The 121,896-nt window shown below is 42.7% G+C and overlaps 2 protein-coding genes across 8 annotated transcripts; one reads left to right on the top strand and one right to left on the bottom strand.

Annotated features, from left to right (window-relative positions):
- The first annotated feature begins 39,292 nt into the window (after positions 1 to 39,292).
- LOC121434723 (transmembrane protein 243) lies at positions 39,293 to 56,785 on the top strand. Of its 2 annotated transcripts, XM_041633642.1 has the most exons (5): positions 39,293 to 39,430; positions 39,664 to 39,949; positions 53,966 to 54,016; positions 54,962 to 55,066; positions 56,235 to 56,785. In XM_041633642.1, the coding sequence occupies exons 2-5, from the start codon at positions 39,872 to 39,874 to the stop codon at positions 56,355 to 56,357; spliced, it is 357 nt and encodes a 118-aa protein (XP_041489576.1). In that variant the 5' UTR covers positions 39,293 to 39,430; positions 39,664 to 39,871; the 3' UTR covers positions 56,358 to 56,785. The 2 variants fall into 2 exon arrangements, with proteins under 2 accessions (XP_041489576.1, XP_041489577.1); XM_041633643.1 differs by lacking the exon at positions 39,293 to 39,430 and having other exon boundaries at positions 39,549 to 39,949.
- Positions 56,626 to 102,660, bottom strand: LOC121434722 (cyclin-D-binding Myb-like transcription factor 1). Of its 6 annotated transcripts, XM_041633637.1 has the most exons (19): positions 102,520 to 102,660; positions 93,071 to 93,193; positions 91,760 to 92,076; positions 91,406 to 91,522; positions 89,689 to 89,811; positions 83,349 to 83,443; positions 77,071 to 77,185; positions 76,146 to 76,222; positions 71,788 to 71,945; positions 70,551 to 70,583; positions 69,630 to 69,739; positions 67,545 to 67,773; positions 66,124 to 66,275; positions 64,633 to 64,842; positions 62,562 to 62,647; positions 59,761 to 59,916; positions 59,075 to 59,449; positions 58,262 to 58,406; positions 56,626 to 57,878 (listed from the first exon to the last, which is right to left on the bottom strand). In XM_041633637.1, exons 4-19 carry the CDS (start codon positions 91,512 to 91,514, stop codon positions 57,769 to 57,771), a joined length of 2,283 nt encoding a protein of 760 aa, XP_041489571.1. In that variant the 5' UTR covers positions 91,515 to 91,522; positions 91,760 to 92,076; positions 93,071 to 93,193; positions 102,520 to 102,660; the 3' UTR covers positions 56,626 to 57,768. The 6 variants fall into 6 exon arrangements, with proteins under 6 accessions (XP_041489571.1, XP_041489570.1, XP_041489572.1 ...); XM_041633636.1 differs by lacking the exon at positions 91,760 to 92,076; XM_041633638.1 differs by lacking the exons at positions 91,760 to 92,076; positions 102,520 to 102,660 and adding an exon at positions 102,139 to 102,481.
- Between the last annotated feature and the right edge of the window lie 19,236 nt (positions 102,661 to 121,896).

Consider the following 121,896-nt stretch of genomic DNA (forward strand, 5'->3'; position numbering starts at 1 on the left):
AAATACACTAATGCCATTCTAACTTTACAGGAGAAAAATACACATATAAAAAGAGTATCAGTGGCTAGGGCTGTCATTACAGAGTTCCACAAACAGGTAGCTTGAACAAGGGAAATGTAGCACATCGAATCCTGGAGGCTTGAGGTCCTAGATCATGGCGTCACGGGGTAGCTTCCTTCAGATGACTACACAGGGGTCCCTTGCTGTCTGCTAACTTCCCAGGGTTTGCTGAAAATCTTCAGTGTTCCTTGGTCTTTATTAATATCATCCAGAACCCCACCTTCTGGTTCAGAGTTTTAGATCGCTTGCTCCCTGTGTGTGTGTCTTTTCACAGACCATTCTTTAATAAGGATGCTGATCAGTGGATTAAATGCCTACCTGTAGCACGAATTCTAATTGATCTTAATAATAAAGATCCATATTAGGGGGTGGAAGCTGAAAGCTCAGAAAAGTAGAGCAGCCAGTCTCTAGGTCTTACTACTACAAAGTTCTCAGACTGAATGAGTTATCCTGCCATTAGGATGAATGCGGTGAACTCCTGTCTCCTCCCGTCTTATATTCCACTCTCCACCCAGCCATACCCTTCCTGTCCCCATCTCCCTAGAACCAGGATTAAAAGTGTGTGACTCCCAAGTACTGAGATTAAAGGTGTGAACAGCCACCACCTGGCTTGGGTTCTCCCTGAGACTGGAGCAATCTAGTGTAGCTCAGGGTGGCCTTGAACTCACAGAGAATCAACTGCCTTTGCCTCCCCAAAGCTGGTACTAAAGGCGTGTGCCACCACTGTCTATCCTCTATGGCTAACTAGTAGCTAGCTCCACACTCTGAGAATCCGGCAAGCTTTATTTGTTAAAGCATAAACAAAACATCACCGTGCCTTCCCTATTCCCTTATGTCTACATTTTATTGAATTGCGTCTGCAATTGACATAGAGGCTGACCAAAGCAGGAAGGGTTCAAAGAGAAAAACTTAAGTTAACAGTAAGAAAATATATAAACATCAGGAATTTATAGAAAGTACATATGCCTAGAAATGGGATCAGTAATCATCCGACTGGGATTTGTGTTTCAAGAAAAATAATTTATAAACTGCAACTGTTACATCTAACCTTTTCACCTGTAACCTGAAGTGGCAAAGAAGAAGGAGGAGGAGGAGGAGGAGGAGGAGGAGGAGGAGGAGGAGGAGGAGGAGGAAGGAAAGAAGGAAGGAAGGAAGGAGGAGGAGATGAGGAGGAGGAGGAGAAGAAGAAGAAGAAGAAGAAGAGGAGGAGGAGGAGGAGGAGGAGGAGGAGGAAGAAGAATTCTATGCTTGTGGTTAATTATTGTTAAATTGACATGAACTACAGAATCATCTGTGAAAAGAGAACCAAGTTGAGGAATTGTGTCCTTCACATTGGCCTGTGGGCATGAGAGGTTCTCTTGATTGGGAGGGCAGAGCCGTTGTGGACAGATAGTCGCAGTTGTATAAGAAAGCAGGCCATGAGAAGCAGCTAGGAAGCATCATCCCTCCGCACTTTCTGCTGTAGCTTCCACCGCCAGGACCTGCTTTGAGCTCCTGCCCCGGCTTCCCTTGATAATGGACTCTCACCTGTAAGCCAAATAAACCCTTCCCTCCCACAAGTTGCTTTTGGTCTTGGTGTTTATCACAGTACAAAGTTCAAACTAGAACAATTCCTTATCAAACAACTGTGGTCATGAGTGAGCTATGCAAGCTTACATCACACGCCCCAGACTTAAAGCAGAGTCCGCAAATGAAAGCTTTCAAAGTGACTCTTTGTAGTGTAGTGCACCTGCTTGATTATTGCTCTGCCATACAAGCTTGCTTAGTCTTGTCTCTGGATGCTTTCTTTCTTTCTTTTCCATCGCACTATGTATTAGACGTGTAGTGACCTCCTTGCCTGTGTCTCCTAGGTGTAATTTACAGAAGTGTGCCACCATATGGCTTTTTCTATGATGACGGAACCTAGAGGCACTGGGAGAAAGGTCTCCATAGAGTCTTTCTATCTCTCCTTCAAACCCTTCCAACCTTCTCTGCCAGCATCACAATGGCTCCATTTCCGGACACACTCAAGCCTTTTGTTACTGTGTTGTTCTTTTCCGTTGACACATAGTAACTGCATGTGGTATGTGTGACATTTAAGTGCATGCATGCACTGTGTGATGATCAGATCAGGGTAAGTGTTCTATAGTCATATATGGCCAAATAAGCTGATGGCATTGGAACGGGTCGGGGTGGACAGAACATCATCTCACTCAGGATTCAGCTGTGCCCTGCCGAGTTGAAGATATCACATGTCACCTAGGCATCCTCCAGTCCCAGCCACAGCAAGGTTCTATCCTACTCTTGATCATTTATTTCCTAATTTTATTCGATAGATTCTCTAACTCCTTCCCTTTCAGATAGGTGCTATCTTCCTTCACTCATGATTCAACCGATCCGAATATTTTTTTGTATTATATATTATAAACTATATATTTAAAATCTGAGCCATGCCATATATTTATCAGCCTTTACTGTGTATAATCAATAGACGCCCGGAACTTTACCCGGTAAGCCACAGCCACGTGGTGATACAGAGATTAATAGAAACAGGTTAAATTAATATGTAAGAGTTAACCAATAAGAAGCTAGAGCTAATGAGCCCAGCAGTAATTTAAATAATATAGTTTTTGTGTGATTATTTTAGGTTTAAATTAGCAGGGCGGCCTGGAAGAACAAGCGGCCTCCTCCAACACAGATCGGTAAGGAAAAGGATGACAAGATGAAGAACAAAACGAGCAAAGGGTTTGCACAAGCAAGCCCCATGGCTACCACACAGTTGAATAAAGATGGTTTCAAGTCTGCGATTTTGACAAAGAAGGGGGATGTCTAAAGAGTGGCAGAAATGTGCACAAGCATTCTTTGTGACAAGCCTGAACACTGGGCTTACCTGCCTAGACCAAAAAAGAAAAAGAGCACTAGGCATTGTTGGCACTGGCCAATGGCTGCTTTAGAATGCCCTTCGAACACATCCATGAGGTGTAAGAGGCTCACTCCCTCCTGTCACTGGTATAGAGCAAAGAAGCCCTGACATGTGCTCAACACTTAAGACAACTTAAATTTCCGTGAGCCGAAAAGCAAGTAAGGGGATTATAGAATCATTTCCAAACAACAGAGTGCTCTATACTAGTTAAAATAAGGAAGATAGACGTATTCCATGAATACATAAAGAGAAATCTTACAGCCATGATATTAAGGGGGGAAGTAAATGGCAGAAGAATTGTAAGACATGCCTGGGGCATCGCACGCCTCTGAGGTTTGGTGGGATGGGAAAGAGACAGGAGAAAAATGTGAATGATGCTTCAATGTTATCACGTTTATTTTATAACCTTATAAAACATGAGACAAAGATAATAAGCATTGGCAAAGATGAGGAATACACATACATAATGTATTATTTTATAAAAAATAGAACAAACTATCCTTTTTCATTTTACAGACCAATTCCAGTTCCCACTTCCTCCCCTCCTCCCATTTCCTCCACCTTCCCCTCCATCCTATCCCCCATCCACTCTCTAGAGAGGATAAGGCACATTGCTCCAAGGAAGGATCAAGGCCCACCCCATCATATCCAGGCTGAGCAAGGTATCCATCCAAAGAGAATGGATTCTAAAAAGCCAGTACCAGCAGCAGGGATAAATCCTGGTGCCACTGCCAGTGGCCCTGCAGTCTGAAAACCATTCTGAATGAGGTAATCCAGACCAAGAAAGATGAGCATGGTATGTGCCCACTCATAAGTGGATACTAACTGTAAAGCAAAGGATAATGAGCCTACAGTCCATGACCTTAGAGAAGCTAAGTAACAAGGTGAACCCTAAGATAAACATATATAGATCCCCCTGGGAAGGGGAAATAGACAAGATCGCCTGACAAAATTGGGAGCAGGGGGTAGGAAAGAGAAGGAAGGGTGGAAGGGAAGGAGGAGGGGGAGGATAACTTGCAGAAATGAGATAGTTGAGATAGAGGAAGGACAGAGATGAGAGCAAGGAAAGAGATATCTTGACTGAGGGAACCATTATGGGGCTAACAAGAAATCTGGCACTTAGAGAATTCCCAGGAATCCACAAGGATGACCCCAGCTAAGACCCTAAGCAATAGTGGTGAGGGTGCCCAAACTGGTCTTGCCCTGTAGTCAGATTGATGACTATCTATAAATGTCACCATAGAACTTTCATCCAGCACCTGATGGAGACACGTTGGTAGAGACCAACAGCAGAGGACTGGACTGAGCTCCCAAAGTCCAGTTGAAGAGTGGGAAGACTGAGAATATGAGCAAAGAGGTCAAGACCATGATAGGGACACCCACTAAAACAGCCTACTTGAGCTAACAGGTGATGGAGGAAGGTCATTGGCTAATAAAGGCACTGCCCTGGCCCATTTTATTGGTTAGAGGATAGGTGGGAGGAGTAAACAGAACAGGACACTGGGAGGAAGAGGAAGTGAGCTCAGTCTCGACAGCTCTCCTCTCTGGAGCAGACGCCTGGGAGAGACGCCATGCCCCGCTCACGGCATGAAGCTCCAACCCAGGATGGACTAGGCTAGAATCTTCCCGGTAAGACCGGTTCTCACAGATTATTAGAGATGGGTTGATCGGGATATCAGAATTAGCCAGTAAGGGCTAGGGCAGAAGGGCCAAGCAGTGATTAAATGAATACAGTGTCCGTGTAATTATTTTGGGGCATAAGCTAGCCGAGCAGGCGGCCAGGGTGCTGGGGACACAGCCCCGCCGCCCTTATTACTACAAACAGGAGCTCACCTGGCCAGACAGGGAAGGAACCAGCATAGAACCAAGCCCCTCTGAATGTGGGTAACAGTTGTATGACTGGGGCAGACTAGATAATATATTAAGAATGACATTTAAGGGGCTGGAGAGATGGCTCAATGGTTAAGAGCACTGACTGCCTTTCCAGAGGACCCGGGTTCAAACACCCCCAGCACTCACATGGCAGCTCACAACTGTCTGTAACTCAGTTTGGAATCTAACACTGTCACACCAATGTGCTTAAAATTAAATAAATTATTAAAAAAAGAATGACATTTAAGGCTGGGATGGTAGCAGTGTATGCCTTTAATTCTAGCACTCAGAAGGCAAAGGCAGGCAGATCTCTATGACTTCAAGGCCAGCCTGATCTACAAATGGAGGGAAACAGGCTTCAAAGCTACACAGAGAAACCCTGTCTCAAAAAGCAACCAAACCAAACCAACCAACCAACCACCCAACCACCCAACCAAACAAAATGGCATTTAAAAGAAAGTAAAAGTCGTTAGAATCTTACAGCCCTGACTTGACAATATGGCTGATTCTGACATGTATTGCGTTTTCACATTAGGCAAACTTCTTTCAGCCTTATGAGTTTCTTTGATATTTGTCTGAGAGTGTTTCTAAATTAATTTTATTCCTAACTAAGCACAGAATATAAAAGTTGTATTTACAGGATGTTTTTGTAGATGTATTCACGAACTAATATTTACATCAGGCTAGATATACCTACGTCCTTAAATACTTACACTTTATTCACGGTGAGAACTTTCATCATGAATATGTATTGTGTTGTATGCTATCATTATCTATAACTATCTTACGATGCAGTGGGACACCAGAATGTCTGGCTCCTGTCTAACTGTGACTCAGGCCCCAGTGATCTCCCTTCCTACCAATTCTTCCTGTGTATTCTCCTGCAATGTTAGTCTTCACTGCCACACTGACTGAATTTAGAATACGCTAAAAGACAGACCCCTGTGCACATCTGTAGGAGTGTTCCCAGGGATATGAACTCGGGAGGATGACTCATCCCACATGCGAGTGGCTCCAGCACAGAGTCTGGGACTCAGACTGGAAAGAGGGAGATGGCAGAGGAGTGTGCCACCTTCGCTGGTCTCTGCTTCCTGACTGGGGAGAATGGAACGAGCTGTCTTATGCCCCTGTTGCCATGACTTCCCCAAACTATGAGTCACATGAAACAAATCAACCCTTTTTCCTTCTTAAGATGCAGGTGATCATACTTTTGGTCGCAGTAATAATGGAATCGTACGTCATCAAGGGCTCTGGTCACCGCTATGATATTCCCTGCTTCTCCAGCACCGACATTTTATATTATTCTTGAGTGTAGCATTTATCTTTTTCTGCCTGGCTTACCTCGCTTCATAGAATGTCTTTGTTTATATCCATGTCTTAAGTGGCAGAATTTCGTTTCTCTGGCTCAACAGTATTTTGCATATAGATGGACCATTTTCTTTATCTTTCCATCACTTGGAGGCTCCTTGTGTCTCTTCACCCAGTTTCCTGAATAGTCCTGCCAACGCAAAAGTGCAGATGTCTCTTCAACACATTGATTTGTTTCCTTTAGCTATAGTAGTGATTGCTGGATCCTACGGTAGTTCTATTTTCCCCTTTAAAATTATTTTTATATGTATGGTTAGTGTGTGTGTGTGTGTGTGTGTGCCTATGTGCTACTTGCATGCATGCTTGGTGCCCTTAGAGGCCAGCAGAAAACATTGGATTATCTGGAACTACAGTTACAGATGGGTGTTGACCATCATGTGGGTTCTGGGAAATAAACCCAGGTCCTTTGGAAGATCATCCAGTGCTCTTACCTGTTGATTCATCTTTCTAGCCCCGTTTTTCTCTTTTTTGGAGCATCTTCCATTTTCTATAATATGTATTTGAGTTGACATTAACACAAACAACATGGTTTGCACTTCATGGTTCTTAAGTGTCTGTGCTATGATCCACATGTCTTTCACTATCTCACCTGTAGGTGTTACCCTAAATCCTGCTCCAAAGGGACTTAGCCCTTTCCTATCAGGGAGCACCGTGTGAGGTCTGACACTGTTAGCACTAGAGGGTGTTCAAAGCTCAGATGTGTCACAAATAATCAATGAGTGTATTACTTATCATGAGCTGGAAGAGCACCTAAAAAAGTAGCCCAGCCCTGCAGGCAGGTACTAGAAGGTTCTTCCTTGGGCTAGGTAAGCCCAGATGCCACACTCTTAGTCACCGGCCTGTTATAAGCCCTGTTGGGGAATGCCTAGCTCTTGGCAGTATCATAATGGAGGGAGTAGCCCAGGCCTCTGTGCCACAAGGGCGGCTCTCCGTGTTGTGTTGTCCTCTGATATTATAGCCTACCAGTTCAGCCTGCTCTTCCTACCGGGGAGATGGGTTTGTGCCCTATGCAGCTGTAAGTGGCCGCAGGTGACGCTATCTCAAATAGAAAAGGATCACACTGAAACCTCGCCTCTTCTTTTCGTCACGACGGCTCTTCTGGAGACTCCATCGACAGGTAGGCCCAGTGGTGGGGGCTGCCCCGTGTTAGGTTCCAGCAGTCTGGAAATAAACTCCAAGGTAAAGTCTTGTGTGTACTGCCCTTTCCTATCCGCAGAAGGTACCTGTCTTCACACTGTGCTGCCTGAGGTTAGGGTAGTTTTGGCGAAAGCAGTCCCCTGCTACTAGTTGATGCTCAGCTGAGTTACACACGGACATCCACAAGGACCTCACAGTCTCGGGTGATATTTTACTCACACCATTGTTGGCTTGTGATACAATCCACAATTTCAGTCTGTCTCACTAGGGTGCAGGTTTCCGTCCAGTGCCAGAGTAGCTAGGGTCTCTGTCTGCAGGCACTGGCTCGTGGTTATCCCTGGTCAGGAAGATGCTGTCTGTCTTCTCCTGTTAATTCTTATTCATGGCTAGATATTAAGTGTTTGGGTCTTTGACAGGGACTTTAAATATAAAGTTTCTTAGAACTTTCTATTTGGAGCTTCATGTAGGCCTGAATATAAGAAGTATTCCCTCCGGAAGAATGTATGTCTGCCTGTCCGCGAGAGGCCCGAGGGCACTTTGAATTCTGGGTCTGAGAGCTTTGCTGTGTCTCAGACCACCTTTGTGGCAGGAAAGTGGGGCACGGGAAAAGAAACATCCACATTTACAAAACATTTTCAGGCCCTCCTGGCAGAAATACTGGTGACCTCTGCCCTCCAGGGCTACGTGTCAGGAGCAGAGCATGCACAAGGACAGTGTGACGCCCAAGTGTGGGAGGAGTCAAGGGCTCCATCAATGCGCCACGAAGGGTGGGGAGGCTGGGAGTCCGTGGATTCGGAGTCTTGGACCTGTCCTAACCCTCTAATCCATTCCTAGTTTTGAGGATGCCATTTTTTTTTATTGAGAAAAGGAGAAAAAAAAAAAAACAAGTTTCCACCTCCTCCCAGCCTCCCATTTCCCTCCCCTTCCTCCCACCCTTCTCCCCCTCCTCCCACCCTTCTCCCCCTCCCCCCACTCCTCTCCCCCTCCCTCTCCAGTCCAAAGAGCAGTCAGGGTTCCCTGCCCTGTGGTAAGTCCTAGGTCCTCCCCCCTCCGTCCATATCTAGGAAGGTGAACATCCAAACTGGCTAGGCTCCCACAAAGCCAGCACATTAAGTAGGATCAAAACTCCGTGCCATTGTCCTTGGCATCTCATCAGCCCTCATTAAACTGCCTCTATTTCTATATTATGCATGTGTTCCTTTGTTCTGGAGACGCAAGAACCAGGGGATATCAGAGGGTGTACCCCTGGAACCAGACTCATGTCTAACAAACCCCACCAATATCATTTTGAGGCTAAAGTCCTACTGTGAAGGTGTTTTAAGACTTAAATAACATACATAGATCTAATCTACACGGGAAGTAGAAAAAGACAAGATCTCCTGAGTAAATTGGGCGAGGGTTGAAGGGGAGGCGACAGGCAGGGAGGGGAGCAGAGAAAAATGCAGAGCTCAATAAAAATAAAAAAAAAATAAAATGTTTAAGTAAAAACATAAAAAAGGCTTATCACTAGTATTGGTTTTTTAAAAAAAGACTTAAATGGTTAAACATTCATTTATCAAACAATAAATGCTTGTTGTTTTTGCTTTTCCTTTTCTTCAGTCAACATCAAGGTTTAGAATAATCAATTTTCATTGTCTTTGGAGAAGTTGGCTCTTTCTAGTTTACATTTACAGTGGGAGTTGTAGCCCTGCAGGGTACCAACTAAAACATAGACGATGAGAATCTCATTATAATCCTTTCTACTGGATTCTGGGATTCAGGTCCTGCTCTGAAGCATTGTTCTTCACAATGTCCTCTTATCTGACTGTTAACCCCATGGCATCAAGAGAAGATGTTTTTATTCTTCGTATATATGAATCTCCCCTCCCCTCACACACCTTCTCGCTGCCAGGCACACAGTTACTACCTTATGGATAATACTCCCTGAATATGAAAAGGCAAGTCCCTTTGGAATTTTAGATTTATGGGGCCTCAAATATGAAAGTGTTCTTTTTTCTTTGAGAAGAGGAACATTTTAGAAGCACCAGCGAGAAACAACAAAGAGAGAGAGAAATGCCCTTAAATGTTCTTGTGCAATTATTGAATTCTTGGAAGCGCAAAGGAAGGATGCTGCAAGGCCATTTCGAAGCAGAGGAAGTAGATCATTCCTGATGCGTTCTCTCTTGTGACTGCCAGATAATTTTGCTACAGAAGCCATTGCGGAGCTTAGATGTAATGATTCTGAATCTTATTCAACTGTGCATTGGCACTCACTACATAGGGCTTATGTTTGACAGAGTAGGAGATTAAAGACCCACAAAGGCAAAGTGGGAAATAGTCACGTATGAAAGTAATTTTACTTCTCAAGGTGATCTACAGGGGGGTGGAATACAAGAGGCCAATAGGACCTTGAAAACCTATTCTACTTTGTAGCGAGCTGCGTGGTGTCACACCTGATGGAGATGTATAATCAACTCCTGAGATGGCTAAGGCCTGACCTATGCTATGATCACGCAATGATTATCAGCTGCCTGCATATGCGTGACCCTATGGGCAGTGCCCACCTGGCAGTTCGGGGTTGGCAGCTCATGCCTACTTAAGGGCTGGGAGAGGTTTGCCCAGAGAGAGAGAGAGAGAAAGAGAAGGAGAAGGAGATAGATCGCTGTGAATAAAGTCCTGAAAACTGCTGCAAGAAGAGCTCCAGGTGTTGCGTTTTCCTTGCTGGTCGAGGGTGGACACGACACCACTTCACTAATAATCAAAGCAAAACGAATCATCATGCCTAGACTGAATAGGCAGCCTGGTAGTCAGTGTTCTGTTGCTATAGAGAGACACCATGACCACGGCACATCTTAAAAAGGGAAGTATTTCAGTCACAGTCCAGCTGGCCTTGGTGAGCTCCCAGTAGATCAGCTCCACTGTCTCAATGGGTGGGTGCACCCCTTGTGGTCCCGACTTCCTTGCTCATGTTCTCCCTCCTTCTGCTCCTCATTGGGACCTTGGGAGCTCAGTCCAGTGCTCCAGTGTGGGTCTCTGTCTCTATCTCCATCCATCACCAGATGAAGGTTCTATGGTGATATGCAAGTTATTCGTCAGTATTGCTATAGGATAGGATCATTTCCGGTTCCCTATCCTCATCTGCCCAAGGAACTAACTGGGGACCTCGGCTTGGGCTCCTGGGAGCCACTCTAGGTTCAAGTCTCTTGCCAACCCTAAGGTGGCTCCCTTAACTAAGAATTGTGCTTCCGTGCTCCCCTATTGAGACTGAAAAAGCATGGGTTAAAACTGGACTCTCTGAACATGGTGAACAATGAGGGCTGATGAGAAGCCAAGGACAATGGCACGGGGTTTTGATCCTACTTAATGTGCTGGCTTTGTGGGAGCCTAGCCAGTTTGGATGTTCACCTTCCTAGATATGGACAGAGGGGGGAGGACCTAGGACTTACCACAGGGCAGGGAACCCTGACTGCTCTTTGGACTGGAGAGGGAGGGGGAGAGGAGTGGGAGGAGGGGGAGAAGGATGGGAGGAGGGGGAGAAGGGTGGGAGGAGGGGGAGGGAAATGGGAGGCTGGGAGGAGGTGGAAACTTGTTTTTTTTTTTCTTCCTTTTCTCAATAAAAAAAAATGAAAAAAAAAAGGGAAGTATTTAATTGGGGCTGGCTTACAGGATCAGCTTAGTCCATGATCCTTATGTTGGGAGTATTATGGTGCTCAGGCAAACATGGTGCTGGAGAAGGGACCAAGAGTTCTACATTAGGGTCCACAGACAGCAGGAAGAGAAGTCACTGGGCCAGAGCATTTGAAACCCCAAAGCCCACTCTCAATGACACACTTCCTCCAGCAAGGCCGCACGTCCTAATCCCTGCCAAATATGCGGAGTCCATTCTGTTCAACCCACCACGGTCACTTTTTGTTTTATACCATGGCAATCCATGTTAACTGAAGTTTGAAGTATTGGTCACTCAAACACAAATGGTAGAAGATTCTGCCAAGAAGATAATTGAACAAAGTCTTTTTTAAAATCAGAAAGAGGAGCATTATTAACCTATTCTGATGGTCAGTAATGATTGTCAGCTTGACAGGCTCGAGGCTCTGTGAGCAGGTCTGGGAACTAGGTTAGGTTAACCGAGAGTGATTTGGGGAGGCACTGTAGATGAGGGTGGCATCTTTTGTGAGCTGGAGTTATAGACTGAACACAGCGGAGAGCAAGCTCAGAAAGAGCAGGCATTGTGCTTGCTCCCTCAGTGTGGTTGAAATGTGACCTGAAACGCCTATCACCTGCTTCCCCTACCATGAGGGACTTGCCTCTGAACTATGCATCAGAATAAACCATTCCCTAAGTTGCTTTGGTCGGGTATTTTTATCATAGCTGTAAGGAGGGTGAAAAGTGGTTCAGTTCCTACAAGTGGATTTGATAATGTCGGTTCCCCAAAGAGTTTGCCCCAGAGGTGTTCCTTTCAACACAACTGGACGCAACCCAAATAATAATAGCTTACATTTCTTTGAGCATTTACCACATGCCAAGCAGTTGTCTAATACTGTCTATAAATTAATTCATTCAAATGTCCCAAACAATCCTACGAAAGAGGCACCATTCTTACTGCGACATTACAGACGAGATACTGAAGTGCAGAACTACTAGTCACACACCCAGAGTGTGGGGCAGTGAGCCTTTGACCCAGCTCTCTAGCTCAGCATGTGTCCCCAGCCCTTCACTCTCCTCCGTCTCTAACCCTCTGATCTAGGCAGCCAATGATGGAAAGTGTGTGGGTGTGAATGTGAGCGTCAGAGGGGAGGGATATGTCACAGTGGACAGAAATGATAGCGTGCACAGGCGTGGATTGTATCGCCGAGGAGCGGTGGAGCAGATACAAGCAAGAGAACCACTGGGTTGTACGAACCTTAGCAGATTTACTCCCATACGTATACAAAGGCATGCATTAAAAACTGTAATGGTGAACAGACAGGTCTCAAAAGAAGAAACACAATAGTTAATTAAGTACCTTAAAGGTGTTCAACACCCTTAGCCACCAGAAAAAAAGAAAACTAAAACTACATTGAGACTTTCTCACTCTGGAAAAAAAAAATGGTATCGTTGAGAAAAAGACAACAAATTCTGGTGAGGATGTGGCTAACAGGAGTGTGACCTAGAACATCCATGAAAATCAGTATACAGCGTTTAAAATCATCCATGAAAATCAGTATACAGCGTTTAAAATCAGGATTACCACATGACCCAGATAGACCCCTTGGACATGTGCTCCAAAGACTTGTATTCATGATTGTTGCATTATAGCAAGAAAACGGAACCAGATCAGGTGTCTACGGCAGATGAAAATGTGCCGCACATACACAACTGAATATGTTTCAGCTGTAAAGAAAACTAAAATCATAAAAATTGTAGGAAGATGGACAGATCTGTAAAATATAGTAAGCAGGGTAACAGACTAACCCACCCACACGCTCTCTCCCATACACTGATCAGTGCTTATGGTGCTTCTATGTCTGTAAACAGGGCTGAGTGTGGCCAAAGGCCATGCAGCTAGAAAGGAGACCATGGTGCGGGGAATGAAAGGTGGGGTAGGCAGCAGGACACAACCAAAGGGAAGAGGAAGGGCTGTGGTGGGTGGCAGGCATAAGGGCATTCAGGAAAATGGGAAGAAATGGGAGGAAGGAGAAGCAACAAAACCAAATTTTGTTAGAAAATGTCGTAACGCGGGCCAATAAGATGGCTCAGCTGGTAAAGTTATCTTACGAGCTCCATGCATGTGCACACACCACTCGTACACACGCTTCAGAGAAAACGCCACAATAAAACTCAGTGCTACGTATGCTAATTTAAAATGCTTTAAACGACAAACTATGACGAATAACCATGCTGAGGTATAGTAACAATATCTTTGAGATTCCTGCGTTTGTATTATTATTGTGTGTTTGTGTATAAATATGAATGTGGACACACATGTGCCACAATTTCTAGAAGTCAGAGAATGAGTTCTCTCCTTCCACCAGCCAGGTCCCAGGGACTGAACTCAGTCACCAGGCCTGGAAGCAGGCACCGTTACCCACTGAGTTCATCTCACTGGCCCTCAGTCTTAGAAACTTTTGACATGACTATAGTTAAAAGCTAAACACGTTACATTACAACATTTGCTATTGCCATGAAGAGGTCAAAGGTCACCTGGCTCTCACCAGTACAGGTAGTTGTGAACCATCTGGTATGGGTGCTGAGAGCTAAACCCTGGACCTCTGCAAGAGTAGTACATGATCGTAACCCGTGGGGTCTCCACAAACACCAGGGCCAGCAGATGTCGGTCCTCTGACGGCAAGAAGGAAGTCGGACTCCGCACACTTGAGTTGCTGTTGTTGGTTCAGTCTGCAAGAGTGTGACCCTGGGTACTTTATTTTAGACGTTTTAAAGTACAACACAATTTGTAAAATAGTTTCCTGGTGATAATGAACTCAATCCTGTGTGTGCAATAGAGTTTAAGATATGACTATATTAAAACTCTTGTAAAGTACAAGGAACATCTTCCATAAAGATAGGTTCTACACATTAACCGAAAGCAGGCTCAAGGTAAACAAGGCTTATGCTAGAGTCTCGGGGAGGGTAGCACTGTAGACCGGCTGAGATCAACAAACAAAAGTCATTAGTGAAGATGGCTAGATATTGACCCTGGGTGTCTTTGTTCCTTTGTTTTATTTTTCTGTATTAATATGTATGTGTGAGTGGGGGATGCGTCTGTATGTACAGGCATGGAGGCTAGAGGTTGATGGCAGGTGCCTTCCTTTATTGCTTTCCACCTCAAGTTTCAGAACAGGAACCCGGAGTTCCCTCATTAGCTAGGCTAGATGGTTTGGTCAACGAGCCTGAGAAAATGCCTGTCCCTGCCTCCTGTATGAGATTATAATATGTATCTCCAACCTGTTTTTTATGTAGTTGCTAAGGGTCAGAATTCAGGTCCTCATGTTTGAGTAGTGATCGCTTTACCAACAGAGCCAACTTCCCAGATGTTACTTTTCTTTTTTACTTACAAAGGCAATGCAGCATTGCCTCTTAGCTCATCTGCCGGCACCCACAGATGGTCTGAGTTCATGGGCGCCCATGCAGCCTGCCCTGCATAGAAGTCTGTTTTTGTGGCAATCCTTAGTCTTCCATCGCTTTCCTGAGCCTTGATGTGGGATGTGATGTGGATGCCCCGCTTACAGCTGGGCACTGCATAGGTATTTATTCTCGGCCCTGGGACCCAGCTGGACATACAATGGGGTAAGCGGTGCCATTTACTTCTTTATATTCATTTATATTTTGCTATGAACATTGGTTTTCAAGCAAGAAGTTTGTACGCTGTGTCATCTTCAAAATAAACAGGTGGCATTATTCTAGGCAAAGAATGAGATTGCTCCATTGTTGTGTCTATTTCGAGAACAGCTATGTGGGTTGGGAAGGTAACTGCCGCAAGTCTGTCGGGTTTGGGCTTCACTGGGCTGTGTTCAGCTTTGCTTCTGTATAAAAGCATTCGGTTATCATGGAGAGACTGCTTCTGAGAGAGATTTTAAATGCCCCTCAACACACACACACACACACACACACACACACACACACGTGCACAGTGGGGGGAGAAGAGAAAGAGAAGGAGGGAGGAATAGAAGGGGGAAGGGAGATGAGATGGGACTTCTCTAAATGGTTTGCTCACGAGTCTGTTTGGCCATATGTGAAAGTAAGGCGGAATAAAAAGAGGAGACTAAGGGGACCTAGGCAGGGAGAGAGGTCTCTCGGCCTGAGATACAGTTCGCTCTTCCTACTTGCTTCAAGTCAAAGAACTTGAAGACAACTGATAGAGCCAAGATAGTCTACAGAGATAATGCCTTCTTTCCCAAAGACATTTCAAACAACAAATAAACTTACTTACTTACTTACTCTTGACAGAGATTCCTGTCCTGCCCAGTCCCACGGTTGTTCAGTCCCAAAGAAATACAGAGAGCTCTACATTAATTATAAACTGATTAGCCTAGTAGCTCAGGCTTCTTATTAACTCGCTCTTACATCTTATATTTGCCCATTATTCTTGTCTGTGTTAGCCACGCAGGTTGGTACCTTTTTTGGCAAGGCAGTCACATCTTGTTTGCTCTGTGTCTGGCTTCCTCTATGTCTAGGTGACGACTGCAGACTGAAACTTTCTTCTTCCCAGAATTCTCCTGTTCTCTCCCCGCCTATACTTCCTGCCTGGTTGCCCCACCTATACTTCCTGCCTGGCTACTGGCCAATCAGCGTTTTATTAAATATAATTGACAGGGTACAGACCATTGTCCCACAGCACTTAGATGCAGATTATTCATGGCCTTGAGTTTAATGTATAAACGTTCTTCTTTCATCCCCCAGTCTGAACAACATGCCTCACAAAACCACCTTACAATTGCGTTTACAAAACTCACAGTTTTAGCTTGCTTAGTTTTCAACCTTTTGAAAGTTCCACTCTCTAAGCAAGGAGTCTTCGCCCATGTCTTGGAGGTAGAATGTCTTTCGCATGTCTCTCTCTCAATGCCCACGCTTAAGCTAAAGTCTGTGCGATCACTTTACTTAATAAACGTAATGACTTTGCTTTACTCTGACTAAGCCTAAAATTTTTTTCGGTATCATACTCCAGGACCTAGCTTACCCCAAGTGGCGTCTCTTGGGGGTGACACACTGCTGGCATGGTCCAGGGTTGCATCTTCCCAAAAAGGCTGACAAGAGGACTGTCTTAAATGCACACATTTTAGGAATCTAATATTGCTGTGCAAACCTCAGTATTCTGACACTGTAATTGGTGAGGGATTATGGTTGTAGTGTGCAGTGTCAGACAGAGTAAGGCTGCCAAACACAGTCATTCTAAACAGCTAAAAATCACCTTTTACCCACTACGGCTGTTCTAGTGAGTAGCAATTCAGAGTATAAAACTACAGTTCACCTACTGCATCTTGTTTAACTCGCACGGCAGCCCTGAGAGAGAAGGGACTTTCCTTACTCTCAGTGGTTGTTAAGAGAATTGCCCTGAAGTGTTTAAGATTGCTCACTATTTGTCTGCTTCAGAGAGAAACAGGAGCTGCTGTCGAGCCTGCAGTATAGACATCAGGTTAGCATTGAGCCTTATCTTTGTCAAATGTCCTTCTGTTTTCTAAAATACCCATGTTTGGAGATGCTGGAGAAAGGGTTTGCCATACTGCAAATCTGCACTGGTATAAAAGGTAGGCCTTCTATTCTCATAACATGGCAGCACTTTGGATCTGGCCAGATTGTCTGTAACCTTTCTTCTTAGAGATAAGGAAGCTGCCACCCAGGCAGCCCCTCCCAGGTTAAACCAGACTGGAATCTCCTGGTTGTTGAGCTGCTGGTGGTTGAGCACTTGCCTAGCCCGGCTTGACTACCAGCATGGCAAACAAATACAAATGACCCAGCTGCCTTTCCCAAAGCCTTCCTTACAAGGCAGTGCAGGAGCTCACGGGCCCTGCCTGCCCTTTGGGTGGAGAGTGATATGTACAGGTTGTTGCAATGCCTGTATTTACTGTATTTGTTCTCCCAGACTGCATCCTGTGCACTGGCTTCTAGCTGCTGTTTTTCTCTTTAACCTCTATTTCCTGGAGTCCACGGAGGGAGGCTGTGTAGGTCCCAGTCAGGGCGGAAGTGCTTTGAGACCAGGCTCTTTTGTTGGGAGACACGCAAGTCAGCAAACCTCGGACATTCTTCCAGGTGCACACACCTTGCATCCCTGAACACAAGAGGCGGAGCAGGGGAGAGCCATCACTTCTGTACCGCTGCCCTGAGTGTGATCCTGGCAATACCCTTGACACAGTTCTGCCACCAGCCAAGATGGCGTGGGCTCAGCTAGAGTGGTAGCTCAGCTATCCAGCACGCATGGAGTCCTAGGCTTGATCCCCAGCCTCGCCACGAAAACACCGGGAATGGAAGGGCATGCCTGTATTTCTAGCACTAGGGAGGTCGAGGCAGGAGGATCAGGAACTGAAGTTTATCTTCAGTTACCTAGTGAGTTGAAAAGCCAGCCTGGGCTATATGAGAACCTGTCAAAAACAAAACAAAACAAAACAAAAACAAAAACAAAAAACAAAACAAAAAACATCAAGAGACAAAAATCAAAACGCAAAACACATGCCACCACCACAACCAAAACACAATAATAAAGCAAAAGCAAAGGCAACCAAAAGGGACGGATCTTATGTGGTCAGTTGTTCCTCCCCAAACCCACTGACAGGCCTTGTGTTCTGATTTCTCCCTTTCTCTCTGTTCCCCTTCTTGGACTGAATTTAGAACAGACTCCTCCCTCCCCTGTCTTCACTCCAGTTTCCGTCTCTAAACGCCGTTGCCCTTGACTGTGGGCAGGCCATATGCTGTTAGCGCAACCACTGAGCACACGTGAAGGGCAAGACAGAAAGGATGAAGCGGTGCAATTGTATCACGGCCAAACTTTCATACCAAACAGGTGTGAAACCTCGGACCACCCAGGAATTAAGATAGAGACTGAGCACATAAAAATGTAACTTTTTCATCTTTCCCTGTTTGGGTTCATATATGAAGAACAAGCTTTCCTCAAATCTACTCTCAGTATCTGGTACTAAAAAGAAAAACAAATGATATGTCTTTAGGCAGCGCTTCATCGCTAACCCTGTCTGAAGCGCTCGGTCTCACACACTCGCTCTGGCTTCAGACGCTGGCAGAGAGGCATGGACACTCATGGTGCTGTCCAACTTGACGACCTGTCATGGTCACTACCGTCCCTTCCTCTGACCTGAGGATTTACTGTGCTGGCACACAGAATTCAGGAACAGAAGGAACCACCTACTGGCTCACTGAAGGACGATACCTACAGATGAACGGCTTTCTGAACAAGAGGTATTTAGTGTGAGGCTAGGAAGGGTCGAACACAGACGCTTCTGTCCTGTGCAGCTGGGCAAGCATCTGTGATGGGTACATGATGGGTTTGATGCAGAACTTCTCTTAGGATTTTTATGGAGGCTTCATCATGCAAGCGCGGTCATGTATTAATTCATCCCGGAGGCTGCATACTTTAACCATGACTTGGTCTTGGGGTGACCAGCACCCATCCTGCCGCTACCGCTGTCTATGTGCCCACCAAGAGACAACTGCTTAGAACCAAAGATGCTATCTGGCCCTGGAAACTCAGAAGCATTTAGAATCTAATGGGAGAGACTCAACATGTTTTTGTTATGTCAGAATATGCACACATAACATGCATGTGAGGGGGTAAAGTAAAGGAACAGCCGACGTGACCACTCCATTTTTTTAGGGGGAGGCTTTTCACGTAAACAAAGGAGAGAAAATATCCAGAGGTGTCTGGAAGAATCTAGAACAGAGAGGAAAGACAGGAGAGCGGACATGACCAGAGCTAGGGAATCGGGAGAGTGGGAGAGAGTACTGGAGATAGCAAGACGGCAGGAGACAGAGATTGGAGCACACCGAGAGAGCAAAGCAGATAGCAAGAGATGGATATGGACGATAGCGGGAGTGGGAACAGCAGGAGAGGTAGCATGGACAGAACTAAAAGGAGGCGGAGTAGCTGGGGGAGTAAAGGACCAGGATGTTAGTGTAGACTTTGAAATGTTTAACAGGCACTTGTGTGAGGCTGAGGGAGGTTGGAGACCAGCAGACTTAGCTATGCCGAGAGGCACCACACGTTGTCATCTGTCCTTTCTGCCAGAGGTAAGGGAAATGACGCCACTGGGCAGATGGGGACTGATTTCACAGATTCCTGAGGCCTGCTGACTTTTGCCTGAGACCTAACAACTTTCTCAATAAATGTTACACTGTGTTTACTTCCCCCCTATAACAGTCAATGAGATTTTTGTCACAACGGTTAATAGGTTCATTTTGCATACATAGTTTGCATAATTTATAGTGTTAACTATACAAAGGTAATTTATCTTTTTGATTTTCACAAAATTCTACAGGGTAATTATGATTTGATTGCTTCACAAAAGTAAACATTGGATTCTCAGAGCTATGGAAAAGGAGTAGAAAACTTACCGAACGTCAGACCTGCCCAAAGACTCCTGTCAGTGACATAACAAGCATGCAGTGTCCTAGGATTTCCGTTGCTGTGGTAAAAAAACCATGACTAAAAGCAACTTGGTGTGGAAAGAGTCTGCTAACCTACAGGGCCCATCACAATTCATCAACAACAGAAGTCAGGGCAGAAAACCAAGCAGGGCAGGAACCTGAGAGGCAGGAGCTGATACACAGGCCACGGAAGAGTGCTGCTTCCTGGCTTGCTCGGCCGGATTTCTTATAGAGCCAAGGACTACCAGTCCAGAGATGGCCATACCCATAGTGCACTGGGCTCTCTCCCATCAATCACTAATTTAAAAAAATGTCCCACAGGCTTGCTTACAGCCAGAGCTTATGGAGACATGCATTTCTGCTGAGGCTCCCTCCTCTCAGAAGACTCCAGCATGTGTCAAGTAGACATGAAAATGACCTAGGACCAGGAGGGTTCACCATGATCTGGTATATTAAAGGGTCTAGTACCTTGCTAGAATAGGAACTGGGACACACAGTAGAAGTCCAGCCTTAACCACTGCCTCTCTATTTTGGCCACAAATAAGAAGTGTTTAGGGAACTTCTAAAAGGGTCAGTGGTTGAGTGTTATTTCTAGCAATTCTGGATTCATAGCTCTGACGTGCAGCCTTGGGCTATTAAATAGTTTACCACATATTTCAACGCTCAAAATCAAGAGTCTACCAAGATAGTTCTACTTTACAATGGAAACAGTCTCACCTGAAATGAGTAGTGATTGCTATTAATTTATAAAATGTGTTTTACAAGCAAGCTGCTTGGGTCTGGTCATGTACGTGTGGAGTCTGTTTGATAACCTTGCGAAGTGTGTAGTGAAAGAGGAAAAAGGTGCAGACTGGAGCCCCGAGCGATGGCGTGAGAGGGATGTACAGAGAAAAGTATGTGATCTACAGTAAAGGTTAATGCAGAGTGCCGCCGAGAGTTTGCACATGAGATGGCCTTAAAGACGCTCCCAGAAAGCTGAGTGGTGGTGGCGCACACCACAGAGGAGGGTGGATCTCCGTGAGTTCGAGGCCAGCCTGGTCTCCAAGAGCTGGTTTTCAGGACAGGCTCCAAAGCTACACAGAAACCCTGTCTTGAAAAAAAAAACAAACAAACAAAAAACAAAAAACAAAAAAAACATGCTCCTAGGGTTGACACTTTGACTGCAATCCTCATGGGAGAATACTTGTGGGACCATGTACTATTCACCTGATTCTTGTGACCTGAAGCAAGCACGGAAGACGAGGAAGTAGCTCTAGTCTGTATTACTGTACAGATTTTTAAAACAGAAAATTTGACTTTAAACATACTATCAATGTTTGTAACTGTGTTCATAGGAATACTGAAATAAAGTGAAGGGCTCAGAGGAAGTCTGAAAATTAGTCCCCCTACCCAGCTTCTTCTACGGCTTGATCCTTGCCCTATATTCTCAGTCACAGGGAGAACAGCTGATTGAAAGTTAAGACGCAACTGCGTCCAGAGCTGTTACCATAACCACAGACTTGTGTAAACAAACCTTCTGTTAAGCTTATACAAACATCTTGTTATCACAAATTGCACTACTAATTGCAAAATATTTTCACAAGTTTTAAATTCCCAGAATGTACGTTACCCAGGACTTAACCTCAAATTGTAAAAATTCTTTTTCTTTTATTATCTCTGACCCTCCCTCTCCCTTGCTCAGCCATTGCTTTTTTTTTTTTTTAAAGGACCTACTTCCTCTGCTCTGGGTCCCAGAGTCATATCCTGAGCTACCTGTGACTCTAACTAGTCAGAAGTTCTGGTATTCCATGGTGATGGGATAAAGTTGCTTCTGCTTATTTAACTTCAGTGGCCTCGACTTCAGTATCTGTGTGATTCTCCGACCCAACAGAAGATGGCTTACCTAATAGGCCCTTCTACATAACACTTGCCCCCATACACACATAGATACACATAAGCACACACACATGCACACACACACACATCACAAAATTAAAAGCTAGAGGAAGGCAGGTCACAGTTTTAGTCTGACTGACTTCTCTGGGATACTCTTGGGAGTCCCTCATTGCTTTAAGATTCAGAAAATTGGGAAGCAATCTACCTCAAGACCCAGAAATACCACTCTTGGGCATATACCCAAAGGATTCACACTCATACCACAAGGACATTTGCTCAGTTCTGTTCATAGCAGCATTATTCATAAAATAGCCAGAATCTGGAAACAACCTAGATGTCCCTCAACTGAAGAATGGATAAAGAAAATGTGTCCATTTACACAATGGAGTACTACTCAGCAGTAAAAAACAATGATATATTGACATTCATATGCAAATAAATGGAACTAGAAAAATTCATCCCGAGTGAAGTAACTCAGACCCAGATAGACAAACATTGTATGTACTCACTCATAAGTAGATATTAGATATAAAACAAAAGATAACCAGTCCATGATCCCAGAAAAATTAGGTGACAAGGAGAACCCTAAGAGAGATGTACGACTTAGATCCCCCTGGAAGGGGAAATAGACAATACCTCCTGAGAAAATTAGGAGGGGGTAGAAGGGATGGTGGAAGAGGAGGGGGAGAGGAGAAGGGGATGGAGGAGGAGAACATTAGGGAATGGGATGCTCAGGAAGGGGGTGGAAGGAACAGTGAGGGAGAGAAAGGAAAGACCTTGATTGAGGGAGCCATTAAAATGCTATGGAGAAACACAGCACTAGGGAAATTCCCAGGAGTCCTCAAGGATGACTCCAGCTAAGACTCTAAGCAACAGTGGAGAGCATTCCTCAATTGGCCCTCCCCTGTACTGAGACTGATTACTACCTAAATTGTCATCATAGAACTGTTGAAGTACGGAGCGGTGGGCTGTGTCCCGCCACCCGGCTAGCTTTACCCAAAATAATTACACGGAAACTGTATTCTTTTAAACACTGCCTGACCCATTAGTTTCAGTTTCTTATTGGCTAGCTTTTACATATTGATCCAACCCATTTCTATTAATCTGTGTAGCCCACGAGCTGGCTTACCAGGAATGATCTTAACCTGCGTCTGTCTGGAGTGGGAGAATCATGGCGACTCCCTGACTCAGCTTCTTTCTCCCAGCATTCCGTTCTGTTTACTCCGCCTACCTAAGGGTTGGCCTATCAAATGGGCCTAGGCAGTTTCTTTATTAATAAGAAATCACTCCCACATCATTTCCCCTTTTTCTGTTTAAACAAAAAAGAAAGGCTTTAACTTTAACATAGTAAAATTACATATAGCACAACAGTTATCAAGCAAGAATTACAGTTACAATATTTATATCTATTTTATCTTTTATCATAACTAAGGAAAACTATAACTATCTATTCATTCTTCAACTCCATCAAAGACTCCAGAAGGATATAATACTACCTAAGTAAACAAGAAATAAGAAAACTCTAGAAATGACAGAGACATCTTGCTGCCTGGACAGTCACCCAAAGTTCTTTTGTACCTTTGGGGCATCCATCTTCAGCCTTCAGGCCCAAAGTATCCAGCAGATATTTCCATGAAGCAGGAAATTCCAAAGACAGTTCAGTCACTATCTGCTGTGTCCTGCAGAATGTCTCGCAGACTCTTTCATGAGTCATGAACCCCGAAAGACCATCTCACCTTTAGGCAAGTTTAGCAGTCCTCTCTCTGCGGGTTCTCTGTGTCCATTTTATGCAACAGTCCAGGCAAGAGCAGTTTCTTGCCCAAATGGCTATCAAACTCCATAAGGATCCTCTTCGATGCCCATCTTCCTCTCGAAGTAGATTGGTGCTGCCAGGAGCAGACGTGTCTCATTGTCATGAAAAGTCCTAAGTTATTAAAATATTTTAAATGCCATATTCTGTAGCCTTTGAGAGATATGAAGAATGCCTATCTGAAATATATCTCTATATATCTAGAAAATCTAAGTAACATGACTACAAACTTGACTATTATGATTATCCATCAACAACCTATATTTCCTAATTATACATTACATTTTAAAAATGAACTACACAATCACACCTTATTCAAGATCAAAAATACATATACATATAACAAAATTGACCTTAAAATCCATACCAATGCAAATTATTCATACCTATATCATATCCCCCTTTAAATGTAAAAGAACATTTATAAACAATATTTTGGGAACATGGGCGTAGTTTTTTCTCTCCAAACTGCTTCCTGCTGAATGGGGCGTCGTTAATTAGGTCTTTTATGGTATAACCTGTGTGCTAGTTTCATCTCAGTTGGCAGTTGAGCGAAGCAATTTTCTGAAGATGTTCACAACAACCTTTCAGGAGGGCGTGGTCTATCATACCAAATTGTAATAGAAGAAATCCACAGGGTCTGGTCCTCTGTGAAAACAAAAGAAGACCCTTTCCAAAGCATCATATTCTTAAACCCAAATTTTGAAATCGTCATACCCTTATATCCATTCTGGTTTAGCTTAGCAGCCCATGTAATGAAATGTCTCTCTGTACTTAGCTCCTTTATAGTCAAAAATTTTAAAGAAAGCACAATGTACATAATCCAGACTCTCTGTGAATTTTCCATTTTTACATGGCTTATTTTTCTTTATTTCTTTTAATCTCTTAACTATCTGTACTCTGTCTCTTTAAAGACTTTACCTTTTTTTTTAAACCATTAACTTTATTCTCTATATTCTTTTTCTTCTCTCTCTCAAGCCTACGTACATTCATCCAACAGTGTGGTCTTTTATGTCTGAATCTGTTTTATTGTGAATCTGTAACATTTTTTTACTATCCAGGAGCATTTATTAAAATGTTAAGCAGTTTTTAAAAACTTAAGTTGCACCATGTACAGGTAATATGGTACCGCCTGTGTCCTGCCCAGTTGAAACCTTAAATGCGCTGTTTTTATGGTAATTATGGTAGTTTTTGCCTGAGACCAGCACAGTTCAGCATGGCAGAGCTGAGCCAAGCCGCTCCTGCCTCAGAGCCATTTGGTGCCTCTGAGCCACACACAGTTTCAGGCACACAGCAGTCCACATTGCCATCAAGCAAGCCGTAGAGCTTTACTCCAAATGTTCCATTTAAAAGCTCTGTCTCCCACAGGAGCCAGACAGAGATCGCAATGGCGGCATAGCCCAGAAAGCCGGCATTTTAAAACAGCCAGTTTTTTTTCCTGCTGGTGAGTCAGGACAATTTCTTTGCGGCACGCAACCCAGAAACAGCAAAAAGCTGTCTTAAATTCTCTTTCTCTCCTTTTTAAGCCCTCTCAGGTTTTACGTGGAGTTCATTAGCACGTTGGGTGCCACTCTGTTGAAATACGGAGCGGTGGGCTGTGTCCCGCCACCCGGCTAGCTTTACCCGAAATAATTACATGGAAACTGTATTCTTTTAAACACTGCCTGACCCATTAGTTTCAGTTTCTTATTGGCTAGCTTTTACATATTGATCCAACCCATTTCTATTAATCTGTGTAGCCCACGAGCTGGCTTACCAGGAATGATCTTAACCTGCGTCTGTCTGGAGTGGGAGAATCATGGCGACTCCCTGACTCAGCTTCTTTCTCCCAGCATTCCATTCTGTTTACTCCGCCTACCTAAGGGTTGGCCTATCAAATGGGTCTAGGCAGTTTCTTTATTAATAAGAAATCACTCCCACATCATAGAACCTTCAACCAGCGACTGATGGAAGCAGATGCGGAGATCCACAGCACTGGGCTGAGCTACCTGAGACCAGCCCAAGAGAGGGAGGAGCGATAATACGAGCAAAGGGGTCAAGACCAAGAAACAGCTGAACTGAGCTAGTGAGGGCCCATTGGACTCTGGACTGATAGCAGGCAAACCTGCATAGGACCAAGTTAGGCCCACTCAATGTGGGGGTCAGTTATAAGACCTGGACAGTCTGTAGGGCCACTGGCAGTGGGATCAGGATTTATCCCTAGTGCTTGAACTGGCATCTAGGAGCCGATTCTTTTTGGAGGGATACCTTGCTCAGCCTAGATGTAGGGGGAAGGGTCTTGGTCTTGCTTCAAAGGGTCAGACTTTGTTGACTCCCCATGGGAAGCCTTACCCTTTCTGAGGAGTGGATGAGGAGGTGGGGTGGGGGGAAATGAAGGAAACAGGAGGAGAGGAGAAAGTGGGAACGGGGACTAGCTATGTGAAATGAGAAAAGATTGTATTTAAAAAATTCTCGAGGAAAAAAGGGTTTTGAAATCATGTCCATGTATCATGTCCTCACATGAAAGCATCTAGGGGGTAGTCTCCTCAGACAGACTTCTTATTTCATCAAAGAGGACACTTCCCTGATTGCTCTAGTTTGCTTCTCTTCTACTGTGATAAAACATTTTGACTAACAGCAACCTGGAAGAGGAAAAGGTTTACTTGGCTTGTACTTCCAGGTCATAGTTCATCACAGAGAAAGTCACAGCAGGAACTCAAACAAAAACTCAGAAGCAGGAACTGAAACAGAGAACATGGAGAAAGACTGGCTACTGGCTTACTCCCTCAGGCTTGCTCAGATACGTTCTCTCTCTCTCTCTCTCTCTCTCTCTCTCTCACACACACACACACACACACACACACACAGAGTCCAGGCCTACCTGCCTAGGGCTGGCACCTCGTTCAGTGTGTTAGACCCTCCCCCTCAATTAGCAGCTCAGATAGTGCCTCCTGGACATGACCAAAGCTAGTCTGAACTGGGCACTTCCTCAGCTGATGTTTGCTCTTCCCGAGGGGCCCTAGGTTGGTGTCAGTGTGACAGCTGAAGTTAATGATGAACTCATGAACGATATACCACCTAAGGGATTAAACAGACTTCCTAGGGACTCCACTATGAACCCAGGAACGATTCACCACCTAAGGGATTAAACAGACTTCTTAGAGACTCCTTGACCTAAATACCCAGCTCCTCCCTTACTGCAAGGCAAAGTTGAAGTCGAATGATTTTTCTTATACTGGGTAGGTTGTTTCCAAGGAAGCAGAGGAGGACACATGAATGGGAAGAGCTCCACAGAGGCTGCCAAGAGAGCACACAACAGCGGAAGGAACGTGGACTCATTGAAAGGTTTCTGTTTGCTTCTTTGTGGTTGAAACAACACATTTAAATGCATTTTCTTAGAAACAATTTTCAGGGTGAGTCAGTGATATCTATGGAGTCTAAAAATATGAGCTAGGTAGGCATGCCTTTTATTCTGAGGAGATGGAAGGAGAGATGGAAGAGGTTGTTGGGGGTTGAGGAGATCCCCACATGCTGCCTTCTGTCTTGTTTTGGTCATGAAGTGGCTGAGTCACCTGCTGAGTGGAAAGGGCCCAGAGGCGTGAGAACATAGATGATGTGTCAATGAGATTCCTGAAAAGAGGCTTCCTGGGCAAAGGCTGTTGACTGATTAGAACTGCAGTGTACAGAGGTGGGGATGCTGAGCTGCAGTGATGTGGAGAGGCGGGGATGCTGAGCTGCAGTGATGTGGAGAGGCGGGGGTGCTGCAGTGATGTGGAGAGGTGGGGATGCTGCAGTGATATGGAGAGGCGGGGATGCTGCAGTGATGTGGAGAGGTGGGGATGCTGCAGTGATGTGGAGAGGTGGGGATGCTGCAGTGATGTGGAGAGGTGGGGATGCTGCAGTGATGTGGAGAGGCGGGGATGCTGCAGTGACATGGAGAGGCGGGGATGCTGAGCTGCAGTGATGTGGAGAGGCGGGGATGCTGAGCTTCAGTGATGTGGAGAGGCGGGGATGCTGAGCTGCAGTGATGTGGAGAGGCAGGGGTGCTGCAGCCTAGATAATTACCCTATCTCGGGCTGTAGTTCTCTGAATAGCCATTTCTTGTCCAGTTCTATGTCAAAACTCACATCTGGTAAGGAATAGACAAAAAACTTTTAGAACATATAGAACTTTTAGAACATAGCAGACTATTAGCTCTACCAACCTAGAAACTAGGAAAGCCATCGGAGACCATCTGAGTCCTACAGGAGAGATTTCCCCACATTTCTGTGCCAGCCTCTCTGATGCACCCACAAATGTATTTTCATTTTGCCCTCACTTTGTTCTGTAAAACTATCAAGCTTTATGAAACCGCTTCCACATTGGACCATGGAATTTTGGGGTAGCCTAAATCCGTGTTCCCAAGCCATGATCACTCAAATTTGGCTCTAGAATAAACCATATCTTAATCCCTTTGAGATGAGAGTTGTGTTTTTTCCATCATGACAAACGTAAGAAAGTTGCCTAGGCAACACGGGACTTTCATGAGTCTTTAAGCACACAACGGGAAGCTGGCTGTCCAATCAGAGAATCCAAAGTTCTCCATCTGCATTAGATGTCTGGCCCCAGAGGCTGAAGAGACAGGTTAATGTTTCAGGAGACTTTTTGCATACTTGTAGCAAAGCAAACAGAAAAGGGAAACAAAGGCATGTAAGAAGAGAAAGTGCAGTGATAGAACATGGAATCTCACAGGAAGAAAGTAAAAACGGGTGCCCCTCCATCAGGAAAAGCAGAGACCAAAGGACCAGAGACAGGCTGATGTGAGGTAGAGCTGCTGAGGCTTTGATGTACACGGACATGCTATGGTTCTGAGTGTGAACCAAGTTCAGCATGGGCAAAACGTACAGCTGAGACAGAATGAAGAAGATCAAGAATTGAGAAGCGTGTGTGTGTGTGTGTGTGTGTGTGTGTGTGTGTGTTTGTCCCTGGGACAGTGGGGGGTTGAGTCTATGTCCGTGTGTGTGTGTGTGTTTTGTTCTATATCTGAATCCTTAGGAGAATCTGTGAAAGGCAAATGTAACTCATTAGCTCTGGGACTTGAAATTCTATCTTCTTGCTTTTATTATTGTATTAAATGGCATTATAAAAGCCCATTTTCATCCAAGCATATAATACGCTTTGAGCATAATCCCACTCCTGTTTCTTTCTTCTCCCCCTTTTCTCCTTCTCATCTTCTTTATTCCCCTAGATAATTCCCCTTCTACTCTACATTGTCTGTAAATACACGATTGTGTGTGTCTTTATAAAATCCAGGCCAACATCTGAGAGAACGCGTACTGTATTTGCTAAGTGGTTTAATTGATTTAAGGCAATTACCTTCAGTGACAGTCATCTGCTTTGAAAGAGCCTAACTTCGTTTTTCCTTATGGATGAGAACAATTCCTTGTGTATATGCCGTATTTTCTTTATCAGTTCCTCTGCTGATGACAGTTCTTTCGGCTCCATGACAGCTGTACTGAATAATGATGCAGCAAACACTGGTGTGTTAGGAAATGCCAGAAAGCAGCCTGGACTCTCTAGCCCGGTCAGAGAGAGGACTCCAGCACCACCTCTGCACCAACCAGAGGCGCTGGACACTACCGTGATCTCTTTGTGATAAGGAAGTCTGGTCCTGCCCAGCGCCATGACGGATCGAGCAGGACAAGGAGACCAGTATGAGGGCTGGGGGGCTGGGGGCGTTCAGGGAAGAAAGCACGGGCTCGCTCGTCACTTTGTAGCATCGGACAGAAGGGCACTACTATGGTGAACAAATGTATGGTGAGAGAGAGAGAAAGAGAGATTGATTCACATACCATGAACAGAAGCTATCTGAAGGGTTGAAAGCTGTGAGGAGCACGCTAAGGTGGATGGCTTCATTACCACTCAGGACCATGGTGAGATGTCTGGACCTGGGCTGTCTGGGTTCATGACCCTGATGCAGCCACAGGCCACGTTGATGTCTGAAACTCTTGATACCACCAAAGGCAGAGAGTACAGGGCTATACAAAGGTGGTCCTGCCCCCCACTGGCTGCAACACTCGGGAGAGCTGGTTTTGCCCCTTACCGACTGAAGCGCTCAGGAGAGAGGGTCCTAGCCTTTACCTGGGCAGCACAACAGAGCTCACCCTGTTCTTGAGCATGGGTGAGCTGGCCCTACGGTGTGAGACAGGAGAGCAGGTCACACCCCTTTTGTATGCCATGTGGTGGCAAGGGTGAGGGAAACATGCCCTCTCCCTCCCCCCTTGCCACCTGTAGCAGGGGAGGGACTAACACCACCCCTCACCAGTTGCAGGTCTCAGGAAAACAGGCCCTGCACCTTGCCTGGGCAGCACAGTAGAGCTAAGCCTGTAGACGGGCATGGGTGAGCCAGCCCTGACGGTCAGTGTGTGGGAGAGCCAACCCTGAGGGCGTGAAAGAAGAAGAAGTGGCCCTGCCCCTTGCTCCATAGGGTGAACTAGCTGGGACAAGGCTAGAGAGCTCACCCTGGAGGGAAGAAGAGGGCAGAACTGGTGGGCTCACTAACCCTGTGACTACCCAGGCCCAGAACCAGGGGTTTAACACCCTGACATCCCACTCCATCCATGACCTTCAGAAGCAAGGGAAGGGGCCAGCCCAGCAGACCCAAAACTGCAGGATCTCCATGACACAGGGCAACAACGGAATAGCCAAGAGGAGTCCCAGTGAGGGCCCAGCATCGATGGTGTAGCACAAAACAGCAGCCTCAGGCCAGGCGGTGGTGGTGCACGCCTTTAATTCCAGCCCTTGGGAGGTAGAGGCAGGTGGATCTCTGTGAGTTCTGAGGCCAGCCTGGTCTACAAGAGCTAGTTCCAGGACAGGCACCAAAGCTACAGAGAAACCTTGTCTCAAAAACAAACAAACAAACAAACAAAAAAACAAAAAACAAAAAACAAAAAAAAGAAGGAAGGAAGGAAGGAAGGAAGGAAGGAAAGAAGGAAGCAGCAGCGACCTCAAACCAGAGCAATGACTCTTTACAGTGAACACTTTCCAGTCAAGGTGTATGGACCAAAGTGTTTACTGTGTGACTCACGGTGTCACACTACAGCTTCCAAGATGAGACTTTTCCTTTTTACCGTTTTTCTTTTTTGTCTCTTAAATTTTATTGTTTGGGGGGAGGAGGCAAGGGCAGATGGCAGGCATGGAAGGATCTGGAAACGAGTGGGATCTGGATGCACGATGAGAAAGACAATGAATAAATAAGAAGAAATTAAAGTCTTCACTTCTCACAAGCTTCCTCAGCGCCCCTGCGTCTCTGCAGACCCCACGTTGAGTGCCAGGGCACTGCTTATCCTGTCGTTGACACCCACGCTCGTTCTCTTCCTTCAGGCATTCGGCTTCCCTTGTGTTGAAGGAGTAGATCTTAAAAGATGTTTTACCCGTACCCTGGCATTGTCTGGCAGAGAGTGGAGAAACCGACACATCCATAATCTGTACTGAGCAAATAAAAATTCTTTATGAGAAGAGAGGTGAGGCTCAGTGGTAGAGCACTTGCTTGCCCTGAGTTTGACCCTCAGCACCATAAACAAGATAAACAGTGACAAATATTGTGTGTGTGTGCGCGCGTCTGTGTGTGTGTGTGTGTGTGTGCGTGCGCGCGCACGTGTGCATGCATGCACGTGTGTGTTGCTTTAAATAAGGATAGTCCCCATAGGCTCATGCATTTGAATGCTTGGTTCTCAGTTAAACAGTTAACTGTTTTGAAGGATGAGAGGGCATGGCCATTTTGGAGTAGATATATCCTGTGGGAGGAGGTATAGCATTGGGGGTGGGGTTTGGGGTTTTAAGAGCCCAGGCCAGGCCCAGTGTTGCCCCTTCTGCCTCCTGCCTGTGGCTCAGGATAGAGCCCTCAGCTCCTTCTCCGGCACAATGCCTTCCTGCCTGCCTCTCTACTCCTCACCATGATGACAATGGACCAACCCTCTGAAACTGTAAGCGAGGCCCTAATTAAATGTTTTCTTTTATAAGCATTGCTTTGGTCATGGTGTCTCTTCACAGTAATAGGTCAGTGACCAAGACACTGTGAATTGAAGAGAAAACCGCACTGAGCCTGCCAAACAATGAGAAGCCGTGGAGCTACACTATAGGCCCATTTTCCCCAAATTTAGCACCTGAACAGGTGAAGTCTATGGAGAAGCGTGGCAGATGTAGGCAGCATGAGAAAGCTGAGCTTACAGGAGAGTGAAGCGGCTCAGAGAAGCTTCGGTAGGAAGGTCTTTGCCTGCAGGAGGGTCTGGCCTTGATGGCCTGCCTCCTTGTTCTCCTTGTCTTTATATTCTCCTTCGGGGTCTTTATCTAGAACTATTCTCTTACAAGGCTGTTTTCCCCTGTCACTTGAAGCCAGTGGGCATCCATCACACATCCAGGTAAGGTCTTGGGCTGTCATCCCAGCCAAATTAACATAATCTTCAGGAGTTCTGCTGGGAGTCTGTTGGGGAATATGAGTTGAAGATGTGTTACATTCCTCTATGCTGTGGAATATTTGTTTAATGATGCAAAGATGTGTTGTGTTCTTTTATGTTGCATTTGTTAACTTTGGGAAGCTGTGCTACTTTGCTGCTTAAAACACCTGATTGGTCTAATTAAAGATCTGAACTGCCAAAGCTAGGCAAGAGAAAGGATAGACTGGCCTGTCTAGGAGAGAGAATAAAGAGAAGGAGAATTCTGGGAAGAGAAAATCGAGGCTTGAGAAAAGGAGGAAAGGAGGGCATGTGGGGCCAGCCACCCAGCCAGACAGCAAGCCATGGACTGAGAAGGAAAGAAAGGTATATAGAAGAAAGAAAGATAAAAACCCAGAGGCAAAAGGTAGACAGGATAATTTAAGTGAAGCAAATCTGACTAGAAGCAAGTCAAGCTACGGCTGGGCATTTATTAGTAATAATAGGTCTCTGTGGATTATTTGGGTCCTGGGTGTCGGGCTTCCCAAAGGGTAAAGAGCAAAGAGCAAAAGCAACCAACTGCAGGGGCTGGCCGCAAAGAGATCACCACAGCTGGACTTGCTGACTCTTTACCCTCCCTTAAGAAGCAGTTGGGGGAGGGTCTTGCCCCCACCTGAGTATCCAGACACCTCTCCCAGACAAACAGTTGTGTATGATTCTGCACCAGTTTCTCACGGACTTAGGTAGGGCTGCTGGGGGAAAGGCTAGGGGATTTAGGTGGGAAAGAATGAGGGGAAGGGCCTCCATTGTCACAGCCCCGGGGAAGCCATTGTGCCTACTGAGTGCAGACCTTCCGGGGTGGCTCCTTTAAGGTCATTTATGCTCATTTGTAGCCCTTCATCCATTGTTATATAAGTGTAATAATCTCATTGGTTCCCTAGCTGGATTGTAGCTTGATTCATCATTGGGACCTTAGGGGGAAGAGTAGACACTGCTTATGTCCCCTCAGGGAAGGAATGTAAGCAACATTAGATTACAGCCCTTTCCATCATGCGTGGCAACCACTGCTTTTAATCTTACTGTTTGCTAGTGCATTATGCATGCATATCAAAGATCTTAAATATAGTTGAAGTCATGTATTTCACTTTATTATCATCTTCACTTTCTTTTTTCAGGATAGGGTCTCATTCTGTGGCTCTGGCTGCCATATGGAACTCACTATGCAGAGCAGGCTAGCCTTCAACTCTCAAGAGATCCACTGGCCTCTGCCTCTGAGGGCTGGGATTGGGACTAAAGGTGTGCACCACCGTGCAGGGCTTTCATCTTCTCCCTTTTCACCAGAGTTCTGTTGAGACTGAGGAACTTGCCCAAGGTCACACAGCTTGTAGGTGGTGGCATTGTGTGTGAGGTCACGTGTCGTCAGTTGTAAAGCTTGTGATGACAGGCGTGCGAGGTCATGTGCTGTCAATTGTAAAGCTGGTGATGGACTCGCGTGTGAGGTCACGTGCCGTCAGTTGTGAAGCTTGTGATGGCATTGCGTGTATGGTCACGTGCCGTCAGTTGTGAAGCTTGTGATGGCATTGCGTGTATGGTCACGTGCCGTCAGTTGTGAAGCTTGTGATGGCATTGCGTGTATGGTCACGTGCCGTCAGTTGTAAAGCGGTGCTTGTGTATTCTCTTTGCCCTAGATTGTGACCATTTGTTCTGCTTTCTACTTCGGCCTCAAGACAAGGCCCTTGCTGACCTGTTGGCCTGGTGCTGACCAGAAACCTAAGAGGCTTCCTCCCAAATGACCAAAACTCCTAGTATAGAATCCCCCAAATAATTTCAAAGGGGGGAAACACCAAATGTTGACATGTTGAAGGCAAAAGTTTGAAAATCTCAATCCCCAGGGAAAGGGGCTCTTGTATCAGGAGTAGAAATTTTAATTCTAGGGAGGGAGCTGGGGCCATGGGCTTCAGTAACAACAAAACATTTAGTTTCAAAATATTTTGTTTAGAAGGCTGGAGAGATAGCTCAGCAATTAAGAGTGCTTGAAACTCTTGGGAAGGACCTAAGTTTAGTTCCCAGCACCTATGGTGGGTGACTCACACAGCGCCTTAACTCCATTCCAGGGGAACTGACACCCTCTTCTGGCCTTCTTGGCCAGGAGCATACACGCATGTGCGCACACACACGCATATACACAGTAAAATCTTTTGAAATATATGTCATTTATCTACATTGGCCTTTCAGTGGATGAAATTCTAGAAACTTTAATTTTTTTTAAAAAAAAGTTTTCTGTGTATAAGAATGATTGCCTGGGTGTGTGTATGTGTTCCCTGTGTGTACCTGGTGCCTGAAGAGGTCAGAAGAGGGCAGTGGATCCCTTGGAACTGGAGTTAGAGATGTTTGTGAGCCTCCAGGTGGATGCTGGGAAGCAAACCTGGGTCCTCAGCTGCTTCTCCCGCCCCCGCACCTTCAGTAGTTTTCAGTGAACCGAATAGCATCTGCCTGGTGAGGCCAGAGAAGTTCCTGATTGAAAGTAACTCTGTGCAGGGTAGAACAGGAAGGCACTTACTTTATTCAGTGTCTGGAACTCTTTCTGCCCAACCTGTGCCCCTTAGATGAGTGTATTCTAGACGCCTCCACAGTCCAAGCATCTCAGCACCATGGCACCGAGGTGAGCATTTAATAGTAAATTCTCATGTCCATGGAGTGTATATGATTTCAACATATGAATGTTTTTGTCTATTTACCATAAAAAGTTCCCTACGAAATGTCCTTTTATGTTTTTGAAACGGATTCTCTTTTAATAATCTACCGCCCCTTGCTGCTGTGGCGGTATTGAGTGAGCTAGCGGGGGCAGGGCTGGAGAGCTCACCCTGGTGTTGAGGATTGGGGAGAACTGGCCAACTGACCAGCCCTAGCTACTACCAGCTCCAGAATCTGGACTGCGAGTTGTCCCACTCCACCACCCACCCCATCAGTGAACTGCTCGAGCATGTGAAGGGGCCAGTCCTGCAGCCCCAGGGCTGGAGAATCTCCGTGACACCGCCACAACAGGGTTCCGGAGAGGAGTCCGGTGGGGCCCAGGAGCGACAGTGTAGCCAGAGGCCTTGAACCCCCCTGCGATGAACACTTACAGATGTGTGGGCTAAAGGGTATACTTTAACCCACTGCATCACACAGCTTCCATGATGAGTCATTTTTTTTTCTTTTACATTTTCTTTTTTTATTTTCGGGGTGAGCTTGCAAAAGCAGAGGGTTCATAGGAAGGCATGGGGAGATGAATGGCATTGGGGTGCATGATGTGAAATCCACAAAGATTCAATAAAAAGTTCAAGCGTATATATTTACTTATCTAAAGTTTTTAATTTTTCAGAATTTTATTTTCAGAAATTTGACCTTTCAGAATTTTAGACTTTAAGGATTCTGATTGTCCAGTAATTAAATTTTGGTTTTAAAGCCTTAAAGATGACTTTTTCCGTGATTGTTGTCCAAGCCTATAACTGTCACAACAGATTCTCGAAGTATTATTGATTTTATTATTATTTTTTGAGACTGGGTCTTGCTATGTGGGCTAGATTGAACTGAAACTAATGTTCCTCCGGCCTTTAAGGGATTACAGGTGAGAGCCTCCGGAACTGTTTTGTTGGCTGTAGCTGAATATTTGTAGGGCCAGTGGAACTTTTTTTTTTTTAATTTATTTATTTATTAAGGATTTCTGCCTCGTCCCCACAACCGCTTCCCATTTCCCTCCCCCTCCCCCGATCAAGTCCCCCCCCCCCCCTCATCTGCTCGAAGAGCAATCAGGGTTCCCTGACCTGTGGGAAGCCCAAGGACTGCCCACCTCTATCCAGGTCTCGTAAGGTGAGCATTCAAACTGCCTAGGCTCCCACAAAGCCAGTACGTGCAGTAGGATCAAAAACCCACTGCAATTGTTCTTGAATTCTCAGTATTTCTCATTGTTCGCTATGTTCAGCTAGTCCGGATTCATCCCATGCTTTTTCAGACCTAGGCCAGCTGGCCTTGGTGTGATCCCAATAGAACATCCCCATTGTCTTAGTGTGTGGGTGCACCTCTCGTGGTCCTGAGTTCCTTGCTCGTGCTCCGTCTCCTTCTGCTCCTGATTTGGACCTTGAGATTTCTGTCCGGTGCTCCCGTGTGGGTCTCTGTCTCTGTCTCCTTTCATCGCCTGATGAAGGTTAATATTCCTGAGGATGCCTATGTGTTTGTCTTTGGATTCACCTTATTTAGCTTCTCTAGGAACATGAATTATAGGCTCAATGTCCTTTATTTATGGCTAGAAACCAAATATGAGTGAGTACATCCCATGTTCCTCTTTTTGGGTCTGGCTTACCTCACTCAGGATAGTGTTTTCTATTTCCATCCATTTGTATGCAAAATTCAAGAAGTCCTTGTTTTTTACTGCTGAGTAATACTCTAATATGTATATATTCCACACTTTCTTCATCCATTCTTCCGTTGAAGGGCATCTAGGTTGTTTCCAGGTTCTGGCTATTACAAACAATGCTGCCATGAACATAGTTGAGCATATACTTTTGTTGTATGATAGGGCCTCTCTTGGGTATATTCCCAAGAGTGGTATTGCTGGATCCAGGGGTAGGTTGATCCCGAATTTCCTGAGAAACCGAAACACTGCTTTCCAGAGTGGTTGCACAAGTTTGCATTCCCACCAGCAATGGGTGAGTGTACCCCTTTCTCCACAACCTCTCCAGCAAAGGCTATCATTGGTGTTTTTTATTTTAGCCATTCTGACAGGTGTAAGGTGGTATCTTAAAGTTGTCTTGATTTGCATTTCCCTGATCGCTAAGGAAGTTGAGCATGACCTTAAGTGTCTTTTGGCCATTTGAAGTTCTTCTGTTGAGAATTCTCTGTTCAGATCAGTGCCCCATTTTATAATTGGGTTGATTAGCCTTTTACGGTCTAGTTTCTTGAGTTCTTTATATATTTTGGAGATCAAACCTTTGTCAGTTGCAGGGTTGGTGAAGATCTTCTCCCAGTCAGTGGGTTGTCTTTTTGTCTTAGTGACAGTGTCCTTTGCTTTACAGAAGCTTCTCAGCCTCAGGAAGTCCCATTTATTCAATGATGCCCTTAGTGTCTGTGCTGCTGGGGTTATACATAGGAAGTGGTCTCCTGTGCCCATGTGCTGTAGAGTACTTCCCACTTTCTCTTCTATCAGGTTCAGTGTGTTCGGACTGATATTGAGGTCTTTAATCCATTTGGATTTGAGTTTTGTGCATGGTGATAGATATGGATCTATTTTCATTCTTCTACAGATTGACATCCAGTTTTGCCAGCACCATTTGTTGAAGATGCTCTCTTTTTTCCATTGTATACTTTTAGCTCCTTTATCGAAGATCAGGTGTTCATAGGTTTGTGGGTTAATGTCAGGGTCTTCTATTCGATTCCATTGGTCTACTTCTCTGTTTTTATGCCAATACCAAGCTGTTTTCAATACTGTAGCTCTGTAATAGAGTTTGAAGTCAGGGATGGTAATGCCTCCAGACAAACCTTTATTGTATAAGATTGTTTTGGCTATCCTGGGTTTTTTGTTTTTCCATATAAAGTTGATTATTGTCTTCTCCAGATCTGTGAAGAATTTTGATGGGATTTTGATGGGGATTGCATTGAATCTATAGATTGCTTTTGGTAGAATTGCCATTTTTACTATGTTGGTCCTCCCAATCCAAGAGCAAGGGAGGTCTTTCCATTTTCTGGTGTCTTCTTCAATTTCTTTCTTCAAAGACTTATAGTTCTTGTCAAGTAGATCTTTCACTTCCTTGGTCAGGGTTACCCCAAGGTATTTTATACTATTTGTGGCTATCGTGAAAGGTGATGCTTCTCTGATTTCCCTCTCTGCTTCCTTATCCTTGGTGTATAGGAAGGCAACTGATTTTTTGGAGTTGATCTTGTATCCTGCCACGTTACTAAAGCTGTTTATCAGCTGTAGGAGTTCTTTGGTAGAATTTTTGGGGTCGCTTATGTACACTATCATATCATCTGCAAATAACGAAAGCTTAACTTCTTCCTTTCCAATACGAATCCCCTTGATCTCCTTATGTTGTCTTATTGCTATTGCTAGAATTTCAAGCACTATATTGAAGAGGTATAGCGAGAGTGGACATCCTTGTCGTGTTCCTGATTTTAGTGGGATGGCTTTGAGTTTTTCTCTGTTTAATTTAATGTTAGCTGTTGGCTTGCTGTAAATAGCTTTTATTATATTTAGGTAGGACCCTTGTATCCCTATTCTCTCCAAGACCTTTATCATAAAGGGGTGTTGAATTTTGTCGAATGCTTTTTCCGCATCTAGTGAAATGATCATATGGTTTTTTTCTTTCAGTTTATTTATATGGTGGATTACATTGATAGATTTGCGTATGTTGAACCAGCCCTGCATCTCTGGGATGAAGCCTACTTGATCATAATGGATAATTTTTCTTATGTGTTCTTGGATTCGGTTTGCCAGTATTTTATTGAAGATTTTTGCGTCGATGTTCATGAGTGAGATCGGTCTGTAATTCTCTTTCTTGGTTGGGTCTTTTTGTGGTTTTGGTATCAGGGTAACTGTAGCTTCATAAAAGGAATTTGGCAATGACTCTTCTGATTCTATATTGTGAAATACCTTAAGGAGTATAGGTATTAATTCTTCTTGGAAGTTCTGGTAGAATTCTGCATTGAAACCATCTGGTCCTGGGCTTTTTTTCGAAGGGAGATTTTTGATAACCATTTCTAATTCTTCGCGAGAAACCGGTCTATTTAGATCATTCACCTGGTCTTGGTTTAGCTTTGGTATATGATACTTATTTAAAAAAATGTCCATTTCTTTTGTATTTTCCAGTTTTGTGGCATACAGGCTTTTGTAGTAAGATCTAATGATTCTCTGAATTTCCTCTGTGTCTGTGGTTATGTCCCCCTTTTCATTTCTGATCTTATTTATTTGCGTGTTCTCTCTCTGTCGTTTAATTAGTTTGGATAGGGGTTTGTCGATCTTGTTGATTTTCTCCAAGAACCAGCTTTTTGTTTCATTGATTCTTTGGACCAGTGGAACTTTTTAACAGAATTGGGTGCCAAATTATGTAGTATTGCTGTTAAGGAAAAGTCGTGGGTAAATAGTTAATTTGTAAAACACGTATGGCAGACTGGGACACGTATAATTCTTAAGTGTACTCAGCGCTGGAGATTCTTGGTGGTTGTTATCCCATCCCTTGTTCTAAACTGTTGCGTGGCCTCTGGAACCCGTGTCTACATTCTAAGCGTTGTGTGGCTCTTACGGCGTCTACTCCGTCTTCCGCGTGCCAACAGTTTCAGAGCTCCCTTGAATCTAGGGATCATAGAGTGTCCGGACAATCTCGGGTAGCTGTTTGGTTTTCAGTGTTTGCAGAGCGACTGGAACACTTCTATCCAGCTCTCTTAAGAAGCCCAGGATGCGAAGCTCTGGCCTGTGGCCGCAACGCTTTTACTCAGCACCTTCACTGGACCAGTCGAAGAAATATCCAGCACCGTTTCTTCCCATTTATGTAAACTTGGACCTCGAATGCTGTACGTAATGCAGAATGAAACGAGCAGACACCGTGCCAGTGCTTCCCTAAAGTGTCAAAGCAGGCCACTTTTAGGGGACGCCAAATTCGAGGGGTCTTCGGAACCGTGCTTTGGCCACGTGCACCGCGCAGCCGCTCACGGCCCAGAGGCGGAGAGACCCGCGTGGGGCGGAGGAGAACCCGCACCTCTGCAAATAAAGCTCCGCAGCCGAGGCGGCGCCTCTGCCCGTGGGATTGGCTGCCCGAGTCGTGACGCGGTCTGGGCGGGCCCGACCGGTTTGCGACAGTGGCCGCGGTCCGGGACCCGAGAGCCCAGGGCAGTCGCCGCGCGGTGCGGTGCGGGGGTCCTGTCGGCGTCTGGGAGCCGTGGCTCGGGGTCGCGGAGCCACCAGGATCCGCCGCGCGCGTGGCCCGGGGCGCCGAGGTCTGGCCTGCGGGGAGCGTGGGGGACCGGACCGGGGGGGACGCGGAGCCGGGGAGGTGTGCGGGAGGCGCTCGCTCCGCAACTTCGCCCGCCCGCCCGCCGCGCGGGGACTCGGGCCGGGAAAACTTTGTCCCCGCGGAACCGAGCAGAGATTGGGGGGCGGCGGGAGCGGGCGGGGGCGCCGGCGGGGCGTCGGCCAAGCGCTGTTTGTTTCTTTTCACTTCCTGCGGCAGCCGCTGGAGATGAGGAGGAGGACGGCGGGGCTGAGGCGGAGCGGCCGCGGGCCCCGGGAGTGACAGTCGCCCCGTCGGGATTTCCCGCTCCCCTTCCCCCCCCCAGGGCCCGGGCCCTGCGTGCGCCGTGAGGGGCGGGCGTCCCGACTTGGCGAGCTGATGCGGACTCGCTTTTGAGCGGCTAAGGGACGAGAGGAGCTGCCCCAAAATGGAGGACTTTAGTACCAGGACCTACGGGACCAGCGGCCTGGACAACAGACCTCTGTTCGGGGAGACGTCTGCCAAGGTGAGTGCCGGAGGGGGCGCCCGGGCCGGGGTGCGCCTGTCCCGCCTCCCTCCATCCCGCTTGGGCCTGGAGTGGACTTGGAAGTGCAGAGAAGCTGGTCCTGCAGTTCCGCCTCCCTCTTGGGTTGTTTGCCCTGCACTCGTCTCCAAGAGCAGGTTGGAGTGGAGAAAAGTTCAGAAAGTTCTGGGCAGTTTGTGGGAAGCCCTTCACAAGAGTGCGGAAAGAAACCCCGCCGTGGAGGGAGATTCCTGCGAGGGTTGCACAACCGCACTTTGAAGCTGTGCTTCAGGTGTGCTGTGAGCTTCCGCCCAGAGAGAGGCCCAGGGTTGCTCCTGATAATTGTGTGCCTAGAGCCCTTAACGGGTCCGTGCCGAGGTTGTGTGAGGTTTGAAATGTAGGTCACCATTCCGGGAGGTGATCAAAGGGTCTCAGCACTCAAGTAAGCAAAGTCTCAGGACAGAGAGGTCCTGGAAAAGAGTATAGCACTTTTCAAAGAGCTTGATTGGGTAATTTGTCTGGCCAACAACTGAAGAGAGAAGCCTTTCTCTGTGCTCAGCATTAACTTTCTGAGAGGCCTGGGCAAGATTAACCTGCTGTTGGTTCCCGCACTTGTAAATGGCATTGGTGACCATTGACCTCTGATAAGGAGCTATCAGTCTTTCAGAAGTTACGGCACTAAGTGCAGAGCTGGGATTTCTTCTTACATTTGGGGAAGAGCCTGTAACTGCACACAGGGAACTTCTCCACCTGGCTATCAGGGGCACCGCCCTGAATTTGGAAGCTGCCAGCCTGCCTAAATTCCACATAGATTTTTTTTTTTGCTTTATCTTGGAATGTTTTAATAAAACATTTTAAGCTCGATGTCCAGAGCCTTGCGACTTTACATAATCTCAGCTGGCTGTGCTCTGGGAACTCTAGTTCAGTAATGTTCCTATCAGTGCAGACATAACTAAGCTTTCACTATGAACCAGGTCCTGGGTATTGAAGGGTAGTGGTCAGGAATAGGAGATGTGTATATAGATATATTCAGATCTAGGTGGATGTGACCTAGGTCACAGCACAGGGGAAATGTGTTTTGGCTACAAAGAGAAACTGGCTGCATTTATATAGAAAATCCACCCAGCTGTCCCCAAATCACTGTCTCCTGCACTACCTCTTTCTTTGAGCACTGATTGGGAATCTGAGCGACTGAGACCACTTTGAACTCCTTGGACCTGGTAATGCAGTGGTCCCAGTCTTCCGGATGGACTTGTTGACTCGTGCAGACGCGCAGAACCTGAGGCCATTCACTGTGTTAGTTTGGGCTGTTGGGAGGCTGTGGCTGAAGGGGAAGGAGCACTTGATCTCAGGCGTCCAAGGTCAACCTGGGGTGCGCAGTGCAACTGTGACCCCAAAACTTGAAAAGCAAAACAGCCAAGCCTCCTAACAACTATGTAGACATTGAGAAATAATTGATGTTATTGACCAGCCCACTGCCTAATGCTTGCCAGTGTCCTACCGTCCCTCATCCATTTGAAACCCATCCAAGGACATCAGTATCCAAATGTAGCCCTATTCATGACACACCTGAGTCCGAGCGTGCAGTGAGTGGAATGGGCCGTGCTGCTTTGGTGACTCAAGGAAAAAGTTAAGACTAATATATAATTATATATGTAATTGCACCTCCCTTACAGCTGCACCGCTCAGCTTGCCCTGTGAAGTGGGCAGGACCATTGCGTATACATTCCGTGGCATGGAGAAAGGAAAGAAATCCACGGTTTGGCATGGGGCAAAAAACGTGTCTCAAATAAATGGAGTTGCTTAGCCTGGAGGAAAAACATCTGTCTTTGTTTAAAGACTTTGCTTGTAGGCCAGAGGGAGCAAGGAACCAGAATGGGACCTCGGTGATGACAGGTCACATTGCAGTCCAGCCATTCCCTTGGACAGTAGGACCTGCTGGAACTGAAGGAGACTTGGAGATGGTGAGAAGTCTCATTCTCCCCTTTGTATCTGGGCGTCTCTGACTTACTGCCTTTCAGAGGCCAGCAAACTAGACGTAGAAGCCGCAAAGCCACAAGTGGAAACTTGGTAACCGTGAACGATCGTTCACGAGAGAAAAATCTAGAGGACAAAGCCCGCCTTCCTGTGACAGATTCTCAGAGCGTTGTGTGATCTTGTGTCTTTAGAACAACCAAGTGCATAGGTTCGCAGTTACAGGTGCAATCCCTAATTCTCAAGGTAAAGAGGATTGCAGTCCAGAGGAGAGCCTGGAGCTTGTGTTCTCAGTGCTGGGCGCAGCCGGCCCGTGCTCAGCTATCCCTGGCTTGATCATCAGCTTCTTTCTAAGATGGAGGTTTTATTTTGGGTGTACAACTAAGGAAGTGAGCTTCACAGAGTTATTTGTTCAGTCACGCATTACTTCTCTAGGTCTTTTGCCAGTTCCCTTTTGTGAGCCAAACTGTGGGGTGAGTCGTAACTTAATCAGGTAGCCTGTGTGGAATAGTCTCCACACACCAGGACCTGCGCATGCTTGATGGCGTTTCCCAGCATGTAGGGGGTCAAGTGGGGAGTTTGTACTCAGGGCCCTGGAATCTGCTGTAGAGGAAGAAACGCGTGGCCTGGTGGACTGTGAGCAGCACGCGAGTGGGCAGGCCCGAAGGATCCTCCGCCCTCTGTACTGAATGATCCCAGTGATTCCAGTGACTGGAATTAGGAATTTATTCAGTCTTCAGTGTGATACTTAGGGAACAGCTGCATAGATGGAGCCATCCGAACATTTCTTGTTACATTTGAGGGACACTGCCAGAGGGAATGGTGGTCATATTTTATAAGACACTATACCTCATTGATACCTTTAAAAATGTTATAAATACTGGTGAAGCTATCAGAATGTTATTTTCATGTTTTAAACCATTTCTCCCCAGCAAGGAGACAGGGAGATGGCTGTGAGCCTGAGACCAACCTAGGCTGTGTAGTTCCAGGCCAGTCTGAGATGTGAGATCCTGTTTAAAAAAGAACCAAAATCCAAAAACATTTAAATTCTGTTCCATAGTACATTTCTTTCAGACAGAGAGCAAAATAATACCTGATGTTTCTCTGCCCACGTTGTAGTTTTTGATGTGCTGATTCTTCTCTCTGATGCTAATTGGAGGAGGGTGGGAGTAGCACTTCTGCTTTGGTGGTATGGCCTTTTACCCTAATGGCACCTTACCCAGCTCTCTCCCCACTGTGGCTCTATGGAATGCTGTCTGCTGGACCTAAGCTTCTTTCTTTGCTCCTCCCTCTCCTTCCCTGATGCAGTGTGAACTAAAACCTGGAGACAGTCCCTCTGCTTCTCAGTGCTTGGTTTTAGGAAAAACACCCATCTCACCTGGTGGTAGTGGCACATGCCTTTAAACTCAGCACTAGAGAGGCTTGTGAAGGCCTGTGAGTTCCAGGCCAGCCTGCTGTACAAAGTGAGTTCAGGACAGCCAGAGATATTAAACAGAGAAACCCTGTTTCAAAACATAAAAAACCACACCCATCTCTACAGTAGGCGGGCACGAAATGGTTGCCCGGAGTTGAGTGTCATTTCTTGACTTTGTCGTTGGGTGCAAGGTCTCTGAAATCAGTTTCCATTGTGTAGGCTGGGTGGACCTGGGTGTGAAGACGATGGTGATTCTTCCGGTGGAGGAGAGCAAAGGGTTCTCCACAGCGAACCCAGATGGCAGAGGACACACCGCTTCACTTGGTGGGGCTTAACAGAAAATGGTTTCCAGAGAAATGGGTGCCAGTGATGGTCACTGGTCACAAAGTACGTAGTTACACTTCCTAGGAAGGCAGTGACATTCTGTTACTCACATTTGAAACTGCAGGTGAGGAGTTGCTTCAGTAGGCTCTGTGGCAGACAGCAAGGGGAAGGAAGCCCTCTGTGGAGGTTAGTGGGCTCTGTGGCAGACAGCAAGGGGAAGGAAGCCCTCTGTGGAGGTCAGTGGACTCTGAGGCTTACCTACTAGCTTCTAAGAGCAAAAATCCTCTCCCACATCTCCCAGTAAAATAAGTAAGCAAACAAGTAGCACAACCACGACTTTTTTCATTACTTGCATTTCTCCTAATCGTTTGCACTGGGAATATTCAAATGTAGGAGGAGAATACTATTCATGAGATTTTTTTAGCCCCTTTCAGAATATTTTTGTTCTGATTAAGGTCTCCGCGGCCTCCTGGCCTCTCGTGCTCAGGGTCCCACAAGGCCGCCCTCTGAGGAGTGTAAGCTTCAGGTTTCTGTTGGCTGCTGAGTGTCCACGATGCTGTGAGCCCAGCTCTGTCTCCCTCGAAGGAGAGCTAGTTGCCAAGGGACTGCAGACAGTTCTCTCTTCTCTTCTCGCCCTCCAGATCGCTTTCACTTCCTTGTGCCGGTTGCAGTTCTGAACACACAGCTGCAGCGGCGTTTCCCTTTCTGTTCTGCATAGTTTTCCTCCTCCTTTCTCAGGATCAGAGGACTTGGCATCTCTGGGGATGGGCCTCTGCCACGCATCGAATGTTTGGAAGGCTCTGCGGAAGACATCCATCCGGAGAAGGTTGGGACGTGCTGGTCATACCCTCCTCGGTGCCACTTCCATCCAAGGTCACATTTCTCCTCAGACCTTTGGAGGTGTCTCCTTTTCCTCCCTCTTCTGGGGATTGAACTCAGGATGTCAGGCTTGTGTGGCGAGTGATTTTTTAACTCAGTGAGCCATCTTGTTGGCCTTGCAGCTAACCGCCTCTCAATTTTTGTGATCTTTGTGTAGTGCCGCCTCTGCCCCCACCCAGGAGTCCTGTCCAGTCGCCTAATTTGCTACTTTGGAACCTCACAGCCCCGCTTTTATCCTTACTTCTCGTCAACAAACCTGGCTCTTAAGAGGATTACCCTGGCACTGATTTGTGTACCGTGAGGAACTTAGCTAGATGTGGCTTCTTCTAGTGTATGGTCCCTAAGCAAAGGGGCTGTTGACTGATTCTGTGTATGGTTTTAAGTATATTAAGTTTTAAGTGATCACCTGTATTCTTGGGCGATTCTAAAACAACAGAAGGCAAAGGCTTCTGTTCGGAAGCTCGGGTACACTGGCTGCCCAAGCAGGAAGTGGTGTTTTAAACTCTCAGGCAATTCAATTACTGCCTCTCTTCCTGTTGAGGAATACATAGCAGAGGCCGGTAGAAAATGGGTGAATAGTACGGGATTGTGTAAGAAACAAACGGAGCCCAGCCTCGCAGACACTTTAATGGCTTACTGTTCTCTGGGAAGACTGGAGTTCTGCTCAGGTGTGGTAATTGCCTGGTTCTCATGAACTGAATCATTATTTTTCTTATGGTCGGGGGCAGGTTGTGGTAATGGTATTTTCTGAGCTCAGATTGTTGACAATCTTGAATGTCCTTATGGGAGTGAAATGAACTGAAAGTTGCTGGCGACTTTAGAAATTGTGGCCAAGCATGGAGGAGTCAGCTCAGTTCCTGTTCAGCTCTGAGGAGTCTAATCAATCATTAAAGACTTCCCATTATAAAATAAAATAAAATAAAAAAAAAATAAAAAAAAGAAAAAAAAGAAAAAAAGAAAAACAAACAAACAAACAAAAAAAAAAAGATTAGACATGGCCACCTGAATAGGCCACCATTTACCACGGAGTGACAACTGTTGTCTTGTAAGGACTTTTATTTCCTAATCCTTACAATAACCTAGCAAGTTGTACACAATTGGAAGGCTGCATTTTAAAAGTGAAGTGATTTATGAACCTAGTGGTAGGTGCATGCTGAAGAGGTTTGTGAGTCTGGGCTGTCAGGCTCCGCCTAGTGTTTCCTCTGTCTGCCATTCTGAGTCTTGGGTGCGCATCATCAGTGTGCTTCTGTGCGTACCAAACTTGGAGACTGTTCGCGCTCCATTTTTACTTTGATTTCCACAAATGGTGTTTCAGTGAACCTATCTATTTCAGGTGTCTGTGAGGACACTCTGGTTGGATGAATGTACAAAAATATAACCTAATTATGCTTCAGAGTATGAATATGGTGAAATCAGCGGGCATTGATAAATGTCTGTGAAGTAACTTTTTCTTGATCAAAATAAAGAGGGAATTTTGTATTCATGCTCACATGTAGCAGTGCCAAACGTGTGAAGGTGTCAGAGGGGTTGTATTTTTATTTTACTCTTTTGAGACAGGATCTGCATAGCTTTGGCTGTGGTCAACCTATGAGGAACAGGCTTGCTTCAAACTCAGAGAGATCAGCCTGCCTCTGCCCCCTGAGCCTGTGTTAAAGGAATGCCCACCATACCTGGCCATCTGCATTCTTGAAACCCCTCTTCCATCCCCCCTGCTTACAGTTCCGTTCAGAGTTCGCTGTCTCTCTGGGAAGTCTCAGAAAGGCTGCACCCACAGGCAGAGGTCACTGTTCCCTAGAGTTAGGAATGAGAGTTAGCATGAGGCGGGAAGTCTCATCTTCCACTCCTGCATGTCGTTTGCCCCTCTGCTTGGCTCTCATGACCATACAAGGGGAAGATCCCACCTAGGTAGAGATCACTGAAGAGGTTTGTGAGTCTGGGCTGTCAGGCTCCGCCTAGTGTTTCCTCTGTCTGCCATTCTGAGTCTTGGGTGATTTTCCCCTCAGGGCTGTCTAATTTAGCCATTTCCATCATCCTGCAGCAGGAGCCCTCTCCTCAGGGCTTTTCCCCTCAGGGCTGTCTAATTTAGCCATTTCCATTATCCTGCTGCAGGAGCCCTCTCCTCAGGGCTTTCCCCCTCAGGGCTGTCTAACCTAGCCATTTCTAGAGCTTGAGTGACAGGAAGTTTTCCTCAGCAACTGGATGAAAGCCAAGTAATTTCTGAAAATCCATCTCTAACCTACAGCCTGAAAGTCCTCAAGTTTGAGAACCGTGAAAGAAGGCTGTGGCTTAGGTCTGCCTTCCTCACTCAGGGTAAGCAGTGCAAGGTTCTGTTAGTGGGCTCTGCATGCTGACGCCTTGCTCTGCTTCCTTACTAGAAGGAGTACCCAGCATTCAGAGGTATTGACGGAGGTGTGGGATAGGCAGCTAAGTACTGATTGGTGTCAGAATGCACCCTTTCCTAGCTGGAGTTCTCAAGGATGTCAGGTCAGACTGTGAGTCCTGACCTAGAAGCATGAGTAGGGTTTTAACTGGGCATGGTGATAGCAGATCTCAAGAAGAGTCCAGTGCATATCCGTGAAGTTCACGACTGCGCCCTAGAAAGTGTGCTGGGCCAGGGAAGAGCGAATCTTTTCTTCTCTATTGCTTATTAGACTCTATGAGGTCCTTTTGTTCTTAGTACACCGGTGCTCCTGGAACAAGATACCACTGGTGTGTAATTTGTAAAGGACAGAAACTTATTTTCTCAATGTTCTAAAAGGTTGGGAAGTACAGACAAAGGCAGCAGTAAGGTTGGTGGGGGTGCTTCCCCAAGAGGGGAGTAATGCTATGTTCTCAACATAATGAAGAGTGGAAAGGCAAGAGAAAGCTTTGAGGGTTGCTGGGCCCATGCAGGATGGTGCCTGTACCTTCCTGAAGATGATATCCCCCCCTTTTCATCCCTGTCCCTCTCCTCCTTTCCCCCAGACAGGGTTTCTCAGTATCCCTGGCTGTCCTGGAACTTGCTCTGTAGATCCCAGAGATCCACTAGCCTCTGCCTCTCAAGTGCGGGGAGTAAAGGTGTGCACCACCATGCCAGACTCTAAAGAGGATACTTCTTATATCAGCCCTGGGGGTTGTTTCCACCTTAACTTTGAAGAGGATGCTGCTCTCCAAGCTCCACAGCTCTTCTGGCCATTGCTGCATAGATTTGTTTGCAACACCCCCCTCTCTGGCTCCTTGCTTGTTGCCTTGCTTTTCCTTGAAAAGGGCTTTTCACATCCCACACCCCAGAGTGATGCTCTGCCCCCTCCCCAATTAGTCAGTAGAAAAAGCAGAACAAGAAATCTGAAAATCCAAGCAGGAAGCATTGTAGAATGAAGGTCCTCTGATGATGGAGGGACTTGAGATTTTAAGGCCAGCGGTGTTCCTCAGTGAGAACAAGTGAATGGATTAAATGGAGGTGATGGGCTAAGGAAGGGAACGGGTTCCACCACTTCCACTGAGGCAGGAATGGAGGTGGGGGGGCATTCCTTTCTCTGCTAGCATTTTGTTTTCTGGGGATGACTGATAACTGTGTTCAAGAATGAGACTGGGAATCTGAGGTGGGAGAGCTTCCAGGCACTTTCTGGAGAGGTCAGAAGCAGTCAACTCAAAAGGCCGGTGGACCACAGTGAAGGAGTAGCTGAGGATACACTAATCTGTAGTCAGCCCCGTTTCTGCCTTTAGCATGTAATGACCATCTTGATAAGTCCTGGGTATTATGCTTGGCAGAGGAATCCGATGAGCTACAATGAAGGCGCTGTAACCACTGCAGCCCCCACAGGGACATGGCTTGGTTTGTTTTGAATTAGAAAAAGGTGCTCTTCTCGGAGGGTGGTGAGAGCGTGTGCCATGGTACAAACTTGGGCTGGACTTCCATTCTATAAAGTGGCTCAGTGTCAGAGTGAAAAAGGCTTGGCCTTACCAACTTTGACATTTGGAGGAAGAGATGAGTCTAGTTCTTAGGTAGTTTAGACATATCCAGAACAAGGCTTAGTGCCAGTGCCCAGTGGTTGGTGGTGGTGGTGGGGGGTTGGGTCACATGACCCAGGCTTCCCAAGGTGCATCCTCCAGGGAGTAATCTGTACATTTTTGAAGTTACTAAGCCCACAGTTAGTCTGAAGGAGGTCCTCAAGTCGGTGTTGCAGCAGCATATTGGTTATGTTCTGGTTAGTGAATGTGGTCCAGTTTCAGGGGCAGGAGGAGGGGGAAAGGATTGGGCATAGCTAGTAGTAGTTGAAATGAGGAAGGGAGGAAGTTGCTATGATTGAAAGTTATGCTACTCCAAATTGGGAGCATGGGGACTTTGGGGCAGGGTTGAAGGGAGGAGGGGAGAGGCAGGGAGGGGAGCAGAGAAAAGTATAAAGCTCAATAAAAATCAATTAAAAAAAGTTATGCTACTCCAAAAAACAAAATGTCTGGCCCTGTGAAGCCTTGCCTCTCCGAGTCTAGTATTAGTACACTGAGTAGTGACATGTTCTGCCGAGGTCTGGAGACCAGCAGCATCTCCGAGAGCCCTAAGTGGTTGACAGGGAAGTTAGTTTGTATCACACAGTTTTGAGGTGGAGAAAAGGAACAGTGTGGAGACACACCTAGGGCATGGTGTCACTACAGGGCAACCTCCAGCCTTGCCCGACCTCCAAGAGGGTGTGGAGAATGTATGGTATCCTTGTTCTCCTTTCCTGTGGTTTCCTCCCCGACACACTGAGACACACTGCGTAAGGATGAAGCCTTCCTGGTCACTGCCTTTTCCTGCTCTAGCAGAGATCTTGTAATAAAGCCAGGAGGATGTTGACCCATGTGATCCCCAGAGTTTATTATTGCTGTTTCCTTGAGAACAATAGCATATTCTGGAAGCACTTGAGAGGATACTGGGCCCGAGGGCAGGACCAGGCCACAGCTTCTGCTGTTCTGCTACATGCTCATCCTACAGGCGACGAGGCTGCATTTAGTTGTGACAGGTTTGGTCCCAGGTGAGAGAGATAGATGCGCATTCTCAGACAATAGGGAAATTGCTGAAGGAGAGGCCTGCGCTCCGCGTTACGTTAACTGTCAGTCTCAGGGAAGCACACAGGTAGTGTATCTTACTCTGATGTAGGAAGTGTAGCATCTGGGTGATATGTGGGGGTCTTGAAGTGGGAATGTCTCTCCTGAGAGTTAATAGTGGAAGTGATGTGTGGAGTTTAGCTCTGGAGGACGGGCAGTTGGATTGAGGGGTGGTATTCCACCTCCCAAGTTACAGTTCACTAATTTGGGAATGTAGCTGTCACGTCTTTAGCTGACTTTATGGACCAACATGAGAGCTGTTTATGAAATACTGCATCTCCTATGTCCATGTGTTTATCATGCAAAAAATTAGCCTAGGGCCAGACGTTTGCCTCACTCAATGATCCAGCATGATGGCTACTTTGAATAGTGAGAATTAAAACCCCGAACTGCAAAATAATCTTGAGGATACCCAATACCTGAATCAGGTAGCTAAGACCATATACTGTGGCTGTAACTTACCGCTTGAGGTGTAACAGTAAATGAACACAGTCTTTCCCCTTTGCAGAACTTTGCATAGGTGTTTCTACTGTGATGTTACTAATTGTAGTAACCCTCCCCCTATAAGTTCTAGCATCTCTGGCTTTTCTGTGACAGCATCTAAATTGTCAGCTTCGCTCTGTTAAGTGAAAGTGTTGAACACAAATGCTGCAGCTGTGTTGCCGATGTCAGACAGCATGGGTATTATGCAGTCTCAGTACCATGGAAAGAATATATATATATTCATCGAAACACACGGAGCTACATGTGATTCTATCATGTTGCTCAGAATATTCAGTTGAAAAAATAAATTGTTTATTTTTGGTATTTCCCTTTTGGTATTTTTGGATTGTTGACCACAGGTAACTGAAGCCATGGAAAAAAGAGTAAAGGAAGATGATTGCACTAAGACTTAAATTTAAACCAGAAACGATTGCATAGGCAATTTCCTTCTCAATTCTCTTGCCCCTTCCCACCTTTCGATGTTCTCTAAGCCCCTTTAGAATTCTTGCCTTCATATTCTTATTGTTACTTGTGTTTAGGGTTTAGGACAAAATCTGCTTTGGGAGTAGATAAAGCATGATTTGCCATGGAAACGAATACTGAACCCAGTGCTTGCTAGCATTCTGAACTCTATAGCAACGGGGATGGCCAGCCAGAGGGGATGGCAGCCGCTGGCTACTGGTTCCTCAGGATGTGACTGCCAGTGTCCTGCAAAAGTCATCAGTACCCGAGTTTCGTCATTCTGAGGGCCTTTACCGTTTTGATCCGTGTGCTTGCTGGATGATGACTGACCAGGCAAGATTGGGGACTTTTTAGTCACAAGGTGACTGGCCCTGCTCTGACCCGAGTGTAGGCTGAAGCGGATTCACAACTGTAAATTGTGGAAACAATCACTTTGCCCATGTTGGTCTATCAAACAAGATAGGGCTTTAAGGGGTCTCCATGTAGGGTTACATAGCTAGGCAGTGTCAGAGTAAGCTGAGACATAGAATAAAAATAAAAGCGGGGGTGGCATGGGGGAAAGGTGGTTTCTGGTATAGAATAAAAATAAAAGCGGGGGTGGCATGGGGGAAAGGTGGTTTCTGGTAAAACTAATACCAGCTTCAGACCCAGAAAAACTTTTGAGTTTGTCTCTCTTATAAATGACAAAGTTTGAATGCAACGTTCATTTCTCTGTACAATTTAGCTCAATTTGGGAGCACGCTCTTCTTTAAATGCCCTCTGACGCCGTAAATCACTAGTGAGTGAATCATTCTGTCCTTTGAGATTGGAACCTAGAACATGCTGGGCTCTGGAATATCTGTCTCAAGCAATGGATTGTACTCTCAAAATGGTCTGTTCAAGGTTCATACCAGGAGATCTTGTTAAAAATATTTTCTGACTCAGCATATCTGAATCAGGGTTTGATTTTGCATTTAAATGGGTTCTTACTTAGGGGAGGCTAATGCAGCTGGACCACATTCCATACCAGAGTAGCCAGGGTTTGGATACAGCATTACAAGTGAAAGTTTCAAATGAACTCGGTGGTTCTGACCTGGATCTATGGTTGTCCGTAGCAGGAGACCTGAAGGCCACGTACTGGCTGGGAGAAAAAACACTGTTAAGAAGCCTTTCTGCCACATGCTGAGTAGTTTATCTCCTTCTAGGAACAACTGAGAGTACTGCTTTTTAGCTGAGTAATTGTTAATTCAGAGAGATACACAAGATGATGGTGATTGACTGTCTAGAAGCCAGGCAGGGAAATTTAGGTGTATTCTCATTACCATGAACAAAGCAGTTATGCTATTCTTAATAGGCTGATAGGATATGCTACTAATAGGCTTTGTGAGGCGCCATCTGTCACTTGACAGCTTTGTCTACAACAGTAGTGGCCTATAGGATATTCTGGTTAGCAAGGAATGTTAAGATCAATAGGAGCTTTATGGGTGTACAGGCCCGACAACCTGTTTCTTTAGAATTACAGACCTTGGTATTTTGATTTTCCAGAGCCTCCTTCCCCATGAACAAGTCATACTGCAATTTCATCCTTAGTGTATGTATGCGTGGTGTATGTATGTATACACACACTGGAGGCCAGAGGTTTGATGTTCAATGCTTATCATTCTGTTTATTCTTTTGAAGTAAGGTCTCTTAATTCAGCTGCTCTGGCTGGCTATTGAACTCTACAGACCCACCTGTCTCTACACCCCATCAACTCCTGGGAGAGGATGTACAGATATATTCATTCTGTAAGAAACAACTGAGTGTGTAATCTGTACCCGTGGGTGACCAGAGGCCAGCAGAGGGTGTCAAATCGCCTGGAGCTACAGTTACAGGTCCTTGTGAGCTCATCTCTCCAGGCAGCTCGTCCAGCTTTTTATGTGAGTGCTGGGGTTTGAGCCAAACTCAGGTCCTCTGGCTTATACGTCAGGCACTTTACGGACTGAACCATCTCCCCAGTCCCCTCATCCCTAGTTTCAGAAGCTTTGTGAGAGTTTGGTCAGGTTCCCTCCATTGGTTGTCTTTGTTACCCCTGGTTTTGGCAGACAAGCTGCTGTGACAACATTTGGAAACTGTGACTTGCCTTGGCTGTTTACACCTCTGTTGGTGACAGCTGCTGGGTGTGCAAATCTCCAAGAGCAGATACTCTCAGAATAGACAGGTGAAACGTTCACATAGTTGTACGGACACAAGGGTGGCAGGAAGGTAAGTGATTAATGAATTCCCCCCAGGTCTCGTCCTTAAGGAATGGTATTGATTTCTGATGGGCTGCGGTTGTAAGATCTGTTGAGTTCTTAGTGTAGTTAGGGTGTTTGTAGTTTAGCTTTCCCTTCCAACCTTTGATCACTGGCCTTCACCTGGAGAGGTGTGGTTTGTCCTTGCATGGGTCAGGACTACTGCATATCTGATTTCCCTGCTCTCCAGCTTTGCCTACCACTTTAATCTGTAGTTTTTCAAAAGTAGAGAATTTGGAAGAGAGGTTGTAGTTTGTTGCTGTTTCCCCCTTTCTGTTAATGCTAAAGCAGTCTTTTAAGGGCCAGAGTGAAGGCTGAATCCCAGTGGCCCCTGCTCCATAAATACAAGTTCATGCCTCAGCTTTGGATAATCACAAAAGAGTTGTTCTCAGTGGCTATGTTTCCTGGTCAAGTCTTAGCCCCAACCTTGTTTTATATACAATTTCTTTTCTCTTGCAATGGAGGTGTTGGGGAATGAAGCCTAGGGCCCTGTACATGCCAGGCAGGTGTGTACTACTGAGTGATAACTCTAGCCCATTGTTCTGTAATTCTACAAAACTCACGGACCTTAGGACTTTGTAACGCTTGGCTTCCGAGTTACCTCTAATTTTTAGCAAGTAGTTTAAGACACACTGGCCCAAGTTTACACTGACCTGTAAAATTTAGGTTCCCCCCGCTTTAGATACTCTATAGAATTGATTGGCCTAGGGCTGAAAACCACAAGATAACTTAATGGATAGGGCACTTGGCTCTTCAAACAATTCTTTGTTTATATTACTGAAGTCTTACTAAATTGGAGGAAAATAGTAAAAACTGGACTAGATAGCCTTTGTCCAGCATGGCACTCCGTCCTTTCTAACAATACCAAGTATTTTCAGGTAGACAAAGCTACCTCCTTTGTCACTTACATACGTCTAGACCAGTCTGGTGTCAAGGCTAAGACTGGAAACCTGAACACCATTCCTCCTGATATTGTTCCCAGTAGTACATGCGCTCCTCAGTTGGCCTCATTGCCCAGAACCTTTTGTACGTTTTTACTAGCACAGCTTTCTTTGGTGGACATCAAAGGCCCAGCTCTTGGACTCTTTATTCTATAAGACTCCGGCTTCCATTGTGGCAGCAGCCGAATCCAAGTTATGTGACTTAACAAGCTCTTGTCTCTTTCAGGATCGAATCATCAATTTAGTTGTTGGCAGCTTAACCACCTTATTGATTCTAGTAAGTATCTTCTTTTTGCATTTATACTCCTGGCCAGTTTTGAGAACTTTACTATCAATCTTCCCCAAATAAAAGACATATGAACATATAGATATTCCAATCATAGTCAAGTTCGAAAGAGTAAATCAGTCAATTGAGTTGGCCATGATTTCCTGCCTAAGTAAATCTGTAAAACTGAAAAACTGATCGTGGCAATGGCTGTCACCTCTTCCGTTTCTTTTAGTGCCTTAAGTTTACTCTGACCAGGTTTGCAAAGATTCTTACGGTAGATGTTAATTTTTAAAATTCTGCATAGCACATCTGAGTATGTATGATACACATTCTGTATCTGCCTATCAAAGGAAAAAAGCTACAGTTTACAAAATGTGATAACCAAGACTAAAATTTGCTAGAGAACAATTTTCCACTGCACAAGGTAGAAACAAAATGGGGATTAGAAACCTATCTTTTGGTATTTTTTCATAAAGCTAAGTCAAACCAGTGTATATTCACTTTTTTCCTAATTTTGTAATTTAGTTTCCCCTGTTTGGCAATGCTGAAAACAAATACAAAGGTAACAACAGTTTATACATGAGTGTGTTCCGCACCATTTCATCGGAAACACTGAATGATTCTCAGATTTGCAGGGGCCATCCTAATTTGCATACTGTCCCAATTTTAGTATTTGTTCTGCCAAAGCAAGCCCTACTCACTTTAGGTAGGGAAAATTACAATTCCAATATAATCAGATCTTTTCCTAGTAATTACTAAGCTTGGGAGCGGGATTTATATGACTGCTAATCTCTGTTAATGGAGGGGTGTCTTTTTGAGGCTGGTCTGCCTTCTTTTGTACTTGCTGGGAGAGTGTCAAATGCTTGGACAGGATCTTATGACGCAGATGTCTAGCTCTGCCTTGCTGCGGTCTGACCGCACCGTGGAATCACTCTTCCATGTCTCTCCATCCAGGTGACACTCATCAGTGCTTTTGTGTTCCCTCACCTACCTCCCAAACCACTGAACGTATTTTTTGCTGTCTGCATCTTTTTGAGTAGTATTACTGCCTGCATACTTGTGAGTACCATAGAATTTAAATGTTTGTAAGAGCGGAATATGGTTGTGCTTAGGACAGATTTCTAGCTCCTGGGTCTATATAAAAGGGCATCTCTCCTTTTACCCCACATCTCCAAGGATTTACCAAGGGTAATCAGAATTACCCTTTTCCAGAATTATCCTTTCTCCTCAATCCCAAAGTTAAAAAGCCTGAAGAAAACTGTTTCCTCGATAAGTAGACATGAAAGTTTAAGAATTGCCATAATACTTCAACTTGTGCAAAGTCAGATGGGACTGGCCTGTACACAGCAACTATACATAGGGTTCAACAGTCTTGCACAACACCCTAGATTACTTCTGGTAATATGGGTCCACTTGGATTTGTGTTCTTCCCAAAATGAAGACAATCAACATCACATTTCCCCAGAAACATATGATTATCAAGTTGTAGTTCTATCTGTAATAAGATGGCTATAATACAGACCCAGCATATACTAAAACACCCACCCTTAAAAGATGGCTATTTGGAGGTATCTGTTGGTTTTGCCTTTCAATTCATGAAACCTCACTTGGGGTGAAGTTGTATTTTAGTGGGAGAGATTCTCTCACAAGCAAGAAGACCCTGGGTTTGAGCGCCAACATTATTTTTTAAAAAGCACTAAGTTTTTTTTTTTTAAAGTAAATCCTTAAATTGTTCAAAACCCAAGTAACTTTTAAGCCATATCACTTAAGTAGAACTAGTCACAGATCGAATCTACTTGTGTTTGTTGCCTATGTTCTGCAGTCCTGAGTGACCAAGGTTGAGATAGTTAAATTATGTATTTACTTACATAAGCTCTCTCCTATCTGAACTGATCACATAAATCTAAGAACCCTTCTCTCTAGTAATTAAAATATATTAAAAATATATCCAGATAACATGTTTTTACCTAGTGTGATTGGTATAATACTTTGATCACAGGACCAAATACATCACAAAAAATAGGGATATATACGATCTTGTATCATGGAAACACGTGTAGTACTATCTGAATCATAAAGAACTATGGCTGCATTGGCCTCAGGAATGAGTAACTGAAGACTATTCCAGGACAATAAATTCTATGATATCCATATAAAAAGAATTAGTTGTATTTTACATTGCAAGAGTTGGTCATTACTTAAATTTTTATTTTGATCCTTCTTTTAGATCTACTGGTATCGGCAAGGAGATTTAGAACCGAAATTTAGAAATCTAATTTACTACATCTTATTTTCTATCGTCATGTTGTGTATATGTGCGAACTTGTACTTCCACGACGTGGGAAGGTGAAGCAGCCCAGAGTACTCACCAGGACTCTATCTATGGGAATCAACGGCTGGACAAGTATGCTGAAAGAATCCTCTCCGAAGTCTGCACATGATTTTCATGTTAACTGTAACTCTGAACTCCCTCTTGCAAGGGAGCTATATCCTAGATCTCCGCTTTCCTTTAAGAAGCTGAAACATTCCAGCCCTCAAATGACAAAGTATTTTCACTTTTGAAAATAATTTTTTTTACACTTTAAGTGCACGGCACAAATCTTTCATTTTAAGACAAATACTCTTTTATTTCTGTTAAACTGAATATACAATTATTGTTCCCTAGGCAACCAACCTTTGCTTATTACTACAGTTTCACATTAATAAAACAGATAGTGAAAAGACAACTCTGATTGTGAAGATCTAATTACAATAATAAATAAAATAATTTATACAAGGCTCTTTTTTTTTTGACTTTTCTGTAAGACCATATCATTAAAGCCCTCTCGGCTTGTTTTGGCGTTGCCCTTAGGAATGACTTTTGATACAGAAGCAAATTCTGTTTGTTGAAAGTGCCTGAGGGAGAAGCTAGCCTGTACCCCCAACAGGTAATGCACTAAGTGAACATCAAACTCTAATACCCCTCAACTATTTTCTGGGCAATTGATATAGTAAACCATGTAGTAAAAAGTCATGGTTCTCAAACACAGGTGATATCCCCTCCCCTCACTGAATGACTTCAAAGTGCTAATTGTAGAGTACTGGCTGTCTCTGGTGAGGGGAGATAACTGCTTTGCTATAGTGGGTTTCATTACTTACTACCTTCCCTTTAAGAGTTAAAGATCAAAGACCTGTAGTGAATTTTCTTGACTCTTTAATTAATGCTTTCCTCTTTACCCTGCCTCTCAGCTCCCACTGCCAGCAATGGGGTAACCAGAGTAACCTTCACAACCACTTCCCATGTTCTCATATAAATGCTGGTCTTGTCTTAAACTCCTAAGACAATCTTCCTGAAGGTCACTGCTGACTAAGCTGGACCATGTTGATAATATAACCTGAACTATAACCAGGCCAAATTGAGTTTGGACAGAATACAGTGTCCAACTGCAGAGATGAGTGTTACTGTGTGTAAAAAACCAGAGCAGGTAAGCTTTGGTGGTTTAAGTAGCTACAGTGAATACAACTCCCTCTTGATATAAAACTGAACAGATCTGGGCAATTAAAACTTCCTATACTCCATTAACACACTGTCACAAATTGGACCTCAGATGATAACTTTAACGGAGGTAAAAAGTAACAGCAGCAACAATGTGCACGGCTTAAGCACAGCACTACGTACAGGCCAGAGGAATGGTAACCAAAACTCTTGGGACTGCTCCTGTCTTTGGAGAAAACACAATCAGCAATGCGGCTTCTTTTATTGAAGTGCTGTCTCTAATAACCTAGTGACAGTTTACCAAGTCCTCAACATCCTTTGAGTCTTCAGAAACAGGACTGCCTAAAGACGATCCAATCATATTTGATTCTTCCTGATGATGTTGAAATATGGGATCTGAAATAAGTTTAAATAAAGTTAGTATTAAATGTATTTTGCTTACTATCCAGTCTAAGTCTTTTACTAACATTATAGCCTACAAGGAACACCGAGAGATCAAGAGATTAACATGACTGGATAAAACCGTCTGAGTTTTCCCCCTTATTATTTACCAGGCTCATGATTAAGAGTCTTAGTACAGGGGCTGGAGAGATGGCTCAGAGGTTAAGAGCACGGCCTGCTCTTCCAAAGGTCCTGAGTTCAATTCCCAGCAACCACATGGTGGCTCACAACCATCTGTAATGAGGTCTGGTGCCCTCTCCTGGCCTGCAGACATACACACAGAATATTGTACACATAATAAATATTTTTTTTTTTTAAAAAAAGTCTTAATACAGTACCTGTTAGTGTTGTCAAAGGCAAGACAGATTCAGTATCTATGACGTCAGATGCTTGGATAAAGCCATGTGGTGAAGGAACGATAAGGATTGTTTCATCATCAATTGTTTGATGAACTTGGTGTACTATGGTGGGAGATTCTAAATCCTAAATAATAATTTAAAAAAAAAAAGGAAACAAAAAAGATAGACTTACATTCCCCAAGTGCATCCAGGTCTGTTAGCACTTAGCACTCAAATGTCCTTCATTTAAAAATTAGAACATAAACATCAAGACCTTAAGAAGATGAGGTTCTATGAACCTCAATAATCTCGTAATGTAATGAATATTGATAAAAAGGATCTTAAACCAATAAATTGTCCAATGTTATTGACATACAGAGAAAATTACGTTGCACTGTGGGATGTATTTAGAATCTATTATTACCCATACCACCCAAAGGTGCTCTAGGAGAGGATGCTAACAAAGGCTGCTCACTCTGTTGCCTGTGGAGAGGGTGCACTTCAGCGAGGAACTATGCTCAGGCACATCCAGCAACAAAAGCTAGTCCACTGATACCTTCTGAGTTTGCACTTTGTGATTTTAAAGAGAAAAGGCTATGGGAGCAGTGGTTCTCAAACTGGGTGGTTGCGAACCCTGTGGGGTCACGTATCAGATATTACATTTAGATTCATAGCAGTAGCAAAATGACAGTTAATGCAAAAATGTTATGGTTGGGGTCGCCACAACAGGAGGAACTGTTATTAAAGGGTTGCAGCATTAGGAAGGCCGAGGCAAAACTCGTATCATAGGCTGCAGTCACCTACACAGCTTACCTCAGAAACGTAAGCACTGGCTAAGTCAGAAGGCGGTTCTTCCTGCTTGAGGTCAGTGTCGGCCATTTCTTCCTCTGTTCTGACCATAACGCTGTTCATCAGTTCTGTGCTATTCTGGTTGCTGAACTTAGACACGTGAGTATTAAATGACGGCTGTATAGTCATCTTGGGCCGAGGAATTTCGTCTGGGAATGTGTCTGCTTCTAGTGCATCTGGAGGCTCAGGAAAATCGGACGCGTGCAGGTCACTATCGGCTGTCAGTTCTGCTTGGGGTATGGAAGAAGTGAAGTCTTCCGCAGCAACAGTCTGAATAATAACTCTGGGAGTGTGACACTGCACGGTGACATTGTCACTGGTGTTCAACACATGTTCTGGCTGTAAGATAGTAAAGGACACTGCCAGTGACAGGAGCTAGTAACCTCCCTTCCCATACCTTTCACCTCTGCAACTACTTCATCACTTTCTAGAATCTGTTACTTCCCATGGAGTCCCTTCCTCTTGTAAATTCCCTGCTTGGATCTAATAAGAGACAACAGAGGAGACTCGACATGTACCCAGTGAAGAATTCGGTGCAAAATACTGCATCGCAATCAAACAAGAAGTACTCTGATACCCAACCCAAATGACTTTAGATTTCTATCAACTAATCCTGACCCACAACAGGCCCCGGAAATCACATGACATACGGATAAAGCATGAACAATGATCTGTTCAGGTGAAGCAGGAGCAGCCGCCGCCAGGGTTACTGTGGGACTTGTGGTCAGAGTTAGGGGAAGGCCTTGGCTTGCACTTGTCTGAAGAAGGTAGGTGCCCGGAGTACCAGTGGGCTGTAAATGGAAAGACTAAAGAAGAAAAAGAGGTTCAACACAGGTACAAAACCTATGGATTTAGTCTACATCTGCATTTAAAATTAATTTGAATTTAGTGGCTAGCAGCATACTAACCAATCATGAAGGTACACATGACAAAGAGAATGCTCTTCATTATATACACTGTTTGAAATGTCTGAGTAAAACATTTATCATGTCTTTTGTTCCTTGCATTTCTAGTTCTGGTTTCAACTAAGTACCAACACAGTAGCTTCTACCTAGAACTACCATAGGCAATGTAGGATCTCAATTCTCAATCATCTTTTTAAACTTTCCTCTGTGGTAAATAAAAAAAACAGCAAAATGTCTCAGTGGGTCAAGGCACTTGCCACTGAACGTGAGCTGGATCCCCAGGCCCCACAGAGTGGAAGAGAACCAAGTCGCAAGCTATCCTTGGAGCTCCGTCAGCACCAAGGCATGCACCCCCCCCCCCCCCAATAGTGAGCTGCACCAGCAGACGGACACCATGGTTTTCAAAAGGAGCACTGTGCTGTTTATTTACTTGAAATGTTTTCATTATGGAATAATTTCAGGAAACACTCATGTATTAAGGAAAATGAAGATGCCATTTGAATAGGTTGTCAACTAGCAATATTTTTATCTTTTGAGATTTTATAGTGATAGAATAGGATTTAAACTGTTTAAGTGTCTATATTAATCCAGGTTATCTTAATAAACTGCAGATTAAGTATTTTGTACTTTAGGGAGGGCTGGGGAAGTCTGTTTTTCAGTCCAATATAATCTTGGCCAAAATGTCTTTCCTGTGTCCTGGATCCCTACAGGATTTCTTACTGCTAACAAGGAAATAATACATATGTTTCATGGGAAGGGTTGGTAGAATTAGAAATGACTATTAAAGTGTCCACCACCACTGGGAACTCAGTTTTTCTCTGCTTTCCCCAAAGTGAAAACCAAGCCTTTTTCTAAAGGTTACCAGTATTTATCACAGATAGCTAGGAATCAGTGCTAATACTGTATATAATCACAGACACTTCAAGTGTTTGAATACACTTAAGTCTATATAGTTCAAAATTACGTGTATTGCCTGCTGTTTGTGCATTCAGTATGTGCCTGGTGCCCACAGAGGGTGTCAAATCCCCTGGAACTTAATTTATAGACGGTTGTGTTGGGAACTGAACTTGGGTCTTTTGGAAGAGCAGCCAGTCCCGTGCTGAGCGAAGTCTCCAGCCCCAGGCTATTTGTTGGGACTTTGTAAGTAAACAACCTTAACAGCCTTCCTCCAAGACAAAATAAACAAGCGTAAAGTTGTCCCAATCAATCAGTATTAACAAACTATGTATTCCTACTATGAGGTCACTAATCTCAAGTCCAAAGAAGTTCTGTCGCTATCAGTGTTTAGTATACTGTACGTTCCTACTGTGAGATCACCATGGTCTCAAGTCCAAAGATGGAAAGAGAATCTTCAAGGGATTTGTTGACTAGACTATTGTATTAATACATGATTCAAAATAAATCTTGAAGTAACATGAGTGCTTTTTTATATTTTCTTAACAAAATAGGAACAAACTCCGGGCTTGCTTTAGGAAGGAGGACACGAACTGGCACTTTTGCTTCTTGAGTTTTCACTGCCCCTGAAAGAAAGCCTGTACATTTAAGTCATGACCCATTTCCCCTACCACTTATAAGCAACCAAAATTTACTTAAATCACAACCAGATATCCCTTTATTAGGGAATTTCAAGTATGTGAGAACCACGAGATTTTCTTTCACGCCTGGAGCTGCATAGAGATAAATCCATTGTTCAGCCTTAAAATGTACTGTAATATACTTGACTCATTGAAGAGCAAGTTAGTACACTGTGGATGAATGCTTGTTTATCCTAGCAACTGGATGGCTGACTGAAGCTTCAGCTTCTGCTACCTCCCAGCACAGTAATCACACCGCCAGCTCCAAATCCCAAATTGAGCATTCAGGCATGAGTTCTGTGTTATTTTAGATAAACTTGCAGTTAAAATTTGGTCACTGATAACGAGTACGTAGTGTGTGCACATGTGTGCAAATGCATGTGCAGGCCAGAGGTCGACATAGGTGTCTTCCTCAGTCTCTGTCCGGTCTCACTGAAACACAGCTCACGGATTTGGTGGACTCTTGGTCTACCCACAGTGGGGCAACACAGTTACGCTGCCACGCCCAGATTCTTTACAATGGTGCTGGGAATCCCAGGTCCTTTGTACTTACAAAACAAACACTTCACCTACAGAGCCATCTCCCCAGTTCCTGATAACTGGTAACATTTTTACAGCTAACAAAATTTGCAGAACTGTAACCATTAAGGACTGGAACTAAACATTTTGTATACAGTGACTAGCATAAGAGCTATTCAACATACTCAAATATTACCAACAGCTCATGAAGTAAGTGCCCACTAATTTTTCGTAATACTCAGTTTGACTGAGCCAGTACAAATCGATACCATTTACCCATTACTGTCATTTTCAGATGACAAAAACTGCCTTATGTACATACAGAGAAAAAGGACGACAATGACATAGAAGTGGAAGTCTGTCCAGTTGGCCTCTGAATTCTAACTCCATCTAGATACCTCATCTTTCTTTTGCACAAAAAGAGCCAATAGCTATTATCTGAAGATTACTCACTGGAAGAATCTCAAATGTCTGTAGTGTTCCACTGTTTAGTGTTATTGTTTCTGAGTCAACAGAAGCAGCAGGGGATTCTGTGGAAGCTGTAGTAAGAACAAGGACAATAATAAAATGCTGTGTGAAATTTCTCCAATGGAATCAGCTGTCATGAAGGAAAACACATACTGAACAATTTGCCTGCAAACCTGAAGTTATATAATGGGCTCATCTGGGATGGCACAGAGATCAGACATACACAAGAGCTGACTTCAGCCCACTGTCAGTTCTACTAGACAGTCATGCCCACCCATAGCTTAATATGGTTGCTTTCACACACCATAGAAAGCAATAATGACATCAGAGGGCTCATAAAGCCAAAGAAAGATATTATCAGAACCTATAACTCTTGGTGTGTATCTGAAAGTGTTTTAAGAGTTAGGAAGCAAGAAAAATACACCAAGGCTAATCTGGAAAGAGAAAAAGATACAGAATAACAAAATTTTCTGGAAATTTTAGTAAGCACTAGATGTGGACTAGAGGTCTCTAACATTAGGTATTAGTTCTAGTAACACTGCCTCTTCCATGGCCCCTGTAGTGATTTAATTCAAATTAATATTCAAAGATTTTATCTGTACTTCCTATATAGAGTTGTTATGAGAAGCAAAAGCAATTTTAAAACCAAAAGAATATATTACAGTAATTCTTTTCAGAAGATCATATTTGATGGGGTCCAACGAGCACAATCACGAGGCTGGGGTCAGAATGCTAACAATAATGAATGGGGTGAGAAAACTCTTACTATACTCACACATCTTGTCGGAAGTAATAAAACACTCTTAAAAAGCTATTAAAAAGAGATGGTATGAATGAGTATTAAGGTTCCATTTATGAAATATTTGCTGTCTTCCTAATGGATAGTGTCCTCCTAATGGTGGCTAATCTTTTCCATGTACAATTTATACTCATTAGCAGCTCGTTTATTTAGACTAGGAACTTCTGCTATTTTATAATTCTAAAACTATAAAATAAAAAAAAAAACATGGAGGGTCAAATAAAGAGTAAGGCATGTCATTAGTTCAAATGTCTCCAAAGCAGCTTTGTTTTGTGGTGCATGTGATCAAACCCAGGGCTTCACCATGCAAGGCAAGTGCCACCCCCACAAAGGTACCTTTGATAGTCACTGCATATACAGATATATGGTGCTCATGGTATCAACAGGTGCCCAGTGTTGTGTGTGTGCATGTTTGTTTGTCCTAATGACAGAAAGCACTATCAGCATCTTATAGATGAGGTCAAGAAACACTAAGCATATTGTAATAGGAGGGTATTCTGCAAAGACTTACTCAGAATGCCCGGATGTGAACAAAAAAGTGCATACTGTGGGCAACAATCTTTTCACAGGCAAACAGCATCATGTAGGACCACCACCACCACCAAAAAAAGGGGGGAAGGGGCTTATGGTAATTAAAGACAGTTCCAAGAATTGGAACTCATTTCTTTTCTGTCACTAAAAGCAAAGAAATGTCAGAAAAAGGGAGGAAGGTAAACACAGAGCTGAAGTGAGAAACCTTTTCTCTATATATCGCTGGGTTACTGAAATATTCTAAGCATAAAACTGTGACAAGCAAAGATAACTGGGATTAAAAACACTTCCCTAAAGTAAACTGGCCCTTTACTACCTTAAATTTTTTTTCAATCTCTATAAAGATCCCATTTTTAAAATATACTACCTCAGATCCAAGCCTGTGTTGTTTTCATTCTGGATAAATCACAAATGACATGTCACACTGAAAACAATTTCTCTTCTAATCATTGATTTAGATGCCTATTTGATTAATGTCTATAAAAATCCCTATCATTAATTATAAAATCTAGAAAGATGATTTAGAAATACTTGAAACTGTTAGGTGTTTGAAGTTCCTCCTGTTACACATTCATTCTTGTGCAAATGTTAACTGAGTAAAACATAAAATTCCTTAGATCTCACAATTCATCAATTTTCATCAACACTCTAGAAGACTAAGGCACTGGAGCCATTAACTAGATGGTAACGCCCAATGGCAAGGAGTCTTGAGGTGCCAACACTTACAGACGTGGGTGATCTGGACTGGAATCTGCAACGCTGCCATGGGGCTTGGAGAGATGGCTGTATTATCTTCCAAGCGGGCGACTCTGATCTGAACATGCTGTACACTGGAATTGCAATTACTGTTTGGAACTCCAGCTCCTGATTTAGTCTCCAAAAGCACTGGGTTGTTTTTTTGGTTCTCATGTAACTGTTTAAGACCTTTTATTAAGACTGAAGGGAGATGGGTAGACAAAAAGAACATGACTCTCTGACAGACCACCAGCTAAGCATCAAGGGAAGTAGGGTGGGAGGAGGGCAAGGAGGGAAAGTATTTGGAGTAAAGAGTTGTACACTGCACATGAGAACTGTCAAAATCATAAAAAAAGATTCCAACTAAAACCTGTCTAAATCTTTGGAAATATCCGTAAGAGATTAAAAAGGGATTAGTTTTTTTTTTTTTTGGAGATGGGAGTGGTCTTGCTATGTTGCCCAAGTTGGTCTCCAAATTTAGTCCTGTGATCCTGTAATTCTGCCCCTCAAGCAGCCTGGACTTAGAGACATGTGCCACCATGCCTGCCCAGACTTTAAAATCACTAAAAGTATACTGTTCTTGTCATCAGAATTAGAACAAAATGGAAGTGGGTAGACACTGTTAGGGGCACGGGAATAAACATCTGTGTTCTGGGGCTTCAGGCCGAACTGTGCAGGAAAACTACTTCCTAGTGACGCTGGCACACTGTTTCTATTTTTATATGAACAATGCAGTCTTCTACCAATCACATGTACTCAAGGTCCTCTCATGGGCTTGCTTACTCTCGAACTTGCTCTTTTTGGCGGGTGTGAGGCTACAGTGTCTCAGTCTGTAGTGATCTGCCTGCCTTTGCTTTCTAAGCGCTGGGATTACAGGTGTGAACCATGATGCCCAGCCTCTGCTCTCACGATAACCAAAACCAACCCTCTGTAACGGGAATTCAAGTCAAGTCCCTCACCACTGAATTCTGCTTTGAAAACTGGAGTTAGAGTGCCATAAGAGAAATGAGTTTGGTAACCTAAAGGAGACTCTGTAACTCAGATTAGCACCTAAATGCAAAAAGGCAATGGAATGACAAACCTCTATGCAAATCCCATTTAAGATCCCTGGAAACCCTGAGAGCCTAGTTTCTTTAAAAAAAGGGCAAAGAAAAGAAAAATGTAGGGTACCAGATTTTTCTCTAAATAATAAATATAGCCAAGGTATTTAAAATTAATCAACTCGTTTTTGAAGACAGTTTCTACTAAAGGAAACCATGTAAAATTTATTTCCTCTTCGTAGTTGATGTGGAAGATGAATATGTGTAAGTGTGCCCTCCCCTACGTAGGGGTTCTGGACTAACAAATCACATGGACTCTCTACAAAAGGAAACAGGGCAGCTTAAATGGAATCTGCCAGAAAAGCCTAGTAGCCTGGACTTGAGGCAAAGACTCTAACCACTAACTTTCTAGGAGTAATACTATAAGCAAATAGTACATTACCAGGAAATGAAACATCTTTATGGTTTGCAATTTGCCTTTTGATGGTCCACCATTTACTGCGAAGCCACTGCGGTGAGCGGACACTGCTCCATCCCTCAGCTAGCAGATCCCAGTTGATGTCATTTTCATCGGCTACGTCAAGCTCTGCTATCCTACAGATTACAAAATAAATCTGTTAGGCCTTAGATTTATTTACAAATCCTCCTCTTAGTACAGGTGAAGGGAATGGTAGGGAGTGGCAATGAGGGGCCATGGTAGAAAAAGGACTCCAGCAGTCTGAGTGTGTAAGAGCTAAGGAATGAGATGCGCAGCCCCGGCCCTGAACTGTAGATGGCAAGAAGCAGAAGCAGCTCGGAGAAGGGAAGCGAGCAGACGAGGAATCACAACTGGATGAAGAACAGGCTGAGTTGTTCAGTGCTGCAATGTTTTACAGTTTGGTTTCCTATTTTTGTTTCAACATAGGGTTTCTCTGGAGCCCTGGCTGTCCTGGAACTCGCTCTATGTATCAAGCTGTCCTGAACTCAGAGATCCAACTCTCAGACTCCCAAGTCCTGGCTATAGTTTGTTTTTAGACTAAGTTATTTCTTGGCTGGGCTTTCCATTTATAAAGAAACCAAACTTGTTTAGAAATTCACCATATATAAAAATAACTTAGTTGAGAAAAACTTATAGCTGGGCGGTGGTGGCGCACGCCTTTAATTCCAGCACTCGGGAGGCAGAGGCAGGCGGATCTCTGTGAGTTGGAGGTCAGGATCCAAAAGCTACAGAGAAACCCTGTCTTGAGAAAAAAAAACCCAAAAACAAAAACAAAACAAAAAAAAACCTTATAGAACAAAAGAAAAACAATAAACTAAACAAACAGTACAATAAATGTGAGGTTTTAATAGTCTGTATTTCCTTCCCTTGACTGATGATTTTGATGTTTAGCATGGACTAGTGTAACTCCTAACTTTAATGTTCTGTTTGTTCATTAGTTTCCAAGGCTGAAACAAAGTGAAAACCAACTTGCCCCGCCCTCTCCCCAGTGTCTTAAAGCTGCAGAAGTGTTTCCTTTGATGGAAGCCGATGGTGTGCGACTGTTAAACTAAGTCTCCATGGCCACCTCTCGCACAGTACCCAGGGACTGAAGAGACCCTTACTCTAGCGTTCCCACAGGCTGCTGCTGAGGCACACTGCTGGGACAATGAGAACCTCACTGCCACTGCCTTTGTCTCTGCACCTTCAGTCTGGCACTTTGCCTGGGCACTAAATCAACCAGACAGGAACAAAAAAAGCTCAATAAGGTACTCAGGGTCTTGCACGTGGCTTTCCACGGCAAGCCTGTTTTTCACTAGGCATTCAAGGAAATCAAGAGCAAAGTCCATCAAGACACCCACAGAAATGAAGCCGGCTTTTGTTGTTAAAAGATTTGGAACCCAAACCTTAGGATGAGATTAATTTCATCTTCCTTGGTCCATTCAGTACCCCCACTCTGCTTCCAGTTCAGGTAGTTGAGCCACTTAGAACGGCACTGCTTTTCTGAGCGGGTACCCACTCTTTCAGCTACAGCTGCCCAAGACACGCCCTGTGTGACGATGTCACCTGGCTCCGTGCTTGTTAACTCATGAACCACTTCCGCAAGTCTCTTTTCTTCTTCTTCTGTCCATTTCCCTGAAAAGGAAATCACCCAGATTACAGTGTTATCTTCTCAACCATTACTGAATCTAGCCCTCTATGTCCAAGTTCAAATTCAAAGGATGAAGAAGGAGCTCAGCTGATCAGGTTACTTTGTAACAGAACTCAGTTGGAAACCACATATACTCACTAGAATTATATTCTACCGGCTTTTATTATCTAAAACAACAACAAAGAATTATATATCCTCAAGTTACATCAAGTCCTTTATATTGAAATAATAAAGTGGGAAGAACTTCACTGATGGCCCCACTGATAGGATAATAATTCTCACCACTTGCCAGCAGCACTGGAATAAACTTCATAGGCTGTCTTATTAAGAGGGAATGATAACGAATACACGCAGTGACATCTGTGAGCTCATCTACTCCAGAGAAAGTGAGGTTCATACCGTCATTTGTACAGCCCACCCCAAGCCACTGTGACGATGCATTAGTCAATTATGACACTAACTTCAAAAGCATTTTCATTCCATCTTTTCCAAATCTCTGAGCTTATTAACAACTAATGTTTCTCTTGCCTTTTTAAGTAATGAAGCTTGAGCAGAAAAACAGAAAGGAACTTTAAAAAAGAAGCCATGTTGTAAGGTCAGAGGGAAGCTGGCAGGCCCACCTCTCATGCTGCTCTCAGGGAATGGTACTGTTCCCCCAAACTGTGCTAACAAGTGAGTTCTGTACCCACAGAAGCAAACAGAACCTCTGGAGCTTCAAATAAAGCTTCTGATTCATTCCATACGCTAGCCACACCCAAGAATGAATGCCAGCTGGTGAAATTCATGGTCTTGCTGTCTTACTGGTAGGAATGACATCAGGGAGTAGAGGACATACTCCTGATTTCACTTTAATTTTAAAGTGAGGGGTAAAGGAAAAGATGGTTTAGAATCTTTTTTTTTAAATATTTACTTATTATGTATACAATATTCAATCTGTGTGTGTTTGCAGACCAGAAGAGGACAGCAGACCTCGTTACAGATGGTTGTGAGCCACCATGTGGTTGCCGGGAATTGAACTATGACCTTTGGAAGAGCAGGCAATGCTCTTAACCACCGAGCCATCTCTCCAGCCCCTGGTTTAGAATCTTAAGTTACACTTGAGAACTTTTTTTTTTTAATTAAAGACCTGAACATGTATTATTGATTGTTTAGGAACATTAAGACCAAAGGAGATTTAGAGTGTCTGCTCTAACCTGTTTTACAGAGGAATTAAGGCTCGTGGAAAAAATGGCAGTTTCTACAAACCATTGTTTATCACAAACTAGCTTGATACTTATCATCAATACATTTGTATATATTAAGAACTATATGTAGCCTGGCCAAGACACCAAAATACTAATAATCATAAATTTATGAAAAATAAAATTCAAGTTGGAGATCCACAGAAATATTCTTAACCTCTGAAACACAAGCAGGTTCTTTCTGAGCTGCCACAAACATAGGCTGATGTTTTAATTTCAGTTAGATGGGCTTACATCAAAATGACTTCTGTATGTCTTAAACTACAAAGCTTTCCCCAGTGGAGCAGTTCTGAACTGATACAAAACTGCAGAATATTAAACTTAAATGGTCTGAAAACCAAGTGTCGCTATGTCCTTGTTAACAATGTTCAGGGACACTGGATTTAAAAGCACAAAACCCAGTTGGCTTCATCTATCTAACTACATAGATAGATAGAAAGATCAGGAAATGACTGTTCAAATAAAGGTGACCGGCACACAGCCCCTCTAGGGGCAGACAGTCCGCACAGCACAGCACAGCACAGCACAGCACAGCGCAGCACAGCGCAGCACAGCACAGCGCAGCACAGCGCAGCACAGCACAGCACCGCACGCAGTACCTGTGTTGCAGGTGTCCTTCATCAGCCGGCAGCGGTCTTTGACAGAAGAGGCACTTCTTCCTAGGGCCGCCCCTATGGTTGCCCAGTCATTGCCGTGCTTTATCCGGAGCCTAGAACAAGAGTCTGCCAATCAGCAATTGGTTCAACTGTTTCCTCCCTTTTAATCTCATCATTTATTCTTCATTCTTCTTCTTCCCTTTTGGAAGTTTGGTGGTTTGGAAGTTGTGGGCAGCAATACTTTTGAGAGCCAAAGTTTGAAAGAATGGCCTTTTATTGGGGTCCACAGTTGTCTGTGGGTGAAAAAAAAAAAAAACAGGCAGCAATTGCCCTTTTCCTGGGTCAGAGAAGAAATAGATAACTTGGATATGGGTTTTAAAAAAGATCAAATTTCCCTCCGATTATTGACACTTCCCAGGCAAGTCCCAGAGTTTTTCCTTTGGAGCACATTCCTAACAAGCTCTTCTTAAAATCCCAACACAACTTTCTAACAAGGATCTACTTTCAGTCTTCAGACACACACAGTCCACCACACTGTACTAACAGCCTCCAGTCAATGAAGAACATCCATGCATCTGGAGAGTCACAGCCCTTTCCAGACGGAGTCAACACTCACCAGGCCAGTTTTATATCAAGCCCTAGATCCTGGTAATAAATTCCCTAAATTAAGTGTCCAGGCCACCGAAAACATTCATTTAATTCTTTTTCGAATCCCTATTAGTAATCTCAGCAAGCACCTAGTGACTGACAACAGGAGACTGATCTGTCTATTATGGGAATAGCTAATATATAACTTCTAACAGAAATTCATGCTTTTAACTGCCAAATAAAATTATGCCAGTCTGACAAAAAAGTTCAAAATTTCAGATTTAAAAGTTAAAAATAAGACAAAAAGCCAAATAATTATAATCAATAAAAACTTACTCCTTGAGCTTCTCAATTTCTTCAGGAGTGTATCTAGAAATTCAGAACAGTGGAAAAGAAATCAATTAAATATACACTGCTAAAAACATTACCAAAAACCAGTTTTATTTAGTGATCTGAACACGAAACAAAACAGCATATGGGTAATATTTGTCAAGTGTTTTAAAGTGAGTTAAAAGTTAAAATAAATGCTTCTAAATTCTTAGAAGAAAAAAATAATAATTACTTTTAGCTATAGTACACATATATACTGTATCATTTTCTCATGGAAATCCAACATTTAAAGTATCTACCTGCCTCATGTTATTTATATATTCCTTTATTTCAGTTAGGTCTAGGAATTCTGAAATTACAACTGTTCCAAATAGACTTATGGATAACACAGTGCATAGTAAAGAGAAAAAAAATCTTATTTTTTCTCTAGCCAGGCATAGATACTATAACAATCTTTTTCTTTATTTCCACAGCCAATGCAATGTTCTGTTTTATGTTTAAAAAATACATTTAACTGAAAATTCTGTAAGGCTGTTCACTGTTTAACCAGTTGTACTGCATGGAAAGTTTCTGAAAGGTAGCCAAGCCATTCCTTCTTGAGCCAAAAAATTCTTTCTGTCCAACTTCCTAACATCTTCAGTTGATTCCCTTCAGGTTTTAAGTGTATTTTCATGGGTAGCCTGCTAACAGGCTAGAAGAAACTAGCATTGGGAGCTCACCAATGTCTTTCAGGTCACACTGATGCCACCTAAAATCCCAGCGACAAAGCATCAGCAATATCACAAAATCACTCAACTATTTTGATGCCTTTCCATAAATGCTACTGTTAGCAGAAATCTATTCATCATTGCTAAGCTATTTTCTACTCTGGTTTTATTTAAAAATAAATAAAGTCATTAACCTGGCATACTATAGTCCTAAATCAAATAGGAAACAAACACTATCAACGAATCTAGAGGGTTTTTTTTAACACTCCCTACATTTTTAATCACCCCAATTTTTAATTTCTACAAAGTAAACTCTGACAGAGTAAATTCAATCAAGTTAATCTACGTAAAGTAGTTCAGCTTTCTAATTTCTAAGGAAGTCCTATTCAGAGGTTCTCCACATACTAACACTTGCAGGATAAAATTATCAATAAGGATTCACGGCTGCCTCCGCTTCAAGAATTAACTCAAAAAATAGCGGTTCCCATCTCTTTCCCCAGTTACGTGAACACACGCGGCCCCGCCAGCGTCCGTACTTTCCCACGTGGTTCCGGTCGTCATACATGCGCAGTACTCTTCTGTACACTGCAAACAAAGGCCGGTTCAGCCCCCACGCTATTGTCCTGTAGAAATCTTTCCTTTCGTCTTTTGACATCTCAAAGATGATTTCTGTAGCATCTTTTATTCCGCGTGCCTAAATGGGTTACAGTTCTTTGATTTAGGGATTGCTGATACAATGCATGTGGATATACTCTGCTTTGACAGCAGTTTTAACGCTACCGGTCCACAGTGACCCTGAGAGAAAGACCATTGCTCGTCAGTCTACACTCTAAATAAACCTTAAAGTAAGTGCTGCAGTAGTTATTCAAGTATTACTGAAGGGCACCAAAAATAAGCTAGCCAATTCAAACAACACAATTTCAGTTTAAATTTTAAACTTCTGTTTAAATTTCATTTTAAATTTATAAAAAAATTAAAAATACTCGAAACAAGTACAAGGAAATCAAAACAAATTGAAAGGTAAGTTTCAAATGGTTCTTTGAAAGGATGAATTAAAAATAAATTTTGAAATGATCCATTTCTGGCAAAAAGGAAAGGCACACATACTAGAGATGAAAGAAATGGGCCTAAGAGACACTACAGACACTGACAACAAATGATCACTAGGAACAATTTTACAAGTCTTAATTCACATAAAGTGACCACACTCCTAAAAACAGCCAACTTACCAAAACGGATTCTGGAAAAGATAGAAAATCAAAGACACATAAACAGAAAATTTAAAAAAACAAAAAACTGGTACTATTAATCTCACCATAATGAAAGTTCCAGATCTAGGTGGTATTATGAATAAACACTACCAAACATTTAAGAGAAAGTAACTGGAGATAATTTATGATTTTATTAGGTTAACATGCCCTCAGTAACAAAACCCAATGAAGAACATTTCAGAAAATCATCTGGGGCAAGGCTTAAAGCTTACTCATTGTGACAGCCCTGGAGTCCCACTAGTTTAGGGCAGAACCGAGAGCTGATGAGCAGAGGCTGGTGTACGTTTTCAGAACAATCATTACTGATAACTGATATCAGCACATTTACAGAAAACATGTCAAATTTCAAAATAGGTAGAAAATACTCTAAATGATAAAACTCATACTGAATCAAGGTAAGCTGCAGACCTGATAAAAGAACATTTCGGAAATATATACTCAAGAGAATTATTTATAGGGAATATCATATATATATAGGTAGCCACAAAGGTTTTGAGAAAAACAAACGAACAAGCACTGTATCAAGTTGCTGAATACCAAATCAATAAATAGACATTTGAATTTCTATACAAAGCTTACGTCTTCTATGGACAATATAGAATTTTAAAAAATATGATTCTTTTACAAAGAGAGTCAGTATAATTCCAATAAAAATTCTCTCAGGATTTCATTCTCTAAAAACTAACTTTTTAAGAAAAGAGGGCTAAAAATAGCCAAGAAATTCACACAGGGGCTTGCCCTGTCAGGTATTAGACTGTTCAAGCTTGTGTTAACCTGGTACTGGTTAAGGTAATAACAAGAAGATAAAACTAGAAAGAACTTGGGAGAAGTACTTTCACCCTATACAAAATGCTGGGGAAACTGCCATCCATATATAAAAAGAACTGAAGACCTATTTCATATTAGTTGGGGAGGGAGATATTAAGTACAAAATTATAAAGTATTATCAGGACAATAAATAAGAATAGATTCATACCTATGAGATGCTATCTTACACAAGCATGCAAAATCAAGTTTAAAATACTGAAATTAAGAATGTTTGTCCATTATATGTTATTCAAAAGGAAAGAAAAGGCCCTAAATTATGAAAAGGTTTCTGTAATGAATTGCCTATAAACCCTTGAGATACACCAAATATTATGAACATCTAGCAGGAAACAAAAGAAAACCCATGGCAAAATGGGTAGAAAATACAAAGAGGAATTTAAAAAGAAATACAACGGTCAATAACCATCTAAAATTGTTTTACTTCAAAAATCAACCTAAAAAGAATGAAAATAAGTAATTCCTGTGTAATGAGCAACCTGAAATATATTTGTATAGTAAAATACACTGAAACAAGTCAATAGCAAAAAAATCAAAATACTGAGCAAGAGAACAATTTATGAAATACCATCTTCTTATGTAAGTGTCAAAATCAAGTAAAACTGCAGTGGTACATCGTTTCCATAAGTTTAGACTCTTTTCATTCATAGTTTCAGAATCGCAATTAAACCCAGGTAAAGGCAAGCACTGTGTGCTTGGCACTGCGGGACAACACGAGTCAAGCATGCTGTCCTCGTTTCTGCTGTAGCAGTTTCATTATCATTTTGCCCAGCATTGGGCTATCTGACACTTAACCGATGAGAATGCCCTGTTAAATGTGGCTCCTAAGCATTTGATAAGATGAAGAATTAAAAACAATGTTATCTTTCCTCCTTCCCAAGACTTCGGACCCTCCACACTGCCCACTCGTGTCAATTCCCCCATCAGTCTCCACGTGAGCTAACAGCAAACCGCGCCAGTAATCCCATCTCCCTTCGCCAAGACTCAGAGCACGTGTCTATCTGCTTCCCTCTAGTCTGCTGTGCCTTGGAGACCATCTACTCAGAGCTGCTAGGTCAGACACCATTTTTCTAGTTCTCCAAATCTGGCCATCCATGCCGTCTCCCCCAGGTAAGCATTTAGTCACTGTCTATAGCATCCTCAGTTCCTCAGTGTATGGGACCAGTGGACAACTGCACTTTTCAACATTTATTGACTTGTTTCTTCAAAATAGCCTTGGTAAAAGAACTTTTCGTCCATCATTTGTAGAGAATTTATAATAAAGAATGGAAGGGTTTTTTTTTTTTTTTTTTTTCCCGCAACAGGGTTTCTCCGTAGCTTTGGTTCCTGTCCTGGAACTAGCTCTTGTAGTCCAGGCTGGCCTCGAACTCACAGAGATCCGCCTGCCTCTGCCTCCCAAGTGCTGGGATTAAAGGCGTGCGCCACCACTGCCCGGCTCTTGTTTTGGTTTTTGAGACAGGGTTTTGCTGTAGCTTTGGAGTCTGTCCTGGAACTAGCTCTTGTAGACCAAGCTGGACTTGAACACACAGAGATCTATCTGCCTCTGCCTCCGAGTGCTGCGATTAAGGGAGTGTGCCACCACCACCCTGTGGAAGTTTTTTTAAGCTTACAGTTTACAAAGCTTACCTTAGCAGTAAAATTCAGCTTACGAATACAAATGTGGTAGGCGACAATGTTTTGATTATATATGTCAAACAATGCTAATAGCTAAATAAAGAATGCATACTCCCCTATTCCAAGCCATGCTAACAATCTACACTTAAAATATCTGAATTATACCACCTCAAAGGTATGCAGCAAGGCTCTGGTGAGGATTCTGTAAGAAGTGTATAGGTCTCCACTACCAATCTACCATCTAACTAAGCTATCAGATTTTCTTTAAGGTTTTATTACTTCCCACTTCCTGTACAATATAGTTCTACTTATTTGACCTATACTTTATGCCAGCTGTGGCAAGGCTACTTACTTTTCTTGTTTTCAGCTACAGGGTTACAGTAATGTCCTGGGCTTGCCACTCAGCATTCATGCACAATGTAAGCTACACTTGGCCACTCTTAGCTCACAGCTTTTCAAGACTCAGAAACTGTCTGTAATAGCACCACAAGGCTGACGAGGACTGCCACAAGCCCAAAGCTAGCCAGGATTGCAAGTCAACCCAGGCAACAGAGTAAGACCCTGCCTTAAAAACAAATCATGCTTAATTGTTCCAATCCTGGGAAACAATTCTTCCCTGAACTCTTAAGGTCCATCTCATGCACATCATTTGCATGGTAGAAACCTTGCATATCATTTCTTGTTTCCTTTTTTGCTCAGATAGATAGTACGATAGTACGTACTGAGAGGATTCCTGTTTCCATTAACTCCTCAAAAACTCTACATTCAATGACATTTAGTGAAGATGACAAGGATTACAAGCCTATGCCAATGAACTTAAAGTTGTTTTTGTTTGTTTGTTTAAAAAGCAATAGCACCAGCATGAGTTAAGCTGAAAAGAGAAGCAAACCCCCAGGCACGGACAAGCTGAACTCACAGCCTGCTTGAAAGACAAGGGAGGGCTTACAAGTCGAGTAGCAATGAGCATTATTGTCCTAATTTCAGCCAGCAACTAAGGCTACTTTGTGATGAAAATTCAAAATCTGCTTTAAAAATAGAAAAATATAGTCACGGAACTTGAAATTATTAAGACATCAATTTTCTGTTATAAAAATTAGTGAGACATTCATAGTAATTACACAAACTACTACCTGAAATCACCCGTGAACCAATTACTGAACTGTGAAAACCGTATCATGGGGTACCTTCAGATAGCGCTCGATGTTGTTCATCAAAATATCGATTTCTTCCTTGGACCACATTCCCTGCTTCCATTTATGTCCTTTAAAAGAAATTAGTGCAATACAAATAAAAGAACTATTACACAAAATATTACCGTTTGAGAGGAATAAAACACAACATATTTCTCTTGTGGTAAAACTGCCACTGAGAACAGAACTGGGTTAGCCAAGTGCTCTATTCAACTGAAATGTCCCGAGTGCAGTACCTACTGTAACCTTACCGGATAAGCCGATTTCTAAAGTACCACTTCTCTTGTGGAAGTGTAACATTGCTGAGATAAGAGGATAGTCAAATCGTACTCAAAAGATTTTGGAAAAGTTTCTTTCCTAAAAAATTAATTTTATAGGCCAAAAAAAAAAAAGACTAAAGATTCTAGAGCTAAACATAAAAAGCCAGCTCCCAGGTAAATTGTTAGGAGTGTTTGCTGTACTGTGGCTGAGGCTTTCACTCATCTGTGTCTTTCTGCTAGAGTAGCACAGTGAATCCCACAGTCCTTTGTTTTTTGATAACAGCTTCCCCAGATGCGCTGGTGAGAGGCATAGCAATGTAAACGTTCTCATGTTTAACCTTCTAAGAGACTCTCAAAAACACAAGAAAAGTTCACTTTCTCCTCTTACACAATAACTGAATTGCCTCTTAAATGCCACCACAGCATATCTGTTTAAAAATAACATGTAAAACTGAATCTGTATCAGAAATACAAAGGTACCAGTTATTGTAAAATAAGTGGCATTATGGTCTCATTCATGGTGAAATTTAAATCCAATAGAAAGTTCAATTACATTACTTGGTTCCACCAAGGACGTCTCAATCCAGAATCTTAATGACAACAAGCCTTTCTAGTCCCAAGGCTTCTGCTATTAGGATCCAATATTCAGCGTATCTTACCTTTGTTGGTGAGAGAATCCTTATCTTCTTTAGTTGTAAACCATGCTTGGCTAACTGCTGAAACTTCCTCAGTGCCCAATGGAGATATTTCATCTAGTTGATCATTCTGTAAAATCTTTAAAAAGAAAAAGGGAGGGGGGGTTAGAAGCTTGATTAATGCCCAAGTGGATTTACATTTGTTGAGGCTAGGAATTATAAAATTCTAACATAATAATTCAATTTCATGTGTACACTGGCTGCAGTTTTTTATACATTAGGTGAATACAATCATTTGGGGAAGCTGGGTGTTGAGGCACATATCTAGAATCCTGGCATCGGGAGGCTGAGGCAGGATGTTGGCTTCCCAGCCTGGGTTATATATCTTCTGCTTCAGAAAATAACAGTAAGATATTCCAAGCTGGGTGCAGTTGCACATGCCTTTAATCCCAGCACTTGGGAGGCAAAGGCAGAGTCAGGCAGATCTCTGTGAGTTCAAAGCCAGTTTGGTCTAAAAGTGAGTTCCAGGACAGCTGGAGTTACATAATAAGATCCTATCTCAAAAGAAAACGAAAAACAACCTAACAACAACAACAAAAAAAGATACTCCAAAATCATTTGGGCATTTTGTATACAAAATGAACTTTTCTATCCAGTTGCTGTGAGCTTCACATAGGAGAGAGCAGTCCCCTTCCTTGGTTGTTAAGGCTGGCTAATGTCCTCAGGGGTGATTTCCTCTCACTTTATATGGTTTCTTCATAAAAGATTATCAGAGAAAATTATATCACTGCAAAATCACTGCTTCACTTAACAGGCAATGTTGTGTTAGCCCTGTGAAGACGATTAGCAGCCTTGAATGGTGCATGCTCCTCTCAAAGAACTAAGATAGCGTTAGAGGTCACTGTACCTGAGATCCTTCTGCACTCACACTACGTAGGGAGGAACAAAGCTACACAGAACAGTCTTGACCCTGGGCATGCTTTAAAAGATTTACTACCTGTTGTTAAAAACCACATTGCTCTGGATGTGACCAAAGACAGCAAGAAGTTCAGGAGAGATCACAAAGCAAGTATTTTGATAAACTGCTATAAATAACCAGAGACCAAAACAAAAAGCATACATAAAAATGGCATTGAAATTGAGGGTTTGGTAGACACAGGTGCAGACATAATAATTTCACCAAAATCTTGGCATCCACACTAGCCTTTTAGGATGTAAATGTTCAGCTTCTTGGGATTGCAACTTTATCTCAGATAAAAAATGTGCAACATGGGTCAAGTATATACAGTCAGAAGGACAGATGGGAACATTAAAATTAAAACTACATATGGCTAACACAGCAATGAATTTATGGGGATGCATGTTGCAGCAGTGTACCTCCAATCTCAAAAACAAACCACAAAATAATGCTTCTGAGAGAAATATTAGAAGGTATTGTTGTGCTGGAGAGATGGCTCAGAGGTTAAGAACACGGGTTGCTCTTCCAGAGGTCCTGAGTTCAAGTTCCAGCACCAGCATGGTGGCTCACAACCATTCCTACTGAGATCTGGTGCCCTCTGCTGGTCTCCAAGCAGACATACAGGGAGAACACTATATACATAATAAAAGAAATTCTGTCAAGAAAAACCAAAATGGAAGAAAAAAAGATACTTTAAAGAACAGTCACAAATTCCTGAAAAAAATAGGAAGACCCTATTAGTCATTTAGGATAAAAGATAGGCTTTAAAAAAATTCAACCAGAGAAAGTATAAATCAGGAGAGATTGATGACAATCTCTTAATGATTTTCAAAAATTGTTAGGAGATATTAACTGGCTACAGTCCCCAACTGGATTGACAACTCAAGAACTAAGTAACTTTTTAAAACCTGACAAGGTAAAAACAACTTAAATAGTTTAAGAAAATTATCAGCTGAGGCCGAGAGAGAACTGGGTTTGTTAGAAATGAAATTACAGGATGTGCATGTGGATCGATGGATCCTGAGCTGTACTGTATTCTGGTTCTTTTTACCATTACACACTCTGCCACAGGAATTCTTATGCAGAAAGAAGACAATATTTTAGAATGGACAGTTTTACCACACAGAGCAAAAAATTAAAGAGCTATGTAGAAAAGGTTTCTGAACTGATTCTAAAAGGAAAATTGAGATTTTATAAACTGTGGTGCCTTTTATTAATGTTGAAATTGCCTCATTATGGGCAGAAAATGAGCATTTTCTTGCAGTATTCTTTTCAGGGAGAGATTAGCAACATATAACACAAAAGCAAGAGATTTCATTTTATAGAAAGAACTAATAAGGATTCTCCCTGATATAATAAAAGAAATACCAACTTCTGGAGCCCCTACATTCTATACTGATGCAAATAAATCAGGAAAAACAGGCTCTAAGTCAGAAAAGTTAAGTAAAATGGCTCAAAGCCCTTATGATTCAAGTTAAAAGTCAGAATTATACGGGATTCTGACGGTATTAGATTTTTCCAGAACCTCTTAAAATAGTTACTGACTCTCAATATGCTCAAGTTTTACATATTAAAACTGCTGAACGTATTCCAGATGCTTCAGAATTAACTATAACAAAGTAATCAGAAATAGAAATCTTTCCTTGTACACAACACATATCAGACCCCGTAGGGGTCTACCAGGCTCTCGAGCACAGGTAATGATGGAATGGACCAGCTATTGGTAGGAAATGTACCAGACGGCTCAGAATTTCTTAAGAAACACCATGTTAACAGCAAAGGTTTGAAGGAAGACTTTTCTATCACTTGGCAACAAGCCAAGGAAATTATAATGAAGTGCCCTACTTGCTCTGTGTATAATGAAACTCCATTACCTATAGGAAGTAACTCAAAAAATACTTCAAGAATTTATATTTCAGGCTGGAGAGATGGCTCAGTGGTTAAGAGCACTGACTGCTCTTCCAGAGGTCCCGAGTTCAATTCCCAGCAACCACATGGTGGCTCACAACAGCCTATAATGAGATCTGGTGCCCTCTTCTGGCCTACAGGCAGGATACTGCATAAATAAATAAATAAAAATCTTTTAAAAAGATTGATATTTGGCAAATGGATATGTTTTATTTTACAGTTTTGAAAACTAAAATATGTGCAATGTACCATAGCTACATATTTAGGATTTCAATGAGCAACCACTGATTCCATAATTACACATTTATTAGAAGTCATGGCCATTATGGGTACATCTGTACAAATTAAGACTGGCGATGCTGTAGCACGTCTCTAGTAAAATGAAAGTTTTCGCATATTGTAATGTAACGCATATTACAAGTCTACCACACACTCCTATGGGATAAGCAGTTGTAGAAAGATCAAATTGTACTTTAAAAGATATGCTTAATAAACAGAAAGCAGTAATAAAGACTCCCAGAGATAGAGTACATGGTACTTGTTGGGGAAAGATTTTGCTTTTGTTTCCACAGAATCAGAAATGCTATGGATACTATCAAGATTGATAGAGATTAGATTCATACAGGAGAGACCTCATGATGAGGAGAGGTGACAGTTCATCAAAAGATTTGGTCATTCAATCAAAAAACTACCTTATAAGACTAACAAATGCTTTTCATCTGATCAGATTGGAAAAAAAAAAAACATTTCCAACAGGCTAAAATTTCAGACATCTTCCCAAATACTTGTTTCTGCTGTAAACCTATAGACATGTAAACCAAATGATCTATTTGTAGTCCCAACTCAATCAAAAACTAAAGCTGGCTTTGGAGTTGGAGTACTGCTCTCTTTCTATAAACCCAAGCATGGTTGCTAAAGAAAAATCTAAAGTCTCTGTCTCACGTCAGAAGAGCCACCTGGTATGGAACAGAAGAAAAAAAAAATTAAGTAACCATTCTATTGTCATTAATCTCATAATCTCTTGGGTTTGTTTTGATTCTTCAAAACTTTTCTTAAGGTATAAACATCTCAAAGTTTATTATAAATATACTATATATGTAGTATATATAAAATAAACTTTTTGTTGCCATAGTAATGGTCATATAGCATAACTAATTTTAGATCTAGGCTTCTAGCTTCCTGAAAATGATTTTAGACTTAAGTCTAAAACAAGTAATTAGGAACTAAGCTTGTGTATCCCAGACATATTTAATAAACCGGGGTCCTTTAACCTCTCCAAGATCTGCTGCATATGACATTTAAAATGTTGTTTCCCGCAGTGAACTGTGACCATTTCTAACAGCGACTATTGAATCCAAAAGAATGATGGGGTTCCACAAATGATGATTATACCTGAATTGTGATAAAGCCAATAAGCTGACAAACAACATTCAAAGATCAGCTTTGGACTGCAAACTGCTCAGGAAATTTCAAGGTGACTGCCAGTCCAGCCTAATAGACTACTCAGTCAGGTCTTCAGATGGGCCCTGCATTATCAATAACAGCAAGACGAACAGCTAGTTCTCTCAGGATTTGACCACTATCTTAGTTTCCCCAGACATCAGGAAGTAATTTTAGGAACACAATGCCCACATTTCCAATAGATAGGGTAGGTTGCTTTTGGTCAGTTGATGAGTTAGGGATGTTTGTCATTACAGGGGAATTGATTGTAAGTTGCCATCGGTCAAAAACAAGGAAAAACTAAACAAAGGAGATCAGATTTAAGGATCTCGTTCTGAAAAGAAAAAAGGGAACATAGATTTGATAGAATAAAAGGGTAATTATTGAATTTTCTTTTAAATTAAAAAAGCAAATATTAGTCTCAAACATTTATATTGGTATATTTTTGTATGTTGATACAAATATAAGGTTACTGATCTTATACTGTATATGTGTTTCTACTCTTGTTTAAGTTATTGTACCTATGCAGCTCACTTAGCAATCTAATATAAATTTCTAGTCCTTCAAAGTTATTATTAAAAACTACACAGGATAATTAAGAAATATAGATTAGTAGTCATCAAACAATCAAATTTGTAACCATGCTAGAAATGTTTTCAAGATCAAATATATATTCTAGATAGATAGATGGTCTTCAACTACTTCAGAGACCTATAGAATATCCATTTAAGATATTTTCATAACATAAGGCCTATTCTTGATAGTGAGACACATCTGCTCCTGGCAGCACCAAGTTACTTCAAAAAAGGACTGGGCATCAAAGAACCTCCACTGGAGTTTGTTTTCATTGCGGGCAAAGTAAGTCACTTTTGAAAGAAACCGTCCTTGCCTCAATTGCTGACAAGCATGCTATCCATACTGGACAAGTAGAACACAGGTACTGCTGAGCTTTGCCAGGACAAGATAAGACAGTCCTTCAAAATTTCCTGCTTCACAAAAGTCTGTCTGATATTCTAGGCTGAAGACTGGTGCCCCAATGATGCAGAGGAATCTTGGGATGACTGTCCAGGCAACCAGTTATCTCTATTATTGCTACAGTTTTGGAAGCTGTTTGCTCTGCAGTTCCTGTTTACTCAGGTAATATTGTATATATTTCGGGTTTCTGATGAAGTGGAAGACTAGATGATTACAGTAAGTTTTCCTTAGTTACTCTAGAAAGTAAATTAGGTACAAAAGTTTGGACACACCAAGTGTGGATAGATAATGTATTTTCTCTGAGTTTGCCAAATACAAATGGACTGGACATTGTGAATTTAATTCTTGCTTGAATATTGTTCTTACTGTATATAGTTTTACTTTTTTTAAGTTAATACCTTTTCTTTTTATATAGACAATACCTTATTGCATGTAGTTTTATTATGTTAGAGTTAAAACCTTATCTTTTTATTTAGACAAAAGGGGAAATTTGCAAGAGAACTTTCCACTCTGTCCCCTGAAACTGTCAATAAACTGAATCCTAATTCAGAGGACAGAGTTCATGCTCAGGCGACCAGAATAAGCCAGAGTTTTTTTTTTTTTTTTGGCTGACTCAGGTGGAAAAGGGACACAGGGAGGAAGGAGGAGGGGCTTAGGAGTTTTGCAGCCCTTTCTGGATCTTGGAAAAGCAGAGAGGAAGGTGAACTGGGCTTTTCTCTGTTGCTTTTGGGTTTAACAGATTCATACTCTACTATCTGACTTCTGGATTTTTATTAATAATAGAATAACTTAGATAACTGTCACACTGAATCCCATTTCCCATTTGAACAGCCATGCAGCACTCTACAGCAAACAAATATCTAATTCTGCTCACAGCACGTGGGGACTGGAAACCCGAATGACAGGTCTTACACTGATTTCATTGTTGCAATGCTGTAAAAGTATACGCTTTTCATTTCTTACATAAGCTGCACGTAATAACCATGTCCCTCACTGAAGCCAGTTTTAGGATGTACTATACCTGAATTTGTGTCACAGTTCCCTCAGAAAGTTCATCATCTGCCACCTCTGTGGTTGCCGTCATGGTCACCTCAAAGCTCTGCTCATTTTCTGAAACTTCAAGAAAATAATGATTCATCTCCACAATAATAATCATAGAAACTAATTATCCTAACGAAACCCACGGGGAGAATGTGATCATCTAATTTCCTAACATGCTTCTTAACAATACAGTGCATATTAATTTGCTTAATAGACACGAGTGCCAGGTAGGAAGGTCCTTCCATGGGGCTTATAGTCTAATAATAAACAAGATACGATAGTGGGTGACTCTTATAAGCCAGGGACAAAATAAAGCAGGAAAAGGAATGAGGTGAAGCGAAGCAGTATGTCTGAATTTTAGGTGAGAGCTGGGGGATAAGACCTGGGACAAAGGAAGAAGGCTGGTCCTGGCGGTGTCTTGCAGGAGGTGTCTGAAGGAATGAAAAGCCAAAGGCTCTGCAATAGGGCATGCTGGGAATGGCACAAGCACAACCAAGTCTACTGCTACAGCAGATGCGGTAAGAACAGAAGGAGACCGTGAGACCTTGTAGGCAACTGCAGAGATGACAACTTCACCTCGGAGACTAGAAAGCACAGGACGATCCTGAGCAGAGAAATGACACAGACACTTTGATTTCAACAGCACTGCTCTTGTTGCTGGGAGGAAAACACCTGAAGGGCAGAAGGGCTAGAGACATCGGAAAGAGGCTAATGCTCTAATGTAAGAGAGAACAGGGGTTTGGACTAGGTGGAACCATAAGTAGATCAAATTCTGAATAGTGATGATGGAACCAATGAGATTTGAAGACACACTAGACGTGTGGGAAATCGAAAAGTCAAGGATGACAGGTGCTTGTCCCCCTTCTTTAAGTACAAGCAACAAGAAGAACAGACTACTACTAAGCATTCGTGAATATTCAGGAAGTCAGTTTTAAATAAATAACTGAGATATTTACCAAATATCAAGAATTCAGGAAAACCCTGAAGGTGACTCTACTGTAACAGGTATGTCTAAGATAAGTCTGGTTAAAATACGTGGGGCTGTCATTACCAGAGAGAAAACCACCAAATAAGATCACCTAGGTAATGAGTAAGAACAGAAGGGGCAGTCTAAGCACCAGGTCTGAGTGCTGGAGTGTTCTGTATTTAAGAGTTTGGTGGATGCGCACAAGTCAAACTAAAAGATGGACATGTAGAAAGAAAACCAGAGAGAGGTGTTTCTAGAAGCCAGTAACGAGAAAAACTTTTGACAGATTAAGACAAAAATCACAAGATCTCTGGAGACCCAGGAAAAAGTTTTGGTAAAAGATGAAACCCTGGGATGTGTTAAGGACAAAAAGACACGGAGGCAAGGACAGGCTATTGGACAGTGGCCAAAAATGGCTTCAGGGATTCAGTTTACAAACAAATGTGTTTATACTGAGGGGGGTCATCCAGGTAGAGGATGAGCCACTAGTGATTTAGAAGTCAGACGTAAGAACTACATCTGAGTACGCGAAGACGTGGAGCTGGTACATGGAAAAGCCGCAGCTGGCCGGTGAAGACCAGGATACACAGACACAGGTAAAGACAGGTGTGGCAATGGAATGTACAGGTATTTTCTCACTAGTTCAATTTCCTCTGAAAGAGAAAGCAAGCATGTCTCGGAGTAAGAAAGGTGAGGTATCAGATTTTGGGACATGAAACACTGATCTCAGAGTGAACAAGAGTTGTTGTGACTTGTCCTGATAGATCACATATCCCATTTGTGAGGGCTACAAAGCCAAGCCAGCTTGTTCATTCTGCCTTTCTCTAAGACCATTTGATTAGCTGTGTTAATCATAAATAGGCAAAACCAAATTTAGATGGGGTTATAGCTTAAGCAAAGAACAACAAAAGAAAAGAAGGGAAAGGCATCTGAAGGTAACTGCAAGACTGAATATAATGAGCAGTCACAACACTACCACTGGGTGAGGAGAAAGGAAGGACCTGGTGCAGAAAGAACAATGAGAAAGTGGCATGACCGTGGGCCCAGAGCTGAAAGGGATCACAGAGCACCACTACAGAGGGACTGAGCTGGAGCTGGGAGCAACAGGACACAGGTCTGAAAGATCACAAATGCACAGCAGCAAGTGACTCAAGAGTGGTGACAATGGAGCAACAATGGAGAACAAAGAGCGAGGGACTGGGGTCTCAAAAAAAATCACCGAACGCACAGGCAATGACCGTGACCATGAGTAAGGAAGGGCATACATGCCTGGCATACATGCACTGGCCTGAGTAACGCACAGGCAATGACCGTGACCGTGAGTAAGGAAGGGCATACATGCCTGGCATACATGCACTGGCCTGAGTAACGCACAGGCAATGACCGTGACCGTGAGTAAGGAAGGGCATACACGCCTGGCAGGCTGCACAGAAGCAGTGAGCTAGTGACTAAACTGAGGTGATTTTAGCTTCTGCTTTAGAAGGACGTAAAACTTGCGTCTCTAGTTAGATATACATCTTAATGCTAATCAACCTGTATAAAGTCTAACACATAAGTCTTTGTTTAGTGAGATGTAGCATTTCAGGTTTCTACCGTAGCCTTTATCTCTAAGTTATCCACTCCCCTGCACAGGGAACGGCAGTCTTCTTCATCACAAAACACCGCAGTCTGCCCCCTCCCCACTCCATCCACCGTTTTACTCCCTACCTCCAAAAATTCTATTTCTTCAGCTTCCTAGGCCTGGCTTACTTAACCTAAGATACGCTGTTGCTTTAGCCGCAGCACTTTATTCTTTTACGTCCAGATTAATATTCCACACTGTCCACAAGCCACATCTCCTTCCTCTGTGTGTGGACACAGGCTGAAGCCACATCCTGGTGACTGTGGACAGTGCTATAATCATGGGTATGTGAAATGCAGGCATTTCCTGATAGATTACCTATCAACTCTACTCCAGGAGCCATCTTCATGCTGTTTTCCAGAATGGCTGTACGTATACTTCCACCAATAGTGTGAAAGAGGCCTTCTTTTTCTGCACTTCTATAAACATTACAGCCATTCTATTTGGCCTGAGATGATCTATCTCATTACCCATTATTGGTCTGTTCAAATGTTCTGTCTTCAATGCTTCAACTTTGGTATTGATATATGTGTCCATAAAACTTATTCACTTGGAGGTTTTCCCATTTATTAACTAGAGTCCTTTAAAAATATTGGTATCACTAATTCTTCATATTTCTCTTGTATCAATTATAATTTTTCATTTTGGTCTGATTTTTGAGTGTCTTTTTATGAACAGTCTAGTGATTTATCAATACAAGCCATATATATGCTTTCCCCAAATGAGCTTTTATATTGGCTTTTCAGGATTTTTTTTTTTTTAAAGATTTTTTAAAGATAGATGTCCTTCTGATTGTGGTGAAGGAGTCTCTCAGCACTACAAAGCTGCAGTGGCCAACAGAAATGGACCGTCTGGTTTAGCTTGTTTGGAAAGGCACTTTTCATTTCTGAATGCTAGGACTTTGCTGAACAACGTATTCATGTTGTTACTGATCACACATATTTATTTATTTGTACAATTTAAATGTCTATTCTTTTTCTGGCCTTTAAGAGTTCTGTGGAGAAGTCTGCAGCTAGTTTAGAAAAGATCCCACATATGTTGGCGCTCTCGTCTTGGGCCTTTGTTAGTTTGACATAACATACCTCAAAAAAGATCTTTCTTGAATGAATCTACTAGAAATCTCTGAGGTTCTTGGACCTGGATGTATATAGTAACTGAAGACTTGAAAAATATTCAACTGTTGCTTTGCCAAATCCATTTGTATATATCCATTTCCTTCTATTATAAAATACTAATAATAATATCATTTGTTTAACCTCAGGTCTTACAGCCGCTTTCTTCTTTTAATCTAAGTTATTTCTAAACAACTATTATAACTTCAAGCTCAGAAACACAGACTCAGAGGTCCTTCCTCTGTTTCATCTAGTTTGTTTAAGTTCTATTATATTTTAAAATTTCATTTATTATATTATTTAGCTCCAAAGTTTACATATTTTAATAATACACCTTTGCTGAATTTTTTATTTAGAACAAAAGGTACCTTCCTAATTTCATTCTCTTATGTTTTACTGAATTAGGATTATTATTTAAACTATCAAAAAGGCAGTTTTTTTTCTTTGAACTTGCTTTCTTTAGCTATGTTCTTTTGGCAGTAACGTGTTACCTTACTTTTCATGTCGTTCTACATACATCCATTACATTTTTAAATCTGCACATTAAGTTGTTCTTACCAGGTTTACAGGTAGTGGAAGTTTTTCCCCCCTGGAGATGTGCCCTAAGGCACTGGATGGGTGGACTACTTTGGTTTGGGTTCCAGGGAGATACAGTAGTCAAATGTTTATGTAACTTCCTCAGCTGTAACCAGTATTTGTAATACCTATGGGTGACTTGGTGACCTAGACCACAGGGTATAAGTGGGATCACCCTACCTGCTAACATGCAGCTCTCTTAGTTAGTGATAGTTTGCCAGTGAACCAAGGCACCATGAGCTGCTCTCGGTTTTTGTGGGTGGATGCAGTCAACTATGATGAAGGCACTACGGTCCCTTCTAAGCAAGATGCAGCCAGAGTGGTTATGGAGGGAAAGCACCTGCTAATTTCTAAAGGCCACACGGAAACACATCTACTCCTGTAGGCCAACATATACTTGGTGGTGTGACAGAGTGCTAACTGATGACAGAGATAAGTGTACCCTGGCGAGCACAAGGAAAAGAATGCCCTTCATTGTATACAAACTACAGTTACCTTCACAAAACTACAGGGGGCGACCTGCTTGCTTTCTGGGATGGTGGGTAGGACCAGCTGGCTGCTTTTGTGCCTCAGCTTCATAGGACAGGCAGCTTAGCTACTCTCAGAGCCAAAGGCTGAGGGGCCAATGGCTAAACTTTGTGACTTTACTGTAGCTCTTACTATTTTTCTTTTAAAGAGAAACCTTCCTAAATTAAGTTTATCAACGATTCTTACAAATATGGAGAACATATACTCAGAGACCAGCTTATTAAGTTCTCCATGAGAGGAACAAACTGAGTATCACAAGCACGATAGTGTCAACATCTCTATGTTTATCAGGTGATGAACAAAGACGTAATATCACAAAAATGGAACACAGTGCCAAGTACAGAGTGAACCTATGATTATGAACAAAGTATTTAAATAATGAACTAACTAGTCATAATTTCGCACAAAAGATTGTTCAAAAACTTTGCCTTATAAAATATCCACATAGGATTGTATCTGTGTAGATAGGCCAACTAAGCTTTAAGATCCAGTGACAGACACAGTAGGAGCTATTTAAAAACACGAATCGACAGGAAGAAACTTCATTTAGTTCCAAATTTTAGGCATGAATATGTTATACTTGAAAACTAATACTAGCCTTAACAGTTTTTTAATCCATAGTAAACTGAAATAAAACGATTTATTTTCTGTTCAATTTAAGAAATAATTAGTTCTGTGCATACAACTTGCTAAGATATAATTTTCCATGCTAAAACCTAGTCTTAATGTAAATCTAGGTAAAGATATTTCATTTGATGCTGATATGTAAAATCAGAAATCTCAAAAATGGCAATTTGTGTTAAAAGTGGCATCAACAGATGAAGGCATCGCTCTGGCTTTATAGGGACAGGACTCCAGATTCTTTCCTAGGCAAATCAGAAACATGATCTAGTGCTGTTGCTGGTATGCCTCTGCCAATGGCACTCCGTCTGGAATCTAGCCTGCCTTAAAGGTTGTTAAGACTCTAACCATACTAAACCACACTAGGATTAAGTAAATGAGGCACCTACCAAACTTCTATGCAGGTGGGCAAGAGGCTAAAGCATGTGCTAGAGGAAGCAGAGTACCTGCAAATGTCTGAACATGCTCTCTCTGAGCCTCACTTTCTTCATCCCCATGTAGGAGTGAATGGTAACAGTATCTATTGTACAGCATGATGGGCTGGGGGAAGATGCAGTTTAAAAACCTTATACTCTTGAACAAAGCAGGGCAAACATACATATTCATATCAGTTTAAAAAATGAAGAGACTCTCAGTATAGTTAAGACAGAATACTCAGTAAAATTATTTCTTTAAAAGGCTCATTATAAAGCCTACAGCAGCAGGTTGAGAGTAAAGAAGTGTTGAACAGATTGGACATATCTACTTAGCGGTTGGTATATAATGAACACGCTTTAAGCATTTGTTTAAAAACAAATTTTTTGACTAGGTAGAGTTCAAGTCTCCCTAGAGATGCCAACTGACTGGTGCAAGTTAAAATCTAATTCAGAAGGTGCCTCTGTTATAGCAGACTTACGTGGGACTGCAACAACTGATATGCAAGGCGTAGAGTCGTCAATGCTCTGGTCATCCTCAGAGGACAGACAGAGCCTCTTCTGCGGAGGTTCAGTACTATCTTCCGAGTCTATTTCATCAGGGTCTAGCGGAAGGGGAAAAGAAACCAGACAAAATGCTCAGAAACCACAAATAGACAAAAATCTGTACTTAGTATAGAAATTTCTGCAGCAATTTTCTTATCTACTAAAATCATCCTTCTATCCACCTGCTCACTTAAATTCACTTAGCTACACAAGGACTCAAAGAGCGTCGCTTTCTCCTTGCTTACAGTAGTACGCAGTCCCTGTTCTTGTGAAGGACAAAGTGCCACCTTCTAACTTGGTTTTCTAAAGATTTAACACACAAAGAGAAGGACTGGTATTGGGTTCATTCAAATATTTACTAAATGCCTAATGTCTAAGTGCCTGGAACAGGAAAATGAAGGATACCCTATGCAAGAAGGATACCTCATAAAGGAAGGCTACGCCGTGAAGGAAGGGTACTCACTCTATGAAGGAAGGGTACTCTATGAAGGAAGGGTACCCCATGAAGAAAGGACACCCTATGAAGGAAGGGTACCCCATGAAGAAAGGACACCCTATCAGGAAGTTACGGGGTGGTGGCATCTAGTGAACAATTTAAAAACGGTGTATTCAGAGCTGTGACACTGGAATGGGGAGGTCATGAGCGCACAGAGGAAACACATTCCGAATGAAGGTGAAGCGAGGGTTCTTGAGGAGGCATCATGAACTTGAGAAAACAAAAAGAAAGCAAGGAAGCATGTTTGCTTCTCTTGGCAGTAGCACAAAGTGCAGTGGAGCTGAAGAAATCAAAAGATGCTAAGAAAATAAAACAGTGAACTATTAGGACATAATCACATGACCAGGGACAACTGTGGCAGAAGAGAAGGCTAGCAGAAGAAAATGAAGTAGCAAAAGTGCCCAAAAATCATTGTAAGCTTTCAAAACAGCACTAAGAAATGGAAAAACTGCACAAAAGGCCAGAGTTAGGCAGATGAGAAAGAGAATCTGATCTGACAAAGGGGGATCCACAACAGGGACAAACCAAGTTTACAGCAGCATACTAACAGCATATTAGCGTATTCTGAACCATGACCAGACTATAAGTAGGAAGTAAAGTGCAGTCTGGGAAGTGTGTGGAAAGAACTGCTTGGGACATGCAAAATTTAGTTATAAAGACAGAAATATGAACTATCAAAATAGGTAGATGATAGCTAAAATGACTGAGTGAAATAATAGAGACTACAGAGTAATAAGACAGAAAGATTAGTAAAGAATGAACACACATACACACGTACAAAAAAAAATCATGTTTCACAGACTTTTGAATCTTAATTCACCAGAAGGATTATATAAATTTTGATCAGTCACATAAAATCCTATTTCCTATATTAGCATCAATCACTCGCAGAACTACTTCTCAGTGTTCTAATGTGTCAAATATACCTCTAGTAACAAATAATATAAAAATGTATTATAGCTATTCCACTATCTTCAGAGACTTACATCCCATATAAAAATGGCTACTAGAATAAAAAAATATTAAGGTATTTATAAAACACAACATATAAATTAAGATTAATCTATAATCCAGAGATACCAGAACTATGTGTGTAGGTGACAAGACAATGGAATTGAGACACCCCAGTTTCAATTATAGTCAGCAAAGTCTCCTACCATTCTGAGGGCAATGAAGAATGAGGTTCCCGTCTGTGTCCTGAGTAAACGTCACAGAGTTCACAGTTTCTACTGTTACTGTGCCAGAATCCTCTTCAACTGTGCTCATACTCAAATCTGCATGAGAAGAGGCTACTTAAGGACTTAAAATAAAATAATCTTTCCAGACAGTACATGAAATCGATCTAGGTATCTGCTTAGTCTTCATAAGAAACTACAAAGGAGTTCAGATTTCAGAAACCACCTTTCAATAACCACTATTTAGAATCAGGTTCAATAACCTACAAGAATCTGACCAACCCAGATTAACTCACAACAACTTTCTTACAATATTAACTTTCTGTGATGACTAACCTTGAAATTTAGAACCGCCACAGAGAAGCCTGTAGGCATGGTTATAAGGAGGAGTTGGGAAAACAGACGTAACCCCGTGGGCAGGGGCTCAGACTAAGAGGAGAGAAAGCTGCTCAGCAGCACTATGGTGTTTCTCTCTTCCCACTGAAGACAGAATGCGGATGCATGTGACCAGCTGTCCCACACTCTTGCTACCGTGTCTTCTTTACTGTGATGGACAGCACTCTGACTTCAGGCAAAAAGCCCTTCAAATCCATTTAGTAAGGAATTTCGTTGCAGCAATACCCTTTCTTTGCTTTTACAGTTATTTTTTTTAACTACAGCCAAAAAAAAAAAAAAAAAGTTGAAGCTGTTAATCAGCAGAACTCTTAGCAATTTTTAATATTTTTACCGGTAGCTTTTGTACTATGTTCTCACAAGCTTTCTGCCATCTGACTCTTTTGTTTGTTAAGGCGGACACAATGGTGATTGAACTCAGACCTTCCTATTTATATTCGGCCAATGATCTGCCACTGAACTAGATTCCAAACCTGCTATCTTTAGCAAATTAAGCAAAACTTCCATCTTGATCTAATAATCATTATTCATAAAACCCTATTATGAGTATTTAAGCCGTTACCTGAAAAATAAGAACATCAACCAAACATTTCTGTAGTTAGTAGTAATGGGGTTGGAACCTACATTTTTGTTTGTTGAGACAGGGTTTCTCAGTGTACAGCCAGGGCTTTCCTGGAATTTGCGCTGTAGACCAGGTTGGCTTCATACTCACAGAAGATCTGCCTGCCTCTGCCTCCCAACTGTTGGGATCAAAGGCATCACCATCCCCGAGCTTTTTTTTTTTTTTTTTTGATGTGTGTTTAAAGTGTCCTTACTTGCTGCTTTATATTTAACACAGACTGAAGAATTGGAGTCTTAGAACACAGTCACTATCTTGTGGCTGGATAAATATACTGCTACCAATGACATGGTTGACATCTTTAGCATTTTACAAATCAGTTTGTGTCTCAAAAGTGTTTCTCTCACATACCTTTACCGATTAATATAGACAAAAGTCTTGTGTGTGCTTAATTAATCATTCAGTATTTGATATAGGTATTAGTCCATTTACACACCGGTTACTATTTAAACAAGCATTTGGTAAAAAATACTTTGGCAACACAGACAACTACATTCATATTTACATGGTAAAGATCCAATGAGTAACATAGGTTTACTATACAAAAGACCACAATTTTCAAGATAAAGAAGAATGGGAATCATGATGCAGCAGGGTCAACCACTGGGTGGGTTTTCACAGTAAAGCGGGCTTACCTAGACCACGGATGGATTAGCTACAGCCCTTCCCATAGAATCACGTCTCCGTGCTCTGGCCAGCAGCATCACTCCCAGGTCATCCAGACTGCTTCTCCTCCATGCCTGTGCATCTGCAGCACTCTGAAACAGTGACAGCATCACAAAAGGCTTAATACAAACAAGAACAAGTAGTATCTGAGCACTGGAAATAATGCTGCTGCATGCTGGCCTCACACCTCTGATGCCTCACCCCGAGGAGTGAAACAGAGGCACAACTTTCTTCTGAGTACATTTTATGGAAGTCAGCCTCAAAACCAGTCCAGTGCGATAACGTAAGAGCTCATAGGAAGTTTCTCAACCCAAGCTGTCACTCCCCAGTTAGTTGTCCTCTGAAAACATAGACTGAGATATACAGTGGTTATGGTAGACCTTGGAACCATTGTGCAAACTTATCTCCTATGAAAAACTAACATTTCCAGCTCACGTGCTCTTTCATAATGACTTATTCACATCTCTAAAATACCCAATTTTATCTTAAAAATAGGTATGCAAGTTGTTTTTAAAGACACCTAGAAATTGGAGAAGATGGCTGAGATCCTAATTCGAGAGCACCCTTACTATGGAAGTCAAGAGGCAGACAAGGTGCTGGCTTAGGTGAAGAGCATCTGATGCTCTTCGAGAGGACCTGGGTTCAGTTCCCAGCAACCACATGGCGCTTTATAACCATCTGTAATCAGTTCTAGGATCCAGCACGTTCTACTTGCCTAGTAGTATACAGACATACATGCAGGCAAAAAGACTCCTAAAATAAATCAATCTTTAAAAAAAAGAGCAAACAGGAAGAAAAACAGAGGAGACTGAGGACTAGCTGGTGATACAGAAGGAAAACTGAGACATGCTCAATGGGCATTAAAATGATTAACTGTCAGTAAGATGACGGAGTATTTATTTGGTCTGGCAATATGGAGAACACGCATTACCTTAAGAAGTAATTTTAGTGGACTGGGAGCAGATGGCAAACAGAGAAACCAACATACAGAAGACTCACTTTGAAGATAAAGAGAATAGGAGAAGGAAGTGGGCTCAACACAGTGTTAAAAGATTATTTATGGCTTTACAAAGACAAATATTGATGAATAAATCTAATTAGTCATTTAGTGCTTTTATTGAAACTCATTAGACGAAAAATCATGCTTGACATTGGAACCCTTTCACACCAACACTACTTGGAACCTGCTCAGACCCTTACCAAATCATCGGTGGTCTCACTTTTATACCAATTAAAAATGAAAGAGCACGATGAAGGAAAGACGGACAACATTTTAACTGGCAAACTGACATTCTGCTATATTCCCATCATTTGATGGATTAGCTTGAAACAACAAATACCTTAATGAACCCAAGAAAAAAGAACCCGTAAATGGCATAAAGCATTTATTCTTACATATGCTCGCATTTGAAAGATAAACCTTTCACTTATAGTTCCAAATAGAGATGACGGGGGAGGGAGGCACGCAGTAGGGTCTCACGATGGAGCCCAGGCCGCCCTGGCTCTGCCTTCCTAGTACTGGCATGTTTCTGTCACCATGCTGAGCCAAGTAACCCGACTCATTAGGCTACAATAACCTGGTGGAACAAGAAGGGATAAGTACGACAAAGTAACATTTGATTTTTAAAGTCAAAATGAAAAAAGAATTAAGTTGCTCATGCTCCTCTTCATTTCAGTATTGACCTAAAGTTCTGAGGGTCACATGTCCATCGGGTATAAATTTTGGGGCAGCTAAGTGTCAAGAATCTTAAAAGAAAAAGGAAAAAAAATATCAAAAAAATGTCATTTCTTCCTATTTTAGAAGTCAACTCTATCTAAGCACACACTACTGGTGGTGATCATGAGAAGCTGGAGGCAACATAGTCTGTCTGACGCTACATGACAGAGATTGTTTAGCTTCAAAACTGGAAAATGGAATGCAGTTATATGGCACAGGAAAACTCACTAAGAGGATATTCTTAAAATGGGAAATACAGAACACCACAGAGAGTTGTAACTTAATGCAGCAAGAACATATTTAATTTTTGAGATTTCCTGAATCAATATAGTATTAACAATCATCCACTTCTCTTTAACATTTTAATAATTACCTTCCAGATTTTTAGTTTACACACACGCAGACACATATCAGTGTCTTAGTTTGGTTTCTATTGTTGTGAAAAGACACCATGACCATGGCAACTCTTATAAAGAAAACATATAATCGGGGTGGCTAGCTTACAGTTTCAGAGGTTCAATCCATTACCATCATGAAGGGGAACATGGCAGTATGCAGGCAGATGTGGTACTGGAGAAATAACTGAGAGTCTTACATCGTGCAGGAAACAGGAAGTTGACTGACAATAACACTGATGTAAGTTTGAGCAAAAGAGACCTCAAAGCCTGTCCCCACAGTGACACACTTCCTCCAACAAGGCCACCCCTCCTAATAGTACCACTCCCTTTGGGAGTCATTTTTTTTTCTCTAACCACTACATTCCACTCCGTGGCCCCAAATGCTTATTGATGTATTACAATGCAAAAATACATTCAATCCAACTTCAAAAATCCCCATAGGCTATCCCAATCTCAAACTTGTTTCAAAGTCCAAAGTCTCTTGAGACACATGGCAATCTCAACTGTAATCCCCCTATAAAGATCAAAACCAAAAAGCAGATCATATACTTCAACATAATGGCATAGGATATGTATTACCATTCTGAAACACAAGGAAGGGAGCACAGTGAAGAAATACTGGTGAAAAGCAAGACCAAAAGCCAGCCAAGTAAACTCCCAACTCTGCAGCCCCATGGCTGGTGTAAAATGTTCTTTAGATCTCCAACTCTTCCAGCTCTGTTAAGCTTTATTGACTCTAACACACTTCCTTCTTTGGGCTGGTTCCATTCCCTGCTAACAGCTCTCCTCAACAGGTAACCCATGACTCGGGCATATTTGGTTTGATATCTTGGGGTCCAAGGCAATCCAGGCTGTACCTCTATACTAGGCCTCCATTCAGAGACACCCTGACACATGCCTGGCCTCAGGGTTTTATTTTTTAACTCCTTCCTCCTATCCTTAACTCTAAAATCAGAAACAAGTGGCTGAAGCTGTCAAGTTCTGCTGCTGGCTGAAGTTGGAACATGGCATGCTTATTCAATTAAATCTTCACCAGCTGTCTTTCACCAACTAAGATTGCTTGTCCTGAAACTTGCTCTGTAGACAAAGGAGACCTCAAACTCTCTGCCTTCCTAGAACTGGGATTAAAGGTGTGCCCTAGCACACTTAGCTCCCAAACTTTTCTTCAGTCCCTTTTCACAAATTGGAAAGTAAGCTGGGCTGAGATCTTGCCTTGAGATCACCACTCTGTTTATAACATCTCTTAATCCATTTACCTCCTCAAACAGAGGATTTAGCTCCATCCCACATCCTGGTGTCCTTTTTCTCAAGTATTTTTCCTTGCTCAGCTCGCTCCTTCTCATTATATATCTTCATTATAGTTACCACCAGTATCCAGAACAGTCTATACTAGGCTGTCTTGAGATTTCTTACAGTGGTATATTGTGTTTTAATAAATAGAAGATCGAGGGCAAAGTAGTCATACTAGTGAGCCATACAGGCCAGGGAATGGTGCCACACACCTTTAATCCTTGGACTTGGAAGACAAAGGCAGGTAGATCTCTGTGAGTTCAAAGCCACCCTGGGTTATACAAGATTTAATCTGTCTAAAAGAGGAACAGCTCACAGAAAGGTGCACCCAGCACTAGGGATCACACATCTTTAATCCCAGCACTAAAGAGGTGGAGACAGGAGCTATATAGCTGGGCAGAGAAGAATATAAATGGGAAGAGACAGGAACTCAGCAGAGTGAGTCTGAGGTTGGTGGAGAGCATTGCAGGATTGCCCCATTGTCTGAGCCTTGGTAGAGGTAAGAAATCTCAATGGCTGGCTATTTTGCTTTTCTGATCTTCAGCTTGAACCCCAATATCTGTCTCTGGGTTTTTATTATTCATACTACAATTTCTTCCAAGCAATCAATCCTAAACTCTTCACTTTAGCCTCAGGCAGACTCTTTAGATAAGGGCAAAAAGTAGCCAGCCACCTCTTTCACCAAACTATGGCAAGAGTAACATCTTCAGGAGTACTGACTATTCCAGCAGGGAACACTCTGCACTTGAAGAATGCTTTAGAAATGGTTCTGAAGTGAATCAGATGGCAGCACCTCGCCTTGGGGCATAGGGTTAAGAGTTAAGCATTGTGAAGCACCATTAATTGTAAGGGTAAATGTACACTGTAAGCATCCTTTTCAATGGTTATTTTTCCTTCAACTAACTCAAGATGTAGGCAGTGTGAACAATTTGACTCTCCAATTAGACAAATGTTAGACCCGTCTTCTAGTGCCCCTATTACTCGGAGCAAAGGACTGCCAACTGCATATCCAGCTAAATGAGTTATGGCACCATTCAACATTCTACAGATAGGTGCTTTCAGAAACCAACCTGCTTGCTCAAGTACAACCTCCAAACTTTTGGCCATCACAAGCTTTGATGAACTCCCCGTGTCCCCACAGCTGTTCCTATCCAGGCCACAAGGGGAGCACCTCCCCTGGTGGTCCAGCTAAAGGCCTGTTGTGGCTATCAGCAGAGTTCGTCATTTGTATAAGGGGCTTTGCCCTGCCTAGCACAGACATTTCTGTGTTTGCATGGGCTGCTGGGAGATGTGCTCCTTTGCTACCACCTGTGTGCATCATTAGGTCCAATAAAACGCTTCTCCAGTGTCCTTCTCTTACTTTTTATGTTAACTAGGACAAGCTCAGTTGGTTACACACAAAAAAGGGAAAATTAAAAGTCCAGGCACAAGTGGAGGCAGTGACAGTCAGAAGTAAGGAGACCTGAAGGGTTCCAGAGTTAATGGCAGAAATAACAGGGAGCAGAGATGAGAGCCACCAAGGGCCATCAAGACATGAGGAGAGTCCCAGGAAGCTGCCAAGGGTCTCAAACTTTCTGGGCATTGAGAACTGTCAACACTAGTCACTGTCATCAGGATGAAGATCTCATTCATCTTTGCTCTAGTCAAGGGTCTCAGCACCCAAAATCTGTAAGCGAGCTCTACTATTAAGAGCATTACCTGCCTCTGCCGTTTAAGACTGCCCAAACCTACAGATTACAAAAGCTGCTGTGTTCTGGGGCCACTGATAGTTAATGCCAGGAGCAATGAACTTCTAACCTGATGGCCTAGTAGAGCTTCAGTCTTGTGTTAAAATAAAAGCCTGGAGCAATAGAACTATATTGTTCGGGGCTCATAACTGTTATACATTTGGTTTGTCAGTCCAGACCCTAGGTCTTGGTTACTCCAGGACCAGCAGTGCTGGCAATGGAAGAGTCTCCTTGCCTACCCAGGACTCATATCCAGGCAGAGCAAAAGATCCCCTGCTAGCAGTAACAGCTCTGAACCCCTGGGAACACTTTTGTAACTTCATGGGAAAGTTTGTAAAGTAGATTAAGATAAAGAGTATTAAATTAAGGTACATGATTAATGGCTTCACTAAACAATGGTAAACAGCCAGATGGTGGTGGTGTCTGTCTTTAATCCTAGTACTCTGGAAGCAGAGGCAGGTGATCTCTGTGAGGTTGGAACCAGTCTAATCTACAGAGCGAGTTCCAGGACAGTCAGGATGGTTATACAGAGAAACAGTTTTGAAAAACAAAAACAACAAAAAGATAGTAAACAAATACTACACATCATAAAGTATCAGTAAATTTGTTAATGGAGTTTAATGTAATGCTTCAATTATCAATGATGCTGTAATTGAATAAAGTGAATTATATGGTAATACAGATCATCTGGAGGGTCAAGATTTCATACCTGGCAATAAAACTGTACTGCCTATCTGATCTAAGAGCTTATGTGTTTGGTTACACTGTAAGATAGTATCCTTTCAAAACACCATTTTTTGTAATACACCATCTGATTTTTAAATACAAATTATCACCAAGTTCTTTAGTTTATTGAAAAATCACATTTTCTTAACAAATACTAAAACACATCAGGCAGCGAATAGACCTAATATACATTTCCTCTGCACAAAGCCTTACAGAGAGGGAACAATAGCTCTAGACACCAAGGCTGGAAGGAGTGGGCTGACTGAATACACAGCCAAAACGATCCTTTAATAAATATGATGTAGGAAGTTTACACAGGCCCTTCCAATACGCTTCTTCTTGACAGCTTCTCTCTGGATAATCATGGACCGGGCTACCTCCCCATAAACTTGAAAAATGCAGACACAATAGGTTCCTTTTATTGAAACTGAACCAATTTACCTTTATGGTATCAAGGCAGACAAACCTTGTGATTTTATTAATTTTTATTACAAGAATTCTCTTCACAAAATAAAAACCACCATTAAGATAAACGGAGACAGGACAACAACTTCACGTGCCTCTGGGCTTCAGTAAGCATCTGGCTTAGTTACAGACTACCTTTGTTAAACTGCATAGCATTTATGTTTATGAATTCCCAGTCTTTTCAAGCAGAGAACGCTCTAACACCTATGGCAGAAAGAGAATGTAATCACAGTAAAATGAGAACCCAGACTGAGGAAGGCAGTACTAAGCAGACGGCCTCTACCAAGGCTCTATGTGAAGTTCAGTTATGTGGAGTAGACGCTGATCTGTGGGCTAAGGCGGGACACCACTGAACCCTCCCCAACACCAATGCTTATCTAAAGCTTTGATGTGTTTGCAACACAGATCAAAGTTTCAAGTAAGTCACCCAGTTCTCTAATATTTTCAAAAGCACCAGGCTCTATCCTTAGTCTAATATCTACAGTCAAGATATACATACTTAGGGATGTTTGTTTTTTGTTAGGTGTATGTATCCTCAGAGATGTTAATTTAAGTCACTGCATCAATAGACTAAGACAAAATCTGTGGAGCTTTCTGAAAATATCCAGTCTTTGAAGAGACTAAACTTCTGCCAGACCTTGATGCCAAGCTAATAACATGCCCTGAGATCATTTAAGACTATGGACTTAGTCTGTTGTCCTACTGTGTGCTCAGTCTGCTTAATCCTGCCTTTATGAAAACACAGTAACCAACTTCATGAAGCCTTGGATTAACATGCAATTAGCTTTTACAACCTAAACTAAATGCATAACTTTAATCTTGAATTAGGCACTTGTCCATGCCCCTGACCCAGAAAAATTTGTGTATGCTGTGATAATAATCTGCTGAAAACAATCAACAGGTCAAAACTAACCCTAAACAAAAATAGTCACCATAAATGTTAGATGCTAAACGTAGATATAGTTTCATAACAAAGTTTGGTTTTGTCATTCTGGGTCAGTAAAGCAACTTCTTCCCTTGTGAAACTGTTTCTATAAAAAGGTATCCTCATTCTTTCCCATACCACATTTTCTGTGCTCTTTAATAAACACAAAGCAAAGTCCTTTGTTAGGGACAGACACAGAATGGCACAGGCAAGCACAACTTTAAAAAAGGAAACACAGGAGGACATTAGGAACTATTTCTCTGACACATTTTACGGTCAGGCTCAAACTGTAAGTCCAAAACTTTGATATCCTCATTTAAAAATATTAAAACCTGAATACTCAGAGAAAAAGGTTAATGCTGTATGTAGTCTCTAAACTGCTAAAGATACAGATTTAAATTCTTAAGAAGCATGCAAGGCTCGGGACTTTCTGAATAAATGCTGAAGACAAAGGGAAAAAAGTAACATTTTTTTCTAAAAGCAGCAGGGGGCTCTACTATTTATCTCAATGGCAATCAACAAAACAGATTCAGAACAGGTAGTAGAATTTCTAGATAATTCCACCAATAGTTTGTGACAAGCCTATCAAGTAAAATAATGAAGAACATTAGCTTGTTTGGTGGTACACAAAAACATCTGGGGAAAGAGGTAAAGTAATGGGATAAAATCATAAAGACCCTCCTAACCATAACAATTTTTTCCATATAGGACTAAACTATTATATGTAACTCCTGACTGGGGTGGAGTGGCACTGTTAGCCCCTCACCAACTTAAGTGTAAAATTTTTTTAAGTGCAATTAAAAATTTTTCTAATCTTAGCCAAATATACATAATTTATCACTAGTTTATCACAGTAAAATCAGACTTTGTTTTGTTATTATAGTTGCAGTTTTAAATGTTACAATAGTAGTCATCTGAAACTAGCTTAAAGAAATCTTAAGTACAAGAAAAAGAAAATGGACTTCATATTTATAAAACTTTCAACATAATCAAAGGTTCTTCCTTGATTTGCAGCCTTAAAGGCACAAGTTAATTACAAAATAAAAACAGTTCTAATAAAAGTCTCAAATTGCACTGTATCTACCTTAAGACATGAAATATTTCAAGCTGTACTGAAATGCTTCTTTCTTTCTATAAAGTCTCAAATGGAAGTCTTGCTGTCAGAAAGGGGTACAAGATCTGACAAAAGCAATCGCGAAAATTCAGCCCGGGAAAGGGAGAAGTGTATTTCTCACCCTTTCCTTAGCTACACTGAGTCTTTTACTAAGAAAACATATGCTGTATCATTCAACAGCACAGGATGGCACTGGACCACTTCTCTCGGAGTTAAACTAAACACACACACACACACACACACACACACACACACACACACACACTTCTTCCTAGAGCACAGGGATGGCACTGGACCACTTCTCTCGGAGTTAAACTAAACACACACACACACACACACACACACACACACACACACACACACACACACACACTTCTTCCTAGAGGACCAAACAGGCTTTACCCCTAAGGCTTGCTCGGCACGATCTGGTCAATGACTTCTCGGCTGGGCTAGGTAGGGTTCCCCCCGTACCCCAGGCCACGTCCCGCGGTCTTTACAGAGAAGGTCCGGCCAGTACCCACGACTCCCTCGCGGATTACAGTCGAGCCCTACAACTGGCGAGAGCCACACGGGCTAACCGAGCCCCAGGGCCACGAGTGGGCTCGGGCGACCCCCGCCCCCACTGCCAACCCCACCCACGCCCAGGCCGCCCAGGGGGCCTCCCTGACGGCGGACCCAGCTGAGGCAGGCTTGAAGCTCCGCTGCCTCACACGCAGACTCCCGCGGGCGCCCGGCGCCGTCCGCTGCGGCTCGGGCCCACCCCCAGGGGTCCCGGCGCCATTTGGATCCTCTAGCCCGCCGCCATTTTCCGCCGCCGCCGGCTCGCCGCGGCGCCCGGGCGCCTGCCCGGCGGTCCCGACCGCCAACGCCCGCACGGGCCGGCGAAGGAGGTGGCGGGCGCGGCGTGCCGCCGGGGCCACTGGGCGAAGGCCGAGCTCCGACCCCGCCCGCGGCGCCCGGCCGACGGCAGCCAAGGCCTGCGAAGGGGCCGGCCCGGTCTCACTGGGCGGAGCGGCTGCGCCAGAGGCCCGGACCTGTAGGTTCCATCGCACTTACTTCCTGTTTTGGGTCCGGGCACTTTGGAAGAACCAGGATGGAGGCTCCAAAAAATACCAGGATGGAGGAAGCAGCCACGGGAGAGAGTGGCTGCAGCTGGGGTGAGCGAGCGCAAGCAGCCACCGGAAACGGAGCCGCGGCCGCGCCCCGCCCCCCGCCTCCCAGCAACCCCCCTTCTGCCCGCCTCTCCCGTGGGGCGGCCCCGCGCGCCACCCGCGACGTCACTTCCGGCCTCGGCGGCGCGCTGCGAGGGCTCGGTCGCCATTCTCTTAGCGAGCGGTTGTGCGGCTCTCGCCGTCCAGCTGTTGCCGGTGCGGCAAAGCCAGGCGCAGGCCTCTGCTCCATCTGCCTCTGGCCCCTTCCCGGAGATCCGAAGCGGAGAGGAGGGAGCGCTGTGGGCCGGCTTGAGGGAGCCTGGGGGTGCAGACGTCGTCTCTGCTCCTTGGAGTCTGGGCGGGTGCTATAATTCTTGGGGAAAGATGGTCTCCGTTGACTGTGATCTCGCTTTTTAGGAAACGAAGGTTCTGGATGCATTTCAAGTTCAGTGCTGTTGCTCTACGCCGGCTGCAGCCCTATAATCTGGAGCCTTAGAAATGAACAAAATAGAAACCCTCTCGCTGTGCCTTTTTTTTTTTAAAAAAATATTGTTTGTTTTGTTTTTTTGAGACAGGATTTTTCTGTGTAGCTTTGGAGCCTGCCCAGGTACTCTCTTGTGTAGCCCAGGCTGGCCTCGAACTCAAAGAGATCTGCCTGCCTCCCGTGTGCCGGGATTAAAGCCGTGTGACACCCATGCAAATCTTTAGGAATCGGATTCCTTAAGGGAGTTGCATCTTTGGTTTTGAGATCTTCATACGTGATCAAATGCATTTTTGACCGTATTCACTCTTCCCTGCCCACTCCAACACCACCCGTGTTCCCCCTGACATCCCCCGCTCAAATCACATTCATGTCCTGTTATTCTATTAAGTGTTTGTGTATTCGTGAGTATTTGTGTAGCTCAAATGTCCTTGTGTGTAGATCTGAGCTCTTGAACATGGGAAACCAATCCGGTCTTTCTTAGGAAGGAAACTGACTTTCCCTCAGCACCCTTGGCTGCCAGTCGTCCCTTAGCTGGGGATGGAAGCCTTTACCCCATCCAAGCTGGAATGTTGACTGGAGCAGTGGTTTGCCTCTGGGTGATGGGTATTTCACACCAGTCTCCCCCTTGCCCTGGCGCTTTCAGTTTCTCTGCCCCCATCTTCAAGTTGGCCTTGGTTTAGGGATTCCACTTTAAATGTCCCATTCAGGGATGGGCACTCCACAGTCAGTTAACTCTGGACGCTGACCATTTGTGGTTCTGTCCTAACCTCCGTCCTCTGCAAAAAGTGCAGACTCTGATGAGAACACCAAAGAAGCCCCCTTTTTTTTGCTGTGTTTAAGGCACCCCAAGCGGGACACTAATTTCGGCAGTGAAGAGGCTGTAGCAGAAGGCTTGGGAATCTGAGGTAGCATAGGCTATGTAGACTCCATCTCAAAATCAGGTTCTAGGCAGTAGATTCCTTTTTTATGACTTCAGTGGCATCTAACTTGTTTATAAAGCCAAGATATGTTCTGCGTTCTTTTTGCTATTGTTGATAGAAAATTTAAAGTTGGTCTTTCAAGTCTAAGCAAGAAGGAGGGGACATGGACACAAAGTCCCACCCTGTTTGCAAATGACAGCTCTTGGGAAAGGGAAATTGAGTTTTTTCAGTGGAGTGAAATTGGATGTGTCAGCCATACTCTAAGACAGGCCTGGTCCACAGGAGTAGATGGCCAACAATTTGGACTATACGTTTCTTTCGAGGGTGTTTTTCTTTTTAAGAGAAAGAATGAACACGACATTGGGTGGGTTAAAAAAGTAGATGATCAAGAAAGAAGGGGGACAAGAAATATGACAAGATATGTAAAAATATACTATATGATGTTGTGTGGCATTTTGTGTTTTGACAATAAAACTTGCTTGGAGATCAGAGGATAGAGCTAGCTGCTAGGTCTGGAGGTCTGTACAGACAGGAGACCAGAAGTGATAAGGCGGGGCATAGACAGGATCTCGGCCCCTTTTTGGTCTGAGGTTGCAGAGAGGTAAGAAGTGACTTTGGTCATTCTTTGCTTCTCTGATCTTTCAGCTTTTGCCCCAATATCTGACTCCAGGTTTTTATTAATAATACTAGTTAGGATCTTGTTTCAATATGAAACTATCATAAATAGAAGAAAAATCCTGGCTTTCACTTATATTCTCATATCCGAGGACTTTGTGGAAACTGGTAACGAGTTTCAGATAACTAATAAGGTTACTAAAATTTAGAGATTTCCTCTAATAAAGCACACTGGCAATTGGCATTTAATTAGAAAAATGTTACATATCCTTAGGTTCTTAGCTAAATGTATGTAGTTTTTACCAGTAGTAAGCATTATTTGCTTACCCATTTCTCAGAATTAAAGGGAATGTAGAAGTAGTGGGATAACCACCATACATCTGTTAGAACGGCCCCCGACCAAAGCCACAACGCCGCCTACCATCAATGCTTGTTCTCTGCTGGGGCTAACAGTGGTGTAGCCTCTTGGAAGACAGGTTAGCACTTTGTCTTATTTTATACAAGATAACATTTTCCTCATATGATAAAGGCAATCTTTCCTTGTTCTGTTGCCCAAATAAACTGTAAACTTAACTTCACGCAAAGCCTGGACACTATATTTACAGCAGCCTTATTCACAGTTGACAAACAGAATGCCACCAAAATTTGTTTCAGCAGGTAAACCAGAAGTGATTCTCAGCCTTCCTAAGGATACGGCCCGTTAATACAGTTCCTCATGTTGTGGTGACCCACCAACCATAAAACTATTTCTTTGCTACTTCATAATTAATCATGAATAATTTGGTATGTAGAATATCTGATATGTGACCCCCCCCTCCAAAAAAAGGGTCATGACTCACAGGTTGAGAACTGCTGAGGTGAATGACTAAACAAAGAGGCACATCCTTAAATGGAATTTTTGTTGTTTTTGTTTTGTTTTTATATAGCTCTGGCTGTACTGTAACATGTTTTGTAGACCAGACTGAACTCAAATCCTCTGCCTCTCAAGTGTTGGGATTAAAGGTGTGCACCACTACTGTGTGAACTCATACAATGAAATTGTATTTGGTGTAAAGAGGGAAGAATCAAGATATATATTACTACATGAAGAAAACCATCTACAGTATGCGTGGTAAGACTATGCCATTGTGATTGTTTTGCTTTTCTATTGCGGTGAAGAGACACCATAACCAGGCAACTTATAAAACAAGAGAATTTGATTGGAGGCTTGCTTACAGTTTTAAAGGATGTGTCCATAGTTATCAGGGAAGGAAGCATGGCAGCAGGCAGACAGGCGGGCATGGCACTGGAGCACTAGCTGAGAACTTACATCCTTATCTACAAGTTGAAGGCAGAAGGCAAATTATGTTTTGGGCTTTTGAAACTTGAAGCCTGCCCCCAATGACATACCATCTCCAACCAGGCCACACCTAACCCTTCTCAAATAGTTCACCAAGTGGAGAGCAGGCATTCAAACATAAGAACCTACAGGGACCACTCTCATCCATCCACCACAGTGATATTCCGTAAAGGGCAAGGTTTTGGAGACAGTAAAATTAGTGTTACCAGGGGTGGGGAAAATGAATAGAGTTCAGGGGTTCCTATAGCGGCAAAGACTCTGTGGTACTGAAATAGAAACATGCCTTTACAGTTGTAGCAAACCCCCGAGTCTGATAAAGACAATACTCCAAATGAACTCTAACATAAACCATGTACTTTCTTTGTTAATAGTGTGTCAGTGTAGGTTCATCCCTTATGGCAAACGCTCACTCTGATTGTGTGTGTGTGCGCGCGCATGCATGTCTGTGCACATGCGTGTCTGTGAAGCCATGAGATATGCAGAAATTCTTCCTGCTCAACTTTGGGTGAATGTAGAAAGTGTTAAGAAACTGAAACCTAGATCTGGTTGTAAAATGAGGGACGTTTAGACCTCCCATTAGGGGTCTTATTCTTTACTATCAGATGAAGTAGATAAAGAATATGGAAGACAGAAAGGTGAGAGAAGATTGGTATTTCTATCACCTGCTGTTGGGAAGACAAATTCCTGCTTTTACCAACTACCTTGCATTGGGAGTTTTAAGGAAGCATGAAAAAACAAAAAAAGTCATAACATTGATATTTAAAAATGTAAATCTATTATCACAGTGACACCTCTGCACCCTTAACCTGAATAATTATTATAAAGATTGTCTAGAATGCGACTTGAATCCCAGAATATCTGTCTGTAGTTACACCTACTTCTCTTCTTAGTGTGTTCTCAGATTATGCATGAAAATTTAAATAATTGGGATTTAAACATCTTGAAGAAAAATAAACGTGAGAAATATCTTCTCTAACAGAAGTTATGGCAGAAAAACATCTACACCACGTTAATGGTATTTGCTATATGTGCTATTTTGATTTCTTCTGTTAGGCTTCATGTTTTTATCAGACTCATGAACAGCATCATAGAGTCAGTATTAATGAAATTTCCTCCTGCCCTCCTTATTTCCCTTTTCCCTTCCTTATCTGCCCCAGCCCTTCCTTATTTAAGTCAGGGTCTTGCTGCTGAGCCTAGGCTGCACTTGAACTAATAATCCTCTTGCCTCAGCCTCCTAAAGCTAGTATTACAGGCATGCATCCCCATGTTCAGCTAAAATTAATTTCCTCTTTTGAAAAGGTAATGTATTCATATAAAAGTATTTGAAATACTAAGGTGTTATGATTCTGTTTCATGGAAGTAGTTGGTATGCTTCAGAAAAAAAGACATTTTTCAAAGTAAAAGAAAAATACTGGGTACAGGAGACTACTTCCTACGTATAACCCCAGCAGCACAGACATTAAGGGCCTCATTGAATAAATGGGACCTCCTGAGACTGAGAAGCTTCTGTAAAGCAAAGGACACTGTCACTAAGACACAAAGGCAACCCACTGACTGGGAGAAGATCTTCACCAACCCCGCAACTGACAAAGGTCTGATCTCCAAAATATATAAAGAACTCAAGAAACTAGACCGTAAAAGGCTAATCAACCCAATTATAAAATGGGGCACTGAGCTGAACAGAGAATTCTCAACAGAAGAAGTTCAAATGGCCAAAAGACACTTAAGGTCATGCTCAACTTCCTTAGCGATCAGGGAAATGCAAATCAAGACAACTTTAAGATACCATCTTACACCTGTCAGAATGGCTAAAATAAAAAACACCAATGATAGCCTTTGCTGGAGAGGTTGTGGAGAAAGGGGTACACTCATCCATTGCTGGTGGGAATGCAAACTTGTGCAACCACTTTGGAAAGCAGTGTGGCAGTTTCTCAGGAAATTCGGGATCAACCTACCCCTGGACCCAGCAAGACCACTCTTGGGAATATACCCAAGAGAGGCCCTATCATACAACAAAAGTATATGCTCAACTATGTTCATAGCAGCATTGTTTGTAATAGCCAGAACCTGGAAACAACCTAGATGCCCTTCAATGGAAGAATGGGTGAAGAAAGTATGGAATATATACATATTAGAGTACTACTCAGCAGTAAAAAACAAGGGCTTCTTGAATTTTGCATACAAATGGATGGAAATAGAAAACACTATCCTGAGTGAGGTAAGCCAGACCCAAAAAGAGGAACATGGGATGTACTCACTCATATTTGGTTTCTAGCCATAAACAAAGGACATTGAGCCTATAATTAGTGATCCTAGAGAAGCTAAATAAGGAGAACCCAAAGAAAAACATATAGGCATCCTCCTGAATATTAACCTTCATCAGGCGATGAAAGGAGACTGAGACAGAGACACACATTGGAGCACCGGACAGAAATCTCAAGGTCCAAATCAGGAGCAGAAGGAGAGAGAGCACGAGCATGGAACTCAGGACCGCGAGGGGTGCACCCACACACTGAGAGAATGGGGATGTTCTATCGGGAACTCACCAAGGCCAGCTGGCCTGGGTCTGAAAAAGCCTGGGATAAAACCGGACTCGCTGAACATAGCAGACAATGAGGTCTACTGAGATCTCAAGAACAATGGCAATGGGTTTTTGATCCTACTGCACGTACTGGCTTTGGGGGAGCCTAGGCAGTTTGGATGCTCACCTTACTAGACCTGGATGGAGGTGGGTGGTCCTTGGACTTCCCACAGAGCAGGGAACACTGATTGCTCTTTGGGCTAATGAAGGAGGGGGACTTGATCGGGGGAGGGGGAGGGAAATGGGAGGCTGTGGCGGGGAAGAGACAGAAATCTTTAATAAATAAATGGAAAAAATAAAAAAGAGAAAAAAAACAAAAACAAAAAAAGAAAGAAAAATACTATATAATTTGTCTTTCCCCACAGTGTATGGATGCTGTTAATATAACCGTTGATTTTCTAAAAGTTTGGGAGAGTGGATAGGGACCCTAAGTCTAGTGGAGGAATGAGTGACCTGTTCTATTCAGGCTCCATCTCACTCCTGGTTCAACCTTATCTCATTTCTTCCTGAGGCTTTCCTCTGGGCTGCAGGTCCAGCTCTAAACCCTTTCCCTCAAAGTCTACTTTCTGTCTGTGCCTCATTTCTCCACTGCTTAATACTTCAACCTGGACATCTCCTCTCTGTACTTTTTGGTTCTTTTTCATTGCTGAGACTGATTAGAAAATTAGCAGAAGAACATTCCCGTTGCTCTCAGGGCAATGGAAGCCTAAGGTTTCACACACTTTTGTGCCAATAAGGATCAGAGCAGGGATGCTATGAAAGTGGCCTTTACACGGAGAACGCACAACAGGCATCACTGAGAAAGTATGTAAGCAGAGCCTTAAAAAGTGAGCACAAACAGCGTGGTCTGGATGGTGGGAGGTGTTTGTCCAGACTAGTGTAATAAAGAACGTATTCGTAGGGAGTGACTGTCCTATATAGCATACAATAGTAAGAACACAGCTCAGGCAAATGGTAGACCATGTCATGTTCAGATGTTAATTGACTTTTCTAAAAAGATTTATGTGTGAGTGCTCTATCTGCATGTACACCTTTGTGCCAGAAGAGGGCATCAGATTCCACTAGAAATGGTTGTGAACCACCTCGAACTTTTGACTTCTGGAAGAGCAGCCATTGCTCTTAACTGCTGAGCCATCTTCCCAGTCCTGTTAACTAATTTTTGTGTTTTTTTCTTTTTTTTTTTTTTGGTTTAGTTTAGTTTTGTTTTGTTTTGGAGACAGGGTTTCTCTGTAGCTTTGGAGCCTGTCTTAGAACTAGCTCTTGTAGACTAGGCTGGCCTCGAACTTACAGAGATCCACCCGCCTCTTCCTCCTGAGTGCTGGAATTAATGACATGCGCCACCACTGCCGGCTCTGCTAACTAACTTTTTAAAAGTTTATTTCCTTTCTAAATTTTAAGTGTGTGAAGCACTATAATTCACACACACACATACACACATTATTTGTGTGCAACACTGTCTAGAAAGTGTCTGGAGATTCATCATCTATCTGGAGACTTTCTGCCCATGAATAAGTATTTCCCACTTCCTCCTCCCCTCGGTCCCTGGTAACCACCAGTCTGCTCTTTGATTTCAGGAATCTTTGGTTTTACAAATTTGAGTATTTTAGATACCTCATTTACATAGAATAATGTGTTTTTTTTTCTGTGACTGACATTTCATTTTGCATCATATCTTCAAAATTTATATTATTGGATTCCTTCTTTTTAAGAACTTTGAACAGTATTCCTCTCTAAGACTGGAGCTGAGCACATGCTCAGACAGGGCCAAGACGATCATCTGTAACCCACCTTTACCATGTCAGAGATTTAGGTTGCCAGCATATAGCACAGCCTCTTTGATTAGTAGATTCTTAAATGTTTGTTGATATCAAACATAATCGATTTATTTTAACCAAAAGAATTGGAAGCGGAACATGTTTTGCAGTGGCTTCTGTCTGCAGGAGCACAGCCTTTTCTTAGATATCACTCCATGGGCAATTAAGAAAGGAACAAATGCTGGCATTTATTATTCTTCAAACACAAGGTGGTCAGTTTGAACACTATGTCACATTTGCTGTTACTCTGAAGTCCACTGCTCAGTTCTTGTGGATGCAGAGGCAACACCGTAAGGCCTATCATTCAACCAGCAGGTGTCTCTATTGCTCAGCAAGATTTTCTTTTTAGAGTAGCTTCACCAGTAGATGGAAATTTGGGGACTTGAATTGCTAAGGATATGATACAGCAGATCACAGACAAGAACTCAGACCCAGACTCAATGATAAAGCTTACCAGAAGGGATTATGCTTTGAATTCAGATATGGGAACCCTTTCTAGCATTTAAAGACGAGTTGCAGATTGCTGTTCACTTCTTTCAGTCGGTGTGCATCAAGTTTCCTTCACTGAATGTGCAGCAGAAGAGAAGAAACAAATGCCTTCACCACTCAGGAGTTCACACCTTCGTGATCCATTTATTCACTTTATTCAGCAGGTATTCCTCAGAACCTACTCTGTTTCGAGTACTATTTTAGACACAGAGAATATGGTTCTGATGAAGAGAGACAAAATTTCTGCTTTCATATAATCTATTTTCTAGGGGAACAACTCCCATTGTGGCATATCTACCTCATACCATGGTTACAATGTTAGTTTGCTATATGCCTAACAACTGTCAGTGAACTTTCTCATAACTAGCAATAAGAGATGATAATATATGAATTAAATCTCTTACATTCGCAGTAAACCAAACTGCAAATATTAGGAAAGTTGGCCCATTTCCATTGCTTTTGCTTAGTCTGGCATTATCAAGTTCTCTGAGGTGTTAGAGATCCTTTGTCTTTACACACAACATCAATTCTAGGACAAGAGAATTGTCATGTTTGATGTATACACGCATGTGCATGAGCATGTGAAATGTGCTGCAGATGGGTGCTTGTGAAGGCCAAAGGTCAAATGTGGTCCTCAGTCATTCTCTACTTTGTTTTTGAGACAGACTCCTTCACTGAACCTGTACTCACCAATTTGACCAGACTGGCTTGCCAGTGAGATCAAAGTTCTTTCTGTTTCTGCTTTCTTCACACAAGGATATTAGGTTTCCTGCCTTAACTCCCTGTTTTGTTGTTTTTTTTTTTTTACATAATAGTGACAATAAAATTCATAATCTTCTTACTTATGGGCAAGCACCTTACCAACTAAGCCATCTCCCCAACCCTCAACCTGTTTTTAAATATTTCTGTGATAATTTCTGAGTGTCTACGTAGTACTAAATATAACCGTGTTAAGTTAAACTTCAACACATAATACTTTTGTTACACCGCATCTTAAGTAGGTAGGGCTAGTGAAGACAAGTAATATATAGATATTTAATTGAATGAAACTTCTCCTAACAGGATTAGATATGCAGAGTCTGTTCAACCTGGTGTGGGAAGATAGAAGACTCACAGGCACTGTCTGAGAGGAGGGGACATTCCTTTCTCTAGCACACCTCTACCAGCTGTTGGTCGTTTTTCCATACCCTCTTGTTACATGATGCTTCAGTCTTTTTTTCCCTTGCCAAAGAACTGTATGGGGTGATATCGGAACATTTTTAATCTTGATTAATTTTTTGACTCTCTTTTGAGAAGAAACCCATTCCACCTTACCACTGCTAACCAACTGAAACATATCTATTAATTCAACAGTGCTCCAAATACAATGCTATGAACAGCTATGTTGTTGGAAGTGGTGACAGTAAATAGAACACCCTCAAATGACTAACTCTTGCAGTGTGTTAGTGTGCAGTGTGTTAGTCACCCTCAAGTGACTAACTCCTGCCTTCTTACCATGAGAACATTTTGATAAAGACTTTCAGAATTTTATTTTTTTATTCTTGCACACTGTTGATAGGTACTGTGGGACAATGGTCTTGTATCCTGTAAAGATTTGTCATTTGTATTGGTTTAATAAAACGCTGATTGGCCAGTGACCCGGTAGGAAGTATAGTCAGGATGACCAGAATAGGGGAATTCTGGGAAGAGGAAAGGCTCAGTTTGCAGTCTTCATCCAGATACAGAGGAAGCAAGATGAGAATGCCTCACTGATAAAAGGAATCAAGCCATGTGGCTAACACAGACAAGAATTATGGATTAATTTAAGATGTAAGAGTTAGTTAATAAGAAGGCTAAGCTAATAGGCCAACCAGTTTATAATTAAAGTAGACCTCTGTGTGTTTCTTTGGGACTGAACAGCTGTGGGACCAGGTGGGACAGAAACTACTGCCTACAGATAGGAGTATAAATTAGGTTATGTGTTATGAGAACAGAAGAGACCAAGCAGTCCTACTACATGTATACAAAGGGAAAGAAATCAGCATGTCAGAGGGACATTGTTGCTTCATATTTATTGTACCACTGTACATGATAGCCAAGAAATAGAAACCACCCAAATATCCATGGATTTGAGTAAAAATTGTGACAATATAGATGGAACTGGAAATCATCGTGTTAAGTGAAATGAGGCACAGAAAGACAATGACCACATGATCTTTGTCATAAGTGGAACTGGAAATAGTTACATGGAATAGCTACATAGTAATTACACATATTTATGAAGTACACTGTGATGTGTGATAATGTAATAATTATGTCAGGGTAAATGGCATATCTATCACCTCCTATATGCAACATTTTTGCATGGAGTTATACTCAGTATTGGAGTTCTAGTTTTCAACAGTATATCATAGAAGTGGATGCTGGAAGAAATGTGTATCTGAGAATTACTGGTGTTTTTAGAAGATAAACAATATATAGAGTATCCCAGACTATAGTGATGCCTCTGAGTTCACCTTTCCGTGGTTGAAGAGACCAGATCAGAGTGGTCGTAGCCATCATTCATTGGCTTTGAGTCCTCTTACAAGGATGTAGTAAATGTCTGATAGGCATAAAATTATTTCATATGTTTTGATCATAATTGACACAAGCCCCTGCAAAAGCCCCAGTATGTGCAGAAAATGAATACTAGTAATACCTGTGTCTATTATGTCTCTAAAAGTCAAGGGCTCACAAAGTTAACCTGAAGTCTATATGCTCATAATTAGTAGACGAAAATTATGAGAATATCTAGGCAGAAGAATGAAGAGCTGTTTGTAATACACTTTCTCTTTGAGCCACCAACTAGCTCCCAAATCAGGACATAGAGACTTATTATTAGTTATGAATGCTTGGCTTTATTTTAGTGCTTATTTTAATTTATTTCTCTTTATCTATGTTTTGCCTTGGGCCTTCCTTCCTTCCTTCCTTCCTTCCTTCCTTCCTTCCTTCCTTCCTTCCCTTTCCTGTTGTCTCCATGGCTGACTGACTGGGAGCGGCCTGGCTTCTGGCCCTCTCTTTCTCTCTCATTCTTGTCTCCTGCTCCTCCTTCTCTTTCTCTCCCTCCCTCCCCTCTCAGATTTCACCTCCTGCTCATTCTCTCAGCCTGTCAGTCCCACCTATTCTTCTCCCTCAGGTGCCTCTGGCAGGGGAGGTGAAATGCAACACATCTTTACATAATTAAACAAATGCAGCACAGACAAATGCAACGGACCTTTACATCATTAACAAAGGCAGCAGAAACAGACGTCACACACCTTTACATAGTTAAAGTAATATTCCACAGCAGTTGTTAACAGCTCAGACAGGGCAGAATGGTGTTCTTCTTTAATAGTTGACAATACATTCTCAGTTTCTCTTCTACAGTGCACTTAGTCAAGACTGAACCAACTTGTCTGAATCAGAGCTTCCAAGGGAATGGCCTGGTCTGATCTACCTACAAAGATCACTTTCTATCACAGGGAGATTTACCTAGGGTTTCCTGATCAAGCTTGGTCTTTGAGTCTAGCTAAGCTTTCTCCTTGAGAACTTCTAGGGGTAATGAGGCCCATTAGGCAATGAATTATTTTGTAATTAGGCATGTCTCAGAGTGCCAGAAGTGCGTAGTCACCCATCTGTTGTATAATTTTCACTAAAAAGGATAAACTGTAGTCTATCCAGGCTCTTTTGGAATGGATAGAAATTGACCAATTCATTTTGTTTTCCCCATCGATGAATTATGGTCAGAATACAAAATCCAGTAGTGAGGAAATTTTGGAAGCATTCTTAAACTCTCACATTTACTCTACATTTCTGTCGAGAGAGTCGTGCTTGATACCTCTTTTCAGTGGCTGAAACTAATCCTTTGCTAATCCGAACCAAAGTGCTTCTCAATTGCTATCTTTATGACTGCTGTAAGAAGTATAATTAAGACTTTGTGCCTACTTCCCCTTCAATTATACATCTTACTTAACTGCTGGGAGAGGGAAATTCATCAGTTCTCTTCAATGGAGCGACACTGGGCATCTCAGCCACACTCTGGCGCGGGCTATGTGCGCAACCCACAGTGGGCCAGCACGAAACAGGCTCCATGGTATTTTGTGTGCTCTCTGTTAGTGCTTGGTGGATTTTTTTCTCTTTTTGGTTTTTGTTTTGTTCTCTTGGCTTTTTTTTTTTTTTTTGAGAGAAAGGAGCATGAGGTTGGGTGGGCAGAAGTGGGGAGGATTTGGGAGGATGCAGAGGAGAGGAAAGAATATGAACAAAATATACTGTATGAAAATTTTAAAAAATGAAAATATAAAAAGTATAATAGGAATGCTATACTATGTTTTAAAGAAATTATAAATTTTATTTGTATTTAATCCTACTTTTAGTGCTGTTTCTTGATTCAATGCTGTTAATTTAGATGATATTCAGTGTCAATCAGTGCCTCACATCTCTTATCTATGAAAATCAATGTGAGATTTTCTTAATACTTAAATCCAAAGTCCCGAGACACCTGGTGATTTCCACAATTTTTTGTTGGTTTTATGGCTTGATGGGATCATAGCTGTGTCTCCCTCTAATTTTTGCACTAAGGCATAAATGCTATCTTGACTTGAAGAATTGAGTCTTTTTTATTTTTGCTATGAAGCTACTCATTGAAAGAATTTACAGTGAATTTATAAGGAATCAAACTCCACGTCCTGACAGGACAGGGGCGCATCTCCTATGTCACACTGGCCCCCAGGGCAGGGTGAGCCAGCCAAGCATGTGGCTACCAGAGTCCCACCCAGTTGTGCCCTGTAGGGGCCAGGATGATGTCTGTGGCACATGTTTCTAACTAGAACCAAACAAATGGCCCTGGTTTGTGCTGCAGCCTGGGGCCATTTTGAGGCCTGTGGGCCCTGCTGACCATGGTGAGGTTTGGGCCCTCACTGCCACTGAGGGCCTCATCTGGGTCCAAGGCCCTGCAGCACCTGGGGTCTTGTTGATGTCTGTAGACCGGGTTGTTACCAGGGGTAATGAAGATGTCCCTGGCCTGTGGTGCACATGAAGCCATTGAATGTCTGTAGGCTGTGCTGCCACCTGGGGCCATACTGAAGGGAGTGGCCTGCACTGCCACCTGAGGCCTTGTTGGTGCCCTTGGCAGAGACTTGTCTGGGTCCATGGTCTTGCTGCAGCAAGGGGCTATGTTCATGGTCCGTGCTGTCATCAAGAACCATATGGAGGCCCATGACGCATGCTCCCGCCTACTGCAAAGGAACCATTTTTTTGCCATGATACTAATGACTGCAGATGCATAGTTGAGAAGGAAAGACATGGAAGACCCCTGCAACAGCACCCTCTGACCTGCCTCCCTCCCCGCCAAGTAACAGCCTAGACAGGAAGTCACTGAAAAACCTCGAAATGTGTGATGGAGATGCTGAAAAGTAGCCCTCCACAATCAAAGGCTTCTGGTAGAAGTGTGGGGAGGGAAGGGCTCGGTTCTCTCTCAAGGGCAGGCCACTTGACCATGCCATGTACCAGCGAGTACAGAGATAACAGAGAGGGGACTTTTTAAAAAATCCTTTTACTTCTTTTAGGGGAGGAAGCAATGGGGAAGGGGACATGAAAGGACTGGGAAGGGATTATGTTCAGGGTGCATGATGTGAAATTCCCAGAGAATCAGTAAAAACATTTTGTGTATGTATGTGTGTGTGTGTGTGTGTGTGTGTGTGTGTGAGAGAGAGAGAGAGAGAGAGAGAGAGAGAGAGAGAGAGAGAGAGAGAGAGAGACAGAGAGAGAGAGGCAGAGAGACAGAGAGAATCAAACTCTTTACAGCAGGATCATGGCTCCCACCATTTGTCTGGTTTCTTTATTGATGATCCTGCTCTCTTTCCTATCTCAAGAGCAAGGTCAGATCATCTTTCCTTGTACACAGTGTTTTAACAAACCAGCACGCTGGGTAGAGTAATGACTAAATCAATCCCCATATTTTACTCCCTTCCATAGTAAGAGAATATTTGAGTGCCAGATACTGATTATATTATGTAGCCCCCTGTGAGTCCAAGTACAACAGTCTTACCAATGTGTTTTAGGCAAAAGTGATTTTCTCACTCGTTCCTGCCCTTCATTCACCTTCCCCTCACCTTTCTGGCTGCCATGTGGATGTGGCCATGAAACATCTTGTACTTTATAGATAATGGCACCAGGAATAGGGAAAAATGGCTAAATCTCTGGAGTCCTCATACCATTCCTGGATGATTATATCTTGCATGCTTTGTAAGATGGAAGTAAAATTCTGTCTGCATTTTCCTATGTTGAGTGTCAGTGACTGAGTTTGTATCCTATCAACGCAGTGGTGACCTTAAGATGATCTCTTCACATCAGCACATCTCTTTTTTTTTTTTAAAATATTTCTTTATTTATTATGTATACAATATTCTGTCTGTGTGTATGTCTGCAGGCCAGAAGAGGGCACCAGACCTCATTATAGATGGTTGTGAGCCACCATGTGGTTGCCGGGAATTGAACTCAGGACCTTTGAAAGAGCAGGCAATGCTCTTAACCACTGAGCCATCTCTCCAGCCCAACACATCTCTTAAAAACAGGGTTTTCCTTCTAGGAGGAAGTCAAGGAAACCAGGCCTTCTCCTCCTTTCCATATTAATGTGCAACTTTCTGTAAGCAGGGAAGATGAATACTGAAACTTTCTTTAAAGACATTTGGGTTTAAAGACACTTCATAAAGAAAGAAATTTGTTGAGTGGGCATCTAGGAAGTTCAAAGTATTTTCAAGGGAAAAGGGAGAATGGGATCATAAAGTCCTGCCACTTTCTGGGGAGACAATGTACAGAAAATTACCAAGCTGCTTTTAAATGTTTGGGGAGAGAGTCAGTTTTCTTCAGGGAAGCAGACCCTGAGAGGCTCCTCATACTCCAGTTGATGGTTGCCCATCCATGTACAAACCGGCAGCACTAAATCGACTCATGAGTATTAAAAAGGGAGACCATGAAGTTGGAGGGAAAATGGAGGGGGGATAGGGGCAGAATTAAAAGGGATGTATGTCATCAAAACTCATGATTGTGTGAATATCCTATACTTTCAAAAGGAATAAAAATCCATTCAGTTTGGATAGAACCCTGGGAAATTGTGAAACACAAAGACGAATTGGTGGGGGTAAAGTGATAGAAAGATATCCGTTAATTTGATGCTTATTGTATAAAAAAACACTGCAACATTTAGTTCCCCCAAATCACTGTTATGATCACCTGGAAGATAAACTGGGATTGGATGGCCACAGTCACGTGTGTGCTTGAAAGGATGGTGACTGGGTTGATTCAGTGCTCTCCCATAATTCCACTGTAGTGTCTGGCGTGTTTGTTGGCAGCAACATTCAAAGAGCGGCAGAGAAGTCAGGTTTTTATGCACAAGTATTTTTTTTTTCAGGGAGGAAAGGATTTATTCCATTTTACAAATTACCTTCCACCATCAAGAGAAGTCAAGGCAAGATGGTTGAAGAAAAGAAAACCACAGAGACAAAAATACTGCTTGCTAGCTCTTTCCTTCGCTCACGTTCAGCTACCTTTCTTATCTAATCAAGGTCCACCTGCATAAGGATGGCACTGCCCACATTGGGATGGGCCATCCTATGACAATTAATACTCAAGGAAACACTACATAGACACGTCTTAGCCAGTCTGACTTAGTTCCTTAACTGAGATTTCCCCAGATAATTCTGTACAATTGACAGTTCTTATTTATGAACTCAGGAACCACAAGTCACAGATTTATTACAGAAAATGGATTCCATTCAGTACACAGTCATAGAATAAGTCATAGAAGAAGATACATTTCTTTTGCCTGGTCATTTGTTTTGTGGCAATTGACTGAGTAATTAATGTTTAAATTCAAAATTCCCCCAAATTGTAATTCTTTTTTTCTTTTTAAATTTGTTTTTATTGCACTATATATTTTTCCTTCCCTCACCTCCCTTCCTTTCCCTTTACTTCTACCCTCTCCTGTGACCCCCCCCCCCCCATGCTCCCAATTTACTCAGGAGATCTTGGCCTTTTCTCCTTCCTATGTAGATCCATGTATGTCTCTCTTAGGGTCCTCTCTGTTGTCTAGATTCTCTGGGGTTGATGCACAAGTGTTTTAAAAATCTGTAATGGTTTTACATTGACAGTTAATTGACCAAGCTCATAGACAAGAACTGAAAGAAAGCCTTCACTGTCCTATGGGAAAACTTGAAAATCATCGAGCGACAATATTTTTAGACTTCAAGTTTTTTATATACCAAAAGATGTGGACTTCTTAACTGGTTTTCAGTGAAGAAAGCAGAACACAGACTTTGAGATCAACCACAGATATTGCCCCAAATTTGTCCTTTCACATGAATAGAATTAATTTGTTAGGACAGTTTGAGATTTCAGGGGTTGGCTCAGTGGGTAAGAGCACTTGCTGTGCTTGAGGACCTGAGCTTCGATCCACAACATCCAGGTAAACAAACAAACAAACAAAAAACAAAAAAAAACCTAAAACAACAACAACAGCAACAACAAAAGCAAGCATTACTGTTCATGCATAGAGGTCTCACTGGCCAGCTGGCCTACCTGAAGGGTGAACATCTGATCCAGGGAGGGACCCTGGGTCAAGGCAATAGGGTGGAGGAAACCATAGATGATGGCATCCATCCTCCTCCTCTGACCTCCACATGCTCCTGTGTAGGAACAGATTCTTTCCCACTCACATGCATGAAACACAAACACACACATACACGAGCATGCACGCACATGAGGAGTTTGCAATTTTAGAAAACTGAAGAAGGTAGCACAGTTCCCACATCTGGTATCACTTACTCTGAACATCTTTAAAATTTGGTATGTTTGTTATAATCAAGGAATCATTGCTGACAGAATTAATATCAAGAGTCCGTGTGTTTAGATTATTTTTTATATTTTTACATAGTGACCTTTCAACTCTAGAATCCTACCCAGGACCCACACTCCACTTAGTTAGCTCATCCACTCAGGCTGAGACTTTTCGGCATTTTTGATAACTTCTACTGTTTTCCAGAATGCTGACAAGATATTTTGTAGGCTTTTGCTTTGTTGGGATTTCTCAGAGGCTCTCCTTGTAATGATTAGATGGATTGATATTGGGAAGGAAGACTCAGAGGTCAGTTGCTGCACATATTAAATGGAGATCCTCTCCACACGACTTCCCACTTACAAACCTTGTGGGTGTAAGTCTTGCTCACTTGGTCCAGTGAGTTTCAGTAAAGTTTCTCCTCTTCCCTTTCCTGCACTTTTTATAAGAGCCGTCTCTCTAGTCAGTAACAAGTATTAAGTTACTCTACACTTTCCTCCTTGAGAGTGCAGAACCTATATTTATTATTAAGAATTAGTCTATACTGAAGATTTATTTATTCTTGCTAATTTATTAATGTACTCATTTGTTTATATCAGTGCAAATTCATGGTTATTTATTACATACATTAGGCTCTAGTCTCTTACTACATTATTTTGATTGTTTTGTTCAAATTGTTCCAGGTGTGTAATATATCAGTTTAGCTGATATGAAATGCGTGCACGCACGCGCGCTTACACACACACACACACACACACACACACACACACACACACACAATTTTGCTTTCAGTCTTTCATTTTCTGTCATTCGTTCCTCCATCAGGTCTCATGGCTCTGTTTACTTTCCCCTGAATTACTAACGCACGTCACGTTACATCACCCAACTAAAGCCAGCTTCTCAAAATGCTCTTTGATTAATTCTGATCATAAGAGGTTACATGGTAGACATCCAGGTGCTACTGCTTAAACAGTGCTTAAAATATTGAAATAATCTTAAGAAGAGGGGAAAAGAGGGAACATTTTTACAGGAAGATATTGCTTCCCATCCTTCCCTGATCTATACATATCCAATCACTATTTGTCTAAATTGTGTGTGTGTGTGTGGGTGTGTGTGTGTGCGCACGCGCGTGCGGAACACATAACAAACTTGTCAGTACTATCTAGTGTTTAGTAATTCAGAATTGTCCTTTTGTTCACCTAACATTTACGATTTTTATGCTAAGTATATTTCAAAGAGAAAGAGCAGATACCAAGATGAAAAACAACTTGTATAGTTTCTGTCCTTGGAGGTTTTAGCATGAAAGAAAAATTAAGCAATACTATGATCTTAAGTTTGGGGCTTCATAATCTATAATTCAGTATTCTGATGGGATATGAAATACTGTGGAGAGTATATGATAGGATGAAATAGAGGAAATTGAAGGGGTGGTGTAATGAAATTCAGAATCAGAGATTTTATCAATGGAGATGTTCCACTAGATAAATGCTTTTATAATATGATTATGCTGGAGAGAAATTTTGGGGGAGTCAATATATCAGTCCATAAAATTAAAATAATCAAGATGGATGTCAAAGGATAATACTGTTGGGGGTTGGTGTGTGAGAAAAAGTCTAAATCTTGGGATAGAATAATCATTGAATGATGCGGGATTTCCCTCTGTATGCTGTGAATACCACTGGTTAATAAACTGTCTTGAGCCTGTGATAGGGTTGAATATAGATAGGCAGGGAAAACTAAACTGAATTCTGGAATAAAGGAGGCGGAGTCAGGAAGAAGCCATGTAGCCCCCCCCCCCCCCAGACAAACACAGGAACCCAGTAAGCCACATCTTGTGGCAATACACATAGTAATGGAGATGGGTTAATTTAAGATATGAGTTAGACAGAAATACACTTAAGCTATTGGCCAAACAGTATTGCAAATAATACAGTTTCTTTGTCATTATTTTGGGAGTCTGGGCGGCTGGGAAACGAGCAAGCAGCCTCATACAATAATTGAAGACAGGCCATGTTGGAATTTAGTAAGCTGTAAATGCATTAAAGTGCTCCTCTACTGTCTCTTGGTTCCTAAGATTTTTTCTCTTATGTTGTAGTATGAGCAGCGGGGCTGTGTCCTGCCACCCAGCCGCCCGCACGGCTAGCTTTATACCTGAAATAATTACATGGAAACTGTATTCTTTTAAACACTGCTTGGCCCATTAGCTCTAGCCC

Source organism: Microtus oregoni, unplaced genomic scaffold, assembly GCF_018167655.1.
Source record: "Microtus oregoni isolate MIOR12 unplaced genomic scaffold, Mior012 000044F_ref0000062, whole genome shotgun sequence".
Lineage (NCBI taxonomy): Eukaryota > Metazoa > Chordata > Mammalia > Rodentia > Cricetidae > Microtus > Microtus oregoni.

Bases quoted from the DNA above. Each gene is read 5' to 3' on its own strand.
- LOC121434722 (XM_041633636.1), bottom strand. From the start codon at position 91,514: ATGAGCACAGTTGAAGAGGATTCTGGCACAGTAACAGTAGAAACTGTG. The intron at 71,946-76,145 runs GTACCCCATGAT...TAACCCATTTAG, and splicing joins ACATCGAGCGCTATCTGAAG to GCACGCGGAATAAAAGATGC. The intron at 67,774-69,629 runs GTACTGCGTGCG...TTTCCTTTTCAG, and splicing joins GAAGGACACCTGCAACACAG to GGAAATGGACAGAAGAAGAA.
- LOC121434723 (XM_041633642.1), top strand. From the start codon at position 39,872: ATGGAGGACTTTAGTACCAGGACCTACGGGACCAGCGGCCTGGACAAC. The intron at 39,950-53,965 runs GTGAGTGCCGGA...TGTCTCTTTCAG, and splicing joins TCGGGGAGACGTCTGCCAAG to GATCGAATCATCAATTTAGT. The intron at 54,017-54,961 runs GTAAGTATCTTC...CTCTCCATCCAG, and splicing joins TAACCACCTTATTGATTCTA to GTGACACTCATCAGTGCTTT.